General features: G+C 38.9%; 1 protein-coding gene across 1 annotated transcript; it reads left to right on the top strand.

The window, feature by feature from the left end:
• The first annotated feature begins 22,567 nt into the window (after positions 1–22,567).
• Positions 22,568–90,490, top strand: LOC136884262 (scavenger receptor class B member 1). The gene is made up of 10 exons (XM_067156333.2): positions 22,568–22,965; positions 64,684–64,775; positions 65,982–66,142; positions 69,227–69,368; positions 74,705–74,905; positions 76,927–77,169; positions 78,121–78,283; positions 79,900–80,018; positions 83,032–83,157; positions 85,625–90,490. The coding sequence occupies exons 1-10, from the start codon at positions 22,764–22,766 to the stop codon at positions 85,976–85,978; spliced, it is 1,803 nt and encodes a 600-aa protein (XP_067012434.2). The 5' UTR covers positions 22,568–22,763; the 3' UTR covers positions 85,979–90,490.
• The last annotated feature ends 31,406 nt before the right edge of the window (positions 90,491–121,896 follow it).

Genomic DNA, 121,896 nt, shown 5'->3' with positions numbered 1-121,896 from the left:
TTCAAAAAAAATATTTTTGAAAATGATGCATGTTCCCAATTGTGAGCTCACGACAATGCCCCTTTTTACACATTGTCTCGACTCTACTGAATACCCAACCATGGAGGAAGAATACACATTTGAAATACCGGTACTTGACTCACCTGTTCCAATTTCATGTTCCTTATCTGATATTATTCATTCCTCCCTGTAATATTCGCAACAGACGTAATTTATTAATGGAAATGCTAATTGGTAGCTTGTAGCTCAAAGAAGAATAATTTAAAAAGCCAATATTTCATATGCAACAAAACTGTAGGTTGGTTAAATCCTCACGAAGATATCATTTAGACTTATTTACAATGCGAAGCAATACGTGTCAATTTCTGGGATCCTGAATATGTCGGTTTATTTTTTTTCAGGAAAATGTTGCAGTGAAAAGTGTACATTTTCTTAACATTGATTTCTCTGTAATGAATCTGAAATGAAATTTATTCAGAAGCTGCATAACGTTCAGCTTGCTTGGTGTGAGTTTCACTAGTCACTAGTAAAACGATCATGTCAATAGTAAACCGCAACACGTTGTTGGAGAGGTTCGCTAGTGTTGAGATGTGTTTATTTTTTTTTTTCTAGAAAATAGCGGATTGCGTTTAGTTTTGGAAGTGTCCCAGGACATGTTCGGCTCGCCATTTATGTAGCTACATTCCCCGGTACACCCCATGAGGGTGAGATACGTGTATCGCTGTGTGAGTGTGTTGTCTGTGTGTCTGTGTAGGTGTAAATGCACGGGCAAGGGATGGGAAGGAAGTGGCCGTGGCATTGAGATAGGTCCCATCCCACACTTTTTCTGGATTTGAAACTACGGGAAATCATTTTGAGGATGGCCGACGGAGAATTTGAACCAACTTGACTCCCTAGAACAGAGCTAGCAACCATTACCAGCCGTGCCGTGCGAAACTGTTCGGTAGATGAGCCCAAACGGAGGGCGATTTGCGGTTCGCTGTTTGCTGAACTGCTACAATCGACGTGCCTACAACACATGCTAGCTGTAATGACGCATGTGGAGCATTGTTTGCCTCCAAACAAGCATTTGAAACGACTGTATCATACCTTCTTTCAATGTTACCTTCTTTGTTCTTTGGTCCTGTGTTGCTTGAGGGTGTGAAATTCGAAGTGGTGGGGAACGTTGATGAGAAAACCAATGAGATCTCGTGATGGATGTGCAAGAAAGCCATATAAGGAATTCTGCTAAAATCACTAAAATCATTCTAACCGGAATATGATGAATTAAGTACAAAACTTTATTAGAAAGAAATATATTAGAAACGTGAATATTAAGCAAACGCTTGCTACAATAAGGAATCATCAATCATCATGGATCTGAACTTAGGACTGTTTCCCAGGCGGCAGATTCCCTTTCAATTGTCTACCTAGTCCGTTCTTAAATGATTTCAAAGTACTTGGAAATTAATCGAACATTATCGTTGATAAATTATTCCATTCCCTAATTTCCTCTTCGTATAAATGAATATATACCCCAATATGTCCTCTTGAGGGAAAAAAAAAAGGTGCGATAATCCTTCAAAAGGGAATTTGTCATTCAGCACTGCAGAGGTTGCGTTGAGATGGACGTTTTGAAACATAAAGTGGTTATGTATGTTGTTTACAGTTTGCTATTGCATGCTTGGTTGACTAGCGTGGAAAACTTTTAATATGCTGTCAGCTGGGGTGACTGCAGTCAAGAAATGGTAAACATGGAGCAGGCTTTATCTTACTTTTATCTAGCTTTTGGCCGTCGTCAGCTCAACTAGCGCCAAGAACTTAGGCTTTTCAGTCAGGCAACACGTGATCAATTACTTGGGTGGTCGGGCTGATAAAAATTATATCACACGTTAGGTTTAAGTAAAACATAAAATTAATCAATATTTATTGCTTACGTAGTTGAAATGAAAAATATAAAAGGAGTCTTCTTCCTGGCGTTTTCTCAATTTGTTGGTGTCGGCAATAATGTGTTTGGAGTCCAGCTTTACGGCCGGATGTCCTTCCTGACGCCAACTCTAGTTGAAGGGATATATTCATAATGTCATAAGGAGAGCAATCTATTTTTACTAGAAATATAAAAGGACCTAAGAGAGAGCCTTGTGCAACTCCATGCACATTATCAAGTTCGGTCGATTGCACTCCTCCCATTTCAACCGCTTGTTTTCGATTATTTAGGTCGGAAACTATTGTAGAATTTCAGCTGTTCATCCTTAACACCATAATGTTACAATTGGAAAGGTGATGTTAGATGAGATATGGAGGAAAGGAATAACTAGAAAATTTGGGAAGACGATGTTAGAGAAGATATGGATGATAGGAATCGACAGGAAGGTGTTCGTCTAAATCGACAAATTTAAATAACGGGATGCGATAATATATTACACTGTTTGGTAAGCACTGCATATGAAGATACCAGTAATATAATCAATGACGGACTGTCGTTTCTCTCAACGCGGACTACTGTGATGTCCGGTTTCAGCGTACGGCGTACTGCGCAAGGTAGGCTGTATGACGACGGGCTAAACATTGACCTAGAGAACACAAGAGCGTGTTTCACAGATTCTGTTCTAGCCCATGTAACTTGCTTCACTTTCTTATCCCACACCTATGGTTTGCTTACTCAATGACTGCGCAAGGTAGCTGTATGACGACGGCCTAAACATTGACCTAGAGAACACAAGAGCGTGTTTCACAGAATCTGTTCTAGCCCATGTACCTTGCTTCACTTTCTTATCCTACACCTATGGTTTGCTTACTCAATGTCAAGATAAAAGGTTACATAATTGTTTTCGTGTTCGATTCAAGGTTGTCAGTAATTACCAAATTAGTTGTCTTTTTGTTTGCTGGTCTTCGTAAGGCTCGAATATCAAGTAGCTCATATCCTGCTCGATAAAATAATTATTTTTACTAGTTTGTGTTCGATAAAACCCAAACGCGTGTTTGTGGATTTCAAGTCCCAGACGTCTTGAAGCAAGCTAGTCTGCGAATAATTTCGCGGGGCACAAATCATTGTGTGTTATTCCAATAGTTTTATTACATGATCTTTTCTCAAGTAATGCTTTTAATTGCCTAAAATTTCTTTGTAAATAACGTTAGCTAAAATAAACCATTAACAAAGAGAAAGTCACCTACGTACAGGCCATGAAGGCCCTTGGAGGAGCGGAAGGTAAAGGCTTCTACTATTGTTAACCGCGGCACGTGATGGGGTAGAGTGGTTAGCTCTACGCCCGGCCGCCTTTGCCCCCAGGAATTAACCTGGTACTCATTTTCGGTGTAGGCTGAGTGAACCTCAGAGTCATATGCACCTCCGGAAGTGGAAATCTCGTTTCTTAAATTTTACGACTTCCTGACGGGGATTCGAATCCACGTCCTTCCAGGCGAATCGAGCACGCCTTTACCGCCTCGGCCAGGTAGCCCCTAAAAGAAACCATTATAAACTTTCAAAAACTGATAAAGATGATCTCTAAGTACATAAATATGGAACTAAGTACGTCTGTCTGTCTTTTGAAACAACACTAGGTCTAAACCGGCGGACAACATTTCAAGAAATTTTGCGCAAACATTCTAAGGGGAACCGTCACATGATTGCGTTTCATGTAATATTTAGCCTAATTAAAAATATATAATTTTCTAAATTATTTGCAAGAACATCACGTATGATATTTCTTTGTCGCTGAATCACATCAAAAACTGTTAGAACAATAGAGGTGAAATTATGTATGGTTATGTCCCAGATATTCAGTTCAAATGTAAGTATATTCTGGTTTCTCAGAGATTATTATATAGTATTCTGCCCAGTGGCAGGTCCGTGTCTTCGTACGGAGAATTCCTGACGCCAATGTTCCCTGTTGTCAGCTTCTTCCTTCAGTCTGCTGTTTCTCCTCCCATCTTTCATGTCATCCGGATATTGAATTCTTATTCTTAATCGTCCTGCAGTTCCATTGATCTTCCCTTCAATAACGTCGTGTATGAGCCCCTCCTGTCTGAGTCCAGTCCAGTTTGCCTTCCTCTGAAGAACTGTGTTCAGAATAGTTTTTTCTCTTCTGCTCTTCTCAGTACACCGGCTTTTGTCACCCAATCTGTCCAGCTCATCTTCTCTATTCTCCTCCAACACCACATTTCAGAACTTTCTAGGTACATTTTCTTCCTCTTTCTCATGGTCCACGCTTCTGCTCCGTACAGTGCAATGCTCGAGATGTTGCACCTCACCAGTTCCTTCGTCAGTTCCAAACTCTACTTACTGGTCAACAGAGACTTCTTCTTGTTGAATGATTAACTGTTTCAAAATGGTTTATATGCATGTATTTACTGAATGTGTGAATGTTTTACACATTAAACACTAAAATAATGGACAATTGGTCAGTCCCATAACAAAATGAAGCCCAGGATGTGAAAATAAAATTCCGTTTCCTAAACAAAAGTGGGTTATACACATATTTTTTTGTACTGTACTTTTAATGGTCCTCCAGAAAATTACAATTTACGCGCGATAAGGGACGATCAACGGCCATACAGTCCTGAATCGGGATGCCAATGCATTGAGGCATTCATCCCGACGATGCACCAGGTTGAAGATCGCTGTGTGGTAAAACGCCATGTCCTGCTGCGTGAAGAAGTCCGTAACCGCCTGCTGCACATCCTCGTTCCGACAGGAACCGTCGACCAGTCAAGGCCTTTTTGAGAGGACCTAGGGCGTGATAATAGCATGGGGAGAGGTCAGGTCTATACGGCGGGTGATCGAAGTTTGTTGTTGTGAGGCTGGCCTTCCAAATCGACCGGCTTCTTCTGTCGAAAAGCGATCCGCACGGAACTTGGTGCACTAATCCACAACGGTGGTTTCCGACAGACGTGCTGCCCCATACATATATAGTCTTCATTCTCCGACAGATGCCCACCGGTGTTTGTCCTTCTGAAGCCAAGAAAATAACAGCACGCTGGTCCTGTTTGGACGCATTTAGTAATAACGTCGCCATAGTTCACGTGGCCGCATTTAACGCACGTACCTTGACACGACACTACTGCCACACTAATGCCTTTACCTACATGTCCGTGCTTATATACCCGCATCGGAGTCGCACTACGTTGCATGTCCGCTGCAGCAACACCCCCAAACTGAACATTTACGATCAAGCCTCATAAAAAAAAAAAAAAAAAAGTGTATCAGAGCACACGCCAGCCGAAGGCTACCCGGTATATTCTTGTAATTCATAAACTGGACAGCAAAGTAGGCAGAGAGGTTGATGTATCTTGAAAATGTTTTAGCACCTAAACTTCACTCGCCGGCAAACACTCCAGATAGCAGACATCGATCATACAGCAGGCTGCTTTTCCTATGGCCAGCTCTGTATAGCTTTGTCAAGAGTCAGCAAACGACGTTGACCTCTTTGTTCTTGATCCACATGAACTGACCTTTAATATGTGTGTGAAGGGGACTTTGGAAAGTGATTTTCAACTCACTTAGTTACCAGTGTTTTAGACGAGACTGATTGCATGACAAGATTGGTAAAGACAGAAGTCGGTTACATCGCCAGCTATAGGTCCATCACTACATTTTAACAGCACTAGATCAATAAACTGGAGAATACTGGAACTCAGCTCCAAATTTCATTATAAGGAGCATGATAGTTATGAAGATTGAATAATTCTTAATAATACAGTTTGTGGACTTAATTTCATGATTAAGTCACGATGGTTTGCAGTGCAGTGCCCAGATACGGGGCCTTGTTGATTTCATTCACATATCTGTTATATGATCCAGTCTTAAGGACACAAATTGAAACAGCGTTAGTGGCTCTTATTTTAGGAGCGTTATCTAAGTAATTCATACAAGCAAAATGTAGCACCGAGCTCGATAGCTGCAGTCGCTTAAGTGCGGCCAGTATCCAGTAATCGGGAGATAGTCGGTTCGAGCCCCACTGTCGGCAGCCCTAAAGATGGTTTTCCGTGGTTTCCCATTTTCACACCAGGCAAATGCCGGGGCTGTACCTTAATTAAGGCCACGGCCGCTTCCTTCCACTTCCTAGGCCTTTCGTCTCCCATCGTCGTCATAAGACCTATCTGTGTCTGTGTCGGTGCGACGTAAAAAAAAAAAAAAAAGAGCAAAATGTGGCAATTGTGTTGCTATAAAATCAAACTTACTGTTCTAAGTGCCACTTGGTACCGTGATTATAGCCATGGTGATGCTTTGAGTGGCCGATGCTCTGTTTATATTAGTAATTGGAGATTTGAAAATCGAAATCAAACAAATAAGAGAAAATGTTCCATTTGAATTACTTTTCGTCAGTCGTCAAAGCTTGAATTTTAAACATATCTTCTTCTTAATCTGTTTATCGTCCAGGGTTGGCTTTTCCCTCGGACTTAGCGAGAGATCCTACTTCTACCGCCTCCCTGAAGCTTCAGACATCTGGTCGGCTGATACAACTGGGGAGAATGACCAGTACCTCGATCAGGTGGCCTCACCTGCTATACTGAACAGGGGCCTTGGTGGGGGATGGGAAGATTGGAAGGGATAGACAAGGAAGAGGGAAGAAAGCGGCCGTGGCCTTAAGTTAGGTACCACCCAGGCATTTGCCTGGAGGAGAAGTGGGAAACCACGGAAAACCACTTCCAGGATGGCTGAGGTGGGAATCGAACCCACCTCTACTCAGTTGACCTCCCGAGGAGGAGTGGATCCCGTTCCATCCCTCGTACCACTTTTCAAATTTTGTGGCAGAGCCGGGAATCGAACCCGGCCCCACCGGGGGTGGCAGCTAATCACACTAACCACTACACCACAGAGGCGGACATTTTAAACATATGCTGAATATAAAATTTTCAAAACTAAGAAAGTCAATTAGACTGGAAATGAAAGCAAACTGGGAGTACCATTACTCTTCATAGACACTATTAATTTACTAACAACCCTTCTCTTTTAATGAGAGACTGTCACCAAGAAAACAGGAAATTACTTTCGTTCGTCTTCATTCTTGTGAACAGTACAATCCCTTTGTAACGCAATCGTAGATTACTTGCAGAATTACAATTCTCATTACTGGGGATTGCACTGAGAGCCGTCGTGACGTTATCATGCAATTATATCCACGAATTTTATTAGTAAGAATGATTCAATCTGGCGTAATGTTTCAGACTCTAATTCACAAACATGTTCATTTGGTCCCGTTCTCTGCAATGATTGAGCCATAATGGTATTATTATTATTATTATTATTATTATTATTATTATTATTATTATTATTATTATTATTAATAATAATAATAATAATAATAATAATCGAGTTATTTCCTTTAGGTGCCACTACCTACTTTTACGGTTTTCTGACACGCCGAGCTGTCGACATTTTGTCCCGCATGAGTTATTTTACGTGCCAGAAAATCTACCGACTCGAGGCTGACCTATTTGAGCACACCTTCAAAAACCACCGGACTGAGTCAGGATCGAACCTACCAAGTTGGGGTGAGAAGGCCAGCATCTCAAAAGTCTGAGCTACTCAGCCTGTCCATAACAGGAGTGATTAGAACAAATTTGTCTGTCCCAAATGCATTAATTTATGAGGTAAAATCTATTTCTTTTTAACGGAAGAACTGTATATTTTATACATCCTTAGTGGAAGTTGTCATCACGCATAAACTAAACCAAACCATTCCAAACCACACGCGGCAACTCCCAGAAAGGCCTTGGCCTATCAAGCGATCGCTGCTCATCTCGGAGGCCTGCATATTACGAGGTGTCGTGTGGTCGGCACGACGAAATCCTCTCGGTCGTTATTCTTGGCTTTCTAGACCGGAGTTGCTACCTCACCGTCAAATAGCTCCTCATATGTAATTCCGTAGGCTGAGTGAACCTCGAACCAGTCTTCAAATCGAAGTAAGAATCTCTGACCTGGCCGGAAATCGAAACCGGGGCTCCCGGATAAGAGGCGGGCACACTAACCCTACACCACGCCTAAGTTAGACACTACGGGTTACTTCTTTACCCTTTTTGTACAATTTTAGAATTTGCTTTACGTCGCACCGTCGGAGGCAGGTCTTACGGTGACGAATTACTTCTGCATGCCAATCCTGTAGAATTAAAAGGAATTTTTAAAAATCCAAACGAATATTATTTTATTGATTATCAACCACCATGTTCGGCTATACAGCTTATCCTATGATGTACAGGAGATCCCAAAATTTCGTTGCATTAGAAAGCTTCTTGAATTCCTAAATTATGAAGTAAAAGTTGCAATTCAAGAGGACAAATTGGGGGGAAATATTCGTTTATGAGGAGAGGAGTTAGGGATTGCAATAATTTACCAAGGGAGATGTCCAATCATTTCCAAATTCTTTGCAATCATTTAGGAAAAGACTAGGTATAGAATAGATGGGGAATCTGCCACCTGGACTACTGTCCTAAATGCAGATCAGTGGTGACTGATTTATTTATGGATGAGGAAACGTTAAGATACCTGAAATCAGAGTTAGATTCTTAAAGTCTTGTAATTAGTCTTTATCGATGAGTATGAAACAGCATTGTGATTTCAAAGAAAGAAGTATAAACTTTTCTACTTCTCCTGGTGTTGTTTCATCGAAAGTTGAGTTTACCGTATGAGAGAATGAAAGTGTAGACTTCGAACCAGGGTCAGAGATTTCGCGTCAAGGATAATCTCCTCTGTCCACATACTTGTTTCCTTTCTTTCTGTGTAGCCTTCGATGATCAGTTGTATCAGTCTACACTATATTCGTCATTTCGGAAGATGTAACCGAAATAGTCTGCTTGCCTGCCTTTTGCAAGGGTAAAATTTTTACATGAATTCTCGGCAAGACGCAGGGCCTCCTTGTTGGTGAAGTGACAGTTGTAGAAAGAAACAAGCTGAATATCAACAAAGAAATGAAAGAGTCGTTATACATGCTGTGTATCAGTATTTGGTTCTTCAGGATATATACGGTATATTACAGTGCAGCTCGTGCAAAGTGTGTCCCATTGTCGACCTGGCCCTGTTTTATGTCCTGGTACCCTTCCTAAATACCAACCCTATGTGGAAGGGTGAATGCAATATTGCAAGGTTAGTAATGTGGTGAATTGTTTGTAGTGGTGTGTGCTGATGTAAACACAAACACTCAACACTGGAGCGAAAAGAATATTCCAAATGAGGCCACGAATCAATCAATCAATCAATCAATCAATCAATCAATCAATCAATCAATCAATCAATCAATCAATCAATCAATCAATCAATCAATCAATCAATCAATCAATCAATCAATCAATCAATCAATCAATAAATCAATAAATCAATCAATCAATCAATCAATCAATCAATCAATCAATCAATCAATCAATCAATCAATCAATCTATCTATCTATCTATCTATCTATCTATCTATCTATCTATCTATCTATCTATCTATCACTATTGATCTGCATTTAGGGCAGTCACCCGGGTGGCAGATTCCCTATCTGTTGTTTTTCCTAGTCTTCTTTAAACGATTGTAAAGAAATTGGAAATTTATTGAACATCTCGCTTGCTAAATTATTCCTATCTCTAACTCCCCTCCCCTTCGAACTCGGGGCCCTCTGTACAGAGGAATCATACAATTTAAAGTCAATACCTTAAGTCCATATTGCGGTAACCATGTTTACTGCTTTGAGTCTTGGACATTACGGAATAGGTAGACTAAGCTTTCCTCTGTTGCGTCAGGTGAGTCGAAGTGAAAATATTGCCCCGAGGGAACTACACTCCAAGAGAAGGTCAAGAAAATAATTGAGCCTGAAAGGGAGGTCCCACAGACCTTGGACACCGGCAATTAACGGGATGTATTCGGAATGTTCTGGAATGACGTTGAACTGATATACAGGGTGTGACAATAAGTTGTAGCTAAACTTTCAAGACATGTTCCTCATTCATAGAAGAAGAAAATATGTTCCATGTTAGAACTCACTTTCTACAACTCTAAAAAGCACATTAATAATGGGAAATGCACAGGAACAGAACGTAGCAGCTTACCACGTGAAACTCTTCCTTGCTTAAAACGTTTGAAGTGCCTTCCGAAATGCATCAACCTGCCGTCGCATTGAATCAGCGCATTCGGGATTTCTGGCTGGGTCGGCGATTTTAACGCTCATTGGTTAATTCTGGTGGCTCGAGGGCTGGATGTGTCTGTGTGTGTCGTTTACAGCATTAGTTCATCAAATCTAGGGCCTTATTCTGACACACACGCAAGTCGCATATGGGAGTCAACTTGAAAAAACTGCAGCAGACGTCTGTGGAGGCCGTACGCATTATTATTATTATTATTATTATTATTATTATTATTATTATTATTATTATTATTATTATTATTATTATTATTATTATCGATAGATTGCGTCTCAAAGGCCCAGATTCAATTCCAAACTCCTGCACAGTGTACTTGGTATGAGATACATGATGGTGCTGATGGTGAATCGTCCATCGGATGGAGATGTTAAACCTTGAGCAGACGCTTTGGTATTATTCGACAGGATTGCATCCACCATTTTTCTGAAGAGAGATCGGTGTTCGTCCAGAAACCAACCTTAAACATTAAGTAACTTTTCTTTTGAGGCAGTGAGTGCGTTCAGACGGATCATGACTCCACTGAAATCTTATCTTTCAATTTCTTATGGTCCAGATCAGGGTCTCTCAAACGCCCAAAATCTCACGCGTGCAAACTGCGGCGCAGAGTTCCTGTGCACAGTGCATATGTCCCACTCGGCTCGGCTCGCACCAACGCTTCGTCTCTGGGCTACTCGGCTAAGCTCGGCTCAACTAGGCTCGGATTTGGAGCGCTACGGAGCAAGTGAGAAAGAGGGAGACAGGGGGGCGAGCGAGACAGGCGTGGGAAAAGAGAGAGACAGCGCTATTGCTCCAAATCGCGCAGTGGGGGTCTGCGCTCTGGTCAACCAAGCAAAGTAGTCTTTTGTACCGTGCACAGTGCATGCACCCTGAGAGGCCCTGGTCTAGATCTTTAGTCAAGGCAACCATTCAATTATTGACCGTGCGGTCCTGTGGCTTTAGTACTTCAAGATGGCAGCACCATTGCATCACCTGATGACGTCATACCCAGGCCATACATTTGTTGCTAGATATAGAGGTTTTTCCTCCTAAAAATGGGATGTTGGACACCGTTGTCGCACGCGTGCTCTAGAAGTTATTTCAATTTAAAACCCTTCTTCACGTATTCTCCGTCGAAACAGATTTCATTAGAATTGTTTGTCCAACCTTTGTCCCGTTTCTCTACGGGGTCGGGTACGGGGTGAGATGAAACTGTCGTGGTGGAATTTTATGACCGAATGCCCTTCCTGACGTCAACCTAATCAGGGGAGTAAATGATATGAAATGAATAACGTGATATATTCCAGAAGGAATATTACCAAGGGGTCTGCTCAAGGCCAATATTCTGATGGTGAAAATGTATTCGACCAACGGGACTCGAACCGGCTATCCACGGTCTCAGACCATTTGTACTTCAACGCAGTAAAGCTCGTGGCCACCGGGCGGGCTAGATTTCATTAAAATAACTTTATTTATTTATTATTTATTTATTATTTATTTATTTATTTATTTATTTATTTATTTATTTACTAGCTGTTACCCCCCGCTTTGCTAGCGAGGATTTCGTAAGTTGATAAAAATTAATTGGTTTCTCCGTACTGCAATAAGACTCGCTGAAAAATTGCATTTCATTTATCCCAGGACCACTTTGTAAACCACGTTTGTGGCATTGCCTTTTGGGGCAATGACGACCAAACTACTGGCAGAGCTAAATCTGGAACATGCGACATGGAACTCTACATGTGAGAAACAGTCCCCTTTTAAGTCGGAAAAAAGAAAGGGTTTGTTTATTTCTAAACGAGATTCCAAATACCAATTTACAAGTCTGTAACATCTTAGTTTTTGAGATATAATATCCTCATAAAGAGAACTCAACTCCTTCTTCACTTATATTCAATCTCCAGCTTGATTTTCCAAAAACAAAAAGTACGTGTTTCTTTATTTTTAAAGGTGATTAAAAATACCAGTTTTCACGTCCGTAACATGGAAAGTTTATGAGATATACTGTAGATATACTCATTTTAAAAACTGCTCCACTCCTTGCCTGAGTGGTCAGCGTTGAGGCCTTCGTTTCACAGGGTTCCGAGTTCATTTCCGGGCTGAGTCGGAGAATTAAATTCTTCTCGCTCTGCGACAGGTTGTTTTTGTTTGTCCCAACACTCTCCTCTTCATATTCACTCAACACACCACGTTACTAACCACAACAGGAACACGCAATAGTTATTACATCCCTATACATAGGGTTGGTATCAGGAGGGGCATCCAGCCGTAAAACAGGTTTAAATCCACATTTGCAAAACAATTCGCGAACGCGACCCCACATGTGTGGGAAAGGCGGTGGAAGAAGAAGATACACATTTTTAAAATTCAAACGTTTTTTTAATATTATTATTTCACTCCCTTAAGTGGATTTTCCAAAAATGTGCTCATTTATTTTTAAAGGAGATTCCAAGTACCAATTTAACGTCTGTAACATCTTCAGTTTCTGAGATATATGTATCCTCATAAAAATAATGTAACTCTTTCTTCACTCATTTTAACCCCCCCCCCTCACCCCTTAAGTGGATTTCCTGAAAACAAAAATAGGTGTTTTTTATTTTTAAAGGGGATACCAAATACCAATGTTCATGTCTGTAATATGTTAGGTTTCCGTAATATGTTTTAGATGATCTCGCTGCTGTAAGAGTACTGGAGCTGACTTGCCATGGTTACGGCAGTTCATTTCTTAATCCAATTCCTAGAGTAAGGGTAGTGCGGTGCCAATATCTCCATAACGGTAGGTTTAAGGGCCTGGAGGGCTTACCGAGTTTTGTTCTTTGGGTCAAGAGGTTTGAAATTAGCTTGGTCTCGTCCTTGTACGACAAATTCGATTTCGCCTATATTAGCCAATTATTTTTATATTTTTATATCTCCCCCCATCGCCACACCCCTCGAATTATTTTGAAAATAAAATACAGCCCATGTTACTCACTGGCAATGTAGCTTTCTATAGGTGAAGTAATTTTTAAAACAGGTTCAGTAGTTTTTGAGTCTATCCGTTACAAACAAATACACAAATATTTCCTCTTTATAATATTAGTATAGATTTATTTAATCGGTTTACCCTCCAGGGTTTATTTTTCCCCCGGATTCAGAGAGGGATCCCACCTCTATCGCATCAAGAACAGTGTTCTGCAGTGTGGGACATTTGGTCAAGGATGCACTTGGGGAGGAGGATCAGTGCCTCGACCAGGCAGCCTCACGTGCTATGCTGAACAAGGGTCTTGTATGGGACAGGAAGATTGGAAGGGATAGGCAAGGAAGAGGGAAAGAATCAGCCGTGGCCTTTAGTTAGGTACCATCCCGCCATTTGCCTGGAGGAGAAGTGGGAAACCACGGAGAACCACTTCGATTATGGCTGAGGTGTGAATCGAGCCCCCTCTATTCAATTGACCTCCCGAGGCTGAGTCGACCTTCGGGGGTGGAAGCACATCACACTAACAACTACACCACAGAGGCGGATTAAATCTAGCTTATCATAATTATATGTTTGCTCTATTACAGATCACACAAAATCACTGTATTAAACAAGTTCAATAGATTAAAAGCACACGATACTGATGATCGAACTTCTTTCAAGTCTCTAAAGTGAGGAAACAACATCAGATTTCTAGTCAACAAGTAATTACTATGCCTAATTAGCGTAAGTTTTATTTGTTTAGGCAACAAAACCAATGTGTCTCCCTTTGGTTTTATTATAAGTTCTTTTAAGGTTTGTTAAGGTCACCGTCTTCGCATGGAGTTGTGAATAGAATTAGCTTGGGAAGTACGTGCAAGTAATTCTACGTCACAATGCATGTTAAACCGGTTATAGCCCCTTAGCTTTTGGAATTCATTTATTTTTTTATTTTTACCAGAATGCACTGAGTATTCCCAATATTGTATTATTCTATTACTAGCCAGACAGTGCTATTATATTCTAATAATAATAATAATAATAATGTTATTTGTTTTATGTCCCACTAACTACTTTTTGGTCTTCGGAGACGTCGAGGTGCCGGAATTTAGTCCCGCGGGAGTTCTTTTACGAGCCAGTAAATCTACCGACACGAGGCTGACGTATCTGAGCACCTTTAAATACCACCGGACTGAGCCAGGATCGAACCTGCCACGTTGGGGCCAGAAGGCCAGCGCCTTCACCGTCTGAGCCACTCAGCCCGGCCTATTATATTCTCCCACCAACTAAGTCACATGCTTACATCTAACGTTTTGTACAAAGGAACATTTCTCCACACAACGCATTTCGTTATCGGTAAATAGTTCCGTAGTATTCTCTAATATCAATTTGGCGGGTACGAACCCGGTTTACTCCAGTTACATTTGAAAGTACTCGAATACGCCAATCTCGTATCGGTAGATTTACTGGCACGTAAATGACTCCTGTGGGGCGAAATTCTGGCACCTGGGTATCTCTCAAAATCGTAAAACTGCTTAAAGGTTCGTAAATAAAGGCAATTAATAATAATTCGTGTAATTGACTTCATTTGCTTCTTTCCTTTTCCATGGAAAAACTTTAATGTGTTAGGGCGACGTTAAACAAATTGCAAAAAAGAAGGAAGCAGCCGTGGACGTAATTAATGTCCAGCCCCAATATTTGCCTGGTGTCAGAATCAGAAACCAAGGAAGAAATATCTTCAGGGCATTCGAGTCCATCAAATCCCGAGTGCAAGCTTATAGCTTACTCGAACGTAACCGCCCGGCTAACTCGTCTGATCCCAAACAGTAATTCATAAGTAAAACAGTGAATTTACATGCCGGAAGATTTGTTCATTGTGTACCAGATTTGTTCATGTACTTCTATTATCATGACATCATTCACTACTGATCTGCACTTAGGGCAGTCGCCCAGGTGACATATTCCCTGTCTGTTGTTTTCCCAGCCTTTTCTTAAATGATTTCAAAGAAATTTATTGAACATCTCCCTTGGTAAGTTATTCCAATCTCTAACTCCCCTTCATATGAACGAATATTTGCCCCAATGTGTCCTCTTGAATTCCAGGTTTATCTTAATATTGTGATCATTCCTACTTTTAAAGACACCACTCAAATTTATTCGCCTACTGATGTCATTCCACGCCATCTCTCCACTGACAGTTCGGAACATACCACTTAGTCTAGCAGCTCGTATCCTTTCTCCCAAGTCTTCCCAGCCCAAACTTTGTAACATTTTTGTAACGCCACTCTTTTGTCGGAAATCACCCAGAACAAATCGAGCTGCTATTCTTTGGACTTTCTCCAGTTCTTTAATCAAGTAATCCTGATGAGTGTCCTATACGGTGGAACCATACTCTGGTTGGGGTCTTATCAGAGATTTTACGCCCTCTCCTTTACATCCTAACTACAACCCCTAAATGCCCTCATAACCATGTGCAGAGATCTATACCCTTTATTTACAATTATATTTATATGATTACCCCAATGAAGATATTTCGTTATATTAACACCTAGGTACTTACAATGATTCCCAAGGGGAGCTTTCACCCCATCAACGCAGTAATTAAAACTGAGAGGACTTTTCCTATTTGTGAAACACACAACCTGACTTTTAACCCCGTTTATCATCATACCATTGCGTACCGGTACTTTCCATTTCACAACATTATCGAGGTCATTTTGTAGTTTCTCATAATCTTGTAACTTATTTATTACTATGTACAGAATAACATCATCTGCAAAAAGCCTTATCTCTAATTCCGCTTCTTTACACATATCATCGATATATATAAGAAAACGTAAAGGTCCAATAATACTGCCTTGAGGAATTCCCTCCTTAATTTCTACAGGGACAGATACAGATTCACCTACTCTAATTATCTGAGTTCTATTTTCGAGAAATAAAGCCACCCATTTAGTCACTCTTTTTTACAGTCCAATTTCACTCATTTTGCCAACAGTCTCCCATGATCTACTCTCTCAAATGTCTTAGATAGGTCAATCGCGATACAGTCCATTTGACCTCCTGAATCCAGGATATCTGCTATACCTTTTTGGAATCCTACAAGTTGAGCTTCAGTGGAATAATCTTTCCTAAACCCAAACTACCTTCTGTTAAACCAGTTATCAATTTCGCAAACATGTCTAATATAATCAGAAAGAATGCTTTCCAAAACTTACATGCAATGCATGTCAAACTTACTGCCCTGTAATTTTCAACTTTATGTCTACCACACTTTCCTTTATACACAGGGGCTACTATAGCATAGCAACTCTCCATTCATTTGATATAGCTCCTCCATGCAAACAATAATGAAATAAGTACTTCAGATATGGTACTATTGTACCCATTGTTTTTAGTGTCTCCCCAGAAATCTTCTCAAATCCAGCCGCTTTTCTAGTTTTCAACTTTTGTATCTTCCTGTAAATGTCATTCTTATTATAGGTTATTTTTAATACTTTATTAGTCGCCCCCTCTATCTGGACATTATCCTTGTAAACAACAATCTTTACATAATGTTGACTGAATACTTCTGCCTTTTGAAGATCCTCTTGTTCGTTAATGATTCCTGGAACATCTTCCTTGGGACCAGTTTCTGCCTTAAAACACCTATACGTACTCTTCCATTTTTCACTAAATTTTTTATGACCGCCCATTCTGCTTGCCATCACGTTGTCCTTAGCTGACTTCTTTGTTATATTCAATTTTCTAGTAATTTCCTTCAATTTCTCTTTACTTTCACAGCTCTTTCTAACCGTATTTTTTCCAACCTGCACATCCTTCTTAGTCTCTTTATTCTCTGTTATAATATGGGGGATCTTTATCATTCTTTACCACTTTTAAAGGTACAAACGTATTCTCACATTCCTCAGCAATTGCTTTAAACCCATCCCAGAGTCTGTTTACATTTTTATTTACCGTTTTCCACCGATCATAGTTACTCCCTCATGCCTGTTTTATCAGCCATATGTTACCGCCTAACAGTCCTAACTTTTATACCTTCCTTTCTTTCACATTTTTTTTAACCACGACAGAAACAGCTTCGTGATCACTAATACCATCTATTACTTCGGTTTCTCTATAGAGCTCATCTGATTTTATCAGCACTACGTACAGAATATTCTTCCCTCTAGTTGGTACTATCACTTTCTGAATCAGGTGCCCTTCCCATATTAACTTATTTATCATTTGTTGGCCATGTTTCCTGTCGTTCGCATCACCTTACCAATTGACATTTGGTAAATTGAGATCACCCGCTACTATCGCGTTCCTTTCCATATCCTTTTCCACATATCTGATTATCTTATCAAATAATTCTGAATCAGAGTCAGTGCTACCCTTCCCTGGTCTGTACACTCCAAAGACATCAGGTTGTCTATCATCTTTAGAGATTTCATGTTTGTCATCTATAACTTTTTCTGCATCCATTATATCATTTCTCAGCCATGATTCAACTAATATTACAATATCTGGTAAGTATATATCTATTAAATTAATTATATTCCTTTCTTTGCAATACTTCTACAGTTGAGCACTAACAGTTTTATGTCATCCCTACTTGACTTCCAGTTCCATGTACCCTTAACACCGCTCCCTAGGCCATCCTGTTTACCTGAATATACCTTCCTATAACCCTTCTAAACAAATTTCATAACTTATATGTACCATTGCGGTTTAAGTGAAGGCCATCCCATCCCAGATCCCTATCTCCTACCCACCCATTAGGATCTAGAAATTTCACTCTCTGTTTCCCACATACCCACTCCATATTATTTAAATCCCCAATCACTTTCCGGTCAGTATCCCCCCTACAAATTATTCCACTGATAACAGTCTCCGCTTTCTTAAACTTCACCCGTGCTGAATATACCAGATCCCACATATCCCCAACTATGTGAGTACTTATATCTGCTTGACACTACTTCTCCTTTCCCTCCTTTTTCTTCTACTTTCCCCAACATCTGCCTCAACCTAATTCCTGGATAACATTCTACCCTGGTTCCCTTTCCTCCACACATTCCCCACATGTCCAACAATGGAATCCCTCATGACCAAAGCGTCAACCCTACCCACCTCATATGATCTCCTCCCCTACTAGTCAGCCCTGTCTCCTGACACCTGCAGAAGCTACTTATTTCTCCCTCCCACGACACTATTTCACCTGTATTTTCCTATCCGCTACTCCACATTTCTCTTTCCTACCTTTTCCCTTCCTCCTATTCCACACTTCTCAGCAACAGTTCCCTTTTTCTCATCTTCCCTCGGTTGTTCTACCTGCAATGACTCATACCAATTTCGCGCAGACACCTGCCCTGAATTCTGATCCTGAACAGAGCCCTTAGCCTGCAATCTCCTTCCCCTTAAAACATTAGACCACCTTTCTTCTACAATTCTCCCCTTTCCTTCCCATCCCTCTCTTTCACCTACTATATCCTGTACATTTTTTTAGGAAGGCCTTCTTTCCTTCCTGTCCTCTGAGAGAATCCTAATTATCTCCCTCAAACTCTCCAACTCCTCCTTCATACTCCTTAATGCCTGGCCACACCCGCAATCCCTACACTTGACATTCTAGTTATTCGCTGAATAATAACAAATAAATACATCTCTACTTTAAATCCTCTCTCTAGATAAATTCCGAAGCTATCGTTATATTACTACAGCAAAATCAACTGTGCAATGTACATTTTCAGTGTTTGTGGTATCGTTCAAACAATGAAAGGAAGTTGCACATTGACACTGAAGCAGTATCCTTGGATCACCTTCAAAAGGAACGCACAACACGCGAGTTAGCCCACTCGAAGTCACTTAAACTATAGAGATACCCGTATATTGTAATGGATTCTTAGTCAAAGAAGTACTTGAACACGAACACATAAGATCACTTCTTCTTCAGTCTACCTGATCCATCGCAGAAGCACTTGCTAGGAACAAGCACTCTGAATATAATTATACAAACATACATTATCGTCATTTACGCAGGGTCCCAGCACAATACTTCACACACATAAACATAAGGCTAACACTAACACTGACACACTACACTGCACTACAACAATATGTAGCAATACCAATAATACTTCTTAATAAGTACTTCGACGGTTTCTACCCTAGCATATCGGAAGTTTTATCTCTCAAGATAAATTTACGTGCCAGAAACAAGCCTATTTAATAATAATAATAATAATAATAATAATAATAATAATAATAATAATAATAATAATTGCTTTCGTCCCACTAACTTCGTTTACGATTTTCGGAAAGACCGAGGAACCAGAATTTAGTCCCGCAGGATTTCCTTTTCTTGCCATTAAATCTACCGAAACAAGGCTGACGTATTTGAACACCTTCAAATTCCACCGCACTGAGCCAGGATCGAACCTGCAAAGCTGGAATTAGAGGGCCAGCGCCTCAACCGTCTGGGCTAGGCAGTAAGACATATTATAGATAACATTGAGATAAATGAGGAAAACTATATCTCAGAATATTTTGGGATGACATTACATGACTGAGGAAAATGCCGAGATCATGAGGAGCTGAAAATATTCCGATATGAAATCAAAAATTACTAAAAATATTTAAACTTAAAGGTAGGAATTTTCTTAGATGACTAGGGAGGATAATAATAAACATCCCGCGGGGCTGGAGAAAGCTAGTAAATTTTTTGAGATGACGATCGCTGATGCATATAAATTTCAGCATTGCGACCAAGCAAGGAGATAGATATTCGAAATGAATATAATTCGACATTGAATAGTTTTAAACTTGAATAAAACTTTATTCCCCATGATATTGCTATTCTAATCGATACGAAAATATATAATTTGAATTTTTGAAGCTTACATTTGGATAAATCGAAGTCGAATTCGAGGACTATATAGGCTTTGTTAGTGATGGTATTACTAGATGAATAACTCAAACGGTATAAAGCTGGTCTTCTGAGAACTACTAATAGTGCAATCCCAGGTCAGTCTGATGGTATTTGAAGGGCTTAAATACGTCAGCCTCGTGTCTATAGATTTATCTCGTTTTAAAAGGACTTCTGTCGGATAAATTTCGACATCTTATTGACTTAGAAAACCATAAAATAAAAAACATGAAAATATTAAATTGTGGAATTCGTTCAGCTCGTCTGTGAACAGAGTACCTTTGTAGTCTTGTGAGTATGACTGAATGTGCTTTGATCACGGAGATAAGACCTCACTATTTATACGACTGGAAGGACGATGATGGTGGAGGTTATTATTGTTTTAAAAGGAAGTACAACTAGGCAACCATCCTAAATTAACACTAATCGGGCGTGGGGGTTGGGGGGGGGGTTGAGGTGGATGGAAGGGAACCGACACTTTAAAAATGAAAGTGTCGGCCAAAGAAAGATAAGTGCAACGAAGGGCGTGAAAACGAAAGACTACCTAGGCATCGAAACCTAATACCGTCGGGGTTAGAAAAGTACAAGCGTTGACCAAGTGAGGTCGGAAAGGATTGACGAAAGTGAGGAGCCTGGTACAAGTAAGTGGAAGCAATCCCGGGACTCAGCTAAGGACTCCATGATTGACAACCCACAATTTTCAAGTTGAGAGCTCCTGGAGCCCCTTTTAGTCGCCTCTTACGACAGGCAGGGAATACCGTGGTTGTTATTCTAGCGCCCCCACCCACAGAGGGGAGGAGATCGGTGATCAGAAGACTAAAATTTATTTATTTATTTATTTATTTATTTATTTATTTATTTATTTATTTATTTATTTATTTATTTATTTATTTATTTATTTATTTATTTATTTATTTATTTGACTCGACTGCGAGGGTAAGAGATTCAGAGGAAGACCAACTCGACGACGGGGTTACATACGGTTTCTAATGATTTAGAGATCAGAAGTATGAAACCAAACGAGGCCACAGAAATAGTTACAAATAGCGGATTGTGGAGGCATTTAGTAAATTCAGAGAGGATTGAATTGAAGGATATAACAGTCTATAATGGAGATGTATGTGTGTATTTTTCTTAGCAATAAAGCTATTCTTCTTCAGTGTCCATTTAGTTAATATAACTTAACAACCCGGTTAAGTTAACCTCAGTTAATTTTTAACTGCATGTTAAAATAATTTAACAGTGAACTTAACCAAATTAGCATTTACTCAACTTTGGTTAAGAGTAACAATCAGTTAATCTCTCAGTTAACCTAACTGTCCAGGTTCAACCCGTTAAATTCTCTGTTAGCTCAAAGTATGGCAGGTGCATTAGATGCAGAGCTTCTTGAATATTTGGAATATGATGGGCCTTTTCCAGAAAGAGTTAGAAACAGAGGAAATGATTTTCATACAGTTCTTTCTGTTGCTTGATCGTACGTTAGCTAACGTCAGTACGTACATCGAATTCACTAAAAAAACTTTTGCCCAGCGTCACTTTTAACTTTGAGCCACGGATCCCTTCGTTTGCTTACTATCTATACTTGGAAATCATTTTCAAAAGAAGGGAAATTTGAACAACGCATTCTCTTCTAGGTTTTTTCATATTGGTCTATAGAGCAACAGAAAATTCACAGCCAGGACAAAAAATTGGATTTAATGTTGACTCCACGCGCCATGATTTTCGGCTGTATTCAAACACAAGCGCATCGCAGCGCGCTCAGAAACTGCATGGTTCTGCCACTGCCTTCTAGATTCTCGCTGATCGTGACTCTTGTGAGAGTCAACACCGTGTTAGCTAACAATTCCCAGGAAATGTTTGGATGAAAGCAAGAATCTTAAGATACTGCTAAATTTTAAATCTACGTTAACAAACAGTGAGTTAATGTTCTTTTAATTGAGATTGAATAAACCGGGTCAGAAGTTTTTTAGCCTGTCGAAAATTGTTCATTTGTATAGGTTTTACGTTTTATATTCGTGTTCCAAAGACTGAATATATTGTAAGTTATATTTTTGTTTTTTTAGAAGATTCTCAGAGCTACGAACTGGTGCCCTTTTATGTAGTTATGTGCGAACTGAAATACTCAATTCCGAACAGGGACCCCAAGTAGATACGACAATTTTGTTAAAAGTCAACTGTTTTGAGGATATAGATGAAAGCCTGGTTTGTTTACAGCAGTCTCGTGAGCTCACATTGACACAGGTGGACTTCTTGCGTGCCATGTGGAGTGGTCAGTTCTCTTGAGACTCCGCAAGGTCAATCGCTGGATCTACCAGTAGTCACCTTGCCTGGCGTGGCTAGCGCTGACTAACCTACCTCGCTGGAGTGGGAGATCGCTTACAGCACGGTGTATTGCTTTTTGCGGATGGAGGGGGGCGGAGAGGAAAAGGAGAAGGGGGCTGGAAATCCCTAATACCTAAGAACTGAAGACGCAAAGTAGGATAGGAGAAAGAAGGGGAAGAGGACAAAAATCTCCGCTTGTTCCTGATTGGTCGTATAAATGTAGTTTGCTTCGTTTTTATTGAACTGGGAAAAATAGTAGTATTTTGGTTTTTATAAAAGGGATCTCAGAGTTAGTATCAAGTTTATTCATTCTCGGTACTTCGTGCGGTGCAGGTGTCAACTACGGACCACGTGTTGAGCTTATCCTTTGTGGTGAAACTTGTATTCTCGTGGACTGTGAGCTACTTAGTGTTGACTACTAAATAGTTAAAGAAGACACCTCAAGTACAGTGCACACACTTGAATAGATTGTTGTCTGACTGTCGTTTTTGCTCATTTTTAAAAATCTTAGTGAAGTGTGAACTTTCATAATGAAGGACTTCTTGAGTATTTTTGGATTTGTCTCGCCTAAGAGTTACAATGCTGTGAACACGAACGGTAGTAACGTGCATAATGAAACGACAGAAAGTATCGATCTACAACAAAGACGGAGGTCAAAGAGAAGTGGCTCAGTGGTAGTGAATCGCTTCTTTCACGAGACCGTCTTACTGGAGAAGAGAAGACACTCAAGATGTAAGTAATTTATTTTATTTGAGGCTTATGCTATATTTCTTTTATGTTTGGGTCAAAACAGCTACGAATAAACGATGAATTATGTTCTCTTAGACATTAATGTTCGTTGGCGGCATGTGTTTGTGATCTCTATGTGCAACGATCTTTGGAACTGCAGGCGGGCAGTTGGATGGTTTTAAGTAGCCGGCAACTCCTACATTTAACCAAACCAGCATTTTCAATCAAATCGGTACAACTGTTGATATATTTCCCTTTAAAAACTCATAAACATTGATAATAAAAAGGTCGGCAATCTATTTCTAAGTAACATTTACGATAGCCTAGACCATGCATTTGAACTTCATTATCTCATTGTTCGCAGTGAAGCAATCGTGTAGACGTTTTAATTTATTTTTTTAATTTTTTGCCTAAAGTGAGTTTATTTCCAATTGAAGTTCACGGCATTAGATTGTGCTTAAATGTGATAAACGAAAGGTATTATCTTCCTGCACGTTCATGAACTCATAGGAAATTAAATTTTGTCTCCCTGGTGTCGATTGAAAATGTGTAAAAATTGAAGGGATATTAAACAAAAGAAAAGAGATAAAAGAAAAATAAGCTGATCTATGAACCAAACATAACTTATTAAAAATATATTTGGATTGAAGGACACTAAAGTGATAGACTATTCCTCGATTCATTGTAAATTTTTGCAAGCAGTTCAATTTAGACGTTCCGGAACTGCAAAATATTTCTTTGTTAGACTTACGAGGTTCCTTTTCAATAATCATAAATCATTGCTACATGTTATAACTCTTGTAGATTAAGGATATTACAAGAATAATGTAACTAAGCCGAAATTATAATTTCATTTGTTTCGTTATGCTTTGTACATTGTGGCAACCTTCAACCGAGGGAAGTTTTGTAAATAATAATAATAATAATAATAATAATAATAATAATAATAATAATAATAATAATAATAATAATAATAATAATAATAATAATAATATAAAATACAGTAAAACGCTCCATTAAGTGGATTATTATTATTATTATTATTATTATTATTATTATTATTATTATTAATATTATTATTATTATTATTAAAAACTTTTGTTCCTTCGCCTTTATGTTATTAAATAACGTATTAGGCTCTAGATACATAAAAACTTTTCCTGAATTATCTTAACCATAACCAAACACTACTTATATAATGGAGAAAAATCTATTGTCTGTTGGCAATGTTCATCACCTAAAATCTCTGAATTAGATTTTTTTAATTTTTAATGTTTTACTGTCCACATCATCATAGTCAATGCACGTTATCCAACGAGTACAATCATCCTATATGATAGGCTTACTTGAATATTGAAATTAGTGTCATAGCCTCTATATGATTTTGTTCTTGACTCTAAACTTTACAATTAACTTGTTACAGTCTTCAAGATATGGTGACTCTGTTTGGCCCCCTCTATAAGTTAGCATTTGTTCATCAGTTAATTAGAAATACTTATTGCAAGCTTTCTTTATAAAATAAAATTTTCAGAGTAACTTTCACTCTGGAAATTTCTTGACTGCAAGGCAAGACCTTCCAGAAGAGATCCTAACAACATGCGATTAGACCGGTTTTATGTATAACTGCCTGAAAGTTTCTTGGCTGAGGAAAGAAAACACATCTAGTGATATCATTTCCATGCTAGACATGTGCAATACAGGCACAGAATTTCAATCGCTTTGTAGAAACTGAAATCTTTGCTTGTGTACTGGAGATCTAACTAGTACCTTCGTATGACTTACAAATTTCTTTCTTGTGTCTCATTCAGAAATCGAAAAAATGCATATTTAAGGCACCCTTAATTAACTATCATTAGACTACGAACTGAACAGTTTAAGTTTTGCAGAACCGGGGTATCTTCTATCAGACAGCAGAATATTTATGATGAAATTCCCCATTGCGCACGAGGTCTAAAAAAATGAAAAGAAAGCGACAACATATTGACAGCTTATTTATAATTTCTCATATCACATTGAAGTATGGGTATTTTTCACTTCAATAATAGTTATTACATGAACTACTCCAATACATTTGTGGAATGTATTAGAGATCATTGAAAACTGATATTTGAAGAATATAATTTATCAGCTAAGGTTGAATGTAGTAAATATCTTATTTATTATTATGCAAGGAAAAGATCGAATGAGGTATGCACTAAAAATGGCGTGCCAGCGAAATTAACCAATTACGGTTAACATTCCCGACCCTGCCGAGAATTGAACCCGGGACCCCTCTGACCAAAGGCCAGCACGCTAACCATTTAGCCATGGAGCCTGACAGGTACGCGCTAACGTCGCGTGTTATGAAGAAGTTACGTTACATCTTAACTGCATTGAGAATGAAGGTTGTCCTGACAGGTAGGAGAGATTACGCTGAGTCCCACTGTTCTTTACTCTCGTGTGGAATGAGTATCCTTCTCGACGAAGAGATTTTCACATGAAAATGTTACGTTAAAGATTTTGGAGCTGGTTTTCATCGCTAAAAATTAAATACAAAGCAAATATTCGAAAACAAGTAGGTTGGTCTCCTAAGCCGAACTCCTCTTCATCTGTGAGCCGTAGGTGAATGTACAGTCCAGTGCCGGGAGGCACACAGTTTGTCGCAGAGATGGCAGATAGCCCCACGTGGATCAGCCACTGTTGTCTTATTTCGCTATTTTTTATTTTCTACGTTGCCTCTTATCGTATGCTATTCGCCTATGGTTTCCTTCAAGAAGTAGTGTGCTGTGATAAGCTAATGATCTCCAGGATGAACGGTTGAGGGCTAAGGTCTCCCAGTTGTTAACATCAGTGTGGCACAGTTACATGTTAGCCTTAATTGTAACCTTAAATCGCTTCCTCTGACCTCCCAAACAAAGTTTACCCACTGTTAACTCAGAGTAGAACATTTGCCTGGGAATGCGATTGTCGGGCATGCGTATTATATTCCCTGTCCACCGGGTAGCTGAAGTCTTAGAACCGTGGTTTCTATACTGGTGGTCTGTGCCTCTTCAAATAACTGACAACTGCTTAGTTAATTGAAACGTTTTAATTTTATTTGTCGTGAGCTGATTGATTAATATTAAGAGGACGAAACAGTAGTGTATATCACGAAGTAACTTCCCTGAATCAAAAGAAAAGGCCTTTCAAATGACAAGTAGATGCACTGTGTGTACATGTGGTATCTAGACTGTCTACTTGTTTTAAAAGCGAGGTCACGCCGTGATATTTTTACCAAGCACAGTAACTTATGCGCCATAGCTTACGTGCTACGAATTGTTGCCGTGTAAGTTCCTCATCCACCCACTCGTTGAAGTTCCCAATCTGAAATGAGTAAAAAGAAAACAATTTTACAAAATGAGTCAGTTTTGAGATTTACGTGACCGTTAAATTTGTGGTCATAAGTGAGCTGAATTTTTTTTCCTGAAATTTCCCTCCTGTAACTACTAAGCATGCAGAGTGAAGTTTAAAATCTTAACATTTTATTCTATTTTTAGTCTTTGCTTCGATATATCTCATTGGTCGCGGAGAGAAACAAACCACTTACTATCGTCGTCACAGATAGCACACCATGTGTTTCGTACTAATGTGTCTATTTAGCTTGAAGACTAGTGTTCACATGACCAAACACATGGTAACTTCCCACGATGAATAGAAACAACGCGACACCGCGCTGATTTTCTTTCCTTCTTAGGCGGTGTTCAGTGGGAATATTGGTACACTACGATCATCATATCATCACTGGAAGACAGAGAGATTTTCGTAGTGAAGACAGTGAATATTGACCTGGATTAAATCCTGGATATAGAGACAAAGCCTTCAGGACCAAATTCGAAGTATTTTTCACAGGAATCCTGGTCAGTACGATCTAAAACAAATAAATTATGTCGTCTGTGGAACTTTTTTAGCCACATAATTAGAGCCGTTACCATTGGAAATGACCTCGTTTAAGTATTGCCCTGTTACATCCTAAGATTTAGAAAGGAAATGATCTCAATTCGGAAATATCCTAACAGAAATGAGCCACACATTTACAGCAGAAAATATTGAAAAGTGCTGAGTAGTCAACTGTAATATAGCTGGTGAGAAAGTAGTTTCAGTACATTTTCACATAAATGAGATCAGCATAAAATGGCACTTCCAAATGCAGTAAAGCGATATGTAACACTGTTCAAGATTTAATTTAAGTTTTAGCTAGTTAAGTACAGTAGTTAATTCAAGTACAATATATGCAAATGTTGATAGTGCCTATTTTTGGTATCTATTTAGACTGCTTAACCAGGGCTGTTAATGGCCAAAGGTCCTCAGCTTTATAATAACCCACTTTACGTTGGGTTCTAGCCAATGGGAAGTGATACTTAATTTCGCAAACTCCATATCGATTAAGTGGAATTTGAACTCCATTCATCTTCTTGAGAAACAAGAGGCGTTATACTATATAATATGATATTATAGTAATGAAAACCGGGAGGGGTAGCTCAGGTGGTACGGTGTTGGCCTTCGAAGCTGAAATTCATGAGAACGATCCCGACTCAGATTGATGGTATTTTACGGTGTTGAATTACGTCAGCCTCATGTCGCATTGTTTACTGGCAGGTGAAAGAAATATTGCCGCACCAAATTCTGGCAACGGTAAAAGTAGTTAGTGGTAAAACAAATTACTATGTTACTTCTTTCTTGAGAAAAAACTATTTTAAGTATACTGAAGCATATATATATATTGTTAGTACTGTCAGCTATATTGGAGAAAACCCAACATCTACCCCATAATATACTAGATAAACATTTCATCATGAAGAAACTTTTGAAAAATTTCTCTGAAAGTTACGTATTTCATTTTTACAGCAATACAGACCGCGGATTCTATTATTTATTTTAATTTCAATTCTTATTAACTATGGACGGTATAATGTTCAAAGAAGAGGAGGAATATTGATCACATATCTTCTTTTCTTTCTAGTTTCCCAATTTGCTTGTAGGAATCGGGGCATATTTTTATCTTTACGAATTACTTCGTATCATATATTACCATGGTGTTTAAATGTCCAGTACTGATTCAGCACCACTTACGTATTGATACCTATTAGAGTTATGGCAGACATCAGTTTCGGTTTTGCTGTAGACTAATTCGGTAGGGTACGACGAATAATTTTACATGAACTTGAAGACAATTGATGGTTTCTTTAATCAGTAAATTAAATAAATACATAAATAACTATATAAATGAACACATCACTTAATCAATTACCACTGATGTGCATTTAGGACAGTCGCCCAGATGTCCAATCCCATATCAGCTGTTTGTCTAGCCTTTTCTTAAATAATTAATTTATAGAGAATACACCAATAGACAGACAGCATCAGTCACTCAAAGTTCTCCTAAGTCTACCAAACCAGTTTTCCTCAGAGTTCAAGTTTATAACGCCATTACCCAATAGTCTTCTTGAACCTGAACTTTAGCTGCTATAAACCAGTTGGAGTAGAAAGGTGGCAAGGTACGCTAGATTACTGGTTGAGATATCCGGAATAAAATTCTCAAAACTAAAGAACATCCGAAGCACTTCCTTTCTTGCCACTAACTTCTTTATAAATTAACTAATGGCATATCTCCTAAAATTACAAAATTACTCTTTGCACTTAGTTCATCCAAATCAGAATGATTTATGGTTATCTGTTGACCAGAGATTTTTATTTTGTTATGTACAGCACTGAATCACTGACTCATTAACGATCCACAACATATATTTTTCAATGTGTAAATTACTTTTATAGAGGGAAATGTTAGTAGTAGGTCATGCGTTTCAATCGAATACTGCATTCCTTAAGAAAATTATCTGAAATTTAAGAAAGGAAAATAAAATACATCAAGTAAACCAGATTTAATGCGTCATAACTAATCTTAAATACATCTTCATGGAATCCTTTCTGACTTTTTGTATCCCTCTGTCATTCAAGGTAATAGGATGTAGACATGGTTTTATGTTCGATATCCATTCGTGGTTTAAGTTTCTTGACTTCTGATAAAATTGTACGTTGTTGATTACTATTTCTTGCAATGCATTAACTCTTTTCTTGCTATTTGCTTTACGTCACACCGACATAGACAGGTCTTATGGCGACGATGGGATATAAAGGGATTAGGAATGGGAAGGAAGCGGCCGTGAGCTTAATTAAGGTACAGCCCCTGCATTTGCCTGATGTTAAAATGGGGAACCACGGGAAACAATCTTCAGGGATGCCGACAGTGCGGTTCGAACCCACTATCTCCCGGATGCTCACAGCTGCGCGCCCCTAACCGCACGGCCAACTCGCCGGGTATACATTAATTATCGCTTTATGCAAAATAATTACAATACGTCTGATCTTCCATCGTCCATTTACTCTTTTCTTAAAGGGATTTTTTTCCCAGTGAAGCATATTAATATGCCTCCTGTATATTAAGCTCATCGAGTTATACTCGTACTGCATTTTATTTTCATTACTTCACTTCGTGTTCCTTAGCAAGCGGAATAACTAAAAATAATATATTCTATAGCAGTTACGTTCTGTAGATGACCTTACGTGACCTTCACATTCTTGTCCTTAAAACGCTGTTCCTGCCGTCCGTATATCAATCACTACACTCAGGAAGTACAACAGGTAATTTATAATCAAGGACATTTATCAGTTCTCTTACTGCCCAAATTCTGAATTACTTCCTTGCAAATAGACCTCGGTTATTACTCATGTTAAACCTATAATTCACCATTAAATTATCATGAAATATTTTATTTGAAGTAGTCAGACATTTTACCTTAGTACATGTGAAATAACTTGAATAAAACGTGATTATTCACACACTCTTAATCAGGATATTTATTAAGATGTGAATTTATTCACAAAATACTCCCCAAAGGCAAAATCATCGATAATGAAATCATCCACTGATCTCAAACTTCTTCGAAACTCAGTAAGGAGTAGGCTATTTTACATAGCACTGACTAGAAAATCACCATTACCAACTCCCATAAATATACTATTGAATAATTTTCAGTCCACGTTAACTGAATTCCTCACCTTTATACTAAGAAACATTAGATGGACTGAATCAATTGAAAAACACAAAGAAGGTAAACACTTCTCTGAAGTACTACTAACACTGTAGAGTAAATGGAACAATTATTCTCTTTTACTGGCTACCGATAACGAGCAAGCAACATAATTATGTAATTCATCATCCGCTAGGTTTTTATAAAATAAGGGATATTTCCTATTGCTCATCCATCAATTCTTCTGCGAATTATGGAAAGTTACCCACAATTTTACTTATTTTGTCATGACAGGGAAACTTTTACGTGATCACGTTTATTTCCATTTATATAGACGTGTACTTGTCTCATTCACATTGTACATAATAACGTGCTCGCTTGGAGCAACTAATTTCAATCCATAATAACGTGAATATTACGAGCTTATAGCAGTGTTTTTTATTACCTTCCATAGGTACAGCAAACTAGCTTTGAAAACCATTGTTAGAGTCATGGACTATTTTAAGTGTCGCCAAATAATTAACTTCAATTTATTTTTAATTATTATTTGATGTTATCGTAACATTTCACCTGAACATTTCAAGTATTAGATTTTTAAACAATGTCTGTATTTTAAGCAATCTGCTCCTAAACATAGTAAATGAAATGGAAAATCATTTATTTCTAGTGGCCATGACATTTTCCCCGAACTAGTAGAGTCGGCATCTATGGTTTGACTAATAAGAAACCTCTAATTCCTTTTCAACCTAAAACTTTCAAGAAAGGTTTAAAATGATTTGTGAAAGTAACCTGGTCTAGCCTGAGTTAATATCAATTACTGGCGTTGTCAAATTTTGGATTCAAATTAACGGAATATTTTAATCATCTTATTTTCAATACTACTCTGTCTTTCACTCGCATATCTCAAAATATAATTCATATTAGACTAAACGACGTTTCGAATTATCTTTGGTGTATAATAAAGCAATTTTTTGCAACAGTTTAATTCACTGAAAATAATAATAGTTTTACTTCCAGAAACGGCATATATTTTTTTTGCTTATTTATTTGTATTTCTTTACTTACTTAAACTGTCGTGACTATTCACCACTGCCTAGATTTCCGGTCCAGAATAGAAATAGGAAGGTCCTTTTTCAGAATTTTCACTGTAGATTGGAAACATGGCAATTCACATAGATAGTCAATGCAAAGTACACGCAAGTTATGAGTTATGAGCAAACGGTTACTTAGAACAAGTTTTAGTGTTAAAGTCTTGCTGGGTTGGTACCGTAAAGATTACAACAGCTTGTAGACAGATTTTTAGAAGGCGAGCACCAATTCCTCCTCGGAGATTATCAGAGACTGAGTAGTAAATATAGTACTTATTCTGCAGCAGGAAACCGGTAGAAGTTACCATTTGTTCAGTGCTATTTTACTGTTTATTTAAAGATTTTAACGCGTTAGGTTTGATAAAACTGGGCCTGTGTGATCTACTACATATTATTCGACACCAGAGTGATCGTTTATTCTCACAGTTATAACTATGACACGGGCTACACCGTTTCATTACCCAAGCTCGTCACGAAGTCGGATTGTTTCATGAGTGCAGAGTGATATCAAGGTTGTCGGAGTTCGCATTATTACCTCTCTAATTAAAGAGGAAGATATTATCCTAGAGTTCCGTTAGCACAAGAACGATATAATTATTATTATCTTGTGCTGTATGACCCAGTACTTTGCAAATACCTTACGCGTCATTACACTCCAGAAGAAAACAATGATGGGACGTGCTAAGATGAGATCAGAATGAGATCCTATAAACCAGTCTGGGACAGAAATAGCATTCCCGGTTGTTGACCTGTCACAGTTCTCTAACTGCTTCTCTACAGAGGCTGAGTCGGGCTGAGTGGTTGGGACGGTAGAGGTCACGTTGGCGGATTCGACCCTATCTCAGTCCAGTAGTATTTGAAGGAGATCGGATACGCCAGTCGCTTGTTGGTAGATTTATTGGCATTCGAATTAACTTCCGTGGAACAAGATTCTGCTACCTCCGCGTCTCCGGGTATCTCCATGGTAGTTAGCGAGATGCAAATACAAGTTTACAACTGTACGATCCGTATCCAAGCAGCCAACGCTCTGTATGCTAAATAAATTAATACCATCAAAATGATTTAAAAGGATTAACAAATAATAATAATAGTAATCACAATAATAATACCGATTTATTTTGGTATGGGGTTGGGATTGTGTAGTTGTTAATTGGTATTCGGGAGATAGTAGGTTGGAATCCACTGTAGGCACACTTGAAGATGGTTTTACGCGGATTCCCAGTTTCACTCCAGGTGAACGCTGGGGCTGTACCTTAATTAAGGCCATGGTTGCAGTTTAGACTGTCTTATATCATTGTCACCAGAAGACCTGTCTGAGTAGATGTGACGTACAACCGGTAGCCTAAATTTTGACAATAAGCAAAAATGATTAATTTATGAGGAATCTTATGCATTTATTTCTAAGAATATATGCACCTATCACTGCAATAAATCGATGATTTTGTTTACGATTGACGACCGCTGTTCTCGTACCTGTCATTTGGTATAAAATATATTGTATTTTTTCGGCATGACTGAATGTAGATTTATATCCTTCTGCTCTAAGATAACGTGTCCTACATTGCTTGAGATAAACGACACGATAGATCTCTTTTCAACAGTTTACAATACCACTCACATAGGAATACATTCTTGTACACTTTCCTCTTCGAAGTCCTCCAACCATTGTCTGTATATTCCTAATAATAATAATAATAATAAACTTCAACAAAAATTCTAATGTGGCTCAAACAGTTGAGTCGCTGGCCTTCTGACTCCAACTTGGCAGGTTCGATACTGGCTAAGTATGTTGTATTTGAAGATGCTCAAGCCCGGTGTAGGTAGATTTACTGGCACGTAAAAGAACTCCTGAGGAACTAAATTGCGGCACATCGGTATCTCCAAACATCTTCAGTTATCTGTGTGGAATTCTTCGTCGGGCACTGGCAGTGTCTTATGAGTCCTTCTCATCGAATCATGTCCTAGATTTTGACAACGTTAGTAGTTCACTGTGTTATGGGAACAAAGAAAATAAAAGAGCACACTCCATTCAAGAGTCGCGATGTTTTGCTGGAGATTCTCATCATTATTTCAACAAAGTCGTGGTATAAAATCTCACTCATATTATGTTCCACACGTGTCACGCCTCTTTAGGTACTTTCGACGCAATAAATAATACATATATTCTTGATTATTATTATTAATATTATTATTATTACTTCCTATACAATTTTAAATTATATATGTCTATTAACTTCTGATTTTTCAACTACACGTCTCATGAAAAATACTTTTGCCTGAAATCTTACAACGTTATTGAAATATCGATGCCACAATTCCAAAAAAAATTCTACAAACTCGTTCGTTCGTTCGTTGGCTCCAAAGAGCAATCATTTGCAGGGCTGAGTGACTTAAGCGATTGAGGCGCTGGACTTTTGACTCCAAGTTGGTAGGTTTGATCCTGGCAAAGTCAGGTGGTATTTGAAGGTGCTCAAGCCTCGTGTCGGTAGATTTACTGGCACGTAAAAGAACTCCTGCGGGACTAAATTCCGGCACACCGGTATCACCGAAAACCGTAAAATTAGTCAGTGGAACTTAAAGCCAGTAACATTATTATTAAGAACAATCACGATCACTAGTGTTCATACTTAGGTAAATAAATATTTGGAAGGTATCATCACAGTGTTGTTTAAAAAAATCATAAAATTATTGAGTGTAGACATTTCGAGAAATGATTAAACAACAATAGGCATTGCAATAAACTAATATCATTTAACGAATATGTATATTTGAGTCTTTAAGTTCCACTGAAGCATCATAATTAACTGATTAATACATCCATAGATTACTTTCTAACATTTTAAGGCCAAATGCTCCAATATTTACAATATTAATACAGGAATTTTGAACGATCATAACTATTATCTATCAAAGAACAAGCTTACTGTTTTACGTAGACTCCGAAAAACGTGCTTATTTATTTCAAAATTCCGACATACATTAATCGTTATTTGAATTGCAGATGCCTTTGAGAGAATCTATTCCGTAACACTTTCCTGTTATTCCGATGCAGCCCCTTTATTTCCAAATAAGACTTATTGAGGTGATGATTTTTCTGGACAATATTTGTGAGAACTGTGTGTCTGTCTGTCCTGTAGGGAATGAATAATTCTACAATGCTACTAGTCAGTTATCGTACTTCTCTAAGATAGTAACATAAGCATCAGTTCTACAAAACTTATGACCTGTTTTCAAATTCCCGGAAGTACTGCTGAATTAAGAAAACGGAAGTTGAAAATGTACTTTTATTGTCACGTGTTGAATTCATAACGAGTCACACAATATAATGGTTTCAAAAATAACATCGCGTATCATTATGAGATATATCAGTTTGCTGGAAGGCACTCCTATTACACTTCAGGAAGCGTCTGGTTCTAATGATTTTCGGTGAAATATATTTACCTTGAGTTATTTATAACTAAGTCTATTTTTATTTCATCAAGTAATGTACCTCGAAATATCTCCATGACAGGTGAAAAACATCTCTAATTCTTCATTTGTAGGCATAATACTATCTAAACATATTTACTCGTAACTTGCAACGTAACTACAGAAAACAATTCATTAGCAGGTGGTTTAATCCCATGAGTAAAATTTCACTTCCTGCAAGAATTTCGAACTTAAGTGTATAATGAAAATAGCACCCTATTCAGACGCTGGAAACAGTTTAAGACATTAATTGTTACTACGGCGGAAACGTGTGTGTAGTCAGAGATTGTAACTGCAATGTGCCACAAACAATTAACCACAGTGTGGACGGCTACCTAGTAAAACTGACGTCGAAATTGCTCGCATGGTCTTCATTCATACAAGAGGACCGATGACCTAGATGTTGGCCCCTTTGAATACAAGCATCATTATTTATTTATTTATTTATTTATTTATTTATTTATTTATTTATTTATTTATTTATTTATTCACATTTGCCTTCTTTAAAATGACGAATTTAGGGCGCATGACTTCCTCTGACACTTAACCACACTTACAATACTTTTATGCAGATATGTTAAGTTATTAGTACAATTACATTATGCTAACACACACGCTATCACTCTCATTCACATTTATAAAGGAATTAAAATATTATACTATACATTGACCAATATTAAATTTTATTGCTCGAACACACACATACACATACAAAATACATGCGCATATTACACAACTATCAACTAGGTCTACATAGCATCATAATCATCATCATCATTATCATCATTCATAGGCCTATAAAGAGAAGTAATCATTTAGAGTTAAGTCCCGTAACTTTATTGGATAATGTTTATCAATGTTGTATTTATATACCGTAATTCACAATTTCCTTATATCTACTTCGTATTTAATTCCACATCTGATTCAAACAGAATATATTATTATTATTATTATTATTATTATTATTATTATTATATATAAGAGTCTATTATCGTAGCCACCGGAAAAAGTAGGTAACTGGATTCAATTTAAGGAAATGCCACGTACCGATCTGAATAAAATGAGGGTTTCAGTATCCACTTCCATCCATGAAGGATCTTTTATGAGGGTTTTAATCTCTGATGTATCATACCAAGGAAACAAAGTAGGTTCAGGATAGTGGTAGATCCCAGATTTTTTGATAGATTAATTTACAAAAGAAGCAATATTTTAAAGTTAATTTTGGATTTACATTAATATTATTAATGGATATGCTAATATAAATTTCATAAACGTAGGCTATATAACTCATATATACAAGGATATTTTCGTCTCTTTGTTTTACAATTGACTTTACGTTGCACCGACACAGATAGGTCTTATGGTAACGATAGGATAGGAAAGGGATGGGAGTGGGAAGGAAGTGGCCTCAGTTAAGGTACAGCCGTAGTATTTACCTGGTGTAAAAATGGGAAAGCACGGAAAACCATCTTCAGGGCTGCCGACAGTGGGGTTCGAACCCACTATCTGCCGAATGCAAGCTCACAGCTGCGCGCCACTAACCGCAAGGCCAACTCACCCGGTAATTTCTTTTCTCCTTGCTGCAGCATGTTTCTTGTATGGGCATTGTTTATTGAATTGTTCGAGGTATATCTGCACTTATGAAAACACTGCTCAGAAACGTGTTGAATATGAAAACGTTGTAAAAGAACATAAGAAGTTCCTTCAAATTCACCGTCTCAGTGTTTGGGATATACTCTACACACCGTCGAATCCTCATTATAATACGTGTATCTAGAAGCAGGTTGTATTTCTTCATACTGGGATGTATATTAAATTTCAGAGATATAGGGACATTGCAATAGAGACACTGTACGTACACTGACTGACAGTGACAATGCAACACCAAGGAGGAGTGGTTCGAAAGGGATGAAAGTTGGGGAAAACACAGAGTCGGCACGGAAGAATAATTGATGTTTATTTCAAACCGATATGCAGGTTACACAATGCGCACGGCATCGACTCAGTAGGATGTAGGACCACCGCGAGCGGCGATGCACGCAGAAACACGTCGAGGTACAGAGTCAATAAGAGTGCGGATGGTGTCCTGAGGGATGGTTCTCCATTCTCTGTCAACCATTTGCCACAGTTGGTCGTCCGTACGAGGCTGGGGCAGAGTTTGTAAACGGCGTCCAATGAGATCCCACACGTGTTCGATTGGTGAGAGATCCGGAGAGTACGCTGGCCACGGAAGCATCTGTACACCTCGTAGAGCCTGTTGGGAGATGCGAGCAGTGTGTGGGCGGGCATTATCCTGCTGAAACAGAGCACTGGGCAGCCCCTGAAGGTACGGGAGTGCCACCGGCCGCAGCACATGCTGCACGTAGCGGTGGGCATTTAACGTGCCTTGAATACGCACTAGAGGTGACGTGGAATCATACGCAATAGCGCCCCAAACCATGATGCCGCGTTGTCTAGCGGTAGGGCGCTCCACAGTTACTGCCGGATTTGACCTTTCTCCACGCCGACGCCACACTCGTCTGCGGTGACTATCACTGACAGAACAGAAGCGTGACTCATCGGAGAACACGACGTTCCGCCATTCCCTCATCCACGTCGCTCTAGCCCGGCACCATGCCAGGCGTGCACGTCTATGCTGTGGAGTCAATGGTAGTCTTCTGAGCGGACGCCGGGAGTGCAGGCCTCCTTAAACCAATCGACGGGAAATTGTTCTGGTCGATATTGGAACAGCCAGGGTGTCTTGCACATGCTGAAGAATGGCGGTTGACGTGGCGTGCGGGGCTGCCACCGCTTGGCGGCGGATGCGCCGATCCTCGCGTGCTGACGTCACTCGGGCTGCGCCTGGACCCCTCGCACGTGCCACATGTCCCTGCGCCAACCATCTTCGCCACAGGCGCTGCACCGTGGGCACATCCCTATGGGTATCGGCTGCGATTTGACGAAGCGACCAACCTGCCCTTCTCAGCCCGATCACCATACCCCTCGTAAAGTCGTCTGTCTGCTGGAAATGCCTCCGTTGACGGCGGCCTGGCATTCTTAGCTATACACGTGTCCTGTGGCACACGACAACACTGTCGGCTGAGAAATCACGGTACGAAGTGGGCCATTCGCCAACGCCGTGTCCCATTTATCGCTCGCTACGTGCGCAGCACAGCGGCGCATTTCACATCATGAGCATACCTCAGTGACGTCAGTCTACCCTGCAATTGGCATAAAGTTCTGACCACTCCTTCTTGGTGTTGCATTTGCTCTGTCAGTCAGTGTATTTTCCAACACCTCCACGAACCTTCTTTGCTACCTTAAATTACCAAAATCCTGCAACCACACCGACTTTAACTATGTTTTGAGAGACAAATTCTTCCTTTGCGTTTCCCAATCCCACCAGGAAGGTCAAATGACGAAATTCTATACACACAGATGAAGTGTACGTTTGTAAGTGACCCACTTCCTGTATCAGCCTCGGTGGAGAGGATAATTAGTCATGACTGATACAAAAAAAAAAACTGCCCACAAGCGTACCTTGAACTCTTCTCCAAGGCTAGAAAACAAGAAAAGAAAGCAAACCAAAACATGAGAATCGCAGACTGTATTCTCTGGGTGAGAGCTACAGTTCGATTCTCCGGTAATGAAATGTCGTATGGCTTTTAGTGCCGGGATATCCCAGGACGGGTTCGGCTCGCCAGGTGCAGGTCTTTCTATTTGACGCCCGTAGGCGACCTGAGCGTCATGATGAGGATGAAATGATGATGAAGACAACACAAACACCCAGCCCCCGTGGCATTAGAATTAACCAATTAAGGTTAAAATCCCCGACCCAGCCGGGAATCGAACCCGGGACCCTCTGAACCGAAGGCCAGTACGCTGACCGTTCAGCCAACGAGCCGGACGATTCTCCGGTGAAAGGTATGTTCTAGACAGCATGAACAGTGGTTTATTTCATAATCGAAGTCATGCCTTGATATAGGGATGTAACCAACAATATGTACCGTTACAAGCACCTTAAAAGAGCAGTGTTACGTAACGGTGCGTGGACAAGATCTCTCTTGGTACGTGTTTCAGTTTACACTGTTTTCAAGCAGTTCCGTGATACATCCCATTGAACTTTCACTCTGAATGGGACTTATCACATTCATTCCTTTACATTTCACCACCATGCGATTCGTTCATTGCTTAAGAATGTTTACAGTTGTTAACGTCAGTATACTGGCTATTCAGAAAAGACACATATCGTAGGTAGTAAAGACAAGGTAGAGGCAAGGAAGTGGCCGTGGCCTTAAATTAGATACCATCCCAGCATTTGTCTGGAGGAGAAGTGGGAAACCATGGAAAGCCACTTCGAGGATGGCTGAAGCGGAACTCGAACCCCCGTTTACTTCCTGAGGCTCAGTGGATCCCGTTCCAGTCCTCGTACCACCTTTCGAATTTCGTGGCAGAGTCTGGAATCGAACCCAGGCCTAGGTGTAGTAGCTAATCACACTAACCACTGCACCACAGAGGCGGAATTTGAAAATAGTAAATATACAAAAAATAACAATTTTACATCAACGAGGAACCTTTAACTAATGCTATCACTCACATATTATTCAAAGTGTGAGAAGCAGCATTCACGAATTTCCATTCATTGTCCAATAAAGCTTCTTTCATGCTCATCTGTAAGATGGATGTTAATTCTGGACGAGAAACAATAGCACCCAAGAACCGTTTTTGACTTGTTCTTTTGATTGCAACAATACCGTTTTCAGATGCAGAAATTAGCTTACTGAAATAATTCATTTTGACTTTATATGGCAACGAGCCTTTATGAAGAATGTGGGTGAATTCTTCCCCGGTAAGAAGCATTGAATTCATCGTGCGGAGACAGGATACTCCCATGGTATTCAGATCAAGAGGCAGTCGTAGTTCGAAACCAGGCCAATGCATGTGGGATTCTTGAAATGTAAATTTACATTCCTGTGGTTCAGATTTCACGTAAAAATTAATGTATTGTGATCATGATCACAGTATCGAAAGCCAGATAAGGCTACAAGTTTGCGTTTTTTTCTGAAAGCAAAACAAACGTATACAAATATGTGTATGATTCTAGGAACATTGATTTAAATCATTGAATGTTAAATCTGATCATTGCCTTTTAAATTTACTTCCCCTTTCTTACCTTTAACCGCTCCCGTCAATATCTACCTGCTAGTTGTCTTGTCATACAAGTTTTACCTTTCAGGATATAATGCACTGAATAACAATCAGGAAGACTATAATTTCAAAATATGTAATTTGGCTAGAATGGATTTAATTGTAGCAATATTGTAGCAGGGATTATTTAGACTCTTCAAAGGATATTTCTCTTGCTTCACTGTTACCAAGCAATTTCAAAAAGCTGGAAATCAAGATTGTTGAAAACCACTCCACTCCCAATCACCTGCATTGACGTCAACGCCTCTTTTATGAAGTGAATAGTCGAGAACCCCAGTTTCATGGCCACCCATTTCTCCTGAACAATTTTCGCAGCACTTTAAAAGATATATCCTTCGTTCGTACCACCTCAAAGCATGAGGTATCACTTTACTCTAGAGGCACTTCTCCGTAGAATAACCAGAGATGGACTAAGCATTTACCTAAAGTAAATAATGAGTCGTGATTCCTTCACTCTTAACTTATACGACTTGTAAATATTCGCGCTGCTCTTGAGCGGGTTTGCGTAACCTTGCTGATATTCTTCCTGTCATTGTGATGTCGGCAAAATATTACGCTATATACCTCTAGGTCTTTGCACTGGGAGTATGAATCATGCCTTTCTGCTGTGTCATACTACTCTCGAAATGCTTAATAATGGTTCCTTTGTAGTATGGGTGTGGATTTTCTCATTCATAAACTTCCTCATTCCCATTCATAACCCTTCTCTGAGGTCGGTGCGTGGAAGAAAACGAAGACGAGATATCAATTTAATCTGATGTGTTTTAAGCTTCAGGGATAGTTTTCTCAAATTAAATAACCCCTTCCCCCATCGCGCAACAGCCCCGAAGGGCCTTGGCCTACCAAGCGACCGCTACCCATCCCTAAGGCCTGCAGATTACGAGATGTCGTGTAGTCAGCACGACAAGACCTCTCGGCCGTTATTCTTGGCTCTCTAAACCTGGGCCGCTATCTCATCGTCAGATAGCTCCTCAATTGTAATCAGGTAAAAACCCTGATCTGAACGGGAATCGAACCCAGAGCCTCCGGGTGAAAGGCGGACAGCCTACCCACACAAAGTGGAACCGACATTGATTTTTAACTCTATAACATTATTTTGATCGTTTGACTGAGCTAGTGAATCAAGTAAATTTAACAAAAAAATGTCCTTAAATTGGTGTGCGATATCTTACTACCAAAACTTTAGAGATGAGAATGGCATTGGAAGAAACATTGAAATATATATCCATCCAGGGGCGTTGTGATAACCGAATGATATTATAATTGCCTTCCCAACAAGTCAGCTGTGGTTAGAACTCCGGCCAACGCATGTGGGATATTTGAAATGGAATACTATATCACGGAGGCTAGGATTCCAGGTACAAACCACGATCATGATATATTGATTCATATTAAACTAAAATCATGCTTATTTTTATGTCCATCCAGCATGATTCTCAATAGATGTTTCAATAACGGTTGACATCCGAGAGGAACTTCTGCTTCTTGTAGGTCTGAATAATGACCGTTTTAAATGACGTACCCGACCCAATGAGAGCCCACCTAAATACAGGATATTCCGAAAAAAATCGCATTTATAATTATTATTCCACTACACTTATCACAACGATGTATTGTACATTTATCCTTCCGTTACTCTAAGCTTAAAGTGTTCTTCACACTGTTAGGTTGACATGTTATTTCAAGAAGACGCTGTGGAATGCTTATTTTTCTATTATAAACGAACACTACGTAATAATCCGAGTCAACTGAATATAGTGTGTTATGAAATGCTCGATTTCTAAGCTCAGAGTTTTGGAGTCGAGTCGGTTTCCTGCAGCCTGTGAAACAGGTGTTACAAGTCGTTGTCTGCATTTTCTATCAATATTGGAGTCCTTGTTAAATGTAATTCACAACATAGATAATTAACTGGATGTGTATACATAGACCCGACCACTGGATATTTATGATATTAACTATAATATCACCATTTATTTATTTATTTATTTATTTATTTATTTATTTATTTATTTATTTATTTATTTATTTATTTATTTATTTTAACACAAATCATACAGACTTGATGGGTAGTCTAGTGAAAAAGGGCAAGCCCCATGTGCATTAGGTTATATAAAGAAATAAAAGATTGGTTCTCATTGCAGTGTAGACTACTTTAGTGTGAGAGAGCTGTGTCCCTCTAAATAATCTCAGTCCAGGGCAAAATGTTAGCAAATCGTAGTCTATTGAAGGGGCGCTGAACATATATTTACAGTGCACTTCTAATACGTCAGCCATATTAGTAGTTGGCCTCCTGATCTCAAGAAAACCGGCTCGGCGTCAGCTGAGGTCGGTTAGACTTCAGGGTGTTTGTGTGCGATAGCTCCGTGTCGTTGCCTTCCGGAACGGTAAAGACCTTCTGAGGTTACAAGGCCTTGTCTGTGTTGAGGCTTAGTGAGGAGAATGGAAAACTATGGAAAACCATTCTCAGGACAGCCGACGGGAGAACCGGCCACCAACTCCCGAGTATAGAGCTGTAGAGTAGAAACCAGTCTGCTCGGTGATAAATCATTCAAGGACTTACTGTACATTGACCTCTATTCTACAGTTCACATGCTAATAATTTGTCTTATCTGTATGACGGAAATCGCAATGTCATCTAACACATCTCCCGCTGACCTCAACAGAACACTGAATTTAGGATAACTTTCGTGGAGGATGTACAAATACATTACGTAATATCTACTGGTTTATCTGCTTCAACAATGCTGAACTTAATCGTAACCTTGGCAATGAAAGTTGTACTTCCTAGTTCCTTTCAAGTTCCATCACTTCCCTCGTAAAGGCAGTAGTAGAACAAGTTTTATCACTTACGATTTCTATGTAATGGGATTATAGAGCAGAGTGGGTCGATGTTAAGTTTAAGTGTAGGCTCTGGAACTCGCACTTCTATCTTTGTTCCTTAGACGGCATTCTGTATATTAGTATCATCTTCAAGAGTATGAAACCTACAAAACAAAGTGATAAGTCCAAGCTTTTGTGGAATGATTCCTTTTTCCTTTTAAACTTGTGTTTTGATCAGTGGTAGAGCGTCGGCCTCCATATCCCAAAATGGCGGGGTTCAAACCTGGTAGAGGTAACCGGATTAGTGAAAGGCATTCGACTCTCAATGCCATACGATAGATAGAAGCCCAAGAGGGATTCAGACCTAGTTTCTTCAACGAATGTTAAGTGTTAACACTGCTGTTAAGTATACTTAACACATAATTTACAAAAATGGCCGTCTCATTAAGAATTGTTAACTATAACAAATTTTTAATACTTGTGTTAAATTAATATGGCAGCACCCCTATGTTAAACATCTTATCAGCTGATAAAATTTCAAAAATGGTAGCATATAAAATACGTAAGTTCGAAGCTTTACTGCTGTTTAAAGACTATTTATGAACTGAAGAAGGCAAAGGACGACCCATACTAAGAAAAAACAATACTTTTTAGAGTTGTCACAACAACATTTTCTAAAAAGATAGTTAATTACCAAAGCCATAATGAACAAGGTAGTGGAGGAAATTGAAAATAGGTTAGAGTTTCCCATAAACTAAAACTTATCAGTGTCTCCAGTGCAGCAGCTGCTTATAGTTCTTATATATTATGCTACAGACTCTTTTCGTGTCATTGTAGAGACACTGTTCAGGAGTGCAAGACAAGAATGTGTAGATTTCTGAAAATAATATCTGCTGCCATTGAAGCATTAACAAGGCATTACATAATTTTCCCCGCAGTGAAGGAATGCCCGAAAATCATTCAAGATATATCAATTATCATACTTTTCCCGGTGATGTAGGAGCCTTAGATTTCACTCGTATAAGAATACGTAGAATGCTGTGATATAACAGTCCGTTCTTTCATTTTTCAAGCGCACTCGCATACATTCAAATTAAATCATTAACAACATTTATTTCACATACATCATAGTAATGCTTTTGTTGCCTCTTACTAGACATGTTTACGTCTTAGTGGTGTCCATTAACCATAACCTATAATAAAATCAACCATGTGTGACAAAATACTATTCCAACATACCTCTAGGAACGCTTTATGTAAAGAATCAAAAGACGCTCACTGCCAAACACGTTCAGAAATCTCACGGAAACGTGTTAATTTGTTTTTAACAATTATTTCGTAACAAATGTTGGAAATGTGTTCGTGAATCAGGTTACTTTTAATGGAAGTGTTAATTTAATAACAATTGTTAGTTAACATTTGTTAAGTAAAATTTAACACAGAGTTGAAGAAGCTGGGCCCCAGTTAACTCTCCCATCAGGTATAGTAAAACCGAACGTCGAAATTGATATAAATTGATACACGTTGTTTGGTCAATAAGATTAAATACATTTATGTAACCAACAAAACCATTTTATCGTGTTCACGAAAGCTACAAATTTTTTAAATTTAACTAATGTTCGTAAAATGAGACCAGGATAAAAAAATGGCAAGCAAAATTTTGAGTCCTTGAGACGCATGTGTACTCATACCGGTACGGTATATAATATCGTCCCTGTTCTGCCAAAACGGCGATTGTAACAATGCTCATCCTATCCATTATTTCCCTTAAGACTGGTCACGTCTTCCAGCTATATAGGCCTACCGATATGCGATCCATCAGAACAATTTTCGTTGAGTTCATTTTCTTATGCGCGTGTATAAAGGAAAATGAGCCTTAAATACATCACACTCTAGGAGTGGGTAAATGTCATGCAAACATACAATCCTTTAGTATGGTACAGTAAGGTTCATTTTCCTTTACACACGCACATAGGAAAATGAACTCAACGGAAATTGTTCTGATGGACCGAATATCAATATATGGCTGGAAGGCGTGACCATTCTTAAGGGAAATAATGGATAGGAAGAGCATTGTAATATTCGCCGTTTTGGCAGAACAGGGACGATATTTTCATATTTTTAGTATCCTTCAGTTAATATTTATATTGCCCTTGACAACTGGGTGCTGGAATATATATTTTTAAATATATTTCACAATGTGCTCTGCCGGATTCTTCTCACCCAGACAGCAAAACGTTTTTTTTTCTGGAGTATAATACCCACTTTTGAACTTGATGAAGGTAAACAAGACGTTTCCATTCGCTGATGGAAGAAAAACTGGTTTTGGGACATTCGTTTTCACACCTTAAACACTTGTAATGAGGAAGCATTCCATTCTGGACGAATATATCACTGAAAATATTTTTCGATAATAGTTAAGATATATTGTTTATAATTAATTATATAATATAGAACTCGCATACTTAGTCGGGATTACTAAAAACATGCACATTGTAACGATTCGAAAAATACAGGAAGAAGTCGCGTTTCATTTTCTGAAAAACAGATATAATTTTACTCTCATGGTATGTCAGAATGTCAGAGGTCATAATATGTAACATTTATTTTGATGTTGTATTTGTTCGGTCGATTTTCTCATTATAGTGCAAGGATCACACATAATTTCCAGTGCATTTTACAATTTTCCGCGGTAATTCATTGTTTACATTTGATTTATTGGTCCCGACCCCGTATAAGGAAACGGACTAATGAGTAGACATACATTTAATTCATTGGTCGAGTAATAAGTCAGTAGAAACCGCTTCAAAGTGAACCAGTTTAGAATCAACATAGGCTTATATGGAAAAGACCAGTTAAGGGTAACGAAATGTCCTTATACACAAACACTCTCTTTTCTTGGTGGTAAGAAAGAGACTATACTAGAAAAGAATTACAGCATACTGTACGAAATAGTTCACCTTCAGTTAGGCCTATGTCATTTCTAACAAATATTTTAATACTTTAAGAAGTTAGACTCATTGGCTGAATGGTTAGAGTTGAGGCCTTTGGTTCAGAGGGTCCTTGGTTCGATTCCCGGCAAGGTTGGGGATTTTAATCGCGTCTGATTAATTCTTCTGGCTCGGGGACTGGGTGTATATGTCCGTCCCAACACTCTCCTCATCATATTCAGACAACATACTACACTACCAACCACCACAGAAACACGCAATAGTGCTTACATCCCTCCATAGAGGGTTGGCGTCAGGAAGGACATCCGGCCGTAAAACAGGGCCAAATCCACGTGTGCGACGCAGTTCGCACCCGCGACCCCACAGGTGTGGGAAAAGCGGCAGGAAAAGAAGAAGAAGAATTCAGACAACACACTACACTACCAACCACCACAGAAACACGCAAATAGTGATTACATCCCTCTGTAAAGGGTTGGCGTCAGGAAGGGCATCCGGTCGTAAAACATGACAAAATCCAGATGTGGTACACAGTTCGCACCCGCGACCCCAAAGATGTGGGAAAAAGGTAGAGAAAGAAGAAGATTTCAATACTTGAAAAAATGAATAGTAATATTACTACTGGTTTTAAGCATCTCTTAAGTTGACGTATATTATAAGAGACACTGTAATGTGGGATATTTGTGCCAAAGGAGTTCTGAAACGTACCAACGACATAGAGTTATCCTTTTCAAATCCCCTTAAATACCACCCATCACCCTCGGGATCGAACCTACTGTCTTGGGAACAGAGGATCAACGACTAACCGAATGCTGCTTTGACATATCAAAGACATCGAAGTAAATCATCGAGCATGGCTACGTGAAGAACTCTTTTCTTTACATTTGTTTTACGATTTGCTTATGGTGACGATGGGATAGAAAGGACTAGGAGTGAAATGGAAGCGAGCATGGCCAGGAAGCTGTAATGTAATGCAGTTGCCTGGTGTGAGAATGGGAAAACACGGAAAACCAACTTCAGTGCTGCCGACAGTGGAGTTCGAACACACTATCTCCCGAATACAAGTTGATAGCTTCGTGATCCAAACCGCGCAGCCACTTATGCGGTATATAAAGATCGAAGAAGCCCCATATGGCCACTTCCATTTTATGATTTCTACGCGAGGTTACATTAGGCAATACTCCATCTGGGTTAATGCAGGATTATATGACTATTGCTATTAGCAGCAATAAACTGTCTCCAAGACTGAAGGTTGTCTGTGTCAAGGGGCATTCACATTCGTTTAACAAAACGTGACACTGCATTCCACATTAAGTGCAGAGTCTTTTGAAATGTAATCTTCTCTATTTAACTGCATTTTGTTGTTGGATACTTCACTGGTTATTGATAGTGGGAATTTTGAAATACCAATGAGTAAACTATGCCAGTGTTCATTCTTGAATTTTTTCTCAGGAGTTCCGAGCATTTGCCGCACCTTTCTCAGGGCACTTAATGATGACACGGTCCTTGGTTTTCAATGCTAGAGGCTCGGTGATAATATCTGCCCACGTAAGATATTCTTAAATATGCTAGGCTTTAGCTGAAGAAGAGTACAAAGGAATGATGAAGATATTCACCCAATCATTCGCACAGGGATTAGGCCGTGTGTATCATCACGACCAGGAAGCTGCAATGCAATAAATGTATATATTAAGGTCACTACACCGGATTAATGATCTTGAGTGAGTTTATACTGCTAAGAGTCATGTTGACCTCGGCTTTGCAAAATCCTTCGTAAAGCAGGAAGTAAGTTTTACTGACTTATAACACATCACACTTGGAAAGTGTTGACAAAAGCAAAGTTCTGCATTAACCTTCTTCTTCATGTTGCATCATGAGCGTAATCGCAACGTTTTATTAAGCGACTTGCTTGGCGTAGAGTAATCTCTAGCAAAAGTACAGTTTCCAGCCATTACAATCTAACTGCTCAGTAGAAAATTGCATTGAATAGATATAATACATTCTGGATTTTTTTAGTCTACTGGGTTATTTATCCCATATAAACGTAGTAGGCTCAGTATTGAGTAATTCGAGTATGGGATCTCTTGAAATGGAAATGAAAGTGAAATAGGGGATTGACATTTTTCTATATAAATCCCCCCCACGACTTCGATAACATCTAGAAAATGTTTCTTGGATATTCTACCACGAGGGTTTTAATTAAATAAGTTGGAAATTTATATTACAAATCGATGGCTTTCTTTAAAAACCTCGTAAGTCCGAATACTCTTCCTATCCATTATATTCCTTAAGACTGGTCACGCCTCCCAGTCCCATATTTATATGCAGTCCAAAAGAATAATTTTCGTTATGGTCATTTTCCTCTGCCAATTTGTAAAGGAAAATGGACCTTAAATACATTATACTGTAGGAGTGTGTAAATTTGCCATGCAATCAACATCCCTACAATACGGTACGTTAAGGTCCATTTTCCTTTAGACATTAGCAAAGGAAAATGAACACAGCGAAAATTATTCTGAGTGACTGCATACAAATATATGACCGGGAGGCGTGGCCAGTCTTAAGGAATATAATAGGTAGGAAGAACATTTGGACATACGAGGTTTTAAAAGAAAGCCATCGAAATACAACATTCCTGAAGGACCGAATTTCAGCGTTCCAGCGTCTCTTAAAGCGTATAGCAGCTGAAAGGGACGTTAACCTAATAACAAAAAGGAAAGTTGGTTTTGTCTTTATTATTCAGGTCTAACTTTAAAGGACGATCCCCGTTACTTACAAAAAGCATCTACACTTGTATTCTGGTACAGTTTACGTGAGATACAATACTCTGTTACCTCTGCACACACAGGTATTCAAATCTCTATCTTCCAACGGAAATATGATACAATTAGACAACATCGCGACATGAATTACAGAAATCTATTCATGAGCGATAAGAGACATTTTTCTATAGAAGTCTTTGGTCCTGCCATGCTTTCATATTGGTATTTTATGTTGATGTGTGTTACATTCTGGGCACCAAAGCACAACTGCTGTGAGAGCAGACCATGCTGGCTTAATATAAGTAGTCCTCCGAATGTGAAGAACCCCTTCCCTTGGGCAGGCATCAAATTATCCAAGAGGAAATTTCCTTTGCTAAACAACTTGCAAAATTGGCGGTTCTCATCTTCAGATGTGTGCCACTCTCGAAAGAGAAACCTGTTCCCAAACACGTAATTAGTGTTGCAGAATTAGTATGTATTTGTGACGGTTTGTATTGAGGATGACTTTTTCTGAAAACTAGATTGACCTCGCAAATCTAACTTTCATAGCTCTAAATAACAGATTATGTAACAACCATATCGTGAAGTTCAATGTCATTTATGCACTTCCTTCTCCTCTCGTGTTTATGAAGTCACTACTTCACCGTTAAAGAGAATATTTGGAAAATGCAACTTGTTGTATATATAAATACATTGCGTTGTTCGTCCGTTCACCATATTGTTGACCGGGAAAAATTATAACTTTTGAGCGAGGATGAGCACTCCAAAGTATTCGAAACGTCATTAGTCGGAAAAAATATGCACAGAGCAACGATCGGGTACAACATGGGCGTAGGACATAATTTTAGTTCAACGGATAATAGAAATTTCGCCTTCTTGTACATACATTTGAAATTACATACAGATGAAATGTAATGATTCAGCACTTTTGTTGTTGCTGTTATTGCCTTTGACGGTGTTGCTGACTCATTGTTAGAACTTGCGATATTCACAGTCAACGTTCTGCGTAATTTTGCCTGTAGAAACTGCTTGACAACCTGAGTATTGAACCTTCCCTGAAAATGTGTGCGAGAAGGTATGACACCTATAGTACGGTTAAAGATCCCAGCAACTTACATTACTTTCAAAGTACTCGCTCAAATACTGGATGCTGTACATTATCATGCAGTTCGCTAGTACTGAACCCTTGATAGGTATTTAGGTAGATTTTTTTTCGAATTGGCTTTAAGTCGCAACGACTCAGATAGGACTTACGGCGACGAAGGGATAGGAAAGGACTAGGAATGGTAAGAAAATGGCCTTGGCCTTAATTATGGCAGGGCCCCAGTATTTGTCTGGTCTGAAAATGAGAAACTACGGAAAACCATCTTCGGGGCTGCCGACAGTGGGGCTCGAACCCTTTATCTCCCGAATGCAAGCTCACAGCTGCGCGCCCCTAACCGCACGGCCGACTCACCCGGTTTTAGGTAGCAAGGCACGTGTTATTTGCTGAGAAAAAGTGAAAGACACTGGTTAGACGGTGGCTTAGATATTCATCACTTAGTGCCCCTTTCTCGTGGAATATAATGTAGAAGAAGTGCACATCACGATCTACAGATTTTCACCCTGAAGATTGATGCTGATTACCAAATTGTCCCAAAAATTAACAATAATTTTTTAAGAAATCTAATTCCTTAGGTATCCTGTTCTGCACTTTGAGTTCTCGAACTTAAAATGGCAGAGGATGACATATCCGTCACAGGAGGGTCAAGTGAAAAAACAAATAGTGAGTTTGTTCATGCTTCTAAATGTTATACGTAGTAATTCTGGATAAAGGGATTTATTTATTTATTTATTTATTTATTTATTTATTTATTTATTTATTTATTTATTTATTTATTTATTTATTTATTTATTTATACGCCCAGAGCGGTCATATAATGTGTTCTATTAAACTACTAAATTATTTTTCCGAACTGCTACTATAACGATCTGCCTGGACTCTCTCGATTATAAGGGAGACTAATTACAGAAGCACACTCAAAGGTCGAGTTACGTCACCGATTATTTCTTCTGCATGCTCCGTTATCACGGTCTAACTCTGAAGAGCAATGTACAAGGAAGTTTTGTTACATAAAATATACGCGTAAAAAATAGGGACTTCCTTAATTTCGACGAAAGAAAATAAGTCAGGTTATGAAATCTAGAATAAAGTGAAGCACTTTAATAGAGAATGACGCTTGGAATGTTCAGGATTAAATTGTGATAGTTGTTATTATTATTATTATTATTATTATTATTATTATTATTATTATTATTATTATTATTATTATTATAACCTGAAGCTCTATTTGGACTTTTATTGATAATAATAATAACAAGAATGCAAACTAATTAGGCATGAAGGGAGCGTCGTATATCCCATTCTTCCACAATATAGCGAGAGTAACATAACTTCTAGGGATTTCAATAGGCCGGACCCCTAATATTTATGCAAACCTCACAACAGAACTGTGGTCCGGGCTAGAGTACAGAACACTTATTACTCGCTTCGGGTAAGTTTGCATCCTAACCTTTAAATATCTAAACACCCGGGCCTAATAATAATAATAATAATAATAATAATAATAATAATAATAATAGTAATAATAATGAGCAGAAAACGGACCGGCAACACCTGGTCGCTAGAACACAAAGCAGCCCATTCCGAAAGGATGAAGAAGTACTGGGCTGATCGGAGGAAGAAGAACCAGAAATGAACGTGGTCCTTAGTAGACCTATCCGAAGACAATAATAATAATAATAATAATAATAATAATAATAATAATAATAATAATAATAATAATAATGAAGCAACTTCAAATAGACTTTCAGGTTATAGGATCGTGTCGAGAATATGCCAAAGGCATGTTAATTTCAGAACAGTTCCATTCGAACTGCGAGTAACCAGTGCACTTTGCAGTTTTGCCGGTCATAGAGTCAAAGCTGTAGCTCATAGCCCAGCCAAGTGAAAGGAATTCTTCAAGCCACCATAGCACAATTTCTATTGAACTAGTAAATTATTTTTACGAACTGCTACTATAAGGATTCAAGCTGAAATTCACACTCTCAAGGAGAAATCTACCTGTATTTATAATCACAGCGCGTGATACCGTGATCATAGCCACGGTACCAACAGTTTAACAAGGAATACGAACCATGGGGGAATGATTTTTTTTCATTTAGAAGTACCGGTACCATCTGCATTAGCTATGAATCTACCCAAGGCCACCTAGCTTTGAAGCCAGTGGTTATGCCACTCAACAATCACGCCCTCAGTTATAAGGAGTAAGGGCACGTTCGATGTTATTGTTCCTTTTCCTATCAGACTTATTTACTCGTGATGTAAAATTGTCCCTTCATTTCCATCACGTTAGTAATGGTTGTCCTGGATTCCTCACGGGATATAGGCCTACAGTACGTTATTTGTTCAGGATTCTCTCCTTTCAAGGAACAGATGTTTGCCTTTCATTATATTTTATTCCATTTTCAGAATGATTGACTACATTGTTATTCAGCTTGATTTCCTTTCATTTACTCATAATTTAATCAAGACACGAGCTACCATGTCACGTAAAAGCACTATTTATCCTTTCTGAAATAGCCTCTGGGCTATTCTGTGTTCGTGTGCTCGTCACTATCATTACGTCTTAGCCCTGACCCTTGCAAAGCTACTTTCATGAAGTGTGTAATTTTCAGGAACACAGTCTAGCCTTGGGGAAGGATCACATTTATAAGAAGATAGGATGGTCAAGAATTTTATACAGTACTATAATCTTGAACTCCAAGTAAGGATCAAGCGAAAATTCAAATTAGCTTGCTTTTAATGCAAGGACCTTAAGGTGGTAAAGCAATACAACATTTTTCCACTTGCTTCCTGGAAGTCTTTGTACATGACTACTTCATATTGGGAGGAACGTAATTTGCAACGTGCACTGATAAATATGATCGACGTGTTACCACGACTATAGTCATGCAACACGCCAGTCAGGTCAATTTATATAAGTGACTTTTACCTGAACTTAGCACTTCGACACGCTCTGACTGTAACTCCAATGGTCAATACGAATATGAATACAAAACAGAAATTTATCTGCCAGATATAATTTTCATCGGAGGGTTGGGGCGGGTCACCTAGTAGGTGATGCCTATTCTCGGACGACGGGTTTATCCGAAGAAAATGAATCATTTTCCCAATTTTGAACTCAGTATATGTTTATTATTCTTGTGTTCTTAAGAATTGCTTCGATAGGAGCTCCTTGACATTAAGAGATGATAAACTTTTGCCCTACTGACCAGCGACTATCTTTTATAAGATAGGATTAGCTATCATGAGTCATCACCACTGTTGATGATAGTGTCTCTATTTCTGTATCACACACAGTTACTTGTCATTTGATTTCATGAGAATGAGAGAACTCCATGTCAGTCCCTTAAGTGCCGGGCTGAGTTGCTGAGATGGTAGAGCGTTGGCCTTCTCACCCCAACTTGGCACGTTCGATCCTGGTTCAGTCCATTGGTATTTGAAGTTGCTCAAATACGTAAGCATCGAGTCAGTAGATTTACTGGCACGTAAAAAACTCATGCGGGACGAAATTCCGGCACCTCGGAGTCTCCAAAAACCGTAAACGTAGTTGGTGGGACGTACAAACAATAACATGATTATTATTAAGTTCATCCTCAATTTGTAGAAGAGACGGGAATCGGATATGTCTAACAAAATACCAACTAATTCTCGTAGGTGCATCTGTCCAGTGTAATGGCACTAATGGCATTCTTAAGCACACTAAATGAAGCTAATATAAATGCCAATATGTTTAGATACCAATATAATACGCTAATGCCTTTGCTAGCAAGACCTAATGTTTACAATGCACTATCTCTTCTGATGTAGGCTGGAACAAATTTGTTACTTTCATTGTCTAGTCTCAGGCTCATCCTTGGCTTTGAAAATATGAAAGTGACCGAGTTATGAGTGATGCTAGTAATGCCATTCTGTATGCAGCCCCGTGTCGGTAGATTTACTGGCACATTAAAGAACTCCTGCGGGACTAAATTACGGCCCCTCGGCGTCTCTGAAGACCTTAAAAGTAGTTAGTGGGACGTAAAGCAAATAACATTATAATTATTATTTATGCAGCCAATCCCTGTTACGAATGGTGTTAAAATGTCACTCATAGGGTAGGTTGGTGCGTGAATTTCAGTCGGCATGGCAGACTGAGATGTAATAGCAATGTCTTACTCAGTGAGGAAAGCAGCGGGAAACTACTTCACTAAATATTTCCCTAGTACGTCTCCTGAGTGACGCTTGGGCCACCTAACGGCTGTTGGCTGAGCTGTTGAAGTCCAAACCAGCCTCCAGGCTGAGCAGCTAATTTAACATAATACACTAGGCCTATAACGAAACATATTGTAGATACAATGTTCATGGTGTGGAAATTATTTGAAGAGGATAGAATACATTTGTGAGCCTCCGTGGCTCAGACGGCAGCGTGTCGGCCCCTCACCGCTGGATACCGTGGTTCAAATCCCGGTGACTCCATGTGAGATTTTTGCTGGACAAAGCGGAGGCGGGACAGGTTTTTCTCCGGGTACTCCGGTTTTCCCTGTCATCTTTCATTCCAGCAACACTCTCCATTCTCATTTCATAGCATCTATCAGTCATAAATAAATCACTTCACTTTGGGAGTAGCGACCCCATCGTACTAATAGCCTATATCTGCTTCATTCATTCCATCCCTGACCCGGTCAATGACTGGAAAACAGATTGTAGGTTTTCATTTTCAGAATACATTTGTATTGATTTAAGTTTATTTAGCGGCAAGGAAATGAATTTCTTAATGATTTCTGCAGAAGTTAATAACTAGGAAGGAAGACGGCTATCATATGGTATGCTGGTTGCACTAACAAAATATTTCAATTACGCTCTTTATAAGACACACTTGTAGCCGTAGAAGGACCTGTGGGTGAAGGACAACGAGGTGTGGTACCGGTCACATAATTCTTTATCCATTCCTTGCTTACACGGAAGGTTGAGATCATACTTAATTTCACTGAAGTGTTTATGTTATTTGAGTTAACAGTATTTTTGGGCAAAGGGTTTGTCTCTTAACAGTTTTCACGGAGTTTCTTTAACGGAGATGTCACCAATTCACTTTAAAGTTTCATTTATTATTTTATTGCCACTCCAAATGCTGTCTGTTCTGATAGACAAGGCGGGTGGGGGTGGGGTTGCCTCACAGGAATTCCTAAAAGTGTCTGGTCACATTTAACTATCTTCAATGTCATCGAACCTTGCGAACAGAGCTACTATGTCTAAACAAATCTGCCACTGAAGTCGGCGAAGATCTATTGGAATTTCGAAGTGTTACAGTATATCTTGAAATACGGCAAGAACGCCCTTCCAAAGCAAGTATCCTAGGTATAGGGTAAAGTGGGTTTTGTTTTCGAGAAGTGTAACGTCAAACGATGACAATGGATTGCAATGTTGATGTCATTTAAATGACGGAAAAAATGATGATGCTATCAGCATAAGCCATTTTACACATTTCTGAGCTGCGTGAACCTATTGACTACGGTTCTCCATCCTGGAGAGTTTTCAGGTCCTCTCAAAATCTACTATAAACGTAAACCAATGAACTTCTTAACTTAGCCGATCCATCTGTACGCTGTTATTTCCCGTAATCTTGTATCTTCAGTCATCCCTTGCATAAGGCATTCTTTGAAGATTTTCCCCATCTTTACTTGTGGCACGGGAAGAAAGACGATTGGGGATGTTAAGTAGCTTGATGATGGATACATTGGTTCCTTTCACAGTCCACGGAATACGCAACACCACATCTCAAGCACATAAATGCGTTGTTTGTCTCTAACCTTTAGTGTCCATCGTAGCTGACGTCTAGTTTCTATACTGGTGGGCTGTGCCTCTTCACGAACACTAACAATATAGTGCTTCGTTAATTGAAACGTTTCAATTTTATTTGCCGTGAGCTGATTGATTAATATTAAGAGGGTGAAAACAGCAGTGTATATAAAAAACTTGCTTCCCTGATTCAAAAGGAAAGGTCTTTCAAATGTCAACTAGATGTATAATGTGTACATGTGGTATCTAGACTGGCTACTTGTATTAAAGCGAGGTCATGCCGTGATGTTTTTGCCAAGTAGAGTAAATTATGCACCGTAGTTTACGTGCTACGAATGTTGTAGTGAAAGTTCGTCATGCATCCACTCGTTGAAGTTCCCAATCTGAAATGACTAAAATAGAAGTGATTTTACAAATTGAGTCAGTATATAGATTTACGTGACCGTTAAATTTGTGGTCATAAGTGAGCCGAAGTTTTTTTCTTAAAATGTCTTTCCTGTAACGGAGAAAATAAAGGCTTCAACAATGGTGAATTATAACGAGTTAAATATCTTGGTCAAGTATTCCATTTCAAGAATGATTAGACAAACAAATATATGGAATGGCTGTGTTCAGGTAAATCACTTGCCAAGACAATAGATTTGGAGGATGTCTGTAGGTGTTTCCTACCTAATGGATCTGATCAGAATACGAGAACAGACTCATTAAGCCTGATGGTACTTGGTTTTAGTAGTCTGAACAATAGAAATTCCGAAATATCAAATTCAATGAGCCATTTGGTTGTATCCTTCCTCACCTTCCAGGAGCCTCTTTATGTGGGTGGGAAGGACTGTGGGTGAATTCTTTCCTGTAGGTGGATAAAGTACCCACTCCAATGAAAATAAAGTGGAGATTCTTAATATGCAAATTCACTGAACAACAGGTACATGTACCGTTAAAGTGATCAAATCTTGTAAGAACTAAGGCATCAGTAAATAACATCGCAGTTACATTTCCAAGGCGAAACCTCGGATACTTTAAAAGAACATAGGATACTTGAAATATTTGACAGACCCATCTCTGCTTTTGATTACGGCAATAGTGTATCTGAATATCACATTCTCGTTTTAAATTGAGTGCCGCATAATTAGACGAATCAAGTTGCCGAATATTGCTGGCCTTTTTGAAATTTCTCATCGCAGTCGACCGACAATTAAGAATTCTCCATAAAGTAAGTTAAGATTTTCCGAGGTTGTAATTCACCAACATTGGAAATCTCGCCTGGTAGCAATGATAGTTAAGGCGTCAAGTCTATACGGTCTCTCACCGTGGTTAGCCGGTTAGAGTCCCGTTGGTGGAACAAAAATGTCACCATCAGAATGTTGGCCGGCAGGATAGAAGAAGTGGTGGTATACAATTTATAATCATTAGATTTCGTGCCAAAAGCCTGGATTCAATTCCAAGCCTTCCCGAAGTGTTGAAATGGAGTGAGGGCACATGACGCTGTTGATGGTGAGATATTCGTCCATCGGATAGGGACGTAAAATTTTGAGCAGACCCCCGGGTGTTATTAGACAGTTAAAGGCTATGTGCTGGCACCCGGTTTCACCCTCTCCCTACCTCATCATTATCATCATCGTCATCATCCCACATCCACATGTGCTGGCCGCTCATGGGCGAATATGTCGAATATGTCCGCTGACACTCCCGGCACTAAAATCCATAAAATAAATAAATAAATAAATAAATAAATAAATAAATAAATAAATAAATAAATAAATAAATAAATAAATAAATAAATAAACCTTGGAAGATATATTTCATCATCTATTTTTTCTACTCTTTTTAAACTCATTCTAATGCTTTTTAATTTTGACATTTACTTCTGTTACCGGCAGTGAATTTATCTTCATATTCATCCAACTAATCTTACGTACATTACGTGACTACTTCTCTACGAATTACTTATTATGAATTGTACTTGAAGGTGAGATAGGATGACTTTGATATAATCCGAAGCAATTTGTTATCATTTGTTCTCAAAGTTCCGGAAATCAAATGCTTGGAAGTTAACACTCCAGTTTTGCGTGGTTGTTCATCTTAACCGTGGGACCTCCTATGAAACGTTGAGTCCAGACCACAGGTATCTCACTTTACGTTTCAAAAATTCCATCTCAAATTGCCAGGATGCGAAGCATGATCATCTTGGGGATAAACCAGTGACGATAGCACTCAGGAGTTCCAAGGCTGAAATGAATAGTTGCTATGTGTTACTCATGTCGTCTAAAGTCCCTGTAATTTTTTTTTATTATTGCAGTCGCATGTATATCATACTGAAGGAAATTGTGTATCTGAAAATTACTATTTTGATAAATATTTGCCTGTCGGAAGAGAAATGTGTTCTGATAACAACTGTCAGGATGGAATAAATGTTAACGAGCAACCGGTGTCATTTCAATAGTGCCTCTTGCTGTCTGGAAATTCTTCTGCGGTAGCTGAAGGTTGTGGTGGGAGAAAGTGACAAGAGTAGTTGACTTTGCTTCTCAGATGGCTCTCTCTCTCTCTCTCTTTGACCTTCTGCATTGCGTGTTGGTTCGTTACCTCCGAAATTCCCATCCTGGGTTCTTCTTGGGATTTGTCGAGGTGAAGAGCATTCCTCACAAGAAGGCAATCAAGTCACACAAAGTGGAAGCTATAATAATACCCATGTTTGCATTAGGAATCCAACGGCGAGAAACTAACGAACGCACGGACACAAGAAAGACGACAGGCCCATAGTGAGGAAGTTTTGGGACAATAAGGAGGTCAAGGTGAAAAATACCAATGTCATACCGTGTAATTAGGGGCTGCCTGGCCGAGGCGGTAACGGCGTACTCAGTTTATCCGGAAGGGCATGGGTTCGAATCCCCATCAGGAAATCGTAAATTTTAAGAAACGAGATTTCCACTTCCGGAGGTGCACATGGCCCCTGAGGTTTGCTCAGCCTACAAAAAATGATTACCAGGTTAATTCCTGGGGGCAAAGGCGGCCGGGCGTAGGTCTAACCACTTTACTCCATCAAGTGCCGAGGTTACGGATAGTGTATGTCTTTACATTCCACCCCTCCAAGGGCATTTATGGCCTGTACGGAGATGACTTTACTTTTTATACCGTATAATTGTTCTATATGCTCCTTAGAGGGCTAAACGCATGTATATAATAATAATAATAATATGAAGAAGAAGGCGAAGAAGAAGTATGTTTGTTTGCTTGTTTGTTTGTTTGTTCGTCTAACCCTTGCCACATTTCTCTACGGGGTCGGGTATGAGGTGAGATGAATTTGTCGTGTGCGGGTTTTTACGACCGGATACCCTTCCTGACTTCAACCTCATCAAAGGAGTTAATGACATGAAATGAATGGCGTGATATATGATAGCGGGAAGGGAGGGGTGAAACATGGTGCCAGCACATAGCCTACTCCTGTCGAATAACACCAACGCATCTGCTGAAGACTTACCGTCTCCATCCGACGGACGAATCACCTTCACTCCATATGAGTACTGCGAAGAAGTTTGGAATTTAACCTGAACGCAATCTAGAGATTAGAAATGGTATACCATCACCTCCCATACCCTGCCGGCCTACATTCTGATGGTGAAAATGTTTTCGTACGACGGGACTCGAACTACGGTGTCAGACCATTTAGAGTTCAACTCCTTAACGATCATGGCCATCAGGTGGACTAATAATAATAATAATAATAATAATAATAATAATAATAATAATAATAATAATAATAATAATAATAATAATAATAATAATAATAATAATAATCTTCCACTACTTTTCCCACACATTGAAGGAGCGATGTGTTTCAAACACAATTTGTCCCAGTTGTATGGCTGGATGCCCTTCTGACGCCAACCCTGCAGTACTGTACAGGGAGCCACGTATCAAACGATTATGTCTTCCTATGGAATTGTCTGTGTATCTTCCCAGTCCCGTGGTTAGTCAGGGGCTTAAAGATCTTTTGCCGGGCTGAGTTGCTGAGGCTGTTGAGGCGCTGGCCTTCTGATCCCATCTTGGCAAGTTCGACCCTGGCTCAGTTTGGTGGTATTTAAAGATGCTCAAATACGTCAGCCTCGTGTCGGTAGATTTACTCTCATGTAAAATGAATCTAAATTCCTGCATCTCGGCGTCTCCGAAAACGTAAAACGTAAAACAAATTAGATTATTAAAGATCTTTTCTTTCTAATCTGCTATTCACCCAGTACGAAACCAAGAGGGGATATACAGCGCACAAAAGGCCGGAGGTTTGGCTAGCACTGATATACAGCAATAATTTGAAAAGTTGACCTTTTAATCTTCATATTAAATTAATTAAAACAAACATTCATTGAATCTGGGAAAATCCTATCTGAGTTTAGATTAGATGTATGCTCGGCAATATTCTCAGGCACAAGGCAGAGGAGTGGATTCCTATCATACAAAACAGACTTCTCTGTGATTCTCAACAAAATTGTACTGCGCTTCGTTTATCAAACCTGTTTCACAAGATTATAAAACGAGAAGTTGCCAGTACAGTCTCTCTGAAAATTAAATCAATTTCCATCTGTCAATTGTGGCAAAGGGAACAAGATAGCGCTGTAGGTTATTTGCTGGCTTTCCACTTGCATGACTACGGAAAACATGTTTTAACTACGTTCATTAGCACCTTTTAAGTCGTGATAAAATATTCTGATTTAAAGTCAGTGAAATGAAATCGCGTATGGCTTTTAGTGCCATGAGTGTCCGAGGACAAGTTCGTCTCGCCAGATGCAGGTCTCTTGATTTGCCCCCTGTAGGTGACCTGCGCGTCGTGATGAGGGTGAAATGATGATGAAGACGACACATACACCCAGCCCCCGTGCCAGCGAAATTAACCAATTAAGGTTAAAATTCCCGACCCTGCCGGGAAACGAACCCGGGTCCCCTGTGTCCAAATGCCAGCAAGCTAACCATTTAGCCATGGAGCCGGACATTTAAAGTCAGAGTTCATCTAACAGTTTCCTCCAGACTTAAAAAAATATGCCTGCCTAATAAAAAGTATCTAATTTCAAGTTAACTTTTAACCAACAAAGAATAATGTATTTAGTCATGGGACCTTCAGCTAAATGGTTAAAGAGTTTGGAATGTTTCTAAATTCTTTTCTGGTTATGAAACACAAATTAGTTGAAAATACTTCGCAACTAGGAAAGCTCTCTAATCCTCGAGTTAATTTCCTCAGAATTTCATTATAATGACATCTAATTGGTTACGAAAATATCGGTTATCTGTTGTTTGCTAAATGGAAATCAGAATCTTCCGTTGTTGACCAATAAGTATCAGTCTTTAATACTACATCGGAATTTATCTTTATTGCTGCTCCCCTGATGTCAGTTACCAAGCTAGTTAGTTCTTCTGCTTCGACTCCCAAGATAGCGGATTCAATACTGGCTGCATTGGAAAGCGTCTGTGAGGGATTAAATACGATAACACTACGACGTTGGTTACGTTAATGAACTCCAGCAGGACAATTCCGGCAATCTAGCACCTCTCAGCTCTTTCAGACTCGAGGGTAACATATGTTTCTTTTTCATGCTAGAATATAATGACAAATTACAGGGAAAATATCATAAGAAATTTAACAGAGTAGTTTTACAGAAATGTACGACGTACAGATTTGCGTGATGCGGGCCATAATTGTTAATTTTCTCAACATCTCTGCCTTTATAACGGATTGAATTTTATCTGTAATCACACACAATTTTAATTTTAAAAACATAAATTGTTTTACGTCACACCGTCATAGCACCGTCTTATGGCGACGATGGACCAGGAGAGGTTTAGGAGTCAGAAGGAAGAGGCCGTGGTCTTAATTACGGTACAACCCCAGGATTTTCCCGGTGTGTAAATGAGAAACCATTGAAAAACATCTTTAGGACTGCCGACAGTGGTGTTCGAACTCACTATCTCCCGAATACTGGAAACTGGCCGCCCTTAAGCGACTGAAGCTATCGAGTTCAGTGTAAAAATTAAATTATGCATTGCTTAATTCCTTCGTTTTAAGGGTGGTATACAGCTTCACTTAATAAGATTTTCTAAAAGAGTTTAGCTCTTTTAAAAGCTTAAATACAATCTGATTATGTAGTAACTTCAACAATTAAATTACACTTTGAATGTTCTACTCGATAGGGAGAGATACACACAGTAACTTCAAAACTAAGTGCTTCAGGTTCTGAGAGAAAATTGAAACATTAACTAGTAAAAACAGAGAGAGTGAAGGCTAATGAATGTGTGGTGCAAGTATGCACTGTTTAGTAGAAAATATTAAGTTAGGAGGAAATACGTTCCTGACATACACAAATGTATGGACATGGTCTGAAATGCCTGAGGTCTATATCAATTGAGAGGACGTTTAATGAATAATATTATTACAGTAAACATATTCAAGGATCTCACTACAACTTGTAACTCGGTAATGAGATTTAGAACGCATTAAGCAACACTGGATAGTAGAGAGACCCCCCTCTTGTTCTCGGTAGTTCTACCGTTCCTAGTCGTCGACCTCAATGCCTTTACTGGAGCCAACCTGTCTGCGACAGCAAGGACGCGTCAGCTGTGGTTTACCATCACCTCATACACTCCACATACGGTATTATTGTTCACGCTTGGAGGACATTCGAACGCACAGGTGCGTAGCAATAGTCTGCGTTTACAGGCATTCAAATGTATGACAAACAGACTAACCTAGATTGACTATTCACTACTCCCAGATTATGATACTTCTGCCTCTTCCCTCTTCTTCTTCTTCTTCTTCTTCTCCTCCTCCTTCTTCTTCTTATTTAGGACAACAGACGTCAAGTTGTATAGAATTTACTCACAATTTGTTTCGGTTTCAATTCCCGGTTCTGCCAAAGATGTAATGTATTTTTATGGTAAAGGAAGAGAGGAGAAGGTAAGAGTGGAAAAGACTTGCCATGACAGATCATCGAACTGCAATCCCTTCAGTCAAGAATCCATCCCTTCTCCCAGACCGTCACGGCTATTTTTTGCAGCTGAAATTGCATTCCCGGGATAGTCATATAATAATAATAATAATAATAATAATAATAATAATAATAATAATAATAATAATAATAATAATAATAATAATAATAATAATAATAATAATAATAATAATAATAATAATAATAATAATAATATTTTCACACAATTTGGATGGATAACAGTATATTGACAAAACGAGTGTTTAACCATGTTTAAAAGAGCAAGAATGGGAACCAGTGGATCCAAGGAGTAAAAGAAGAGATATGACAGAGATTGGAATAACAGGCGATGCAATACAAGACAGAACAACTTTCAGAAGATTGATACAAAATTTCAAGGCTTTCCAGGAGAATGAAAAGAGGAAATGTTATAATAACATCTGGACACAAGAGAGGAGGAAACAGCAAAGTGAAAGGATGAAGAATTATTGGAAGTCAAGAAAAGAAGGATTAAGATGAATGCACAGGGTTACTTTCTGTGGTCCTTAGATGGCCAAAATCTAAGAAAGAAAAGAATAATAATATTTCAGGCCAGTGGTACCTTAAAATGCTCAAATCCATCTGCCTCGTTTAGGTAGAGTTACTGAAACGTAACAATACACGTCAAGTAATCTAGAAATTAACCACAATTTGTTTCGTATTCAATTCCCGGTTCTGTCAAAAATGTAATAATTGTTATGGTAAAAAAAGGAGAACAAATTGGAATTGAAGGTAAAATGCAAATGGGGCAACATTCCAGCATTTCAAAGTCTCCGAGAACCGTAAAGAACGTAATTAGTGTGACCTAAAAACATTAACATGAATTAAATTAATAGTAATGATAATAATTTGATATTGGGAAGCTAGCAGCCATTTCTTGAATGAAATTATACCTGATGTGAAATGTTCTTACACAATGGCCGACAACGACTCCTTCCCTTAAAAATTCGGGACATGAGAGTAAAAATGCGGTGTTTTCTTGATACCAATTGATGATCTTCTTCTTAGTGGGTCCGAACCCTCTATCTGGTGAATTCAAGATTACTGCTATGTTACTCACGATGTTGACAGGTTACTCTGCCGGATTACCTTACATGGCAATACATTCTGAACACCTTGACCTGTAATCTTGATCGGAATAGACAAGTATTTCTATGAACATGTAGTGACACACACGTACACATAAAATAGGATGTAATCACCTAGATGAGCGGCAGGGAAGTGTGGTCATATAGCAAGCATTTGGAAGAGAAAATTGCTTCCAATAGAAAGGAAACTCAATTAGTAGTTAATTTGAAGGTCATGTCATGAACTATGAGGCCATGCAAGGTCATCATAAACTGACATTTGGAGAATGAATTGTCACCATAGACTATTTAGTGCACAGGCGTGTTCTGACCCTTTAAGGTTGCATACGACTTCTTCCATTTATCATTTTCGTCTTACACTTTGCATCGAGGGATGCCCGAGGTTTTAAACTCAGAGAAATTAGAGGTCAAAGTGTGTAATTTGACGATAGATTGCTCCGAGAGCATACACAGCCTTCACATCTTATATCTTTGCCAATGTACCGGATGTGGTAACCTATTTACCGTGTTAAGTATCAGGCCACCACACTTGTGACCCCCCTGCGGTAAGAACACATGGTCAGTTCTTCAAGGTATCAGTGATATTTATGAGTTCTAGATAGTTATACCGGACAGTAAAGCGTTGTAATGAAGGGAAATTCAACGCCGCATTGGTATCATTAAGTAGTTAACTATTGCAGCTGTTTAACTTAGACAAGAGAACTAATGAAGTTAAAATGTCGAGTTATTGATTTCAATTGCGCGAGGATAAACGGCTATGATCGCATTGATTTTGATATATAGTACAGATTTGTAGTTTTATGTTCTAATTTTTTTGGCCCGTGTTATTTATTACATGAACTTAAACAAATCTCTGAAGCACATCAGTTCCCAAAGACGCGATCTAAGTAATTTGGTACCACTTATCTATCCATTCAGCCAGGCATCTGGGGGATACGTCACTGCCCTTAAGTACACACAAATAATCACCCACCTTTTGCAGGCGTTCCGTTTTACTCAGGTCCTACTAGATGACAAAGTAAACTGGATCTCCCTTGGGCGTTTATGGCTGATTTAAAGAAAATGAATTTTGTCGCGCGAACCCCAAATCATCACCAGAGATCTTTTACACACCAACACCTTACGCAATGGAGTGTCGGATAGATTTTCTCCCACCTTTAAAACTTCGGTGACCTCTACCAGGTTTGAACCTACGACCTTGGGATCAGGAGGCCGAGATTCTACGACTGATCCACGAAGTTACCTGGTACGGAGTAACACTGAGAACAATGCTGAGAAGCAGAGTAATCCGAAACAAAATATATATGCATTTAATTACAATCCAAATCACTGTGGTTCGATTGTTAAATTTCATTTTGGATATTTTTTGTATTCCTCAGCGTAACAGTATTTACTTCTGAAACTTATGTGTCTGTCTCTGACTGTTCCAGGTGCCGTTTTTCTCATGCTGATGGGCGTCCTAGCCATCGGTACTGGCAGTTTTATTCTCCTTGCCGATCCCTATGACATGCTTCTAAAGTGGGTAAGTAGGTTATGATTCAAGGCTCCTTTGCATGTTGAATATTAAGTGAAATTTTCCAAAAATTCACTTATTATGTATAGTATACGAAGAAAGTAGCCTAACGACAAATATCAGGAATGCAGTGCATACAGAAATAATTTCTTCGAAGGAGCATTAAGTATTCTTCGAACATCATGTTACATGAAAGAAATTTTAACGAGAGAGCGATAGACAACGAATACCTTTTGAGAGGAATATTGACATTTATACTTTTTCATATCGAAATACCTGGTATCATGATTTCACATAGTATCGCATGACATTATTTTCTAATATTCAATGTCCCAAATATGGCTCAAATTCATACCAATCATCACTTTGAATTAAATATGCTTATTAGTCACGAATATTCCCTACATATTATCGGCCACCATCATCATTAATTCGAACTAATTCAGAAATATATTCTTAAATTTTGTATCTTATTTCCGGAAGGATAAAACTGAGTCAGCTTTGTTTCGAGTTCTATTCTGATTTAAGAAAATATTGGAAACTCTACGCTAAATGTTTTGAATTTGAATGACACAAATATTTCACATTGTACTCATTAATTAAAAAATTCCCGCTATGTCCTGATCAATAGGCATAATGTAGGCCTCAATTCTTTTAAATTCTGATTATATTTAGCAGGCATTTTTCAAAAATATCAATGAGCAAAGTGTGATCATACAAGCCTGCTATTCGTATGGTGATCTTGAAGATACGATGAAAAATTTGTACATGTCTTAAGTTATACGAGGCATTAATGTGCTTTGGTAGAGGTGGAACGTCAACATTAAATTACTATTTTTCGTGAAAAGAATATACCTTTGGAAACATTGATAATTATTATAAGTTGCATACTATTGAGAAATATAATCAAGAGGATAGTAAAAAAAAGGCTAGGGTGAAGGCATCTTTCAGAATGACATAGTTAGAAAAATATTTCGATTGGGAATTTTTAAACATGTCATGTTATAAAAAAATATAAAACGCAAGCAAAATCAGTTTGATTTTAAAAAATCATAAACTTATTAATCTACTATATTCTTATTATAATTATCCAAGATATTTTGAGGAAAGTCTCAAGCCTCATACGTTTGTAAGCGAAGTTTCATGAATTTAAATTTACCCACTTGTTATGAAATGAAGGAATGTGTTTGAGAAATATAACATTCTATATTCCAGAAACTCACGCTGTCTGATGGAGGAGAAACGTACGAGATCTGGAGGAAACCTTCTGCGGACCTTGTATTGAGAGTGTACCTCTTTAACATCACTAACAAGGATGAGTTCCTCAGTGGAAAGGAAAAGCTGAAAGTTCAAGAAGTGGGGCCGTACGTGTACAGGTAAGAATTCCTTCACCTTTTTCTTTCATTTGGGCATATCATGGCCCTGGATGCTATGGTGTGATATGGGCAATAATTTGTTAAGTAGGGTATTGCTAGGAATTAACTCATTTCACATATGGTTATCAGTGTTAGCCTTTGTGTCAATATCAGGTATTCCATAAGGATTTCATTTAATGTGTTCCTCCCTCAATAAATAACTTTTAAAATTCTGAAAAAAACTTCCGTTTTTATTTGAGTATTAAAAGGGAAGGATAATTATCACTGTAAATTTTGAGGCACAGACGATGATGGATGAGACGTAACACATTATGTATCTTCTTAATTGTACGTACTGGTACTAAGATTCTTGGAGATCAGTAAACATACCCTATAACACAGATCCACGATATGATTTGATATCGGTGAAGAGGTGAAACATGGGTTATAAAAATATTATGCACCTTATGACATTGTAGAACATCGATTGCTCTTGCAGAGATTTATCAACTAATTAAGGACTACCAACTTATTCAGAACTTTCTTCAGAGCAGGTGTTCCTTTGTTACTCATCAAGGCAAGAACAGCAGTTGGAGGACAAGGAAGAATGGGCCCCACAAGGAGCTGTGTTAGCACTTAGATTTATAAAATTTGTATTACCGACCATCTCATACTGGAATTCATACAGCCCTTCATATACGCCGATGATACTCTCTAGCAGTTTAGAGAAGGTTTTCAAGGAAGTAGAAGATAAATTTGAAAATGGCCTCAAACTTGCACTGTACTACGACAGAAATCCCCTGGAACAATCGCTTCCAAAACTCAAACGCCTTTAATTTACGCAATAAGGAAGCTAATAGGAAACTGAATATATAGTGGTGCAATGAAACGTTTCTGCATAGTTCAATAGAAAAACTCTCACTGTCCACTGTTACAAGGTAAAGCAAACGATGCACACATTGTTAGTATGATAGTATGTACTGGATGATGTGCTCAGCCACCTCCTCTCAGGACATTTGCTCTGGGACTGTGATATTCAGAGGGAGAATACCCAGCGCCTGTGTGGAATGTATCTTGTTGTACACAACTAATAGATACGGCCCCAACGAAAGACCCAGATTTTTAACTGGATACCTGCCACCTGCTACAACAAGCGAACTCTGTTTAATATTACGCATAGCTCCAGCTCACATCCGTAGGTATGTGGCTGCTAATGTAGAAAGAACGAAACAGCAAATCGACGCTCGTCACCCACATTATGGACAAAAATCTGCTTCTCATAGACTTCGGTCACGTAACAGGTTCCTCAAAAGAACTATATATTGTATTGCTCTCCAGAAAATGCAAAGCTTGCAAGGTGGAAGGAGAAACTACATCTGCCACTGCTTCAGTTAAAGGACAAACTGCCTCCTGGTTGTGACTTGCCGCCCACCACCTGGACGTCTCTCCATTTAGCTGTTGGTATATCCAGATGCGAGGATAACGCAATGAAATAAAGACTCCATCGTGAATCGGGAGGCATCTTTTATGAGTGTGGATACACTCAGAATCAGGAACATCTGCTAGTCTGCCCAAACATTAGTCAGGTATGCACCAAAAATGATTTAAAGGTTACCAATACCAGAGATGTCCTCCCTGAAGTTCTGAAAGAATCGTGTTTGATCCGTACACAGATATGAATGAATGCATTATATGTAAATACTGTATATAGAATTGGAGCTTATTATTCCATTTTAGACAATTTTTCCTTCCTGAAGAGATTCACATTTTAAATGTTGCATATCCTACCTAAAACTTTTTATTATTGAGCTACAAAACGGTGCGCCAACACAATGATCGTTGTCCTATATGATATACATTTATATGTTTACTTAATTGCTTCCCAATTTATGGGTGGCCATACGATTCAAGTCCTTGCGTACGTATTCTCACTGGACGTTTTAGCTCTGGTTTTAAGTGCTGTATAATTTTATTTAATTATGTACTAATATGTAGAATATAAGAAGAAATACAGTGGGACGTACGAGAGGTAGTAAAATTAAGGTAGCGTAATAGAAGGAAAGATCAAGTTTCATATTTGAAGAAATAGCATTAAGGAGGATGTGAATGAGAGTTTTTGAGTGGGGAATTGAGAACACACAAAATATGTGCCAATGTGCCATTATATTTTAAAGTACAAATGTTACTAAAATTTCGTGAAATCTAAGATGTGTTTTTAATTAATTGAAATTTGAACATCATTTTCTACTTGAATATCAAATATATAAATTCCTTCTTTTTTCTTGTTTCTTTTAAAACACACCCATACAGATGGGTATTATGGTGACGATTAATAGGATAGGACAAGGACTGGGAAGGAAGCGACCGTGTCCTTAATTAAGGTACAGCCCTAGCTGCATCGGGAACCTATACGCTATGCAACAGGATTAGTAAATATGAAATCACCATAAAATTTTAATTTTTTAAAATTCAGCAAACAATACAGTTATTGAATGTCACTTCTAAGCAATAAATAACTTAAATCGATGCTCTTAGTTTCAAAATTATAAAAGATATATCATTTGTCGTTCTTAAAATAGGTTGTTCCGAGTGAATATTTTACCACAATATTTCCAGTTAAGTTATGGTTTACCTATTCCAACAACAGACCCAATATAGCTAGAGACGCAACTGCAGGGTATTACGGGCAGACTGAAAAGCAATAATTATATGATTCACCATCACCACCATTACAGAGATAATTAGATTTACATAGTTATGTGGGACTAATGATCAAAGGTCTGCCATTATTCCATGCTGAATTAACACCATCTATACTCTACCAGGTATATTCAAGTTATACACTACTGAGCATGTCTTAAACATAACGGCATAAATAACTACAATATTACCTCAAAGAGGAGCTCTAATGGGATTTATCAGTCTTTGTAACAAAAATGATGTCAGGTAATAGTTGTTGTCGTTCTGTGCATGATATACCCATTTAATATTCCTAATTCTTTATTGTTTCTTTCCACAATATCCTACTAATATTCTATGTGTAAGCATCTTCATTAAAATAATAGATGTACTCCGGCCTTCAACATAAACTGTTTTCTGTTTCAGAGAGAATCTGGAACATGCTAATGTAACCTTCAATGACAATGGGACACTAAATTCTATTCCGAAGCATCCTTTAGTTTGGGCGCCAGAGTTAAGCAATGGTACTGAGGAAGATCTGCTCATTCTTCCCAATATTGCACTGTTGGTGAGTTCCCTATTATATTACAGTGGAATTTCCTAAAGTGTAATAAATCAACATTGGTCTCTGTTCTGTCCAGAAAGAAGAAAGAGAGTTTCTAGAACATGTCATCCCCATCTTGATAGATTATTCAGACTAAGGATTTAGAAATTTAAGTCAGCAGGCTCATCAATCTGTCTTTTATGAATAAACAAACGGAAATTGTCTATTTTTATTAGCCGTTCCTTTCTGCTATCATAAAATATAGGATGATTTCCTGTCTGCCTATGCATTCTTTCTGCTGTTAAAAGTGTTGGACTACAAATGTTTATTGTGTGATCCGTTGGCGCAATTTGGAATACAACGAATGCAGGTGGCTGACTTAGAGAATCAATGAGTAAACTCTAATAAGATTCAAATAAAATCGTTCTTTAACTGGTGGTATCTGAAGCTCTTACAACACGTTCTGTGGCAGGATGACAGTGTTTCAAAAGCCTCAGAAGGGTTGCTTGGCTTTTATGACCAGTCTTTCTCTCCAGACGGTTCCTCAATATGTTTTCACGTGGTTATATGGACCTTGTCCGAAGTCCAAAGCATAATTTATAATTCTTGCACAAGCTAGATATAGTAGCCGTTACTTACAGGTATGTGGCAGCTATGCTAGGTCTACAAGACGTTTACTGTGGATGTGTATAGATATACTTAAAAGATGCAAAAACACGACATTTATTTTCAAAATAAATTGATCACATTATAAACAAAGATTTAGAAGTAAAACGTAACCTTGTGTGGACATTTTAACCGAAACACATTTTGACTTAATTTGTTCTTTCATTAAAGACATGATTAGAAAAAGCAATGTAATATTACCATGTTTATATATAATTATCATATGACACTAGTGATCGATGTACAGATAATATCATTCATGATAAACAACTCGGAAGTTTAATTCAGACGATGACAACAGCTGAGAATGAGGTTTTACCTGAATTCGTGGTTATTTCAGCGTTCATCTTCAGTGGTTCTCATTCAGCACTTGCTGCTCTAAATCCAAGTATCCAAGTAGAAAGGCACATAATACGAATCAATTCATCTCACATGAAAACATGAAAAGAAAACCAGTTAACTCCCAGGCCACAAGATATAAAGAAAATAATAATAATGGTAAGCAAAGCAAAAAGCAAATCAAACTCATCTTCGTACAGGCCATGAAGGCCCTTGGAGGGGTGGAATGTAAAGGCTTCCACTATCCGTAACCTCAGCACTTGATGGGGTAGAGTGGTTAGCTCTACGCCCGGCCGCCTTTGCACCCAGGAATTAACATTGTGCTCATTTTTGGTGTAGGCTGAGTGAACCTCAGGGCCATGTGCACCTCCGGAAGTGGAAATCTCGTTTCTTAAATTTTACGACTTCCTGACGGGGATTCGAACCCACGTCCTTCCGGGCGAACCGAGCAGGCAGCCCCTAATCAGAATGGTGTTCAACGAAATTTAGAACTTAGTTCTTCTCTGCCAAGTTTAGTTTAGTAAATATTAGAGAAATGTTAGGAAAACTGAGCTGACAAGGGACGAAATACTGTACACTGAAGAAAGGAAAGGCCTATTTCACTTTCAGTACAAGCTTAGACAAAACCGTATTTAATCCAAGGAACAAAAATGTTGTTATTTTTTCTGCTGTACTTGAAAATACTAAATCTTGCCATAATGCGGAAGCATTTTCAAGTAAACCACCGGCTATACAGATTCATGAATGACAGTAAGGCGTGACATGGTGACCCAGTTTCTCACAGAAGTAGATCAAGACTATATGTGCTCACTTAACCCTGAAGTCTCAAGTGCGTGCACGCAGTGGCATCACCTGAGGGTCCAGCGTCCCATTGGTCCAGTCTCATTGAACTACATCATCTGTAGCATGCGTAAGGAAGTTCCCACTTCCTTTCTATGACTCAAGGATAGAATGTTGGAGAGGACAATACAAGGAATGCATCCTTATACCTAACTACATTTCGATCCTGTCCGGCAACGCCCATTGAAGTAAATTTTGGCAACGTCACCGTGGTTCGAATGCTGATACATACAAGTGAGATCTTTAGAACTAGGATCCACAATCGTGTGGTACATATTCCGATTCAGTCTGTGAGTGCTGTGGTGACAGCGTATAACAAATAGTCTCGTAAAACTCGATGCTTCCATTTATACTGTAACAGTTAACGGTGAACTTGAGGTACGTTTTTGCTTAGTCTCTTCCTACTTGCTTTCCCTCCGCTGCTGTTGGCCTTTAAGCAGATGGGTAGCACATTCACTTGATTGGGATCTCACTCCCTGCGATCAATTTTCCAAGCTTAATCTAAGCAAAGCAATTATGGAATTACACTTTTTTGCAATCCGTTTAAATGGACTAAGCATTTTCAGACCTTAATTCCTTCCCTTTACTGTGCACTAAAATATCACTTGAATGGAGGGCAATCAAGTTTTGTGAATGATACAAAGTCTTACATATTTACCATTCTTTTATGAACTTCTCATTTCTGCTGCAGACTGAATGAATATCAGGATGATGTGCCTCATCAGAGATGGAAGTTTCATCTCTAAATTTCTTGAATCAAACCCATGCTCTTCAGAGTGAGCCATACGTGCCGTTTCTGCCTCGGATTAGCAGCCCTAAACCTAAGTCACGTTCTAACTAGTATCTCATTAAACACGCCAAACTGCATGATTCCTTTGCTAAATTGTACCCCACTGAGCTCCTCACCTGGAAATGACGTGTTTCGATCGTTGATAGTGGCAGAGAATTAGACCATGTCCCTGGTTTTCAGTGGCCTCTGTCAGATTTCATAAAGTGTACAAATAAAGGCGTACAAGGGAAAATCAGTCAAGGTAGCTTACTGTATTATGTGACTGTTATGATGTGGTCGAAGGCATAGGACCTCCAGTTTTCCGTGAAATCTGTAACACAGATTTTCTGTTTCAAAACTCTCACACTAATTGGTAGGGATTCGAACCGTGGCTGTAGTCATAAGAAACCTGTGACCCTGATATTTGGTTTTCATGTCGTCTGTTCGTACGAATGACTACAGTATGAAAAAATGTATTAAAAGGTGGTCGAGGCCACTTCTGTCAACATATTACTCATCTACGTATGAGATCAATAATGTTTGGAGCCTTAACCTCCACATCGTCCATGGTGAAAAAATGTGAAGAATCACTTTACATCTTGTGTTAGGATGAAATGGCAAAATCAGCATTACGAAACCTGTTAATAGAAAGGTATGAAAAGTGAATTTGGTGAAGAGGGCAGCATAGTGGCAGTGATTAGTCTGCGTTTACGGTAAAAGTCATTTATTTGCCTGTAACGTTTTGGAGACTTCCTGCTGTGATCTTCAAGGTGAGAGGCAGCAGGCTCTCCTTATTAGTCGACGTTTATTCGTGGTCCAGTGACTGGACAGTAGGAGTTTATGGGTCGACTCTCAGACAACTTAGCCACATTCACGTTTAAGTGCACTCACACGCCAGAGTTCCACAATATAAATTATGCCAGTCGTCACTAACCTTTCCTCTTTTATTAGAACCGGTTCCTCATTTAAGTAATGTTCTCGCACTTCTGGTCTACACGTGAGCAGTAATCACGAGACGATGGACTAGTTGAAGAGTCCTTGGTCTAACCTCTTCTTATTCTTATTTTACACCCAAAAAATAAAGTCTCTTTTGGGAAATACAGGTAAAAAAACCCGCACGAGGATCACACGCTGAATGGCACTTGAGTCATCGAGCCGGCAGAGACAATTCAGTAGGTTTTGAATAAAATTCACATCTTCTGAATTTACAGACTATACAATAAAATTTTCTTTTTGAAAAAGTGGCTTAACATCGCACCGGCACATACAGGTCTTTCGGAGACGATGCCATAGGCCAGGGTTTGAACTGGGAATAAAGTGACCGTAGGGCTTCTGAGAGTGGGGTTCAAATCCACTATCCACCGAATGCAAGCTAGCAACTATACGGCTTGAGCCACGAAGAAAACTCACTCGATAACAAATTATTATTCATACATTGCCCCTTACGTGAAATATATTATTTCATTCAACCAACAAGGTTTTGTCAGATTTAATTAGTGCCAAGTGGAAAAGTTAGAGCATTCATAATATCATGTCCTCGTCATCGTTATCGATTTGAGATGCGTAAATCACCTGATTCTGAGGATGTCTATCGAATAATCTGTGTTAAAATAATATCTCTGTTTGTAAATGCGATCATAATAAATTACTCACATCCGTGTCCGCCTCTATAGCGTAACGATTAGTCAGATTAGCTGCCGTCCTCGGGGGCCCGGCTTCGATTCCCGGTACTGCCAGAAATTTAAGAATGGCAGGAGGGCTGGTATGTGCTACATGCAGTTCACCTCCATTGGGGGTGTGCCTGAAATGAGCTGCACCACCTCGGTATGAGGGCAGGAGTTTCATTCACATCCGTGATGAAAACCACACCGGGATAGTTTCCTGCTTGATCACCCGGATTCGATTTGTTACACTGTTCTTTAATCGTTTGAGAATGGTTTGAGAGTCAGAGACTGGAAACCTTAAACCTCGGCAACATGGACATTTAATTAAGGAACACTGATTGAAATTCTACTGAAGGCATCCAAGTACTCGAACATAGAGACCAAAAAAAAAAAAAAAATGAGGGAGAGAACCAGGAAGCAATCAGAATACGGTAATATCTGTATTTCACTGTAAGGGACTTAGGACTAGAAGAAGACCCTGTTCCATGTATGTAGAATATTCAGCCCGGGGGCTGGTTTGGACCCCAACAGCTCTGCCATCAGCTGTAACAGGTGACTCTGGCGTCACTGAAGAGGTGTACATGGGAAATGAGGAGTGAGGTAGTTTCCTGTTGCTTTCTTCATTGCGCCAGAAGTTTCTATTTGATCTCAGTCTGCCAAGCCCACAGAAATGCATGCACCAACCGACCCTGTGAGCAACATTTTCACACCATTCATAGCAGGGAATTACTGCATAAGGAACGGCATTATTAGGATCGCTCATACCTCAGTCAATTTCATACGCCAAAGCCAAGGATGAGACAGATAGGTCAAGGAAAGTTTGAACTCCTATTTCTATATCGGCCTGATGGATGAATGGTCCTCAAGAAGTGTTTTGTAAACATTTTCATTTCCTTAACTTGATATCATTTCAGATTTTGTTCAGCGTCACTCCAAGTTGATAACATATTTCAAAACTCTGGAATATTTAATTTCCTCATACAGAGATTTTAGTTCTCAATAATATGCATTTTCTAGATGTTTTGTTTTCATTCTAAACTACAGTATGTTTTTTAATGTTTAATTTATATTTCTCTCCACAGAGCATCGCAAGCGTGGTGAAGGATAAATCTTACTTCACTCGACTGGGGATGAACTTACTAATTAGACAGACTGACTCGCATCCCTTGGTTGAGATGACAGCCAAAGAGTTCATGTTTGGTTACGAGACTGCTCTCACCACACTAGGAAATACCGTGCTTCCCAGTTGGATCTTCTTCGACAAAATTGGACTCATTGCAAGGGTAAGTTCCTCAAACGACGTACAGTCACTTACATAAATATAATATAGTTTACTATGAAGGCATTCTTTGAAACCATTTTCAAGATTTGATTGAGGTTCTGAATAGCGTAAAGTTTGAACAGATCATGTACTGACGGTCTCTAAATACTTTTATAAAATCATATCCGAAGAATGTTCTTTCAGTAAAGTACTCTTGGTTGGAAACAAAAGAACAAAAAGCTGAGAATGGACACAAAGTGAAGAACATATCCGTTCTTAAAGCCGTAAGTGACATGAAAAACTAGATCAAAGTTTCTGATTTAGTGTGCAATTCCCCATGTTCCTGCATTTATGTTTGGAAATAAACATGACATGTTTTATCATGCATAATGTTTGTTCAAATTTGTTTCTAGTATATAAAGGATGGATAAAACTTATACAGATAATTGCTGGGAGGCTGCACGGGACATTCAAACAAATATTTATTTTGTGAATATCGTATGCGTCTCTGAGACGTTGTTTGGTGAGGTCACCCAATCCTAATGTATCGGCCATATCTGATTTTTGCATACAGGTCAATAGATGCATTTTCAGACCCCATTTGCCATGACTGTTTCGTGCGAACGTTGTTTTGTATTTTGTAAGACTTGCGGAGTATTGGTGAATCTTGAGATGGTGTTAATCGTGTGTGTTAAGTGGCCCTGCGACTAAGATTGTAATGGTATATTACATGAGGATCGGCTGACCTCGTCAAATAATGCCTCACAGGCACATACAACATTTGTAAAATAAATAAATAAATAAATAAATAAATAAATAAATAAATAAATAAATAAATAAATAAATAAATAAATAAATAAATAAATAAATAAATAAATAAATAAATTTGAGTGTCCCGAGCCCTCTCCCAGCGTTTGTCATTATAAAAATATTGTTCAACCTGTATGCGGTAATGATTAACCCCCCGCCCCTCACCATCTTCTGTACAGTTCTTACAATGTCCTCGTTAACGACCGGCATGCTTTTGAAGCCTAGGTGGCCGGCTGTGTTTACATTCTTTGTTCGCGGAGTACGATGAATTCCCCAACTCGAGGCACAGCGTTTGCAAATCTCGGTTTTATCCATTTAGACTCTCAGTACGAGCAGCGGGACTGGACAAAACTGTGTGCAGCTGTGCAAACCTGGAGACCTGACAAGCGAGCCGGCTTCAGGACCGGCACGCTTTTGAAGTACTCCACGTGGAACTGTCACTGACAAAATAACCATGATATTGATCAAGATCTAACTGCTATTGGATACAACAAAGGCAACTGTAGACAGTCATAAATCTAGTTACTGTTGGGGGTTATACAGCTCATCGTTTGAGTCGCCGGTCGGTAATTAGGAAAATGAAAGAACTATACCACACCTAAGTAAAATGGATACATTTGTCTGCAATATCACTGGTAATGCTCATTAACTATGTCTCCTATTAGTTTGCTTTTTAATTGGCGTGTATTCATATCGACGGCTTACTTCTAAAACCTCGTATCTCGCAATGGTCTTTCTACCATTATTTCCCTTAAAACTGGTCACGCCTCCCAGCCACATATGGATATGCAGCCCATCAGAACAATTTTTCTTGTGTTCATTTTCCTACGCTAAGGTGTAAAGGAAATTGAACCTTAAATGCATTATACTGTAGGAGTGCGTAAATACGTGATGCAAACAACATCCCTACTATACGGTATGGTAAGGTCCATTTTCCTTTACACGTCAGCATAGGAAACTGAACACAATGAAAATTGTTCTGATGGACTGCATATCCATATGTGGCCGCGAGGCGTGGCCAGCCTTAAGGAAAATAATGTGTAGGAAGAGCATCGGGACATACGGGGTTTTAGAAGTAAGCCGTCGATATGCTATGTACAATATAAACTAAAAAATAAATTGATATTATTTAATCTGTTTTCACATTGACTTCAGTGTATAGAAAGAAAATTCTTTCTTAATCATGTATTTATGGATCGTGGTGCAATTACGACTGTGGAATTATGTTTCTAGATGTACGACTTTAATGGCGATACAAGCACAGTTTATACTGGTGAAACCGACGTGAGAAAGAGTGGACTGTTCGAGACGTACCGCGGCTCCAAGCACCTACCCCACTGGTACAGAAATCGGGAGGAGTGTTCAAGAGTTAGTTCCGTGGATGGTGCTAGTGATGCTACCAAGTTTCCGTCTCTCATCCAGCCTGATGACAATATCACCATGTTCCGCAAGTCGCTTTGCAGAACCATGCCTATGGTGAGTAAATATATCTGAATCCGTATTTATCGTTCATTTCCGTTTACCTGATGGTGTTATGTATAACATTATTTCAACAATATCCTCCCATTTTCCCCAAACATTGACAACAATATCACAGACTCCAACAGGCAAGCTCGCTAACCAATGATGGCTACTGCATTGAATGATGCCTTAGACGTACATTGCAACGTTTCCCTGTGTTGTAAATTTTAGTCCCATTGAAAGAGTTTTGAAGTTAAAAGAATCTCAGTTCGAATACCAATGTTTCTGATATTTCAAAGACATTTCACTTGGTAAGTTATGAATCTAACTCACTACCCAGGTTAATTTTTAATAGTGATGGTGATGCGGAGATATAGGGGAGGGGGGAAGCGGCCCTGGCCTATAATAGTACCTGTCCTAATGTTCGCCTTAATGCAGGAGAATGAAATCCAATGGAAAACCATTCAGGACAATCGACAGTGTGGATCAGCCCCTCTCCGTCTCCGAATGCATAGGTGTAGAGCCACGGTAGAACCGTAACCACTGGTCCCCTGCGCGATTGGCCGGTCGTAATGCAGAGTTGTAGATTCTCGGATCAGCCGTAGCCACGACTTCTCTGCTTGTGAAATGCTTTAATCTCATGTGTTAGAACCAATCTGTATCCTTACTTTGTCAACAGATTGTAGTAGGCAGGCTCAAACTCTATCTCCCAAGACGAAACTTGATTTAGAAAGAAAATGTACATGACAGGTTGCTTGCTTATTCTTTTGCAGTGTTTAATCTCCTCTCCCTCCAAATATAACTTTCCTAATCCAAAACAAAAAATTATAGAGCACAAGATAACTTTTTAAATTTCACACTAACGTAAATTTCTCGTCAAACAATTAGCCGAGACTGTTATGTCCCCAACTCATTAAAACACTCAAGTATCATGGGTATTCATATTCTACATTTTCTTATCTGCAGGAGAAAGTTGGAGAAGCCGTTATGGATGGTTTCACTGTTTACAACTACACGTGGAAAGAAGGAATCCTGGATAACGGACTTTATAATCCCGAGAACAAATGCTTCTGTCGTGAAGGCCATTGCTTACCTGAGGGTCTCATCGATGTTGCTGATTGTTACTACGGTAAGTCGTTTGACTAACGATTTCCAGTTTTCCATTATTGGAATTTAAGCTGATATCAAACAATTAACTATTGTTTGAAAATAATTATCATGTATAACTAGCAGTTTTTGACATAATGTTAGGTGGGATAAATTAACATAAATATATTTAAGTCATTCTTAATAAATATGTATATATATTGTTCACCTGTTCAATAGAGTGAAATATTACCACTTAAATTAAATGGCCAGTCTGAGCCTTATAACTAAGTACATGTTTCGACCTCTGTTAAGCTCATCTTCAACTTCATGTACAGGAAGATGGCATACATAAAAACAGTAGTACATAAGAATAAATCTACTAATAAAGAACAAATTTTGCAGCATGCAATAAAAACATTTTTTTAAAATATCTATATAATTAGTTTACTAAAAATTGCTTTGGCGAATCCGTCCGTCCGTTCTACTGGGCCGATTTACTTCATTTTTCTATTTTTAACTCCGGAATTACCTGCCGGTAAATCGTGAGACATTGATAGGTCTCTAAGTTCAGTCAACTTTGAGTAATCATAAAATGATCACTCCAAAAATTGTAGGCGAAGGTTTAGCCTATCCCGCAGTACATTTTCCACTTAGCAGATTGCCAAGCGACTAACACTTTCATTCAATTCTGGCATAGGTTATAATGTGATTTTCATCTTTAGTATTGTCAATAACCGGGCGAGTTGGCCGTGCGCGTAGAGGCGCGCGGCTGTGAGCTTGCATACGGGAGATAGTAGGTTCGAATACCACTATCGGCAGCCCTGAAGATGGTTTTCCGTGGTTTCCCATTTTCACACCAGGCAAATGCTGGGGCTGTACCTTAATTAAGGCCACGGCCGCTTCCTTCCAACTCCTAGGCCTTTCCTATCCCATCGTCGCCATAAGACCTATCTGTGTCGGTGCGACGTAAAGCCCCTAACAAAAAAAAAGTATTGTCATTGCATGCAGCCATGTTTGTTTACTACCTGTGAAGCCAGAGGGTATATACTTCCTAATAAAGTGCAGGGGGAAACTCTTCAAACACTGGGTAGTCTACTTAACCGAACCCGTATTTAGCAACGGCCAATTGTACATTGCACTATCTCGGGCATGATCGTTTGAAAATGTTATGATTCATATAGGCCGAATGGGCGAAGTACAGAGAATATTGTATGGAAGGAAGTGATATAAACTAAATTACTGGTATTAAATATATATTCATAAAGCTATTGAAAATGGAAGGCAAAACAATATGACTGCGAGGGGCATATCAAGACGAGTTATCTGACCTATTTATAAAGAATTCTGTGAAGCAGCACGGGTCCACTAATTAAAATTATATTTTAAACAAAATCTAGTTTTTATTGTGTACTGTTAAATTATATCTTTCTTATTCGTTTTATTCTTATGTGTTACTGTTTTATATGTTTGTATTTTCTAGTAGATATAATGTTTTGACAGGTCATTTAATTTAAATTTAATTTAATTACTGTACTAAGCAGGTGAACAATATATGTAAATTTTTATTGATGATTTTTAAATAATGCTGAGTGTACAATGCGGTTATACCTTGTGAAATTTAACTATATCAACAACAATATTAATTTTTTCTTACAGGTTTCCCGATTGCACTGTCCTACCCACATTTCTACAAGGCAGATCCTAAACTTGTCGAGGATGTTGAAGGATCATTCCCAAACAAAGAGAAGCACGAGACGAGATTCCTCATTAACCCTGTAAGTAAATTATCACACTTTTAAACACACAAAATACAATGAAATGACTAGCCAACGTGCTGCAAGCATTAATGTTCCTTATATATAACATGCGTGTCCAAATGTGAAATAAAATACAGAATAAATAAAACTGGAGTATATAACAATACATAACACTAATAATAATAATAATAATAATAATAATAATAATAATAATAATAATGATAATGATAATGATAATAATAATAATATGAAATCGCAGAGAAAGCATGACTCAGAATCTCATATGAAAAGACAGAGTACATAGAATACAAACATAATAAAGAAAAGCATCTGGACACAAAGTATGGGAAAATCAAGAGGTCAGATAAATTTAAATATCTTGGTGAATGGATCCAGCCGAATGGGCTTGATAAAGAAGCAAATAATGGAAGGCAATAAAGATGGAGTTAGCATATAGATCAGTACAGAATAAATACAATAAAAGAACGATATCTTACAGAAAAAAGATCAGACACTATACCACGGTTATAAAACCAGAGGGATTTACAGTTCAGAATGTCTGACACTGTATAAGGAAGGGGAAAATGGCTGAGTTAGAGAATAAAGTAGAAAAATCTTGAGAAAGATATTAGGACCCAAAAAAAGAAAGGATGGTACATGGAGGAAGAGGAGAAGTGAAGATACACACAGACAGAGAAGATCACACACACCATACATAAGAGTCGACTGACAAAGAAAATCTTCAACTACATCATCAAATTAAAAGCAATTGCTAAATGAGTAGAAGAAATAAGAAAATACAAGGAAGAAGGTTGGCATCAATCCAAACGGAATCTTTAATAGTAATATGCTTCGAGTTAAAATTCAAGGGGTTCCAGGAAAAGCAAAATGAAATGTCCACACAGCGAAACGATGAAGAATTTGTGGGAGAAGGGAAAAAAGGACTAACCAGCAAGCCAATTGTTTACTGTGGTCCAGACCAGGTCAAAATCGAATAATAATAATAATAATAATAATAATAATAATAATAATAATAATAATAATAATAATAATAGGAAATGATATTAAGGAATTAAATATTCTGCAACATTTAGGCAATTATTCCGTTCTTCAGAACGTGTGCAACTACAGCGTGTGCTGCGGGTCAGTATATCTCCAAAAATATTAACACATACGAGGTTTCGTCCCGGCAACGACGATATGCAGTATTTATAATGCTGGATATCTCTTGCTAAGGAACACCGAAGAGGAACGTTCATCATCAATGAGCAATATCAGCTTGGGTCAGCACAATGGGTGAATAACATTTTTTTAAATTCAATGGCAAGTTTCAATCTCTACCTGTTAATTTTGTGTGTGGAAATAACTGCCAAATCGTCACTGAAGTCAGACACTATATTTCTAAAGGTATCGAAGGGAAACTAGAATCCGACCACGTCGTATGTAGGATATAAAAGGCAAAGATCGGGGCCACTCTAGTAGTGTAATGTCTGCCTGGGAGACTGATTACCTCGGATCGAGTAGGGGTATTTCAGTCGCCTAGACAAAGAATACTACAATGTATTCGAAACGTCGGCAAACTGTACGTGATGTGCAGACAAGTACAACACGGTTCAACCCGGAAATTAAATTAAATAATTCTTCACACCGTGGAAGCTTCACTTCTAAGACACTATGTGAAATATTTTATCTCAGAACTTTGGTTGGTAAGGTTCTGTCATCTACGATTCAATACTGTGCGAGTATAGTCAAGGAATTCTTTCTCTTCATAATATAAGCCCTGCGGGTCACTATTTCTACAGAAATGTTACCTCATAGTGGTTTCCACAGGTGATGAAATGTAAAACACGAACTGTGCTTATAATTTTTTCCTCTCTGAAACCCACCACTATAAAAAGATTTCAACTTATATATCACAAAATTTGTAAATAACATCTTTAAAATATTTCACGTAGATCAATATGAACTCTTTAACAAAACGTGCGAACAATCTACGAATCGTACCATACTATCCAAAATAAATTATTATTTATACATTTAAGTCATTTCACAAGTTCCTGCCCGGTAACTTCAGAGCTCTACATGGGGATGGGGGACAGTTTGATCACAGCCCATATCGATGGTATTTGAAGGTGCTCAAATTCGGCAGCCTCATGTTGGTTAATTTACCGGCATACAAAAGAAATTCGGGCCGAAATTCCGGCAACTCGGTAGTTCTGAAACCGGTAGAAGTGGTTAGAGGGTCGTAATGCCAGTAACATTATTATATATTTAAGAGGCTGAGCATGGAGATTATCGACTTCCCCCCCCCCACCCCGATGAAGGAATATTAAGAATGATTTTTTATGTCCCACTAACTACTTTTACGGTTTTCGGAGACGCCGAGGTGCCAAATTTTTCTACTTTGGGATATTTTTAAATAGCGTCGAATCTAACGACTGACGGCCTATATCAGCACCTTCAAATACAACCGGACTGAGCCGGGACTGAACCCGCCATCTTGAGTTCAGAAGTCCAGCGCCTCTACCGTCTGAGTCACTCAGCTCTATCGATGTACCCTTGACAGTAAGTTTTAAGTTGACCTCAGAAGAATGTTCTTCAGTTCCCGTGGTAACAAGTTTAATCTCGCCCGAGGTCAGTAACAATTTAGAGTGTGTAAATTCAACAACTCAGTTAGGTTGGCTCCTAGTTCATTTATGAAATCTTACAAGATAAAATTCCGACACACCGCCGTTTGTTGAATTCTGTAGCAATTGAAGCGCAGAATAATATGCTCTTAATAATTTAATTAAATGGATATGTGTAATAATTATATTAAAATTTAATGATATCGTTAATTATAATAACAAAAGAAGGAGAATAAATATGTATATAATGACAAGTAATGCAATAATTTATCCAACCAAAATACACATAATTCATGCAATGATTTATGTTGATCACTGCATCAAATTTTAATGATTTTCATTGATGAATTTCTTTCATCTCTTATTTTCTATATTAACATGGACATTATTGCATCCTTTTTTAGGTGGCTGGACTGCCCATAAACCTTGATGTCAGAATGCAGATCAACATGGCATTTGGCGATATCTCTGCCATCAGTCGAGTTGGAAGGTTCAGCCATATGGTGCTACCAATGTTGTGGACGGAAATTGTAAGTACTAGTTTATTTATTCATTCAAAATAAGTGTAAATTTATAAGTCATACGAGAAAATATTAGCAGCAGATTGAAAGGGATGTTGTACAAGATGACAAGTGGTATTGTACAGTGCTGTGGTATGGGAAATTTCCAAGGGTCAGTAAGGCTGAAATTTGAATGCTAAGATGGATGAATGATATTTTAGGATTATAGAGGGTGGGAAGTGAGTATACCCGCAGGGGTTACAAACGTAGAAGAGTAGCAAGATGCAAAAGACCCAAGCTAATGTAAGGAGATGAAATAGTAACAGATCTGAGAGAATGAAGAAGTGGAATTTCTAAATGGAGATGGGTGGTGAAGAGCAGAAGTGGGAATACTTAGTAAAAGTACTAGCAGAAGAGGAGGAAGAAGGTTAGTTTACGATGAAAAATAATGGTGTCCGGCATGAAGGGTATGAGAGGTGGAGGGAAACCAAGGTGACAATAGTTAGAGTTGGGTTTTGAAATATTTAATGATGGAATTTTTGGAACTAAGCGAGGTTGGAAAGATAGGATTGTGGAAACGCGTAATTAATTTACAGAGGCTTGAAGACTGAACGTTGAAAGGCATAACAGTCTACAATAAGAAGTATGTAGGTACTGTTGGGAAGAGGACATGAAAAAAATTAATTGGGATGAATTACAGTTACCTGAGAAATGTGTTTATTCAATTACAAATTACTTTTTCAACAAGTAATCAGTAAACGTACAATTATAATTACGTCACAGAACGCCAAACTTAAGGAATTTACTTTTTCAAATGCGGCTGGCATGATCGCAAAGTTTGCAAGATATTACAGTACTTAATTTAGTGTTTTATTTTTAACAGAGATATATTAAATGGCTATCATACCAAGTAGGACTAAACATGATGACTCCGAATTTTCAAAATTATATTTTTACAACAATATTTTAGTCAGTGACTTTCAAATAATTTCTTATTTGTTAAATTTCGGCCTCTTTTGGAGAAATTACAAGTTTGCAATTGTTGAAAGGACGTCTTACAGGGTTACTTAAATGAATATCTGTGTTTAATGTTAAGAACAGTACTGATGGATATTGTAGGATAAGTTTGGTTTCTTTGGAAGCACTGAAGAAGTAAATAAGTAACTCATCGAATACTGCTGAAGCTACTGGTTCTGCTGTAGTAGAACTGCTTCATCATCAATTCATTTTTCCATTTCTGTTTCGGCTTCTATGCGATTTATACTGATTACTAGAATGTAAGGATTAACATTTGATTTTAAAAAGTAAATTACGAGTAAAAATTACTAAACAAGTATTCGTTACAAGTAATTCGATTACGTTCACTCAATTACTTCCCAACTCTGTATATACTGTATTATGTACGTGTTTCATAAGTGATACCTAATGAATGATTTTTGAAAGAGGGACCGATGACCTTCGATGTTAGGCCCCTTTAAACAACAAGCATCATCATCATCATCATCATCATCATCATCATCATCATCATCATCATCATGATTTTTGAAAGTTACTTTTGTATTTGCTGATATATAACTATAAGATATTTAGTCAACTTAAACTTGCAAAAGGTCTACCTTCTAAATCAATCAATCAATCAATCAATCAATCAATCAATCAATCAATCAATCAATCAATCAATCAATCAATCAATCAATCAATCAATCAATCAATCAATCAATCAATCAATCAATCAATCAATCAATCAATCAATCAATCAATCAATCAATCAATCAATCAATCAATCAATCAATCAACCAATCATCAAGATTTAGGGCTGTCGCCCGATTTCAGATTCCCCTTCAGTTATTTTCCTTTAAATGTTTTCGAAGAACTTGGAAATCTGTCGAACATATCCTTTGATAAATTATTATAATCCCTTGCTCCTATTACTCCTATAAATTAATATTTCCTCGTATTAAGTAGCCACGGTTTTTGTCCCATACATTGAAACCATGCCCTAAATGGCATCTTACCAGGGACGTATACGCCCTCCCATTTACATCCTTACTACAACCCCTAAATACATTTACAACAATGTGAAAGGATCTTTAACCTTTCTTAAAAACCTCGTTAACGTGATAATCCCAGTGAAGATCATTCCTTATTTTAACAGATAGGATTTTTAGCGATCCTTATGAGGTTCTATCAGCCCATCAACACAGTAATTGAAACTGAGAGGACTTTTCATTTTGGTGAAACTTATAACGTGACTTTTCATTCAGCAGCTTCTTAAGTCTGTTTACTCTCATACCATTTTCTGCTCTCCATATCACAACATTATAGTGAGATGGAGAACGGGAAATTGTATGAGGGTAAACAGACTGAAGAAGCTACAACTCAAAGAGTCCTTGATGTTGTCTGGTCGAAACTTTGATCCCCATAACAATGTTTTAATCATTATGTTTCCAAAGCATTGCAAGTATTTAATGATTATCTTTCTTTTCCTTCCTTTTAGAGTTTGGCGAAGCTACCTGATGACCTTCTAACTAAGTTCAACATATACCTGAACATCACGCCAGTATTCTTTAGTGCCATGGTTTACGTCACGCTTATCTGCGGTCCACTGCTGTTGATCGGCAGCATCATGCGAGTATTCTGCAAAACATGGGAAGAAAGGAGAGATACGGATATAGAAGGAGATATGAACTATTCTAAGAAACACATGAAGTACATCAACACTGACGGGAAATCCAGCTTAAAGAACAAAGAGGTGGACATGTATTTCAGCTCCCTTCTCATGCCAAGATCAGGCTCATCGCCTCGTGACACTATCGTTAGATGTCCTCCCGCTGATGTAGATATCGTTTGATAATGCAGGGCTAGACTGAATAATCTTAATGAAACACATTTGTACCTCAACATATGGATATATTTCATATGAATCATGGAGGATTACTGCATCCTTCATAAGACTGGGCCCATTAGGGCTTAACGTAGCTCATATTCGATACCATAAAGTATCATTTCTGAAAGGTTACTCAGGGTTGATTTAAAGAAACCACTTTTCCAAACAGTGAGTAGTAGCCATATTAGAAAGACATAAATTCTTAGCACTGAACTTTGCTCTTAGAAGACTGAGCAAGGATCTTCATATTAATGAGAGACCCACCATTGTGACCTGTTCACTCATACTGTACATTAATTGGACCCTTTTCTCTACTGATCACGATCGTGGAGGAGGACTCAGTATGTTGACTATGAGGTGGATTAAGTATCAAAACATTTGTGGATAATAGTGAAATTAAGATGAGCATTTCTAAATCAATTTGGCTTCTCACTGAGTAAGATACATCCTGTTAAATTTTATGATAGATGTTAATATAATTTTAGTACAAATCAAAATATGTATAAATACTTCCTAAATAATTTAATTGATAGAATAAGTATAATAATAATATTTACATCAAGAAGTGATATAAATTAGAAGGAATAGATGGTTGAAAATTATTTAATAGTGAATGAGTCATCAAAATCTGACTTAACAATATTTGGAAAGTGGTTCTTTAAACGGTTGAGTACAATGGATAGAAATGATTAAAATTAATCATTCAGGTAGGATTATACACTTGTGAGTTTGCCCTTGCATCGTTTCGTGATACCATGGTACTGTTATGGAGCTTATTATCTGAAGAGGAGAAACTCTAAGAACACGAGGCCTACTGGGATCTGTTTTAGGATATTTGCAAGTAGTCGTTAGGAAAAGCTAACTTTAATATTGCAACATTGATCGTACAAAAGGGTTGTGTATATCACTATCCTAAGATGAGCAGTGAGCCTTTGATTTGCAAGGGAAGGAGATGGCTGTTGAATGTCTTTTGAACGATAGTTCATGAGGTGATTTATTTGAATCTATATTTGTAGATGCAGTTCGAATTCTGAAAACTATATTCTGGGCTGTGTAAAGGTACCTAAGTGCCGTCCTATATATAACCCTTATGCCATTCGCGTTGAATGCCCCGATATAGTGAATAGATTTGACAAACTGAGATGTTACCAATATAGATCATTGTGCATCAAACATACTAAGTAATTGTTTAATGTGATATTCATTACATAATGAATATTTGGTGCTTGATTATTAATTTCTATCAATCAGAAATTAACATTTTCTTTGAAATTTTGATGAGTTCAAAGCCAATGCTTTCCAAAGAATATTTTATTCACAGTTTTTCAAACAGTTTTCTTAATGAAAAGGAATGAATACCTGTAGATACATGCCTTATTATGCATGAAAATAGTTCTTTAATCTTACTTATTTCACTTTAAATTCTATGTTAATTATTGGGGGTTAAATCAAGAATCATGAAAATATATATTTTAGCTATGGAAGATTAATGGTGGATATTAGTTTAGTTTGCAATTAAGTTACGGCATCACTTATTAGCATACTATGTGGGGTTTAATTCATCCCTAGGAGTTGATATATTCGCACCATGGGCTGTATTAATAACATTATATAAGGGAACCTGTTGCCTGGCTACAGTTCTAAATCTAGTTAAGGTTTTCAGTTTGAAATATTGAGTTTAATGTAAATCCCCTATCATTTTCAGTTGGTGAATGATCAATTAGCCACGAAAAATTCGAAAATTTGGGTACACCAGTACACAATCGTTGAAGTAATACCGCAACCACAACGCCGCAGTCATGTTCTTTTATTACACTTTTTCTTACGTCGCACCGCCGATAGAAATAGGTTTTATTGTGACGATAGGAGAGAAAAGACCTAGGAATGGGAAGGAATCAACCGTGGCCTTAATTAAGGTACAGCCCCAGCTTTTTCCTACTGTGAAATTGAGAAACCACGGAAAACCATCTTCAGAGCTGCCGACATTGGGGCTCGAATCCACTATCTCCCAAATTTAGGCTGATTACTATATGAATCAAGCCACACGGCCGCTTGCACGGTGTAATGGGTATTGTAGGGTACTGTTGGAAGAATTATAGAGATAGGTTACATTTTCCAGCACTGGTAAAGCTACTAGTTCTGGTGTAGTAGAACTGAACACGTTATTTTAATCATAAATAATTTCCTCCCACGTTTCTGCTTCCATGTGGAGTATATTGATTACTGGAATGTAATATTTAATTTCCCCTGTAATTTCCTTATCAGCTATTATATGAAAGGAGAAACTTTTAGCTGTTAGCCCTCCAGGGTCGGTTTCTCCTTCGGACTCAGCAAGGATTCCCATCTCTACCGCCTCAACGGCAGTGTCCAGGATCGTGAGATTTTTGGGTCTGGGGATATAACTAGGCAGGGGGACCAGCCTTGTAGGGGGATGGGATGATTAGAAGGGTAGACAAGGAGGAAGAAAGGAAGCAGCCGTGGCCTTAAGTTAGGTACCATCCGGCATTTACCTGGAGGAGAAGTAGGAAACCACGGAAAACCACTTCGAGGATGGCTGAGGTGGTAATCGAACCCATATCTACTCATTTGACCTCCCGAGGTTGAGCGAAACCCGTTCCAGCCCTCGTTCCTGGCAGAGCCGGGAATCGAACCCAGGCCTATGGGGGTGCCAGCTAATCACTCTAACCACTAAACCACAGAGGCGTACTACAATTTGATTTCAAGAATAGAATTACGAGTGAAAATTGCATTTTAGAAAAAGTAACGATTACAAGTGAAAATTGCTAAGAAAATACTTGTACAAGTAATTTGTTTATTTCATTCCATTTCTTCACAATTCTGGTTTTCCAACATTTATCAAACTCTCACTTATTCAAAGACAATCAAGTGAGATTATCAATAATTTCAACTACGTTTACAATAAAAACTTTCAGAAGTATTTTACATACAGGTAAAATTAAACCCTCGTTGAAATACACTGTTAAGCTTCACAATGCCTATTAATTAGCTAAAGGTTTCTCCTTTCATATAATAGCTGATAAGGAAATTACAGGGGAAATTAAATATTTAAAATTCGAAATATTCCATGGTATACAGAATATGTATCCATTTCAAATTTATCTAAGACTTGAGGCGAGTTTCGTTGATTAGAATATTCTAATTAGTTTTCAATTTTTATTTTGACATATATTACTGTGTTAAGGCATCAAACAGTAAGACAATCGGTCACAAATTTCTATGTCCGATAAGTCTTTTACATCGTGCTGCTTGTGTAAGAAAGTAGATTTTCAAGATCAGGATAATCCAGTCTTCACTGCGTTCATATTTATAATTCATGTGTACATGGTATCCCAATTTGTTAATATTACGTATATAATTGTATCATTTACTCCAGAGATTTATTCATTTATAACGTTCTTGACAAACTGACAGGTTTCTCTATATCTTATCTAGTTCATCGTTGAATTGATTGAAAATTAGATGCAAATTTTACTTTCACAACAGCCATACTAAACGCAGTCAAAATTGTGAAGGAGAGTAAGCAAGTTCCTATGCTACGCATACATAAATAGAGCAATTAGTTGATCATTCATGCATCGACATAACTATCTATTATACTATTTATTTAACATGTAGAATACCAGATAGTGTAGTCAAAATGATTGCGTTTAAGATTATGTTCAATTTTGTTGAATGGTGCGACAAAATCCTAGGAAACTTTGTACATATTTCTTTCTTCGGAAAGAGTGAACAACATATCATATGTTATTAGTCCAGTTTTAATGGATACCAATTCATCAGTTAATTTTCATTGTATCCGAACTTTCAACCAATGATTATTTTGCAATATCAACATCAATTCAAATTTCAATGTTCATTAGTAATTATCACATACGATAGCACAAAATTTGTTTTTTTCTTTTCGTGTTATGTTAACGCAAAATAAGAATGGTCGCAAGTTTTCACGGAGAATGAAGCAATGTACCTTTATTGTATTTATAAAATTGTTCATGTTATTGGAAAGAGAATAAAGTTTATATGATGACATTTAAGGAGAAAGTATGATGTTTAAATTTCTTTTACTGACAGCCGTTCAATTTTTATGCAATGAAATTTATTACCTGATAATTGTTCATACTTGCCATGTCTTAAATATTTCCACAATTATATGAATAATAACCTCATTTGTACAAAGTTACTAGAGAATAATAAACTTTTCTATGATTGTTATAACACTGTACAATGTGAATATTTCGTTTTTCAATCAGGTTCTTATTAACAAATGAAATAACGCAGACCAAAGACAATGTAAAATACAAATTTTCTCGGACTAAAGATGTTAATGTATGTACTTCTGAGAGCATTTTGAATGCGATTATTGACTTTGTTAATACATAAAATATGTATCCTGAAACCTCTTTGTTATAATCATATAAACATACAAAATGTAAAAAAAGAAATAAGAAAAATATACTATTTATCATAATTAATGTTTTGTTTTCAATCAATCAATCAATCAATCAATCAATCAATCAATCAATCAATCAATCAATCAATCAATCAATCAATCAATCAATCAATCAATCAATCAATCAATCAATCAATCAATCAATCAATCAATCACCATTGATCTGCATTTAGGGGTGTCACACAGGTGGCAGATTCCCTTTCAATGTTTTATAACTACCTGTTTCTTAAATGATTTCAAGTAAGTTGGGTACATATCGAACATCTCCCTTGGTAAATTATTCCAATCCCCAATCCCTCTTCCTGTTAAGGAATATTAGCCGGTCCCGTGGTGTAGCGTTAGCTTGCCTGCCTCCTACCCGGAGGACCCAGGTTCGATTCCCGGCCAGATCAGGGATTTTTACCTGGACCTGAGGGTTCGTTCGAGGTTCATTCCACGTACGTGATCACAATTGAGGAACTATCCGACGGGCAGATGGCGGCCTTGGTATAGAAAGCCAAGAATAATGGCCGAGAGTATTCGTCATGCTGATCCTACGACACCTCATAATATGCAGGACTTCGGGCTGAGCAGCGTATGATTAGTAGACCATGGCCCTTCGGGGCTGTTACGCCATAGGGTCCGCTTTATTTATTAACGAATATTTGCCCCAATTTGTCCTTTACAATTCCAGCTTTACCTTCATAAGATGATGATGTTGAATATGCAGAGAGAGCCGGAATAAAATCACAAGCTACAACGTTTATCTATAGGCTGAGAGATAACACTTTGAATGCTAATTTTTAACGGGGTAAGTCATATTGTTTTCATATGTTTTACAATCTGATTATCCATTCATGGACATCGATGATTTTCCTACGGGCGTACGGGACCAGTGTGATGGCTACCGCGTTCTCGTTTACCCGCACGAGGTAAGCAAAAAGTACGGCAACACTTGCGGGACTCAATCTGAATATGGCAGTCTACGTCAGTACACACGTGGGAATTTTTTTATTTATTTTTTGGTAATATTTGAAGGCAGTCCGCCTCTGTGGTGCAGTCATTAGTGAGATTAGCTGCCACCACCGCAGGCTCGGGTTCAATTCCCGACTCTGCCACGAATTTTGAAAAGTAGTACAAGGGCTGGAACGGGGTTCACTCAGCCTCGGGAGGTCATCTGAGTAGAGGTGGGTTCGATTCCCATCTCAGCCATATTGGAAATGGTTTTCCGTGGTTTCCAACTTCTTTTCCAGGCAAATGACGGGATGGTACCTAACTTAAAGCGACAGTCGCTTCATTCCCTGTTTCTTGTCTATCCCTTTCAAACTTCCCATACCCACCAAGGCCCTGTTCAGCATAGCCGGTGAGGACGCCTGGACAGGGCACCTTCCATCCTCCCCAGTTTTATCCCCGACCCAATGTCTCACGCTCCATGACACTGCCCGTGAGGCGGTAGTGGTGGGATCCCTCGCTGAGTCCGAGGGAAAACCAACCCTGGAGGGTAAACAGATTAACAAAGAAAGAATATTTGAAGCCATCTCTTCTCAGTTTCGAATCAGTTTATTTATAACTGCTAGGTTCTTCAATCTCCCGAAACTAATTTTGAGTAACACATTTCAAATTAATCGATAAAGAAAACACATGGAAACAGTACTTTACTTCAAAAAGAAACAACTTAATTACTTTTTCGTTCTTTTTGCAATTTGCTTTACGTGGCACTGTGACACAGATAAGTCTTATGGCGACGATGGGACAGGAAATGCCTAGGAGTTGGAAGTAAGCGGCCGTAGACTTAATTAGGGTACAGTCCCCGCATTTGCCTGGTGTGAAAATGGGAAACCACAGAAAACTATCTTCAGGGCTGCCGAGAGTGGGGTTCGAACCTACTATCTCCCGGACGCAAGCTCACAGCTGCGCGACCCTAACCGCACGGCCAACTCGCCCGGTAAACAACTTAATTAAAATAGAATGACGGGTTTCGTTTTTAAAAGAACGTCATCATATCCAGTAGCGGTGATTAGGGCAGCGAGGGAAGGCACTTCCCTTCCCCCACTTTTTGGAGTAAACATTACGTTTTATTCCATTTGATCCGGCTGAAATATGAATTTTTGGAATGATTAAACAAGCGTTGTTGACTTTACAGCTAATTATTTCCTTTATTGTCTTAAATTGTCCGCCTCTGTGGTGTAGTGGTTTAGTGTATTTAGCTGCCACCCGCGGAGGCCCGGGTTCGATTCCCGGCTCTGCCACGAAATATGAAAAGTGGTACGAGGGCTGGAACGGGGTCCACTCAGCCTCGGGAGGTCAACTGATTAAAGGTGGGTTCGATTCCCACCTCAACCATCCTGAAGTGGTTTTCCGTGGTTTTCCACTTCTCCTCCAGTTAAATACCAGGATGGTACATAACTTAAGGCCACGGCCGCTTCCTTCCCTCTTCCTTGTCTATCCATTCCAATCTTCCCATCCCCCGCAAGGCCTCTGTTCAGCATAGCAGGTGAGGCCGCCTGGGCAAGGTACTGGTCATCCTCCCCAGTTTTATCCCCCCACCGTAAGTCTTTAGATCCAGGACACTGCCCTTGAGGCTGTAGAGGTGTTATGCCTCGCTGAGTCCGAGGGAAAAACCGACCATGGAGGTTAAACAGATAAAGAAGGTGAAGTCTTTAATTGTTAACAAAATTTTTACCGGAAAAGGGCACAAAACGTCCTTCATCCCGGCTGAACCGATTTGTATTGCGCCTCAGCAAGTAGTGGACACTTTTTATGTGCTGTGAGGAAGGGTAGCAGGGATATATATTTTTTGTCAAGGTCGTGGACATTTGAAGTATGATTCACCCGCTTGCCGCGCACATTCGAATGTTTGGCAGTCTCTTAATATCTATTAGTTTCTTAGTGTGTAGTAAAATGCTAAACGATTTTTAATTTTATAATCATACAGTCCTTATATTTAATTATTATACATGTGTAATATTTGTCCCGACCGAGGTCGATAGCTGCAGTAGCTTAAGTGCGAACAGTATCAAGTATTCAGGAGATAGTGGGCTCGAATCCCACTGTCGACAGCCCTGTGGTTTCCTTTTTTCACACCAGGCAAATGCTGGTGCTATAACTTAATTAAGGCCACGGCTGCTTCCTTCCCACTGTTAGTCCCTCCCTGTCCCATCGCGCCATAAGACCTATCTGTGCCGGCCTGACGTAAAGCAACTTGGAAGAAAATACTTAAGTTGGTAAACTGTAAACCGGCACCTCTCTCTTGAAATTCGCTCAGGGAACAACCATTTTGTAGTTTTTAAAGTTTTGATATATTATATACACCCCACCCCTCATCCAGCCTCTACTGTCAGATTCTTTCAAATTACATTGAAATATTTAGAAATGCTATGATTATAATTCATGGAATAAAAAGAGAAATTCATTAAGATAAGTTCCATATTTCAAGTTCCTAAGTATTTATTTGAGTGTGATTTTTTAGAATCTGATGATGTTCTTTCAAGAGCGAAACATGTCGTTCTATTTTAATTAAGAAGTTTCTTTCTTATGTACCAAATGGTGTTTTTTTGGTTCATGTTTGTGGGTTACTGTAGTCACGTCCTAGTTTGTGAACCATGGACAACGGCTGAGAGGCCTAGTAAGTGGTCCTGAGAGTAGGGATACCACTTGCTATGGAATGGGAGTGGGCATCTCGGACATATTCTGAGTCATGGCCCTCCTTGTGATCAGGCGGCTACGACTATACAATCCATGGAGTTCCCTACCCGTTACAGGAGAGATCCTCGCTTGGACTATGTGTAAGTAGGTTAGAATCGTGCTTTATGAAAGTACCGAGCTCAGAACATTTTAAGTAAGCCTCGGACTTATGGAAGTAACGGAGTCCCACTCCCATTCGACAGGCGAGGGACTCCTTGGAAAAAACTTAGCGAACGAAATAGAATTCGATGGGGAGCTATCAATATTAATGGGGCGTGTAGAAGAAAGGAAGTAGAACTGGCTAGGTCAGCAAAGAGGATGCATCTGGATGTGCTAGGAGTAAGTGATATTCGGGTAAGGGGAGATAACGAGGAAGAGATAGGAGATTACAAATTGTATTTGACGGGTGTAAAAAAAGGGAAGGGCAACGTGTGGGGTAGGGCTGTTTATCAGGAATACTGTTGCACGCAATATAGTTTCTGTTGGGCACGTAAATGAGCGAATGATGTGGGTAGATTTGGTAGTTGGATGAATTAGGACGAGAATTGTCTCAGTGTATTCACCATGTGAGGGTGCAGATGAGGATGAAGTTGACAAGTTTTATGAAGCATTAAGTGACATCGTAGTCAGGGTCAACAGCAAGGATAGGATAGTGCTAATGGGCGATTTCAATGCGATATTGGAAACAGAATTGAAGGATACGAAAGGGTGATTTGTAAATGTGGGGAAAATATGGAAGCTAATGTGAATGGGAAGCGTTTGCTGGATTTCTATGCTAGTACGGGTTTAGCAGTTACGAGTAGATTTTTCAAGCATAGGCTATTCACCGCTACATTGGGAGGGTAGGGGTACCAGATCCATAAAATAATATATCTTAACCAACTTCGAATTCAGGAAGCCTGTTAGGAATATACAGGTTTTTTGGTATGTTTCGATGATACAGAACACTATCTGATGTGCAGTGATTTAAATATCTTTAGGCCTAGGATTCAAAAACGAAATTTGTCTGCAAACAAATAAGGCTAGAAAATCTCCAGGACGACGAAATTAGAAGTACATGGATATGATACCTTAATCACGGCCACAGCTGCTTCCCTTCCACTCCTAGTCCTTTCCTGTCCCATCGCCGACATAAGACCTATCTGTGCCGGCCTGACGTAAAGCAACAACTTTAGAGGTATCTCATTGATTAGCATACCAGGCAATGTATTCACTGTCATCTTGGAAGGCAGGCTACGATCAGTGGTTGAGAGAAAGTTGAATGAAAACCAGTGCGGTTTGTCAGGATCAGATTTTCAGTAGTGTGCGCCAGGCAATTGAAGAATGTTACGGTAAAAATAGACAGTTGTGTTTATGTTTCGTAGATCTAGAGAAAGCATATGACAGGGTAACGAGGGAAAGGATGTTCCCCATACTGGAGGCTATGGAATTAAGGGTAGATTAATAAAATCAATCAAAGGCTATTATGTTGACAATTTGGCTGCAGTGAGAATTGATAGTAGAATGAGTTCTTGATTCAGGGTACTTACAGGGGTTAGAAAAGGCTGTAATCTTTCACCTTCGCTGTTCGTAGTTTACATGAATAATCTGCTGAAACGTATAAACTGGCAGGGAGGGATTCTGTTAGGTGGAAATGTCGTAAGCAGTCTGGCCTATGCTGACGACTTGGTCTTAATGGCAGATTGTGCCGAAAGCCTGCAGTCTAATATCTCAGAACTTGAAAATAGGTGCAATGATTATGGTATGAAAATCAACCTTTCAAAGATTAAACTGATGTCAGCAGGTAAGAAATTCAACAGAAATGAATGTCAGATCGGTGATACAAACCTGGAACAGGTAGATAATTTTAAGTATTTAGGGTGTGTGTTCTCGCAGGATGGTAACATAGTAAGTGAGATTGAATCAAGGTGTCGTAAAGCTAATGCAGTGAGCTCGCAGTTCTGTAAGAAGGAAGTCAGATTCCGGATGCAACTATCTTTACATCGGTCTGTTTTCAGACCAACTTTGCTTTACGGGAGCGATATCTGGGGACTCAGGATATCTTATTCATAAGTTAGAAGAAACAGACATGAAAGTAGCGAGAATGATTGCTGGTACAAACCGGTGGTAACGACCGCAGGAGGATACTCGGAATGAAGAAATAAAGGCTAAGTTAGAATGAACTCGATGGATGAAGCTGTACGCATAAACGGGCTTCGGTGGTGGCTCAAGTGAGGCGATTGGAGGATAGGTTACCTAGGAGAATAATGGACTCTGTTATGGAGGGTAAGGGAAGTAGTCGGAGACCAAGACGACGATGGTTAGCCTCAGTTTCTAACGATTTAAAGATAAGAGGTATAGAACTAATGAGGCCACAGCACTATTGGAAATCGAGGATTGTGGCGACGTTTAGTAAATTCACAGAGGCTTCTAGACTGAACGCTGAAAGGCATTACGGTATATCATGATGATGTATGTATGTATGTATGTATGTATGTATGTATGTATGTATGTATGTATGTATGTATGTATGTATGTATGTATGTATGTATGTATGTATGTATGTTTGTATGTATGTATGTATGTATGTATGTATGTATGTATGTATGTATGTATGTATGTATGTATGTATGTATGTATGTATGTATGTATGTATGTATGTATGTATGTATGTATGTATGTATGTTTTCTTTTCCTGGCGGACTGAAGAACTTAACAGTTATTAAAATGTAATATAATTAATCAAGTCGAATACTGTATTTGGATTGAAGGCAATGCTAAAATATGAAATGGGGCATAAAATCTCACTTTTCATGAACAGAACTACGGTTGCGATCTATTAATGCTATGGTCAACAGTTACAATGACCTGGCCACAGGAAGCAGTGAAGACAGTTCTATAATATTCCGTTCATTGTGTAAACTCTTCCATAGTACGGAAAAATTTGCTGCAATACTGTGATGGGCCAGTGTGTCAAGTAACAGTAGTTATTAGAATATGAATTCTGCCCACTTACGCCGCGTGTAACTACTCGAAAAGCACGAGAGACAATCAGGGCTACTCAGTAAGGGATTTGACATATTCCAACAATGGTGTGGATCAAAGGAAATGGGCAGATATCGGCAAATAACGACTCTCCAAATATAAACCAATGGTAGAGGATTTATTTAAAAACAAATGTCATCCTGAGAAATATGATTATGAAACATGAGCGCTAAATTTTAAATTTAAGTTTGCTTCTTGATGTACATACAGAAATAAAACAAATGGGATGGTACAGGTTAATAAATTCCTAATAATTCCGACACATTCTTCGCTAAATACAAATTTCGATTTTAAATAATTGTGAATGTAATTTTGGTAATAGAATGGTGCTTGTGCGCATATTAAATTATGCGTGAAAAATCTGGAAACAGATTTTACAATGTTAGAGTTACATTACTGCTCAAGAACAAGGAATACAAAATTTACAATTTAAATCTATACTAATATAATAAAGAGTGCGAATTTTGTGAGTTTGTTTATATCTGGAGGGTAATTTCAGAAACTACTGAATAGATTCTAAAAATTCTTTCATTGATAGAAAGATACATTATCACTGAATGCTATAGGCTATATTTTATATTGTTAAATGTAAGTTTTCACCGACTCCCAAAGGCTTTTAAGGGGTGTGGAAGAAAGAAAAGTGCTCTAGGCACATTAATATAGGCTAATACAGGTGAAATATTCAATTTGTCGTAAAAAGACAAGACAAAGCTCCTTTTAAGCCTCATAACGCGTAGAACAAAACTCCGTCAGGCCATAGGGGCCCCTAAAACCATATTTTAAGGGCCTAAAACCAACCGTTTTGGAGATATTGGCATCACGCTACTCCTCTCTAGGAACTGGACCAAGAAATGACCAGCAACGTCAGCTCAAGAATTCTGCAGTAGAATAAGGACCTGGTGTTCGAAGTAGGCACGTGCGTAAATGTAGGCTAGGACAAGGAGAGATTCTGCTACTCAGATGACTGTCTCGAAGAATGCACTGTAGGGGTAAGCCACCCCTAGGGGTTGTGGTCTGGAGGTGGTGGCATATATAACAATGATCGAAAAGTAGCAGTGCCCTCGACTTCGTACGCGTGGAATTATTTCTGACTTATTAAGCTTCTTTGCTTACAATGTTTAATGTAGTATCATTGAAGACATGAACAAGAGTCTCATTTACAATTTCGATGCGCTTAAATTTCTCAACAGAATAAGTAAGTATATCATATGAACGCTTCTCTGTAGACAATTTTTGATGTTATATTATTTTGTGGCATCAAGATATATTGTCTTTCGGGTGATCCAACCCTAGATAAAGCAACATACAACTGTCCATGCGAAAAACACTCCTTCCTCAAGTCCATTCCTACAAGTGACGATGTTTGTCCCTGTGACTTATTTTATTGAGATGGCAAATAACATCTTCGTTTAAAAGATATTGGTAGTTCAGTTGGTGTCATCGGAATACGCGGAATGTGCGCTAGTTCACCAGACGCTAGCCCGGTGAGAATGGTTGCTACGATGACATTATCTCGCAACTCCTTTATTAATAGCCTTGTGTCATTGCACATGTTAGGCGGGCTTAAATTTCTTAACAGCTTGATAGGGGTACCAATCTTTAACATCAGATCATGTGTTGGCACGCCATGCGGATTAATGTTTTACTTTACCAAAATCTAATAGTTTATTCCATTGACACTTTCGTTTCTGGGGGATACTATTGCTCGTGAACACAGCCAATGTTCATCTCTTTGTAGAAGACTTTGTATATCAGGATATATTGCATCTATAAGATGTTACGGAGTGTGCACTATGCGACCGAATCTATCGTCCAGTTCGATTTCAGCGCTACTACCATTTGCGCTTGGAGAAGGCATTTTTCCTTCTCCATGTTCAAGCAGCTGCAGTGGGAAAGCACTATCGTTATGTTCGGTTAAATGTCCTCTTATATTAGTGCGCAAATGAAGTGTTTGAACTGAGCCCCATAACACAGATGACTTAACACATGCTTTAATAATATCTGCACGTGTTCCTCTTGCTACGACAGGAAGTATTTGTCGGAAATCTCCAGTAAAAACAGTAGTTATTCCACCCATGATATTGTTTGAAGTTTTTAGATCTTTCAGCGTTCGATTCACTGCTTCAACATGAGATCTTTGACTCATAGTGCACTCATCCCAGATAATTAATGAAGTTTCTTTCAACAATACTCCAGGCGCTCCATTTTTACGTATAGAACATACTGACTGTTGATCCAAAGATACAGTTAATCTATATCTCTATTATATAAAGCCGTACGGCTGACTCACTGACTGACATAAATGATTGACCACTTCCAGATGTGGTAGAAATGTGAAATTTGGCAAAGTTACAGCTATTAGCGTGTAAGCTACGGAAAAGATCAAAAAAATTCAAATTTTTAATTTTTGCCCCCCGCCCCCCAAACAAAATGGCGGACGCCATGATGCAGTACCCTACAATATTGAAATTTGGCAAAAAACTAGCTCCTACCCTGAAACTGACGTAGAAATTGCAACAAGTTCAAATATTTAATATTTTACCCATTAAAAACTTCGGAATATTAAGCCAAATTGAATGACGGTGCAGACTTTCGTTTCGAGCTATTTTGTGGCCGAACGGTAATTGCTATCAATGAACGGATTGCACTTTCGGCCCCTAAAATTAAGAGATCTACAACTTTGGTCCTATGACTTTTTGTCGTATCTCGACCCCTTCTACCTTAGATTGAGCTTCATTTTCCCGGTTTCGCAAAATTTTGTTAAATTTCCATAAATTGTTTTACTGATTCACACACTCATATGATAGATAGATGAACGAAATTCAACACGCTCTATGGCACCGGCATTGGCCATATGTAGACCGATTTTCGTTATTCTAGCTTCCATGCAAGTATGGGAAAATGGAGGGTGTATGCGGAAACACTATTGAAATTTCAGCCTAATTTATGAATCTTAACCAATTTACGGAGAAGCCCATTGAGATACGGCAAAACCTCAAATAACCAAAATTATAGGCCGTTTCATCGTCGACCTGTCTGCCAAGTTTCAAGACTCTAGCTGTCTGCTAAGTTGTCGAAATTATTTTTCAACTGGTGTTAAGCGGACAAACTTTGATATGGATCGAAACGTTCACCCCTTTCTATGGTGTAAATATTCGAGGTACGACTTAATGCCTGAGGCAGTACTCTAGGCGACTAAATGGGCCGTCTGATGGCGCAATCCGTATCTCGATACGACTTATCGTTTGCCCGCAATAAATTTTCAAACGAAAGTCTGTATTGTGTAGCCTGCACATTGCCTGGATCTATGCTATCTTATATATATAAAGCCACAAGGCTAACTGACTGACTGACTCACTGACATTAATGTTTGCCCACTTCCAAGTGAGCTAGGAACTTGAAATTCGGCAGTCTGACAGCTTTTAGGCTGCAACCCAAGGAAAAATTGCAAAAAGTACAATTTTTTTATATTTAGCCCCCCTTCCGCCCAATCAAAGAAATTTCGTGTTAGACCCTTCCAGATGAGCTAGGAACTTCAAATTCGGCAACCTGATAGATATTAGGCTGTAACCCAAGGAAAAATTCCAAAAAGTTCAAATTTTTGTGTACGTAGCCCCCCACGGAATAAAAAAGTTTCGGGTTAGATCCTTCAGTTCCAGATGCGCTAGAAACTTGAAATTTGGCAAGGTGATAGCTATTAGCGTGCAACCTACGGAAAAATTCCAAAAATTTTAAATTTTTAATTTTTGCCCCCTCCCCCCAAACCAAATGGCGGATACCGTGATGCAGTGCCCTACAAAATTAATATTTGGCAAAGTTCTAGCTTCTAGCCTGTAACCGACGTAGACATTGCAAAAAGTTAAAATATTTAATATTTCATCCACTAAAAAATTCGAAATTTTAAGCCAAATTAAATCACGGTGCAGGCTTTCGTTTCGAGCTCTCTTGTGGCTAAACGGTAATTGTTATCAATAAACGGACTGCACTTTCGTCTCCTAAAATGAAGAGATCTACAACTTTGGTCCTATGACTTTTTATCGTATCTCGACTCCTTCTACCTTAGATTGAGCTTCGTTTTCCCGGTTTCGGTAATTTTTGTTAAATTTCCATAAATGATTTTACTGATTCACACACTCATAAGATGGATAGATGAACGAAATTCAGGACGCTCCTTGGCAACGTCATTGGCCATATGTAGACCGACTTTCGTTATTCTAGCTGCCTTGCAAGTATGGGAAAACGGAGGGTACATGTGGAAACACTATTGAAATTTCGGCCTAATTTATGATTCTTAAGCAATTTATGGCGAACCCCGTTGAGATACGGCAAAACCTCAAATAACCAAAATTATAGGTCGTTTCATCGTTAACCAGCCTGCAAAGTTTCAAGACTGTAGCTGTCTGCTATGTTGGCAAAATTATTTTTCAACTGTTGCTAAGCGGACGAAATTTGATATGGATCGAAACGTTCACCCCTTTATATGGTATAAATAGGCGAGATACGACAGAATGCCCCACACAGTACTGTAGGCGACTAAATGGGACGTCCGATGGTGAAATCCTTACCTCGATACGACTTACCGTTTGGACGCAATGAATTTCCAAATGGAAGTCTGCACTATTTAGCGTGCACATTGCCCGGCTCTATCTTATATATATAAAGCCACAAGGCTAACTGACTGACTGACTCACTGACATTAATGTTTGCCCACTTCCAAGTGAGCTAGGAACTTGAAATTCGGCAGTCTGACAGCTTTTAGGCTGCAACCCAAGGAAAAATTGCAAAAAGTACAATTTTTTTATATTTAGCCCCCCTTCCGCCCAATCAAAGAAATTTCGTGTTAGACCCTTCCAGATGAGCTAGGAACTTCAAATTCGGCAACCTGATAGATATTAGGCTGTAACCCAAGGAAAAATTCCAAAAAGTTCAAATTTTTGTGTACGTAGCCCCCCACGGAATAAAAAAGTTTCGGGTTAGATCCTTCAGTTCCAGATGCGCTAGAAACTTGAAATTTGGCAAGGTGATAGCTATTAGCGTGCAACCTACGGAAAAATTCCAAAAATTTTAAATTTTTAATTTTTGCCCCCTCCCCCCAAACCAAATGGCGGATACCGTGATGCAGTGCCCTACAAAATTAATATTTGGCAAAGTTCTAGCTTCTAGCCTGTAACCGACGTAGACATTGCAAAAAGTTAAAATATTTAATATTTCATCCACTAAAAAATTCGAAATTTTAAGCCAAATTAAATCACGGTGCAGGCTTTCGTTTCGAGCTCTCTTGTGGCTAAACGGTAATTGTTATCAATAAACGGACTGCACTTTCGTCTCCTAAAATGAAGAGATCTACAACTTTGGTCCTATGACTTTTTATCGTATCTCGACTCCTTCTACCTTAGATTGAGCTTCGTTTTCCCGGTTTCGGTAATTTTTGTTAAATTTCCATAAATGATTTTACTGATTCACACACTCATAAGATGGATAGATGAACGAAATTCAGGACGCTCCTTGGCAACGTCATTGGCCATATGTAGACCGACTTTCGTTATTCTAGCTGCCTTGCAAGTATGGGAAAACGGAGGGTACATGTGGAAACACTATTGAAATTTCGGCCTAATTTATGATTCTTAAGCAATTTATGGCGAACCCCGTTGAGATACGGCAAAACCTCAAATAACCAAAATTATAGGTCGTTTCATCGTTAACCAGCCTGCAAAGTTTCAAGACTGTAGCTGTCTGCTATGTTGGCAAAATTATTTTTCAACTGTTGCTAAGCGGACGAAATTTGATATGGATCGAAACGTTCACCCCTTTATATGGTATAAATAGGCGAGATACGACAGAATGCCCCACACAGTACTGTAGGCGACTAAATGGGACGTCCGATGGTGAAATCCTTACCTCGATACGACTTACCGTTTGGACGCAATGAATTTCCAAATGGAAGTCTGCACTATTTAGCGTGCACATTGCCCGGCTCTATCTTATATATATAAAGCCACAAGGCTAACTGACTGACTGACTCACTGACATTAATGTTTGCCCACTTCCAAGTGAGCTAGGAACTTGAAATTCGGCAGTCTGACAGCTTTTAGGCTGCAACCCAAGGAAAAATTGCAAAAAGTACAATTTTTTTATATTTAGCCCCCCTTCCGCCCAATCAAAGAAATTTCGTGTTAGACCCTTCCAGATGAGCTAGGAACTTCAAATTCGGCAACCTGATAGATATTAGGCTGTAACCCAAGGAAAAATTCCAAAAAGTTCAAATTTTTGTGTACGTAGCCCCCCACGGAATAAAAAAGTTTCGGGTTAGATCCTTCAGTTCCAGATGCGCTAGAAACTTGAAATTTGGCAAGGTGATAGCTATTAGCGTGCAACCTACGGAAAAATTCCAAAAATTTTAAATTTTTAATTTTTGCCCCCTCCCCCCAAACCAAATGGCGGATACCGTGATGCAGTGCCCTACAAAATTAATATTTGGCAAAGTTCTAGCTTCTAGCCTGTAACCGACGTAGACATTGCAAAAAGTTAAAATATTTAATATTTCATCCACTAAAAAATTCGAAATTTTAAGCCAAATTAAATCACGGTGCAGGCTTTCGTTTCGAGCTCTCTTGTGGCTAAACGGTAATTGTTATCAATAAACGGACTGCACTTTCGTCTCCTAAAATGAAGAGATCTACAACTTTGGTCCTATGACTTTTTATCGTATCTCGACTCCTTCTACCTTAGATTGAGCTTCGTTTTCCCGGTTTCGGTAATTTTTGTTAAATTTCCATAAATGATTTTACTGATTCACACACTCATAAGATGGATAGATGAACGAAATTCAGGACGCTCCTTGGCAACGTCATTGGCCATATGTAGACCGACTTTCGTTATTCTAGCTGCCTTGCAAGTATGGGAAAACGGAGGGTACATGTGGAAACACTATTGAAATTTCGGCCTAATTTATGATTCTTAAGCAATTTATGGCGAACCCCGTTGAGATACGGCAAAACCTCAAATAACCAAAATTATAGGTCGTTTCATCGTTAACCAGCCTGCAAAGTTTCAAGACTGTAGCTGTCTGCTATGTTGGCAAAATTATTTTTCAACTGTTGCTAAGCGGACGAAATTTGATATGGATCGAAACGTTCACCCCTTTATATGGTATAAATAGGCGAGATACGACAGAATGCCCCACACAGTACTGTAGGCGACTAAATGGGACGTCCGATGGTGAAATCCTTACCTCGATACGACTTACCGTTTGGACGCAATGAATTTCCAAATGGAAGTCTGCACTATTTAGCGTGCACATTGCCCGGCTCTATCTTATATATATAAAGCCACAAGGCTAACTGACTGACTGACTCACTGACATTAATGTTTGCCCACTTCCAAGTGAGCTAGGAACTTGAAATTCGGCAGTCTGACAGCTTTTAGGCTGCAACCCAAGGAAAAATTGCAAAAAGTACAATTTTTTTATATTTAGCCCCCCTTCCGCCCAATCAAAGAAATTTCGTGTTAGACCCTTCCAGATGAGCTAGGAACTTCAAATTCGGCAACCTGATAGATATTAGGCTGTAACCCAAGGAAAAATTCCAAAAAGTTCAAATTTTTGTGTACGTAGCCCCCCACGGAATAAAAAAGTTTCGGGTTAGATCCTTCAGTTCCAGATGCGCTAGAAACTTGAAATTTGGCAAGGTGATAGCTATTAGCGTGCAACCTACGGAAAAATTCCAAAAATTTTAAATTTTTAATTTTTGCCCCCTCCCCCCAAACCAAATGGCGGATACCGTGATGCAGTGCCCTACAAAATTAATATTTGGCAAAGTTCTAGCTTCTAGCCTGTAACCGACGTAGACATTGCAAAAAGTTAAAATATTTAATATTTCATCCACTAAAAAATTCGAAATTTTAAGCCAAATTAAATCACGGTGCAGGCTTTCGTTTCGAGCTCTCTTGTGGCTAAACGGTAATTGTTATCAATAAACGGACTGCACTTTCGTCTCCTAAAATGAAGAGATCTACAACTTTGGTCCTATGACTTTTTATCGTATCTCGACTCCTTCTACCTTAGATTGAGCTTCGTTTTCCCGGTTTCGGTAATTTTTGTTAAATTTCCATAAATGATTTTACTGATTCACACACTCATAAGATGGATAGATGAACGAAATTCAGGACGCTCCTTGGCAACGTCATTGGCCATATGTAGACCGACTTTCGTTATTCTAGCTGCCTTGCAAGTATGGGAAAACGGAGGGTACATGTGGAAACACTATTGAAATTTCGGCCTAATTTATGATTCTTAAGCAATTTATGGCGAACCCCGTTGAGATACGGCAAAACCTCAAATAACCAAAATTATAGGTCGTTTCATCGTTAACCAGCCTGCAAAGTTTCAAGACTGTAGCTGTCTGCTATGTTGGCAAAATTATTTTTCAACTGTTGCTAAGCGGACGAAATTTGATATGGATCGAAACGTTCACCCCTTTATATGGTATAAATAGGCGAGATACGACAGAATGCCCCACACAGTACTGTAGGCGACTAAATGGGACGTCCGATGGTGAAATCCTTACCTCGATACGACTTACCGTTTGGACGCAATGAATTTCCAAATGGAAGTCTGCACTATTTAGCGTGCACATTGCCCGGCTCTATCTTATATATATAAAGCCACAAGGCTAACTGACTGACTGACTCACTGACATTAATGTTTGCCCACTTCCAAGTGAGCTAGGAATTTGAAATTCGGCAGTCTGACAGCTTTTAGGCTGCAACCCAAGGAAAAATTGCAAAAAGTACAATTTTTTTATATTTAGCCCCCCTTCCGCCCAATCAAAGAAATTTCGTGTTAGACCCTTCCAGATGAGCTAGGAACTTCAAATTCGGCAACCTGATAGATATTAGGCTGTAACCCAAGGAAAAATTCCAAAAAGTTCAAATTTTTGTGTACGTAGCCCCCCACGGACTAAAAAAGTTTCGGGTTAGATCCTTCAGTTCCAGATGCGCTAGAAACTTGAAATTTGGCAAGGTGATAGCTATTAGCGTGCAACCTACGGAAAAATTCCAAAAATTTAAAATTTTTAATTTTTGCCCCCTCCCCCCAAACCAAATGGCGGATACCGTGATGCAGTGCCCTACAAAATTAATATTTGGCAAAGTTCTAGCTTCTAGCCTGTAACCGACGTAGACATTGCAAAAAGTTAAAATATTTAATATTTCATCCACTAAAAAATTCGAAATTTTAAGCCAAATTAAATCACGGTGCAGGCTTTCGTTTCGAGCTCTCTTGTGGCTAAACGGTAATTGTTATCAATAAACGGACTGCACTTTCGTCCCCTAAAATGAAGAGATCTACAACTTTGGTCCTATGACTTTTTATCGTATCTCGACTCCTTCTACCTTAGATTGAGCTTCGTTTTCCCGGTTTCGGTAATTTTTGTTAAATTTCCATAAATGATTTTACTGATTCACACACTCATAAGATGGATAGATGAACGAAATTCAGGACGCTCCTTGGCAACGTCATTGGCCATATGTAGACCGACTTTCGTTATTCTAGCTGCCTTGCAAGTATGGGAAAACGGAGGGTACATGTGGAAACACTATTGAAATTTCGGCCTAATTTATGATTCTTAAGCAATTTATGGCGAACCCCGTTGAGATACGGCAAAACCTCAAATAACCAAAATTATAGGTCGTTTCATCGTTAACCAGCCTGCAAAGTTTCAAGACTGTAGCTGTCTGCTATGTTGGCAAAATTATTTTTCAACTGTTGCTAAGCGGACGAAATTTGATATGGATCGAAACGTTCACCCCTTTATATGGTATAAATAGGCGAGATACGACAGAATGCCCCACACAGTACTGTAGGCGACTAAATGGGACGTCCGATGGTGAAATCCTTACCTCGATACGACTTACTGTTTGGACGCAATGAATTTCCAAATGGAAGTCTGCACTATTTAGCGTGCACATTGCCCGGCTCTATCTTATCCTATATATATAAAGCCACAAGGCTAACTGACTCACTCACTCACTCACTGACTGACTGACATTAATGTTTGCCCACTTCCAAGTGAGGTAGGAACTTGAAATTCGGCAGTCTGATAGCTATTAGGCTGCAACCAAAGGAAAAATTCCAAAAAGTTGAATTTTTTAATATTTAGCCCCCCTTCCGCCCAATCAAAGAAATTTCGTGTTAGACCCTTCCAGATGAGCTAGGAACTTGAAATTCGGCAACCTGATGTATATGAGGCTGTAAACCAAGGAAAAATTCCAAACAGTTAAATTTTTTTGTATTTAGCCCCCCCACGGAATCAAAATATCGGACTCAAATTTCGGGTCAGACCCTTCAGTTCCAGACGAGCTAGGAACTTGAAATTCGGTAATCTGATAGCTATTCGGCTGTAACACCAGGAAAAAATGCAAAAAGCTGAATCTTTTCCTATTTAGCCCAACTCCACCCAATCAAAGTATCGGACTAAAATTTCGGGGTATATCCTTCCAGATGAGCTAGGAACTTGAAATTCAGCAATCTGATAGTTATTAGGCTGTAACCCCTGGAAAAAGTCCGAAAAGCTAAAATTTTTAACAATTAACCCCCTCCCACCGAATCAATATATAGGACGGTGCAGGCTTTCGTTTCGAGCTCTCTTGTGGCCGAACGGTAATTGCTATCAATGAACGGATTGCACTTTCGACTCCTAAAATTAAGCGATCTACAACTTTGGTCTTATGACTTTTTGTCGTATCTCGACCCCTTCTACCTTAGATTGAGCTTCATTTTCCCGGTTTCGCAAAATTTTGTTAAATTTCCATAAATTATTTTCTGATTCACACACTCATATGATAGATAGATGAACGAAATTCAGCACGCTCCTTGGCAACAGCATTGTCCATATGTAGACCGACTTTCGTTATTCTAGCTGCCTTGCAAGTATGGGAAAACGGAGGGTACATGTGGAAACACTACTGAAATTTCGGCCTAATTGATGATTCTTAAGCAATTTATGGCGAAACCCGTTGAGATACGGTAAAACCTCAAATAACCGAAATTATAGGCCGTTTCATCGTCAACGTGCCTGCAAAGTTTCAAGACTGTAGCTGTCTGCCAAGTTGGAAAAATTATTTTTCAATTTGTGAAAAGTGGGCGAAATTTGATATGGATCGAAACGTTCACCTCCTGTATGGCATAAATATGCGGGGTAGGAGAAAGCGCCAAAGACAGTAATGTAGACCACTAAAAGGGTCGCCTAACGCCGCAAACCGTACCGCGATACGATGCACCGTTTGCTCGCAATAAATTTCCAAACGAAAGCCTGCACTATTCAGCGTGCACATTGCTTGACTATCTTATCCTATATATATAAAGCCACAAGGCTAACTGACTCACTCACTCACTCACTGACTGACTGACATTAATGTTTGCCCACTTCCAAGTGAGGTAGGAACTTGAAATTCGGCAGTCTGATAGCTATTAGGCTGCAACCAAAGGAAAAATTCCAAAAAGTTGAATTTTTTAATATTTAGCCCCCCTTCCGCCCAATCAAAGAAATTTCGTGTTAGACCCTTCCAGATGAGCTAGGAACTTGAAATTCGGCAACCTGATGTATATGAGGCTGTAAACCAAGGAAAAATTCCAAACAGTTAAATTTTTTTGTATTTAGCCCCCCCACGGAATCAAAATATCGGACTCAAATTTCGGGTCAGACCCTTCAGTTCCAGACGAGCTAGGAACTTGAAATTCGGTAATCTGATAGCTATTCGGCTGTAACACCAGGAAAAAATGCAAAAAGCTGAATCTTTTCCTATTTAGCCCAACTCCACCCAATCAAAGTATCGGACTAAAATTTCGGGGTATATCCTTCCAGATGAGCTAGGAACTTGAAATTCAGCAATCTGATAGTTATTAGGCTGTAACCCCTGGAAAAAGTCCGAAAAGCTAAAATTTTTAACAATTAACCCCCTCCCACCGAATCAATATATAGGACGGTGCAGGCTTTCGTTTCGAGCTCTCTTGTGGCCGAACGGTAATTGCTATCAATGAACGGATTGCACTTTCGACTCCTAAAATTAAGCGATCTACAACTTTGGTCTTATGACTTTTTGTCGTATCTCGACCCCTTCTACCTTAGATTGAGCTTCATTTTCCCGGTTTCGCAAAATTTTGTTAAATTTCCATAAATTATTTTCTGATTCACACACTCATATGATAGATAGATGAACGAAATTCAGCACGCTCCTTGGCAACAGCATTGTCCATATGTAGACCGACTTTCGTTATTCTAGCTGCCTTGCAAGTATGGGAAAACGGAGGGTACATGTGGAAACACTACTGAAATTTCGGCCTAATTGATGATTCTTAAGCAATTTATGGCGAAACCCGTTGAGATACGGTAAAACCTCAAATAACCGAAATTATAGGCCGTTTCATCGTCAACGTGCCTGCAAAGTTTCAAGACTGTAGCTGTCTGCCAAGTTGGAAAAATTATTTTTCAATTTGTGAAAAGTGGGCGAAATTTGATATGGATCGAAACGTTCACCTCCTGTATGGCATAAATATGCGGGGTAGGAGAAAGCGCCAAAGACAGTAATGTAGACCACTAAAAGGGTCGCCTAACGCCGCAAACCGTACCGCGATACGATGCACCGTTTGCTCGCAATAAATTTCCAAACGAAAGCCTGCACTATTCAGCGTGCACATTGCTTGACTATCTTATCCTATATATATAAAGCCACAAGGCTAACTGACTCACTCACTCACTGACTGACTGACATTAATGTTTGCCCACTTCCAAGTGAGGTAGGAACTTGAAATTCGGCAGTCTGATAGCTATTAGGCTGCAACCAAAGGAAAAATTCCAAAAAGTTGAATTTTTTAATATTTAGCCCCCCTTCCGCCCAATCAAAGAAATTTCGTGTTAGACCCTTCCAGATGAGCTAGGAACTTGAAATTCGGCAACCTGATGTATATGAGGCTGTAAACCAAGGAAAAATTCCAAACAGTTAAATTTTTTTGTATTTAGCCCCCCCACGGAATCAAAATATCGGACTCAAATTTCGGGTCAGACCCTTCAGTTCCAGACGAGCTAGGAACTTGAAATTCGGTAATCTGATAGCTATTCGGCTGTAACACCAGGAAAAAATGCAAAAAGCTGAATCTTTTCCTATTTAGCCCAACTCCACCCAATCAAAGTATCGGACTAAAATTTCGGGGTATATCCTTCCAGATGAGCTAGGAACTTGAAATTCAGCAATCTGATAGTTATTAGGCTGTAACCCCTGGAAAAAGTCCGAAAAGCTAAAATTTTTAACAATTAACCCCCTCCCACCGAATCAATATATAGGACGGTGCAGGCTTTCGTTTCGAGCTCTCTTGTGGCCGAACGGTAATTGCTATCAATGAACGGATTGCACTTTCGACTCCTAAAATTAAGCGATCTACAACTTTGGTCTTATGACTTTTTGTCGTATCTCGACCCCTTCTACCTTAGATTGAGCTTCATTTTCCCGGTTTCGCAAAATTTTGTTAAATTTCCATAAATTATTTTCTGATTCACACACTCATATGATAGATAGATGAACGAAATTCAGCACGCTCCTTGGCAACAGCATTGTCCATATGTAGACCGACTTTCGTTATTCTAGCTGCCTTGCAAGTATGGGAAAACGGAGGGTACATGTGGAAACACTACTGAAATTTCGGCCTAATTGATGATTCTTAAGCAATTTATGGCGAAACCCGTTGAGATACGGTAAAACCTCAAATAACCGAAATTATAGGCCGTTTCATCGTCAACGTGCCTGCAAAGTTTCAAGACTGTAGCTGTCTGCCAAGTTGGAAAAATTATTTTTCAATTTGTGAAAAGTGGGCGAAATTTGATATGGATCGAAACGTTCACCTCCTGTATGGCATAAATATGCGGGGTAGGAGAAAGCGCCAAAGACAGTAATGTAGACCACTAAAAGGGTCGCCTAACGCCGCAAACCGTACCGCGATACGATGCACCGTTTGCTCGCAATAAATTTCCAAACGAAAGCCTGCACTATTCAGCGTGCACATTGCTTGACTATCTTATCCTATATATATAAAGCCACAAGGCTAACTGACTCACTCACTCACTGACTGACTGACATTAATGTTTGCCCACTTCCAAGTGAGGTAGGAACTTGAAATTCGGCAGTCTGATAGCTATTAGGCTGCAACCAAAGGAAAAATTCCAAAAAGTTGAATTTTTTAATATTTAGCCCCCCTTCCGCCCAATCAAAGAAATTTCGTGTTAGACCCTTCCAGATGAGCTAGGAACTTGAAATTCGGCAACCTGATGTATATGAGGCTGTAAACCAAGGAAAAATTCCAAACAGTTAAATTTTTTTGTATTTAGCCCCCCCACGGAATCAAAATATCGGACTCAAATTTCGGGTCAGACCCTTCAGTTCCAGACGAGCTAGGAACTTGAAATTCGGTAATCTGATAGCTATTCGGCTGTAACACCAGGAAAAAATGCAAAAAGCTGAATCTTTTCCTATTTAGCCCAACTCCACCCAATCAAAGTATCGGACTAAAATTTCGGGGTATATCCTTCCAGATGAGCTAGGAACTTGAAATTCAGCAATCTGATAGTTATTAGGCTGTAACCCCTGGAAAAAGTCCGAAAAGCTAAAATTTTTAACAATTAACCCCCTCCCACCGAATCAATATATAGGACGGTGCAGGCTTTCGTTTCGAGCTCTCTTGTGGCCGAACGGTAATTGCTATCAATGAACGGATTGCACTTTCGACTCCTAAAATTAAGCGATCTACAACTTTGGTCTTATGACTTTTTGTCGTATCTCGACCCCTTCTACCTTAGATTGAGCTTCATTTTCCCGGTTTCGCAAAATTTTGTTAAATTTCCATAAATTATTTTCTGATTCACACACTCATATGATAGATAGATGAACGAAATTCAGCACGCTCCTTGGCAACAGCATTGTCCATATGTAGACCGACTTTCGTTATTCTAGCTGCCTTGCAAGTATGGGAAAACGGAGGGTACATGTGGAAACACTACTGAAATTTCGGCCTAATTGATGATTCTTAAGCAATTTATGGCGAAACCCGTTGAGATACGGTAAAACCTCAAATAACCGAAATTATAGGCCGTTTCATCGTCAACGTGCCTGCAAAGTTTCAAGACTGTAGCTGTCTGCCAAGTTGGAAAAATTATTTTTCAATTTGTGAAAAGTGGGCGAAATTTGATATGGATCGAAACGTTCACCTCCTGTATGGCATAAATATGCGGGGTAGGAGAAAGCGCCAAAGACAGTAATGTAGACCACTAAAAGGGTCGCCTAACGCCGCAAACCGTACCGCGATACGATGCACCGTTTGCTCGCAATAAATTTCCAAACGAAAGCCTGCACTATTCAGCGTGCACATTGCTTGACTATCTTATCCTATATATATAAAGCCACAAGGCTAACTGACTCACTCACTCACTCACTGACTGACTGACATTAATGTTTGCCCACTTCCAAGTGAGGTAGGAACTTGAAATTCGGCAGTCTGATAGCTATTAGGCTGCAACCAAAGGAAAAATTCCAAAAAGTTGAATTTTTTAATATTTAGCCCCCCTTCCGCCCAATCAAAGAAATTTCGTGTTAGACCCTTCCAGATGAGCTAGGAACTTGAAATTCGGCAACCTGATGTATATGAGGCTGTAAACCAAGGAAAAATTCCAAACAGTTAAATTTTTTTGTATTTAGCCCCCCCACGGAATCAAAATATCGGACTCAAATTTCGGGTCAGACCCTTCAGTTCCAGACGAGCTAGGAACTTGAAATTCGGTAATCTGATAGCTATTCGGCTGTAACACCAGGAAAAAATGCAAAAAGCTGAATCTTTTCCTATTTAGCCCAACTCCACCCAATCAAAGTATCGGACTAAAATTTCGGGGTATATCCTTCCAGATGAGCTAGGAACTTGAAATTCAGCAATCTGATAGTTATTAGGCTGTAACCCCTGGAAAAAGTCCGAAAAGCTAAAATTTTTAACAATTAACCCCCTCCCACCGAATCAATATATAGGACGGTGCAGGCTTTCGTTTCGAGCTCTCTTGTGGCCGAACGGTAATTGCTATCAATGAACGGATTGCACTTTCGACTCCTAAAATTAAGCGATCTACAACTTTGGTCTTATGACTTTTTGTCGTATCTCGACCCCTTCTACCTTAGATTGAGCTTCATTTTCCCGGTTTCGCAAAATTTTGTTAAATTTCCATAAATTATTTTCTGATTCACACACTCATATGATAGATAGATGAACGAAATTCAGCACGCTCCTTGGCAACAGCATTGTCCATATGTAGACCGACTTTCGTTATTCTAGCTGCCTTGCAAGTATGGGAAAACGGAGGGTACATGTGGAAACACTACTGAAATTTCGGCCTAATTGATGATTCTTAAGCAATTTATGGCGAAACCCGTTGAGATACGGTAAAACCTCAAATAACCGAAATTATAGGCCGTTTCCTCGTCAACGTGCCTGCAAAGTTTCAAGACTGTAGCTGTCTGCCAAGTTGGAAAAATTATTTTTCAATTTGTGAAAAGTGGGCGAAATTTGATATGGATCGAAACGTTCACCTCCTGTATGGCATAAATATGCGGGGTAGGAGAAAGCGCCAAAGACAGTAATGTAGACCACTAAAAGGGTCGCCTAACGCCGCAAACCGTACCGCGATACGATGCACCGTTTGCTCGCAATAAATTTCCAAACGAAAGCCTGCACTATTCAGCGTGCACATTGCTTGACTATCTTATCCTATATATATAAAGCCACAAGGCTAACTGACTGACTCACTCACTCACTGACTGACATTAATGTTTGCCCACTTCCAAGTGAGGTAGGAACTTGAAATTCGGCAGTCTGATAGCTATTAGGCTGCAACCAAAGGAAAAATTCCAAAAAGTTGAATTTTTTAATATTTAGCCCCCCTTCCGCCCAATCAAAGAAATTTCGTGTTAGACCCTTCCAGATGAGCTAGGAACTTGAAATTCGGCAACCTGATGTATATGAGGCTGTAAACCAAGGAAAAATTCCAAACAGTTAAATTTTTTTGTATTTAGCCCCCCCACGGAATCAAAATATCGGACTCAAATTTCGGGTCAGACCCTTCAGTTCCAGACGAGCTAGGAACTTGAAATTCGGTAATCTGATAGCTATTCGGCTGTAACACCAGGAAAAAATGCAAAAAGCTGAATCTTTTCCTATTTAGCCCAACTCCACCCAATCAAAGTATCGGACTAAAATTTCGGGGTATATCCTTCCAGATGAGCTAGGAACTTGAAATTCAGCAATCTGATAGTTATTAGGCTGTAACCCCTGGAAAAAGTCCGAAAAGCTAAAATTTTTAACAATTAACCCCCTCCCACCGAATCAATATATAGGACGGTGCAGGCTTTCGTTTCGAGCTCTCTTGTGGCCGAACGGTAATTGCTATCAATGAACGGATTGCACTTTCGACTCCTAAAATTAAGCGATCTACAACTTTGGTCTTATGACTTTTTGTCGTATCTCGACCCCTTCTACCTTAGATTGAGCTTCATTTTCCCGGTTTCGCAAAATTTTGTTAAATTTCCATAAATTATTTTCTGATTCACACACTCATATGATAGATAGATGAACGAAATTCAGCACGCTCCTTGGCAACAGCATTGTCCATATGTAGACCGACTTTCGTTATTCTAGCTGCCTTGCAAGTATGGGAAAACGGAGGGTACATGTGGAAACACTACTGAAATTTCGGCCTAATTGATGATTCTTAAGCAATTTATGGCGAAACCCGTTGAGATACGGTAAAACCTCAAATAACCGAAATTATAGGCCGTTTCATCGTCAACGTGCCTGCAAAGTTTCAAGACTGTAGCTGTCTGCCAAGTTGGAAAAATTATTTTTCAATTTGTGAAAAGTGGGCGAAATTTGATATGGATCGAAACGTTCACCTCCTGTATGGCATAAATATGCGGGGTAGGAGAAAGCGCCAAAGACAGTAATGTAGACCACTAAAAGGGTCGCCTAACGCCGCAAACCGTACCGCGATACGATGCACCGTTTGCTCGCAATAAATTTCCAAACGAAAGCCTGCACTATTCAGCGTGCACATTGCTTGACTATCTTATCCTATATATATAAAGCCACAAGGCTAACTGACTCACTCACTCACTCACTGACTGACTGACATTAATGTTTGCCCACTTCCAAGTGAGGTAGGAACTTGAAATTCGGCAGTCTGATAGCTATTAGGCTGCAACCAAAGGAAAAATTCCAAAAAGTTGAATTTTTTAATATTTAGCCCCCCTTCCGCCCAATCAAAGAAATTTCGTGTTAGACCCTTCCAGATGAGCTAGGAACTTGAAATTCGGCAACCTGATGTATATGAGGCTGTAAACCAAGGAAAAATTCCAAACAGTTAAATTTTTTTGTATTTAGCCCCCCCACGGAATCAAAATATCGGACTCAAATTTCGGGTCAGACCCTTCAGTTCCAGACGAGCTAGGAACTTGAAATTCGGTAATCTGATAGCTATTCGGCTGTAACACCAGGAAAAAATGCAAAAAGCTGAATCTTTTCCTATTTAGCCCAACTCCACCCAATCAAAGTATCGGACTAAAATTTCGGGGTATATCCTTCCAGATGAGCTAGGAACTTGAAATTCAGCAATCTGATAGTTATTAGGCTGTAACCCCTGGAAAAAGTCCGAAAAGCTAAAATTTTTAACAATTAACCCCCTCCCACCGAATCAATATATAGGACGGTGCAGGCTTTCGTTTCGAGCTCTCTTGTGGCCGAACGGTAATTGCTATCAATGAACGGATTGCACTTTCGACTCCTAAAATTAAGCGATCTACAACTTTGGTCTTATGACTTTTTGTCGTATCTCGACCCCTTCTACCTTAGATTGAGCTTCATTTTCCCGGTTTCGCAAAATTTTGTTAAATTTCCATAAATTATTTTCTGATTCACACACTCATATGATAGATAGATGAACGAAATTCAGCACGCTCCTTGGCAACGGCATTGTCCATATGTAGACCGACTTTCGTTATTCTAGCTGCCTTGCAAGTATGGGAAAACGGAGGGTACATGTGGAAACACTACTGAAATTTCGGCCTAATTGATGATTCTTAAGCAATTTATGGCGAAACCCGTTGAGATACGGTAAAACCTCAAATAACCGAAATTATAGGCCGTTTCATCGTCAACGTGCCTGCAAAGTTTCAAGACTGTAGCTGTCTGCCAAGTTGGCATAAATATGCGGGGTAGGAGAAAGCGCCAAAGACAGTAATGTAGACCACTAAAAGGGTCGCCTAACGCCGCAAACCGTACCGCGATACGATGCACCGTTTGCTCGCAATAAATTTCCAAACGAAAGCCTGCACTATTCAGCGTGCACATTGCTTGACTATCTTATCCTATATATATAAAGCCACAAGGCTGACTGACTCACTGACTGACTGACTGACTGACTGACATTAATGTTTGCCCACTTCCAAGTGAGGTAGGAACTTGAAATTCGGCAGTCTGATAGCTATTAGGCTGCAACCAAAGGAAAAATTCCAAAAAGTTGAATTTTTTTATATTTAGCCCCCCTTCCGCCCAATCAAAGAAATTTCGTGTTAGACCCTTCCAGATGAGCTAGGAACTTGAAATTCGGCAACCTGATGTATATGAGGCTGTAACCCAAGGAAAAATTCCAAAAAGTTAAATTTTTTTGTATTTAGCCCCCCACGGAATCAAAATATCGGACTCAAATTTCGGGTCAGACCCTTCTGTTCCAGATGAGCTAGGAACTTGAAATTCGGTAATCTGATAGCTATTCGGCTGTAACACCAGGAAAAAATGCAAAAAGCTGAATCTTTTCCTATTTAGCCCCCCTCCACCCAATCAAAGTATCGGACTAAAATTTCGGGGTATATCCTTCCAGATGAGCTAGGAACTTGAAATTCAGCAATCTGATAGTTATTAGGCTGTAACCCCTGGAAAAAATCCGAAAAGCTAAAATTTTTAATAATTAACCCCCTCCCACCGATTCAATATATAGGACGGTGCAGACTTTCGTTTCGAGCTATTTTGTGGCCGAACGGTAATTGCTATCAATGAACGGATTGCACTTTCGTTCCCTAAAATTAAGAGATCTACAACTTTGGTCCTATGACTTTTTGTCGTATCTCGACCCCTTCTACCTTAGATTGAGCTTCATTTTCCCGGTTTTGGAAAATTTTGTTAAATTTTCAAAAATTAATTTACTGATTCACACACTCATGAGACAGATAGATGCACTAAATTCAGCACGGTCCTTGGCACGGTTATTGGGCATATGCAGACCGACATTCATTATTCTAGCTGCTTTGAATGTATAGGAAAATGAAGGAATATATGGAAACACCAATAAAATTTCAGGCTAATTTAAGGTTCCTAAGCAATTTATGGTGAATCCTTTGGAGATACGGCAAAACATTAAATAAGTAAAATTCTATCTCCAGAAAATATCGAAATCTGGAAGTAATTTTCATTATGGTGCTAACTAGCGTTTCGAGGATTTTGGTGGCTAAACTGTAAGTTCTACCACCAAATGGACAAGACGGATCCGATCATGAAGAGATCTACAACTTCTGACCCGGGAATTTTAGTCGTATCATGATCCCTTATGCCTTAGATAGAGCTGCATTTTTCAGATTTAACGTCAATTTTTACATTTTCCGTAGTTAATTTTACTGTGTTACACACTTATAAGACCGATAGGTTCATGAAATTTAGCAGGCTCACTGGAACTTTCGAGGGTGACACGTGAGCAAAATGCATGATTCTAGCACCCTGTAAAAATGGAAAAACGAAAGTAAAACGGAAACACTGTATTCCTAATCAAAGGTTCTAAACCAATCTGCGGCGAAAACGATGCAGATACGAATAACATCAAATAACGGAAATATAGAGCGTTTCAAAAACGATAAACCTACCAACTTTCAAGACTGTAGCTCCCCGTTACGTTAGGAAAATAATTTCTTATCTTGTGAGAATCGTATGTAATTTTCACCACGTCGAAACGTTTAACGCTATCATTTCTATAACTCGTGAATGTACGGTACGAGAAAATATTAGAGGACCATACATGTAAGCGAATATATGGGCCGTCTGGTGGCGCAATCCGTTTTTCGTAACGAAGTACCGGTTCGCGACTGTAATTTTCCATGTGACCACTTATAATGTACAGGAATGGGGGGTTTGGGGGCGCAGCCCCCAACGAGCGAAAGCGAGTATATATATAAAGCCGCAAGGCTAACTGACTGACTGACTGACTCACTGACATTAATGTTTGCCCACTTCCAGGTGAGCTAGGAACTTGAAATTCGGCAGTCTGATAGCTTTTAGACTGCAACCCAAGGAAAAATTCCAAAAAGTTGAAATTTTTCATATTTACCCCCCCTTCCGCCCAATCAAATTATCGGACTGAAATTTCGTTTTAGACCCTTCCAGTTAAGCTGGGAACTTGAAATTCGGCAATCTGATAGCTATTAGGGTGTGTCCCATGGGGAAATTCCAAGAAGTTCATATTTTTTGTATTTAGCCCCCCCTTCGCCGAAACACTGAAATTTCGTGTTACACCCTTGCAGATGAGCAGGGAACTTGAAATTCGGCTATCAAATAGCTCTTGGGCTGCAACCCAAGGAAAAATTCTAAAAAGTTGAAATTTTTCATATTTAGCCCCCCTTCCGCCCAATCAAATTATCGGACTGAAATTTCATGTTAGACCCTGCCAGATGAGCTAGGAACTTGAAATGTGGCAATCTGATAGCTATTAGGGTGTGTCCCATGGGGAAATTCCAAAAAGTTCAAATGTTTTGTACTTAGCCCCCCCCCTTCGCCGAAACACTGAAATTTTGTGTCACACCCTTGCAGATGAGCTAGGAACTTGAAATTCGGCATTCAAATAGCTGTTGGGCTGCAACCCAAGGAAAAATTCCAAAAAGTTGAAATTTTTCATATTTAGCCCCCCTTCTGCCCAATCAAAATATCGGAGTGAAATTTCGTGTTAGGCCCTTCCAGACGAGCTAGGAACTTGAAATGTGGCAATCTGATAGCTATTAGGGTGTGTCCAAAGGGGAAAATCCAAAGAGTTCAATTTTTGGTAATTATCCCCCCCCCTTCGCCGAAACACTGAAATTTTGTGTTACACCCTTGCAGATGAGCTAGGAACTTGAAATTCGGCAATTAAATAGCTATTAGGCTGCAACCCAAGGAAAAATTCCGAAAAGTTGAAAATTTTTTATATTTAGCCCCCCTTCCGCCCAATCAAAATATCGGAGTGAAATTTCATGTTAGGCCCTTCCAGATGAGCTAGGAACTTGAAATTCGGCAGACTGATAGCTTTTATGCTGCAACCCAAGGAAAAATTCGAAAAAGTTTAAATTTTTCATATTTACCCCCCCCCTTCCGCCCAATCAAATTATCGGACTGAAATTTCGTTTTAGACCTTTCCAGTTAAGCTGGGAACTTGAAATTCGACAGTCTGATAGCTATTAGGGTGTGTCCCATGGGGAAATTCCAAGAAGTTCATATTTTTTGTATTTAGCACCCCCTTCGCCGAAACACTGAAATTTCGTGTTACACCCTTGCAGATGAGCAAGGAACTTGAAATTCGGCTATCAAATAGCTCTTGGGCTGCAACCCAAGGAAAAATGCAATAAAATTGAAATTTTTCATATTTAGCCCCCCTTCCGCCCAATCAATTTATCGGACTGAAATTTCATGTTAGACCCTGCCAGATGAGCTAGGAACTTAAAATGTGGCAATCTGATAGCTATTAGGGTGTGTCCCATGGGGAAATTCCAAAAAGTTCAAATTTTTTGTAATTAGCCCCCCCCCTTCGCCGAAACACTGAAATTTTGTGTTACACCCTTGCAGATGAGCTAGGAACTTGAAATTCGGAAATCAAATAGCTGTTGGGCTGCAACCCAAGGAAAAATTCCAAAAAGTTGAAATATTTTCATATTTAGCCCCCCTTCTGCCCAATCAAAATATCGGAGTGAAATTTCGTGTTAGGCCCTTCCAGATGAGCTAGGAACTTGAAATGTGGCAATCTGATAGCTATTAGGGTGTGTCCCAAGGGGAAATTCCAAAAAGTTCTATTTTTCTGTTATTTAGCTCCCCCTTCGCCGAATCACTCAAATTTTGGTGTTACACACTTGCAGATTAGCTAGGAACTTGAAATTCGGCAATCAAATAGCTATTATGCTGCAACCCAAGGAAAAATTCCGAAAAGTTGAAAATTTTTCGTATTTAGCCCCCCTTCCGCCCAATCAAAATATCGGAGTGAAATTTCATGTTAGGCCCTTCCAGATGAGCTAGGAACTTGAAATGTGGCAATCTGATAGCTATTAGGGTGTGTCCCAAGGAAAAATTCCAAAAAGTTCAAATTTTTTGTATTTAGCCCCCCCTTCGCCGAATCACTCAAATTTTGGTGTTACACCCTTGCAGATTAGCTAGGAACTTGAAATTCGGCATTCAAATAGCTGTTGGGCTGCAACCCGAGGAAAAATTCCAAAAAGTTCAAATATTTTCATATTTAGCCCCCCTTCTGCCCAATCAAAATATCGGGGTGAAATTTCGTGTTAGGCCCTTCCAGACGAGCTAGGAACTTGAAATGTGGCAATCTGATAGCTATTAGGGTGTGTCCCAAGGGGGAAATTCCAAAAAGTTCAAATTTTTTGTAATTAGCCCACCCCCCTTCGCCGAAACACTGAAATTTTGTGTTACACCCTTGCAGATGAGCTAGGAACTTGAAATTCGGAAATCAAATAGCTGTTGGGCTGCAACCCAAGGAAAAATTCCAAAAAGTTGAAAATTTTTCATATTTAGCCCCCCTTCCGCCCAATCAAAATATCGGAGTGAAATTTCGTGTTAGGCCCTTCCAGATGAGCTAGGAACTTGAAATGTGGCAATCTGATAGCTATTAGGGTGTGTCCCAAGGGAAAATTCCAAAAAGTTCAATTTTTTTTATTTAGCCCCCCCTTCGCCGAATCACTCAAATTTCGGTGTTATACCCTTGCAGATTAGCTAGGAACTTGAAATTCGGCAATCAAATAGCTATTAGGGTGCAACCCAAGGAAAAATTCCGAAAAGTTAAAATTTTTCATATTTAGCCCCCCTTCCGCCCAATCAAAATATCGGAGAGAAATTTCGTGTTAGGCCCTTCCAGATGAGCTGGGAACTTGAAATGTGGCAATCTGATAGCTATTAGGGTGTGTCCCAAGGGAAAATTCCAAAAAGTGCAATTTTTTTATTTAGCCCCCCCTTCGCCGAATCACTCAAATTTCGGTGTTACACCCTTGCAGATTAGCTAGGAACTTGATATTCGGCAATCAAATAGCTATTAGGGTGCAACCCAAGGAAAAATTCCGAAAAGTTGAAATTTTTCATATTTAAGCCCCCTTCCGCCCAATCAAAATATCGGAGTGAAATTTCGTGTTAGGCCCTTCCAGATGAGCTAGGAGCTTGAAATGTGGCAATCTGATAGCTATTAGGGTGTGTCCCAAGGGAAAATTCCAAAAAGTTCAATTTTTTTTATTTAGCCCCCCCTTCGCCGAATCACTCAAATTTCGGTGTTACACCCTTGCAGATTAGCTAGGAACGTGAAATTCGGCAATCAAATAGCTATTAGGGTGCAAGCCAAGGAAAAATTCCAAAAAGTTGAAATTT

This window comes from Anabrus simplex, chromosome 1 (genome assembly GCF_040414725.1).
Source record: "Anabrus simplex isolate iqAnaSimp1 chromosome 1, ASM4041472v1, whole genome shotgun sequence".
Classification (NCBI taxonomy): domain Eukaryota; kingdom Metazoa; phylum Arthropoda; class Insecta; order Orthoptera; family Tettigoniidae; genus Anabrus; species Anabrus simplex.
The sequence above is the reverse complement of the archived record's forward strand: the minus strand, read 5'-3'. Positions and strand labels throughout refer to the sequence as shown.

Coding starts and splice junctions, on each gene's coding strand:
- LOC136884262 (XM_067156333.2), top strand. CDS start 22,764: ATGAAGGACTTCTTGAGTATTTTTGGATTTGTCTCGCCTAAGAGTTAC. Junction 77,170..78,120: donor TTTGCAGAACCATGCCTATG/GTGAGTAAATAT, acceptor TCTTATCTGCAG/GAGAAAGTTGGAGAAGCCGT. Junction 78,284..79,899: donor TGTTGCTGATTGTTACTACG/GTAAGTCGTTTG, acceptor TTTTTCTTACAG/GTTTCCCGATTGCACTGTCC.